The sequence below is a fragment of the Tyto alba genome, unplaced genomic scaffold, assembly GCF_018691265.1.
Source record: "Tyto alba isolate M040663 unplaced genomic scaffold, T.alba_DEE_v4.0 Super-Scaffold_26, whole genome shotgun sequence".
NCBI classification, from domain to species: domain Eukaryota; kingdom Metazoa; phylum Chordata; class Aves; order Strigiformes; family Tytonidae; genus Tyto; species Tyto alba.
Window position 1 is genome coordinate 9,227,039 of NW_024881300.1, and position 142,978 is coordinate 9,370,016.

General features: G+C 39.6%; 6 protein-coding genes across 12 annotated transcripts in view; 4 read left to right on the forward strand and 2 right to left on the reverse strand.

Annotated features, from left to right (window-relative positions):
- The first annotated feature begins 9,025 nt into the window (after positions 1–9,025).
- Positions 9,026–22,823, forward strand: CUNH16orf87 (chromosome unknown C16orf87 homolog). Of its 2 annotated transcripts, XM_032998141.2 has the most exons (4): positions 9,034–9,286; positions 13,540–13,636; positions 16,196–16,378; positions 22,355–22,823. In XM_032998141.2, the coding sequence occupies exons 1-4, from the start codon at positions 9,221–9,223 to the stop codon at positions 22,471–22,473; spliced, it is 465 nt and encodes a 154-aa protein (XP_032854032.2). In that variant the 5' UTR covers positions 9,034–9,220; the 3' UTR covers positions 22,474–22,823. The 2 variants fall into 2 exon arrangements, with proteins under 2 accessions (XP_042653429.1, XP_032854032.2); XM_042797495.1 differs by lacking the exon at positions 16,196–16,378 and having other exon boundaries at positions 9,026–9,286.
- Positions 22,824–22,868: 45 nt separating this feature from the next.
- MYLK3 (myosin light chain kinase 3) lies at positions 22,869–69,872 on the forward strand. Of its 5 annotated transcripts, XM_032998070.2 has the most exons (16): positions 22,869–22,944; positions 24,110–24,245; positions 32,930–33,064; positions 34,998–35,121; positions 51,866–51,956; positions 53,252–53,690; positions 56,489–57,054; positions 57,929–58,034; positions 59,165–59,258; positions 59,580–59,689; positions 60,942–61,083; positions 62,164–62,234; positions 63,793–63,921; positions 64,897–65,049; positions 66,922–67,054; positions 68,068–69,872. In XM_032998070.2, the coding sequence occupies exons 4-16, from the start codon at positions 35,113–35,115 to the stop codon at positions 68,137–68,139; spliced, it is 2,115 nt and encodes a 704-aa protein (XP_032853961.2). In that variant the 5' UTR covers positions 22,869–22,944; positions 24,110–24,245; positions 32,930–33,064; positions 34,998–35,112; the 3' UTR covers positions 68,140–69,872. The 5 variants fall into 5 exon arrangements, with proteins under 5 accessions (XP_032853961.2, XP_042653427.1, XP_032853953.2 ...); XM_042797493.1 differs by having other exon boundaries at positions 22,912–24,245; XM_032998062.2 differs by lacking the exon at positions 32,930–33,064 and having other exon boundaries at positions 22,912–24,245.
- Positions 69,873–70,818: 946 nt separating this feature from the next.
- ORC6 (origin recognition complex subunit 6) lies at positions 70,819–77,978 on the reverse strand. 2 transcript variants are annotated; one of them, XM_032998051.2, is made up of 7 exons: positions 77,861–77,978; positions 77,396–77,426; positions 76,312–76,475; positions 75,108–75,197; positions 73,903–74,015; positions 72,540–72,614; positions 70,819–71,865 (listed from the first exon to the last, which is right to left on the reverse strand). In XM_032998051.2, exons 1-7 carry the CDS (start codon positions 77,923–77,925, stop codon positions 71,696–71,698), a joined length of 708 nt encoding a protein of 235 aa, XP_032853942.2. In that variant the 5' UTR covers positions 77,926–77,978; the 3' UTR covers positions 70,819–71,695. The 2 variants fall into 2 exon arrangements, with proteins under 2 accessions (XP_032853942.2, XP_032853937.2); XM_032998046.2 differs by having other exon boundaries at positions 77,297–77,426; positions 77,861–77,977.
- A 133-nt stretch (positions 77,979–78,111) lies between these two features.
- Positions 78,112–105,316, forward strand: VPS35 (VPS35 retromer complex component). The gene is made up of 17 exons (XM_032998036.2): positions 78,112–78,179; positions 84,905–85,003; positions 86,493–86,589; positions 87,349–87,472; positions 88,942–89,124; positions 89,445–89,658; positions 90,431–90,514; positions 90,979–91,088; positions 93,976–94,072; positions 94,180–94,328; positions 94,844–95,051; positions 95,559–95,714; positions 98,525–98,647; positions 99,592–99,771; positions 100,569–100,808; positions 101,520–101,663; positions 104,423–105,316. The coding sequence occupies exons 1-17, from the start codon at positions 78,177–78,179 to the stop codon at positions 104,600–104,602; spliced, it is 2,391 nt and encodes a 796-aa protein (XP_032853927.2). The 5' UTR covers positions 78,112–78,176; the 3' UTR covers positions 104,603–105,316.
- LOC104355645 (histamine H3 receptor-like) lies at positions 104,978–111,508 on the reverse strand. The gene is made up of 3 exons (XM_032997973.2): positions 111,253–111,508; positions 111,007–111,173; positions 104,978–108,692 (listed from the first exon to the last, which is right to left on the reverse strand). Exons 1-3 carry the CDS (start codon positions 111,506–111,508, stop codon positions 107,808–107,810), a joined length of 1,308 nt encoding a protein of 435 aa, XP_032853864.2. The 3' UTR covers positions 104,978–107,807.
- A 29,436-nt stretch (positions 111,509–140,944) lies between these two features.
- SHCBP1 (SHC binding and spindle associated 1) overlaps positions 140,945–142,978 on the forward strand; it is a 24,405-nt gene continuing 22,371 nt past the window's right edge. The window contains exon 1 of the mRNA XM_032999018.2: positions 140,945–140,993. Within this exon, the coding sequence (XP_032854909.1) occupies positions 140,984–140,993 (10 nt within the window). The 5' untranslated portion in view covers positions 140,945–140,983. The remainder of the gene's footprint in view (positions 140,994–142,978) is intronic.

The window sequence follows — 142,978 nt, forward strand, 5'->3', positions numbered from 1 at the left end:
TTACAGTCATTGTACTGATTGTACTGTAAAGCTTTTTCCTGTTTACGGCTCAGCTTGTGAAGGCTGACTGGAGTGTGTCTGGCCCTGCTTATCCTCCCTCCAAAATTCTGCTCACAAAATGACCCAGCAAAGCACTGTATGTTACAAATTCAAGTTCCAAGAAGGACAGTTCTGTTTATTTGCAGCTTCAGTAACTGCTTCGGGACATTGCAGTCTGCATCGCCTTCAGACTGATTTTCTTTTCCCCATATTTTAAACCTTTTTAACTTTTGAAACATCAAGTTTTGGAGCCTGTATATTTCAACACTTTCCCTTTAAGGTTGTCATCAGAAATATATCTGCAACCCTGAGTGTTACCTGAATCTGGCTTTTTGACTGATAGTTAACAAGCAGTGCCATGGTGCTTTTTTTTCAGGTTTGATACAATGTAGTTCAGAAGATTTCAAGCTGTGGTAAAACTTGTCAAGGTCAAATTTACTACAAAAAAAAACCCAAACCAGAACTGATTTTGCAGTAAGCTTTAATCAGATCACCTGAAATGTTTAACTTATTTTAAATTCTAGTATTTGCATTCAGTGTATACAGGTAGATTTCCCTGACATTTGATCTGAGTGTGAGTGTTTCAGAGTTCATTAGAAGTCAAGGTTGAAATGCTACCAAGGCTATTAAAAATTGAAGTTCAACAGATTTGGAACCACTAATTTCGCTAGGGGAAGAACACAAATTAACCTTTGTTCTTGGTCCACACATTACTGTCCCACCCCCTGTCCACCCCCAGAAACAGCTGGCGTAGCAGAAAGTTTCCAGCCTGCACTGCCACGGTATCTCTGATTGATCCCCTGGAAGGAAAGGTACAGGCTGCCTGACATCTCCATTTCTGCTTCTAGCTGACGATCCAAGCGAGACATCGGACCTTGTTTGGAAATCCTGTAATGCTGCTTCTTAGCATGTAACATAGCACGGCAGCATTGGAATAAGGCTAACAATCTCTAAAACGTATGTTGCACAAGCCAAAGCATATGTTTTTAGTAAAACATTTAAATGCATAAATGCACACTTGAAATTCAGTAGTCTGATTTATTTCCTAAGTTTAGAAATGTACACAGGAAATAAATAGGATGAAAAAAAAGCCTCTCCATGTTCAATGTATTACGAGGTGGTGTTTGTGTTATAAGAAAAGTGTCTGTTGCTTTAATTATGACAAATGTATCTCCAAACGTTATTTTAATACAGATACTTTCAGGAAAGCAAATAGTGTATGATGAATTTGCAGTGTTGAGGCAAAGTTGTGCCTATCTTCTTGCTTTCTGAAGTTAGCAGCAAAGCTCCTGATGACTTCAGGAGTGTCAGTGTTCCACTCCAATGTCAGCGTGATTGGGCATGCCACTTTGGCTTATCGTGGCTTGGCATATCTACGTATCATATGAGGAGAATAAAACTTACCTCATGAGCTATGAAATTGGTTAATGCATGTTTGTTAAAATCCTGTGCAATGACCTATTATGGATGAAGTATCTTTTTGTATTTATTTATGGAAATCTTCCTGTCTCTCCGCCCTGCCCCAGGTTGAAATGCAGATAACACACATTATTACAGGATCATGCTATACCCTTCAGAAAAGTCTTTAGCTTTTGCAAGTTGGCCTGTGGTGATCAATGGGCCTGATAACAGACAGTTTATATATCCTCCACAAATCATATGAACGCAAGTTGCAGACAAGCCAGACAAAGAAGGTGGCAAGTACTGCTTACCTAGCGCAGTTCACAGGCTTCTTTGTCATGAATAGTTGCATGGTTTAAACCCCATGATTACAATAATGGCGTGTGGTAACTAAGCATTCATTTTTCTTCTGTTTCATTTAAATAAAGACACTGTGTAGAAAACTACTCTTAATAGCTTAAAATGGCAAAGTGTTGTTAATGATATTTAGGAATCTTTGAGGACACTAAGTAAGTGGAAACAAAAAAAAAGTGTGGTTTTAGGCAAAAAGAGCAAACGTTCCATAGTCTGTGTTGTACAAGTATGGAGGATGGTTATTTCCTGTGAAATACTACTGATGGTATCAGTTCAGAATGTAAGGAGCATCTTCAGAGAAATTACTGTTCCTACTGTTCTTCAAACTGGACTTAAACCTTTAAGATCTGGTCCAAAGCTCAATGCAGTCAGTGGAAAAAGTGTCAGTTCAGTGACTTCATATCTTAATGTTTACCAGCTCTCATTCTCTCATGATAAGCAAAAAAAAAAAAAAATCCAAGCCCAACCCCCCTACCCAAAAAACAACCCCCCCCAAAAATGTGTAAAATAGTCTACTGAATTCTCTTCATAAGAATTAATTGAAGAGGTGCTTTATGAAAATAATGTAATTTTATTTTGAAAAGCATTCATTATACACATTCCATTTAAAATAAAACTGCTCAGAAGGTTTTTAGTGAAAAATGATGATTTTGTTGGAACTAAACTGTTCTGAACAACATGTGGATTTTAATAAAGTTTTCCATGAAAAAGGCCTGATACATGGGAATAAAATGTTGGAAGCCTTTTTTAATGGAATGGTAGTTGCTACTAGCATTAAATAATTTAAATTATTAATATTTTAATAAAATATTCTTTTAAAAATCTCATGTGAAGCTGACTTGCTTCACAAAGTAAATGAATCTTTTTTAAAAACCACTGTTGACCTGGGCCATAAGACTCATTTTGTAGGTTATGCTTCAGCTTGATTAGAGAGGGATCTCCCCTCCATGTTTTTATCCCTAGAGGGTTTCAGTGACATATAACTCATTGTTATATAATATATGGGCAAGGTCACTGTATTGGACACTTTTGCTTTAAGAATCAAGTAGAATCGAGCAGTTGAATGGAAAAGTGCAAGGATTTCTTTTTGTTGTTTTTTGCATTATTAATATAGCAACTTATTAAAATATAGGAGCTAGAAATTAAAATGTTTCTGATTACAGAAAGAAGCACAGCAAAGGTATAGAAAAGATATAACTTTTAAAAATATATATAAAATGATGTTTACTGAAGTGGGCTTCACTTTGATTGGACTCTGTTGCCAGGGATTGTGGTGGAGAAGTGATGCTGATGCTCAGGTGCAGAGGTGGGCAAGTGCTGCAGTGACTGGAAAGCAAGAGTGGCCCTTGGTTACCTGGGAAGCTTGGTGATGCAGTAACACTTTGAAGCTGGCTCATAACTATGTCATGGTTGTCTGAAATAGCTAGCAGTTACACTGTGCTGATAGAAGCTGGCGTACTTACTTATGCTGGTGGCGTGGTCTTTTTTTTCAGGCAAGCTCTAATGTGCGAAAGCTAAACTGGAGACAGGAAGGCAACCTGAATGTGGGCTTCCTGAAACCAAAAGACATCAATGCCTAACATTTTGAAAAACAAACTGCTTTGTAATTGGGAAACGCTCAATACTTATCTGTACTTGAGGAACAAAGCCAACATTTGTACCACTTAAATGTTGTTCTTGCCTAAGTTTAGAGTAGTGGGATCTCAAAGGACTTGTTAGGCACAACTTTGATTTCTTATGAAAGGACTCAGAGGGTACTCACATTACAGCTACCCTGAAATCTATTGATGAGATGCACAGTAGCAGTATTAAGTGTTGCAAACTGTTGTGATTACTGAAATTACCAAAGCTGGAATCATAGAGGGTAGGATTAAATCTTGTCTGTACAATTAACTGATTTTATGTAGTACTTTCCTCTTACTAGTTGCACACTGTAACATTACAACTTCAATTAATTCATTATAATATTGCAAATATTAACATCTAGCTGTTCCTATCATTTGGAATTTTCCTCTGACACATTCTGTTCTTGGTATGAATACCCATGTATTTTAGATATAATTTAGTACTTCTCTAGATAGTACTTTATCTGTGGAAAGAATAAACCCCCACTAAATATAGCTGACTAATTAGGAAGTCGTTTCTTAATCAGGACGTATTTTATAAACTTTCTGACACAAGGTTGCACAGCATTTTAGGAATTTAATTTTTCAATTTGTTGCACATTGTCACTTGCTCTTTGGCAAGTCTAAGGCTGTCAGCCTTGCAGAAGAGCTCACAGGGAACTCTACTGCAGGAGAGCAGAATGCTTCCAATTTTCTGTAGTGGTGAGCAGAAATGTAATTTATGAAGTGCCTCACTCTTGAACTATAACGTGGATTAGATATGTGAATTGTACCTACTTTGGGATTTTTTTCCTTGTGAAATTATAGTTGCATGCCAGAATATTGTAGTGTGGAAGAAGTTGGGGTGGCAGGTGTATATACTGTATTCCAGTGCAGAGGGGAAAGAACCCTAAGATCTCAGACCATTCAGGTCAGCTGGACTCTCTTGTGTCAACAGCAGAGAAAAGAAGCCATCAGGAATAGACACCTATGAAGTCATGTGTAGCTTTTCATAAAATAGAGAAATGACATCACTTTCTTATTTTATATTTTAAATCAGTGTAAAACCCATGTTAAACGAGGCTTGGTCTTGCAAAGTGCCACACAGTATTGACTCTCTTAAGAGAGGAGGTACCTATACCCTTAAAAAAGTATTTGTTGTTTTTTTTTTTTTTTTTTTTCTCAGTGCTAGATAAAAACTCTAAAATGATGCAAAAGAAATAGTCTTGGACTTTCAGATCTCAAAACTAACGTGTTAATAAAGTAGTGTAACAAGAAAAATATGTCTGGTAAATCTTAATAATCAGTTGTCTAGCTACCAATACTATCTTGTTTGCATTCAATAAGGAAAATATTTTTGTTTGTATTGGAATAGTCGAACAGCTGTCACTGCCTTGTTTATTTGCTCTACAAAGAAAAGATACTGTAATAGATCTCCCTTAGTTCTCTTGGATATTCATTAACTTCTTTACTAGATACTGTTACTACACACATCAGAGCCCTCTGCTGTTATAAAGACCCTCTGAAATATCAAAAGAGTCTGCCTATGGTTTGCTATGCCTGGCCCTTCTAGGTTAAGATGAAAAAAATGAATCCAAAAGTAGTCTCAAGGTCCTGGTTGCATGGATTTGGTCTTGATTCAGGAATGATGTCTGGATGTCCTGCCTACATAGAACACATTTGTGCTTTTGGCAACAGTCACAGTTTATATAAAAAAGAAACCTGTCTTGTTGTTGTGTATCTCTGGAGAAAGACCTCTGCTGGTAATGGATTGGTATAGGCTGAAAACAATATGCAGAGAGAAAAGGGAAACAAACTCCACCCTCTGAGACATAACTTAAATACTAAGAACTAAACCAAAACTGGCAAATCAGCCAGTTCAGTAACTCTGTACTTGCGCAGAAACCACAACACACGCGTGGGGGAGCCCAAGATGCTCACAAGTACAGAAGAGTATGTTCTTGTGGCCTGCGTGGGAACTGGGCTCGAGACTGAGACTCATGTGGAGGAAGGATGGAAAAAAAAAAACAATAGGTTGTACTGTCACAGGAGAGAATATTGCAAATGATGCTCTATTCTTTATTCATCATACAGTATTGGTAGTAAGGATGGAGAGGGCTGACATGACAAACTGGGGATGAGAAGGATACTTTCTAGGGCATAAATGTAATTTACCTCTCGGAAATTCAAGCACTGCTGAGACAGCAGAGGTCTAGTGCTTCTCCTGTTGCTTTGGTCCTGGCAGTGGTCATGGAACGGTCGTAGCACACTGCTGTCTGAGAACATAGGCTGCGGTCTTCAGGAAGAGAAATTTGTGTATGAGAATGCAGTAAGGATGGTTTTATAGTTGAAGCATTGGGCATAGAATCAGGAAAACTAGATCAAAGAAAGCTGTATATGTTCATATCTTACATTTATGTGTAAGAGGCAAAGTTAATACTTACATATATATGCTCATTGTAACTTACAGCATCTAGATACCCACAGCACCTAGAAAATCACTCAGAGTATATTTGTGTGGAGGGATGATAATCAGAATTCTGTGATGTTTCCCCACTATCAGTATTCAGGATTTTAACCACTTCTAGTTATATTTTGACTGTATGTACTTTATATTGTGAGTTTATTTTTATTTGCCTATAATTCATATATCCATTTCAGCATTGCTTTCATTTTGTGACAGTGCGCATGAAGCAAGCATTGCACTTAAAGTCTAACTACTGTGTGTTCCAGTGGTGGAAACCTTAGTTGTAAAATAATTTAATAAGCATCCATCCTCTTCTGCTTTATGTGAGTAATTTAGAATCAAAATTTTGAGGATATTTTATTGTCTTTACTTCTTACCCTGGCAAAAATATAAAGCTATCTGGAGCAATTATCTCTATCAGCATTTATTCCATCACCTGAAATCAAAATCCTTTGTGTTGCAATAATGCAAAAGCTTCCACTGCAGCCAGCTGTGATGTAGGGCTTTCGGGGGAAAACAGGTAGAAAACCCATTTATCACACAGATCCTTCTGGTCATTTAGATCTCACAACAGTTTTACATTGAAACAATCCGCTTAAGAAGAGTGCAAAACAACAACAAAGAAACAGTACAGCTGGTCTACTACTGGAATAGGTTTTTCAGTGTCTGTAATTAACTTGTGTACACTAGTGAATACACAAAGTTATAAATATTTATATGAAAGACTTGTGAAATCAAGTACAGTGAGGAATACAACAAGAAGTATAGTGTTTTGTACAAATGTAGATCATAATCTTCCTCATTTAGGGGCTGTCTTCATGGCATCTCTGTCCATTACAAGGTATGCCCCTCTCTGCTAGGATGCTTTGAGATGGCTTCTCCCTCTTCAGGGTGACTGCTAAAGGAAGGGTGGGAAGATGTTCTCTTGGGCCAGGTGGGAAAGGTGGAGCCTAAATGGATTAGAAGTGATCAAAACCCTTGCATTTCCTCAGTTTGCATGTGAAAAATCACATGGTTCAGCGTTCTGTTACTCTGTTTTATTGAGGAGCTCTAATTTGAGATCTGCCCCTGATAATCAGAGAGATAGGTTGTCAACAAGAGAAGATAGTAAATGACTGGGAGTGATTGTACTTGGAGCCAGAGCTGCAACCTCCTACTTCAAATGGTAAATGTGAGAGATCTGCTCTGAGGACATCATGGTTAGTACGAAGTGAAAGAGATTTATTTTTAAAATTTAGAAAAGGAAAATTTTATCCTAAGTTTGTCACCTGTGGACTTTGTCATATAAGATTAACTGTCAAGATTAGTAAGAAGAACCACATTTCTAAAGATTAAGGTGAGGATGTACCTCTTTATTGTTGTTAAGTTTATTATATCACATGACTTCCCTGTGTCATCTCCCAAATGTTCAGATTTTCCTCAGAACAGATACATGTATTTGTCATTCTATGGGATCTTTCAGAAGATGTTTCAGTTTTTACAGTCTACTTTTAAGGTATGTGCAGCAATCATGCCACTTAGAAATCTGTAATAAAAATATTGCTTATCTAGAGCATGTGTGGCTTTTATGAATCTGGAAGTCCATTTTCAGGTTTCACAGAACCTGTAATAAATTAGCCTCAACAGTTAAGCTGAATAAATCAAGCACTAGTAAGACTCTAGACAAGCTTACCTGGCAACTAGGATACCATGAGCTATCTGATCCGTAGGGAAGCTCAACAAGCCACAGGAAGATAAGACCACCACACTGGGCCTTCAGCTGCAGGGAGAATTTTACTCTGTGAGAAACTCTGACAAGTGCTAGTCTTTTTCTGCCTGAAGGAAGAAGTGTCTTTTTTAATTTGCCTGCTAGGGAAAAATTATTTGGGCTGTCTTAGCAGATCAATAAATTCTCTGTAGTCCTGTCCACCAAGAACTGACCCAATGCATCAAAGTAACTTAGTAATGAGCTAGTAGACAGTATTAACATTTAAATAGCTGTAAAGGTCACTATAAAAAAAGTTTCCCCCAAACTGCTTCTAGGTTAGTTTCCCTGAAAGATAAGTATAGACAAAAGTCATACTAAAACTGCCTTTCCTCCAATGTTTTTTCTCAATACGTAGGTGCAGCAAATGGAGTTGAAGACTGAACTGCAAACATAAAATAAAAATTCTGTTATACTGGGCCCAGAGCCAGCCTCACAGATGTACTCATTGCTACCCATGTGAAAGCATTACAGTTCTGGTACAGTTCTTTAATATTTGTTGGCAGCTGTACTTGAGGCTATTTTAAACAGTAATCTTCAAAAATAATTTTCTGTTAAGGCTTTGCTGTAGACCTTTTGTAGTAACAAATTAAAAATCATCCAAACTCCTGTTAATTGCAATACTGTCATTATCACTTTCCTCTTTGTTTAACTCCTCAGGTAGATGATTCAGATATAAACATTTTGTAGGAATACAAAGCTTTTGCATGTTGATGTGGAGTTTCCATCTAGGAGCTATATCCCGAAGGAATTTTGGAGTTGAAATGAGTATTTCTAGCTGCTATATGTCTTTAAAAATTTATTTTACGAGAAACATTAAAGTGCAGTTAGCTTTTGTGACACTATTAATATTTTTAGATGGGAGTGACAGGAAAATTAACATACCAATGTTAAAAACATCAGATTTACAAGCATAACAACTTCCAGAGGCATGACTGAATACCCTGACTGTTGAACCATCAGGCTCCCAAAGATAAAGGAGGAGCAGGTGATAACTCTCCCCCTCAACTTCAGTCTTTTCTTTTTCTGAGCTGCGCTGAGAACCAGAAAAACGGTATTTGAAACTTCCTGACTGCTTGTGCGTTTCGGGGTAACCTCACCCCGCTGGCGCTGCTGATGGGGCACAGGTAGCGGGAAGGCAACAAAGGAGCTGCCCCGTCGCTTACAGCCTGGGGTGCAGCGGAGGCCGGGCAGACGTGCAGAGCGGCACGCGGCTGGCGTCTGGGGGACGCTGCCCGAGGGGCGATCGGGGCCGACACGGAGCAGCCGTGCCCGGGACGGGCGGCCGCGGGGACCCCCCGGCTCCGGCCGCCGTTACCGCCCCGCGCCCGCCCGGCCGTGACGCGGCCCCGGCGGTGCGCGGCGCTCAGCCAATCCGGCGGCGGAGCCGGCCCCGCCCCGGCTGCGCCGTCGCCGGGGCGGGCAGAGCCGCTCCGGGGGCGGCAGCGGGGAGCGGAGCGGGCTCCTTTGTCGGAGCGCCGCGCCGGGGGCGGGCGGGGCCCGCGGAGGCTGTGCAGCTCCCCCCGGCTGGCGCCGCGCCCCTGCCCTCCCCGGCCGCCGCGGGGCGGGGCCGCCGGCGCTCCGGCAGCGGCAGCGGCAGCAGCAGCGAGCATGTCCTCGAGCAGGGCCAAGAAAGTGAAGATGGCCACCAAGTCCTGCCCTGAGTGTGACCAGCAGGTGAGGCGTGTGCCGGGCCCGCTCCCCTCGAGGGCCGGCCCCGCCGGGGAAGGGCGATTGGCGGTCGCGGGACGCAAACGGCGGCCCCGCTGCCTCTGCCCGCGCAGGCCGGCGGGGCGCGCTGGGGCGGGCGGGCTCGGCGCCCACCTCCTCGGGGACAGGTGCTCCCGCTGCCGGCGCTCAGGCCGCGGCGGGGGCGCTGGGCTGAAGCCCCCGGTGGCGGCTCTTGGCTCCGCCCGCCTCGGCGACAGCTCAGCGCGGGGCAGCGCGCACCTACCGCGCACCTTCCGCGCCTGCGGGGGGGGCGCGGCAGCGCAGGACGGGGGGCTCCGGGCGGGGCAGGCCAGCGCTGCGCTGAGGGAGCGGGTCGCGCCGCGCAGGGCCCCGGGCCGCGGGCAGCCCCCCGCGCCGCGCCGCCCAGCTCGGCCCCGCGTGGGCACCGGCAGCCCCGCTTCCTCTTTTCTCCCCGCCGGGTGCCGGTGGGGCTGCAGCTCGGTGCCCGCCGCCGCGCATCGCGCCTTTGCAGCAGCGGTGCGAGGGGCTGCAGGCTGAGCTGTTTGCTTCTGAGGGAGGAGGGGGAAATGCAGCTGTCTCCGTGCCGCCGTGAAGCAATGTTTATACGATGTAAATAATGGTTGCTTTTGCAGCCTCTGCTTGGAATGTGGATTAAATACCGTGTTCCTCTTGCTGAGTAGTGTGATAGTTGTGTTGAAAGATTTCTGTGCGACGTACAGAATTGTATATGTGCTGGTATTGTTTAGTAACTAAGTAACTCATTAAAAATACTATTGATTTAGTAATTTTTACAACACAGGTTGCCCTTTGGATGACTGATGTGCCTAAAGCTAGTCGGAAGAGTGTTCGGTTGTGTTGTTTTCTCGTGAAGTAGTTTAGAAACAGCACAATTGAAACCGTTGCTGCAATTTCGACCATGTAGTCCAAATGTATACATGAACTGTTTATGTCTCACTGCAGTTTTGTCATGTGTGCAAAATGGAGTTACTTGAACATTAACAATGGCAGACTTTCACCGTTACTGTATCATGAGCTTGTCTTCATTTACCCTCTTTCCTGGTAATGATGTTACTGTTAAAAATAGGCCAGTTTGTTACAGCAGTGCTCCTCTGCTGGAACAATAGCACAGCACTGCAGAAAGCTGCTGTGGGGCTCAGGGTAGGGGGGGAGGCTTTTACATGTAATCATGGGAAACACATTTCTGTTATTTGATCCTGAAACTTGACTGGTGTACACTATTTTAGCTACACTTAAAAAAAAAATCTCATGACGTTTTTCTTGTAAGATTACCTTTTTTTTAAAAAAAAAAATCTTTATTTGTTCTGACTTGCCTTGTTTCTATAGTGTTTCTACTTGTCCTGGAATGTTAAGCTGCGTGGGGGCATCTTTTCATGTTTTAAGCAATAGATGGAAGCACTGCAAATGCTCACATGTTAAGCACATCATTAAAGTACTATTTCTGAGAATAAATTGTGTGACAAGTTCTAGTTATTCAGTTGGTGAAAGAAGAAATTAAAATGAGTGAGAAGTTGAGTATGAGAGTGGTGGAGGGGCTTTTTTGGGTTTTGGCTGCTTTTTTTTTTTCTTTTTAAATGAGTGTAGGGAATGTCACACCACCAACAATAGGAAGAGCAAGTAAGCAAACACTATTTTTAAGCTGATGCTGAAACTTTCACTTTGTTCTGTGCTTTAAAACTAAAGCACATGATATGCATATGTCAATGTATATTTTCTTTTAGCAACTCTTCTGTGGCTCACATGGAATTAATGTGCATATGTATCCTGCCCCAGTGCAGCCATTGTTCATAAGACCTTTTTTTCCAGTGCCAAATGTTTGAGACAGGACAAGGAACTAAAGCCTACAGTACAAGTTAGCCCTTTGCAGAGTGTGGGGAAGCTCTTGTGTGACTCTTAAGTGGCTGTGTCCTGTATTAGCGTCTCTTAAATTTTTCCATAAACAAGAGCTCTGCATTTGTTTCTGATTTCTTCGCTAGAAGTGGCATGCATGGAAATATTTAGCCACATATACTTGAGCGTAATATGGAGTAACACTTCTTAGGCTTTTAAACTTTTTTTGTTGTAATTTAGATGATATGTAGTTGCCATTAGACTTTTTAAAAAGAAAAACGGTTTTTTGATGATATTGTTACAGTTAAAGCATGGCCCCATTAAACCAGAGAGCCTGAAGTACTTGCAGTCACTCAGAAGAAATAATTATTGCTTCTTAATTTAGCTTCAGGTAAATTTTCTTTTTTGAGAAACTCAATTTCTTTTTGGTTAGGAAAATGTTAAACAGAGTAAAATAGTGTTTGTAGAACTATGTTGCCTTAATTATATTACAGGATATTATCAGTATAGGCCTTCAAAGGATAACTGATATGTTTCTGTGAATAAGCCCCTTCCCACCTAATCTTACTTCTTTCCACCCCCCACCTCCCAGACACCCCACACCCCCCCCAGCCCCTTGCTGTGGCACTCACGCCTACATGCCAAACCTGTAACGTGAGAACAATATAATTCTGTTACACACAGTTAAGTTCACTGAAAAATACTGGGTCTGTTCCAATCCCCTTGGGTGGTTTTTACCATTTTTTTTTAGGCTGAGCCTGGAGACGTAATTCTTGGAAAGACCCAGGTGTTCAAAAATGGGTTTAAATGGAACTCTCATATCACCTTAACAGTAAAAACTATCTGCTAGATAGTGATTTTTAGTACTCTTATACTGACATATGAACAAGGAGCTAAGCATGTACACAAGTCTGCTAAATTCTGAGCTTTAAGGTTCAGTAAACCTTGATTAGAATTGGTTTTATTATGTCAGTGTCTCCATAAAGGGAATTAAAAAGTCTCTAGTTACATAAAACCTGTATCAAAAGGCTATTTGTAAGCTGTTCATAGGGTGAAGTACAGGAGTTAAGATGTGCTACAGAAAGCAAAATAATTTGTTTACTCTGAGTAGCAGTTAAGTTCCCCTTTACAAATTCATGTACTAATTTGGCAGGTTTTTTCCCTGGCCAGTAGAATATTAGAACTTAGTTCTTCTGCACGTCCAGTAAAATTGAGCAGGCAGTCGTGGTTCTGTACTCCTGTTTGTTTCAGCAGACATTGGCAAACTTGTAGCGACCTGTCTTAAAGAATTACATTTGAAAAATTACCTCTTGCTTTTTTTCCCCACTGTTGTGCTTCAACATGACTTGACTCTAATGTGTGTAATGTTAATCTCTTCCAGATCTCTGTTTAAACTTGCTTTGATTTGTGTTTTCAGTCTTAAACCTAATCAAAGCAATATGGTGCATTCCTTACTACTTTAAAAGATCTCGAAATATCTTGGCTTTAAGTGAAGGTAATGAGGTTTGTAATTTATCAGCATCACTTCTTTTAATTGTTCAGAGTAAGAATTTTCTTTCTTTTGTAATTTTTTGTGTAAGTGTGGCATTTCCAGATTTTCTGTTCTTGTTTTAAATTGACTTGTGCTGGGGGAATGTACTGCTTCTGACTCCTTAGCTGATCAGAAAAAACACTCCAGTCTCTCAAACTCCTTCAGCCTGCAGTCAGCTTTTGACTAGCCGTGGTAGGTTATTTGCATTTTGAATTAACTAGGTCCTTCTGTAACCACCCAGCCTTGTCTACGATGCTGTTGTAGAGTGTGGTACAAATACATCTGTTTTGCTTCGGGCTCTATTGTGCCTCCTGTTTAAAGCTGCTCCTGCTCTCTAAAGGAGTTGCTTTCAAATGCTTCTGAAAGTGAATGTATTCAGAATGTACTGACAGTTTTAACTCATACTTTTTCTTTAAATTTTTTTTTTAGAAGTAAACAAAGGAGGCAAAACTGGGAATGGCAGACTGATTTGACTGGGGGTACTTGAGAGCACTGAAGAGAAATTGTATTTCTATTCTAATTCACCCTTGTTTTAGTGCACTCCACCTTCCCCCACCCCCTTCCTGACAGTCCAGGGGAAAGGGTTTGTGGTACAAAGCGGTCACAACAGCTGTACATCTCAAGCTTGATTTCTAACAACTGCATAAAGAAAAAGCTTGGGTGGGTGATTCGAAGCAGAGCCTGTTTTTACTACATTTAAATACAGTTGTAGAATACCACAGGGCATAGTTGCAGTACAGGCTGAGTTTGAAGTGGTATCTCTGAGGACAAAATGCAAGATACTAGGTTTTTCCTTCATAGGACAGGAATTTTGTCATAATTTGAAATGATCTGAAATATTTGTCTCTTGTTTTCACAGGTTCCTGTTGCATGTAAATCATGTCCCTGTGGCTACATATTTATTAGTCGAAAACTCTTGCATGCTAAACGTGCTGAGAGATCACCACCCATCACAGGTAATACTTTGAGACCAGAAGAAAGGGACAACAGTTCTTCCCCCTTATTTCTTCATGGCAAAGGGTAGAGTGTTTCTCTGTGTAAATTGACTATTGTCAGTGCACTTTCCCTTGAATTTGTGCATGGTAGACTTGAAACGTTAATTTCTCTTGAATTTTAAGGGGTGGAAAAAGCTGGTGTTTTCAGTCTTACTTCCTTTGCACTTGTGACGTTGGCATTTATTCTGTGTGTATTTTAGCTGTGCTCAGTGGTCACTGTGCAAAACAGCTCCTTACAGGAAGCTTTCTCTTAAACCTATGCCTAGAGGTGCCAAAGGGATTAGATTTCCCAGTGCATGCTGACTGAAGCTGGGTTTTTGGAAAGTAAAAATTGGTAGATGTTGAATCTAAAACCATGTGGGTCTTGCTTCTCTCTTCGTGGGCTAAAATAAAAAATAGTGTATTTTTTGCGTCTAACTTGTATGTCTTTTGTTGTTGATGGGCACAGTAAGAAGTCAGTTGAATGCACATTTTGGCGTGATTAACATTCTCCTTGTGTTCATTTTTATCACTTCCTTCAGTCCTAATAGGAATTAGTCAGAACAAGCATCTGTCATGGAAGATGCTAAAAAACAAAAAAAAAGTGTCTGATCTATAGTGTCTACTCTTCAAAATTACCTACTAGGCCTACAAAATGTAGTAAGTATTTGATATTTTGAAGGATACTTATAGTTTATCAGTTTGTAGGAGTTACATGATATTGTGCTAGATAAGTGAATTTTCAAGGTGGAGGAGGTTAAGCAATGCCTGTGAGATCTGGGAAGTATTGCTCAATTTTCTTTCCCTCTCCCTGACTGTTGATAAAGTAGTTATTAAATGAAGCTGAAGGCCATAATCTGGTAGAGCAGAGCTCTTGTTTAATTTGGCTTTGTATGTAGGCAGTGCACCAGGGGTGGAAGAACCCCCATGTAGGAGTATGTGCTGGGGGTCACCCTGTGGGAAGGTGGCTTTGCAAGAAAGGACCTGGGGTCCTGGTGAACAGCAGGTTGAGCGTGAGCCAGCAGTGTGCTCTTGCAGCAAAGGCAGCTAACAGTGTTCTGGGCTGTGTTAGCGAAAGTGTTGCCAGCAGGTCGAGGGAGGGGATCCTTTTCCCTCTATTTGGTGAGGCCACATCTGGAGTAGTGTCCAGTTCTGGGCTCCCCAGTACAAGAGAGAGATGGTCTTACTGGAGAGAGTCCAATGAAGGGCCATGAAGGTGATGAAGGGACTGGAGCATCTTTCCTCTGATGAAAGTCTGACAGAGCTGGGACTGTTCAGCCTGAAGAAGAGAAGGCTTGGGTGAATCTTATAAATGTATATAAATACCTGAACAAAGTGTGTAAAGGTGGAGTCTGGCTCTTTTCAGTGGTGCCTTGTGACACGAGAAGAGGCAACGGGCACAAACTGAAGCACAGGGTGTTCCCTCTGAACATCAGGAAACACTTTTTCCCTTTGATGGTGACCAATCACTGGCATAGGTTGCCCAGAGAGGTTGTGGAGTCTCAGTCCTTGAAGATACTCCAAAGCCCCCTGGATGTGGTCCTGGGCAACTGGCTCTTGGCGGCCCTGCTTGAGCCAGGGGGGTTGGACAGATTGGTCACAGGGGTCCTTTGCTACCTCAGCCTTTTTGTGATACTGTGAAATATATTTTGTAATAAAATTAGTGATAAGTTATCCTGCTGTCCAGTTTGAACCCTGTGCCTATACAAGATTAATGGAACAAATGCAGCAAAAGAAAACCGGTTCCTGGGGAAAATATAGTGGGAGACTATGTATGTCTATATTGTGCTTATAAGGTAACTGCAACTTTTTTTAGAAAATGTTGTTCCAGTATTTTCAACAATATAGCTACTACAGAACAGTGCTGCAAATGTGCAACTAGCCTATTTGCAGTACCCGAGCTCATTAAGCCATACTTTTAGGCAAAACTTATGTAAATACTCTTTTTTTTTTTTTTTAACTGTGGTGTGTAGGAAAACAATACACCTGTTCAGCATTATGTGGCCTTGTCATAGACTAGATTTGGTGGGACACATGCTGTGTAATGTGGCATTTACTGACAGCATCGTTGGCTCGTCATTTTGATTTGTGAGAGCAGTGGGAGTGATTTCATTGTTAGTGTCAAAAGAAGATGAAGTGCTTTGCTGTTTGCCTATATGATAAACTACTTTCTTTTGGCTAGTGGAAACAAATGCAGTGGGCTGTCTTGATAGCTGTAATCTGTACAGTTTTTCCCCATCTTAGCATGGGAAACTGAACTTCCTGTATAATAGTAAATGTCTCTTCTTGCAAAATGCATTTGAAGGAACCAAAAGCTTGATCCTTGTAATCAAAAAGTGAAGTGTCATTCTGGACCTGACACCTTAATTTCTGCGTGGATATCATGCAGATGTCTATGCCTTTACAGAACAATTACATCTAACCACTTTTGCTAAGAGATTTAAAGGAAAAAAGGTGATTGGGTAGGTTAAGCACTAAGAGTAAATTAAGAACAAAGATGAAAACAACCCTAGATCATACCATCTTTATTCATTTGCACAGAAAACAAGAGTGAGGCCAAAAGGAGACGGACAGAGAGAGTTAAGCGAGAGAAGATAAATTCTGCAGTAAATAAAGACTTAGAAAACCGAAAAAGATCCAGGTCTAACAGCCATTCAGATCATAGCAGACGAGGAAGAGGAAGACCTAAGAGTGCCTCAGCCAAAAAGCACGAAGAAGAAAGAGGTATGAGAACTGGAGAAATATGTTAATTGGGTTTTCTTTTTGTGCGAAGACTTTTTTTATCAGTAAACCGCTATACCATTCAAATCATTTAAGCAACTAGACTAGCTCAGCCAATACCTGATATTTTAATATGGGGAAGGGACTGTTTCATGTCTGTAGAGACCTCTGATTTTATGTTTCAATGTCTGATTGGAACTAACTACAAAGATCTAAATCTGTATTTTTGGCCGCCATATGAACTTTCAACATGTAGTTTGAAAACAATTGGACTGTCATGCTTAGTAGGTTTTTTGGTTTTGTTTGGGGCTTTTTGGGGTACTGCTGCTCTATATCATAAGGACAAACAATATAACGTTGTCTGTCAGAGTGATTAGAATGATTGGATCACGTAAGTTCCTTGAAACCTTTTGGAGGGTGGAAGTAAAACGAGCATCTTGAGTCACTACTGTGACCTGAATTTTTGTCCCACACTTCTACAGAATAATACTCAAGAGGAAAGAATGCCTCCTTGTTTATTAAGGTTCCTTGGTGCCCTGCTGTTTCTAATCCTTATACTCTATTGCATATAACAATCTTTTTATTGTAATTTTGAAGCTCTTCAAGTATGTGACTGTCACTTAAGATTCCTATTTTTTTCAGAGACTACTGACAGTGCATTTGCTATCTATGATTTTGGAGAGACTAGTTTTAGGCCAGAATTATGAATTCAATACTTAGCATGGACTTAAAAAACGCCGGAGGGGCAGATAGGAGGGGAAGAACAAGTCTTCATATGAATGTCTAGATCTTTTTCTTAAAGCTACTGAAACCTTCAAGTACCTTGTGGGATAACTCAGAAATGCAATTGTGTTTTTCTCAGCCACTTTATTTGTTAACAAAAAACGGGTCGTAATCCGTGTTGCAAAGTGAGTTCCTTTAATGTCTAAATTTTCAAAACCAGTTTTGTTGTCTCTGATGTTTAATGTAAATCTGTTCTTTTTTAAAGTTTCTTTCCTATAAAAATAAAGCATAAATTTGGGTTTGTTGTTTTAGTGTTTTGGCTGTGGAAAGAGGAGATGGAATTTGATTTCTGTATGTTTTCTGGATAGCAGTTGCTTTACTGTAATAAGGATACACTTGCAATCTAATCACTGTTGAATATGACTTACTGAAGTTGTAGCTTCACAGAATACACAGCTTCCTGGTTTGTCACCAATACAAGCTAGACTTTGTCTAGCACCTATAGGATCATTTCTAGGCATTTTATTGCCAGTCTAGTTCACATACAGCTTTGGTTTGAAAATTCCTGCTAGCTAGTTGGGTTGCCCTATAAAAGTAAATCTTCTTTCCTGTACCCTGAAAAAGAAGTAAGCAATCAAAAGAAAAGATCACATTAATCTAATACATGTTTTATCATATCCAAAAAGCAAGAATTTGAAAGCATGAGGAATATTTAGATACCATTTTCCTATCCAAAACTACACTGAATGTATTTAAGCTCTTGCTGCATATACTAAAGTGTGACAATATGCCAGTGCTCTGAGGCAGAAAACTAGGAGTACGGATGCAGTGAGATTTTGAGTAACAGTGTGTGTGTGGTGTGTTGTTTTCTTGGTGTTTGGTGTTGTGTGTTTTTTAAAGTTGAATTTCACTTGGGAAGATTGTATTCAGATTCTTGTTCTGTCCTACCATCTCTTTTATTTGGTATTGTGACTACTGCTGATATTTCTTCCCTAATCTCTTCTGCAGAGCTGGTACACCTTGGGTTCACGCCCATTTGTAATTACCTTTGCTCCCTCACTAGTAGAGCACACTTTATTGTTTAGGAATAAGTGGACTGAGGATATTTTATTCTTATTTCTGTTTATGTGAGACTGTAATGTGCGTAGACCACTGTGGTGATTATTGTTGAGATATATGGCTGTCACAGCCATAAAAACAAATTCAGCAGAGAACCCATCATTTTGTAAGTAATTACTATAAAACAAGTTAACATGGACTTCTCCCTTTTCAAGTGGCTTATAAAATTGGCCTAACTACTATGTGTGGAGTAATTAGTGGTATTTCTAGTAATATTATGCCTTTACCAAACCTGTGGCTTGATAGTATTGTTTGCATAGAAGCATATTAAGCAACTTGAATTCTTCTACTACAATTAAGGTGATTTTTGTGTGACACATTGCTTGTGTGGTAGGTCTTGTATCAGTCTTCATAGTATTGAAAGTCAGCTCTGGAACGCAAGACATTAGTGTAGTGTTAGACTTGAAGTATTCTATTTCCTTGCCTATTATGTATTTCTAGGATATTTTGGATACACATTACTTGCCATTGGAGACCGTGCTATTCTTCTTTCCCCCAAAAGACTTGAAAAGAGGCCACTGCTTGCAAAGCTGTTAAATACTTGGTGCCTTTGCAATGCCTAATGCATTTGCTGATGGAAAAACAGGAGGATAGAGAGCATGCAAGAGCAGATAACCTGTCTATTTGAAGACCACCCAGATGTGAAAATTTTATTCTCAAGGACTACCCATGACATCTGTAATTCTGCTTCCTTGCTTGTCATGTTCTTTTCATACATAGCGTGCTTATTCCCAGTTATGTCTGTGCCTTTGACTAGTTCTTTTGTATCCTTCATGACTGCTCACATTAGAGCAAAGAGCAGCAGGACTGAACAGCAATTAAGAAGGCTAGGAGAAGCAAAAGGGCTTTTTAAAATAAGCTATTTTTTCCTGCAGATTTAGTAAGAAGGAATGGAGGGGTAGGAAAAGGGAAGTTGATGTAGATTGAGGGGATATGGCAGAGTGCTGGGACCCAGAGTATACTCCTATTGCATGTTTCAGAACCATGTGAAGACTCTGGAAAACAGGAACTTCTCCCTGTAGGCTTGGCTTGTCAAAATTGTCACTTAGTTTCTGTGTTAGAAAAGCTGTAATCTATTTTGAAAATAAAACCACTTCATAATAATTTGATTCTGATTTTGTTATGGTGGTGGTATGTTTTCTGTTTTACTGTGTGGGACTGTGATACACAGCTAGACCGGTTCCCAGGCTGCCTTGTTATCTAGGTAACAACTTTGATTATATTAAACAAAAAAACCCCTTGCATGCTGGAGGAAGTGGTATTGGTTGTTCTGAAAGAGCTTACCATCAAGTGAGACTCAGTAAGAGTGGCTTGGAGTCTTACTAAAGCATACTTGATACTTAACAAGGGATGAATCTTTATAAAGATACATACATCTTAGTATCCTGATAAAACTTAAATTTCTTGACCCAAGTTTTCTTTCTATAGTAATTTTCAACTGTATTACTCATACATTTGCTTGTCCAAAGTGCAGATTGGAAGTAACTTACTATCTTGGATAGTGAATCTCAGAACTTTTTGAATTCATACAAAATCTGTGAGGGTTCATGTTTGATGTATACATAATCACAATTTTAAGGGCTCTGTGACTAGTGCATTGCAGGAGATCTGGGGATTAGAGACATGCTTCAGAAACACTGAATATTTTCATCTGAATAGTCTTTTAGTGGTATAGCAAAAGACAGTATTTTTAACATCTTACAAATATGGTATTGTGATTCTGTAAGACAGTCTTTTGCTAATAATAGAGCAATGAGTCAAAACTACTTGCAGATATGACCGAAGCGGAAAGTTTTAGTAGTGTCTGTAGAAACCATGCTATCCTGTGAGTAGCACAGCATAAAACGTCATGCAGGTGCAAGCTCTTCACTAGTTACTGAAGAGAACTGGAATCGTCTTAAAAATGCATAAAGCTTGCAAACCTGTGTTAATACCTGATATTGTTTGATATCTAGATGTCAATTCTTTAAGGCTGAAGTCTCTCAGAACAAGCCAGTACTTTAGGAGGACAGGTGGGAAGGGAAACTTGAGAATTTTTTTTTCTTTTGCTAAGAAGTCTACAATCTGTTAGCAGCAATCAGCGGGGGGGTGGTGGTGGTGGGGAAAAAAGGTATTTTTTGCTGGGTGCTGACATATTCAGGTGGTGGCTGGATTTGTTTGGATAGCGAAGTATGAAAAAAGGGGAGGGGCTTAGGTATGAAAATAGAAAAAGTTAATGTGGAATAACCGGTGTGTGTAGTGTCTGTGCTCAGAACAACTCTCAGCATTGTTAATTTGTAAGTGGTGGAAGGGAGGAAGTGGAGCAACCCAGACGGAGTGTACATAGAGAAACTGATTTGTCTTGAACTACAGTGTAGGACTAAAAGTGAAACTCAGTTTCTTAGCTTTCACTTCAAACTCAGTACACTAGAGAATATTATCTTGCATAGCCAGGGAGCCAGCAGAAATCCCCTACACTCCAAATATCAAACATGCTTTGATTATCTGAATTTGCTAAGCAAGTTTCTGTTTTCATATTAAAAACTGATGCATCTTTGTGTGTCTGGGCCCCTCACTACTCAATTGTACTTGCAGAGAAGGGTGTGCTTGTGTGTGATTTCAGTTGTCTAGGAATCTTTAAGGAGAGGGTTTTGTTACTGTGTGTGTCTCTATATCAGTATTGAATCAGAACACAGTGGTAAAGGTTTTTTTTTAGTTTCTCCCACGTAGTTAATGCAAGCACTTGACTTCACAGAGGAGGCTGTTTGTTGGAATGGTGTCCATAGGTGTAACACACGTGAAGCCAAATCTAAAAATGTTGTGAATGTGGACCCATTGAAGGAATAACTCTGTGAGTAGGTGGAGATATGAGATACTGGGATCTTTTTTCCACGTGGTGCTCTCCATTATTTTGCAATGCTGCTTTGTCTTTCACTTACTCATTGCTGAATTAGGCGTCTCAGAGCATGCTGTGGGCAAAAAGAGCATGTGCTGTGTGTCTGTGTGTTAATGGGACAGGGGTCTGTCAGGTGAGCATAGTGTTGTGATTGTAAATTAGTCCAGGACACCATGGAACTTGGGTTAGACATGGAGTTCCACAGCTAGACACCAACCTTAAAGCTCAATAAGTATTCCTATCTTCTTTGTGTCTACAAGAATGGTCTTCTACTGACAAAGCTGGGTTGTTTTGTTTGGTTGGCTTTTTTTTGTTAGGCTGTTTTTTGTTTCACTTTGTTTTTTAATGAGTTGTGTCAGTTACCTGTGGCTAGCTAAACTGGAATATAAATAATCATGATCTGGCATAAGTTATATTTATGAAATCATACTATTCTATGAGTTTTGTCATATGCTATTATGTTAGCTGGTGTTCTTGAGCCCTACAGTATGGAAACTTCTTGACGTCTTTCTGCTGTGTGTCTGTAGCATTGAAACAAGCCAACATCATCAGAGGGAACTTAGAGGCTTTTACCTGCTCACTGAGGTGTTACCATTGTTCATTATCTGGGATGAGACTGAAAGTCTGCTGTATAGAAGGTCCAGAAATGTTCATGGTGACAAATTTGGAACCTGACTTTTGCCATATATCTGCTCTTTGGTCTTGAACATTGTAATTAAAATTTTGGGTTTGTTATTTAGATGTAAAATAGGGGGAGAAATGTAATATTTAATGAGGATATTGTAAGATAACTTTGTTTTCTAGGATGGGAGGTATTTATGTAAAAGTAAAAAAAACAAAAACAAAAACAAACCAAACCAACAAACAAAAACAAACAAACAAACAACCCAAAAAACAAATAAACAAAAACCCCCACCAAACAAAAAACCCAAAACAAGACAAAACCCCCAAAATGGAGAAACACTTGAATACTCGTTTGTGTCAGGAAACAATGTAATGTTAATGACACATTCTTTCTTCATCATCAAAGAACAGAAACTCAGTCATGCTTTTAGATGACTCATTCTGTGACTCTTCTAACACCTTCGTGTGCCTCCATTTCTTCTTCCTCTCTCTCAATCCCTCTCTGAATAGGAGTTCATTGTCTAACTTCTTTTCAATTCCAGTACTCCATTCCACGTAATTTATTAACTACTATGTAACTTGCATTAACTTTGGATAATGGAAAAAGCTTCTAATAGTGACTTTTTTTTCTTCTACAGAGAAACAAGAAAAGGAAGTTGACATGTATGCTAACCTTTCAGATGAAAAGGCCTTCGTATTTTCAGTGGCCTTGGCGGAAATAAACAGAAAAATTATCAATCAAAGACTTATTCTATAGCTCGTAAGCACAATCTGATGCATTTATATGCAGAATGGCTAGCATATTTCCAAGGTGTCATGGACTCTCGGAAAGTGTGTTGTCTGCACCGGCAAGGACCATAGTATTTCCTGTTAAAATTCTGCTGCTGTTCTTGGAAATCGAATTTTGTCTCTACAAGTCAGAAAGAAAGTGTTCACAAGATTGTGCTGTGAAAAATCAGAAAGCAGATATGTTTTACGCCTTGAAGACAAATGCTAGACAAATGCACAGAGAGACTGCACCCATTCCAGAGCACTTCTTTTAAATTTGCTGCCAGAAATGCAATATTTTAAATATTTTCAGAAATAAACAATTTTCCTTTAAAATTATATATTTCAGATTTTTCAGCTATATTGCAGTTTACTTATGTACAGTTCACATAACTTTTTAATAAATTGATATTCCAATATTTTATTGAACTGGGAATGAAGTACATTTGTGATACTTAAGGTGTGTTGGTTTTAATCCTCTTAGAAATATGATATTCATCCTAAGGATGACTTTAGATTTGCATTTTTTTAAAAGGTGTGATATAATTCTGATAGGAAGAAAATTAAAGAGGTTTCTTCTTAGGGGATTATTCTGCTTTATAACTTTGTATTGTTTAAGAATTATCTCTAGAAAATTATTCCGTTACATGGAGGTGTTTTCTGAAAATCACATATACTTTTTGGGGTCAGACTGCTGAGGTTTGAGAGCTAAGTACTTGTTTTGTTACAGCTATTTGTTGGGTGTCTGCCTTGTCCAGCTGGTAAGTACTTCTCCCATACTCTTTCCTGGCCCATCATTTACTGGAGAGGGAGAGAAGCAGGAATCAGAGATGTAGATCGGCAGCCAGCATCTTCTTACTGATATTTCCAAAAGATGAGGATATGCTAGTTCCTTTTACTTTGAGTAGGTTTTTTTTGTCTGTCTTCTAAAAGTGTAATTCTTAGCAGTATTGTCTTTGGAGTGTTGACCGTAAATGCGAAAGCAAAAGTCTACCTGAGTATGCAAAAATGAGCTGTTAAGGAAGAAATAGGTTTTGGGAAGACATTCAACATTGATAGTCTTTATTAAAGACTACTAAGCCAAAACTCTTACTTTAGTAAATAAATGGAGGTTTTGTCTTACCAAGATAAAAAAAAGCTCAAGCCCTGTAAAATCCTGAAGGAGGAGGTGTAGGAGGTAGTTCATAAAATCTGACGTAACAGCTTTTTTGTCACCTTTCATTCACTCTTTCTGAAGAAGGGGTATGCAACTGAATGTCTTAGTTTTTCTTCGGTATTACTCATGCTTTTCAGCATCATGTTACTTTAATAGTGAGAATTACATAATGAAGTTCTGCTATAGAACTGATCTCTGCAGGGAAGCAGAGATTTTTATTAATAAAGCTAGACTAACAAATACTGACTGTTTATTAGTTGTTGGTTAAAGGAAGAAGCTATGACAGTTTTGAGTTAAGCCATAACGGTCTGATCAGATGCAGACTTTGTAAGCAGAAGCAGGAAATGTGGAAAGTGATTTTTTAATTCTTAACTGATAAGGAGTAATTGGGGTCCTTTTTAACACTGGATGAGGGGGATGGGTTTGGAAATGCACTTGAACCACTAATATACATTTGTCTTTATTCCAGTAAATGAGGAATTGTGAACACAAGACCTACTTCCCTACATCATGTAAACTTCTGCTTTCCAGAACTGTAGCCTGTGACAGATACCGGTAGTAAGGACAGATGAGTATCTCTTAAGGATAGAGGATATGTTTGCATGGTAAGTTATTAAAGTCAGAATGAAAAAAGGGAAGTTCTAATTTTAAAACCAAGGATATGATCCAGCTTGTGTTGCTTCTATTGCTAGAATGAGATCTACTGTGTTAAGAAGGGACAAATGGAACTGTTCATGCAGTCTGTTTGGTGCTCTAACCTGCATTCCTACAGGTATCTATTTCTTTCTGCTTCTGCACATGGAATTAAAATTATCATCAGAGGACTGAAGTTGATGTTGTTAGATGTGACCCAATTTAACCTATTATTTTTACATATAGATTGATGCTTTTTCTGATAAGTACCGAAAAAATATGTTTGTAACTCTCAAAAGCACGAGGCTGTTTTTTCTTTCACTGGTGGATACTCTCAAAACAGTGGTTATTGAATTCTATTTATGTACTTCTTCCCTTTGTCTTCCCCAGCTCTCAGCTGTCAGCTCTTTCCCACTTGTCGTCATGCTGTTTTTCTTCCCCTGCTGGTTTCCAGTTTCTTTGAGAAAGCTGTGATGGAAGCAGGTGGCCTTGAAAATGTCCTAGGGAGAGAGTGGTTTCTTTGGCAGTGGATCTTGCAAAGCAAGAGTCCTGGCTTTCTTTTCCCACAAACGAGAAAAAAACCATTCTTTCCTATATAGACAGGACACTTGAGCATCTTCCAAAAATCCCGGTAACTCTGGCAGTGGTATGCCCAGACAGATTTCTTGGAACATACTCAGTGACCAAACTGGAAAGCATCTTCATTGTGTGAAATAGGCATCAACATGACGGCCTCTCAAGAGCGCCTTCTTTGTGTTGTTAGATATGATCAATGGATGAAATGCTGTGGCAAATCACTGTGGAGTATAGTTGTGAAATGTATTGGCTCTCAGTCTATGAAATTAAAATAAAGTCAGTGACAGCTAAATGATGAGAGAGTAAATTTCTGTGTACTGCAGCTCTGACTTTCTTGGGAACTGCATAGTTTCAAAGAAGCAAGAATAAATATGGTAACACTTCAGGAAGTTGCTTATGCAAAATTTTTTTTGTGTGACTAGTTCCGGTATAAGATTTTAGGCCCTGCCTTTGAATGTCTTTGTGGTTCAGTCTAACTTAATTTGTTTCACTGCATTTTGTAGCATAAGACCTTGTACAGAAAAATAGTCGTCTTTCAGAAAAAGTGAATTAGACTGCAGTTTTTTAAATTAACTTTAAAGAAGATCAATTATATCACCACCACAAAAATACCATTCTGCCTCTATACTGCCTCTACATGTTGACTTACTAGGCTAGGTAAACTGTATGTTGTGAACTGAATAGGTTAGGACTGTGCTGGAGAACTGTCTGTTTATAAACCACCATATAGCAAGTTCTGCTTTTTGCCACTACTTTCCCCCTTTTTTTTTCTGAAGAACTGCTTCCAGTGTTTATAGGTCTGTGTAATAGTGTGTCAGACCATCATGCAGGTTCACAGTTCAAATTCCGGATTGAGATTTCTCTGCGTTTACTGTAGTCTGCTGCTAGATGGCAGCCTTATTCTAAAGACAGTTACTGTCTACGCACGCATTCTTACTATTAGTACTAGGAAGAGCATAGTATTCGGTTTTCAGTGAAAGTACACTGAAGGATTATTTTTCTTTAGAACATCACTCATTCATATCTAGCAGGGGAGCTTAAAATGCTGGTAATAGGTGTTATTGGCTATCTGCACTGAAAGTAGATGGCTTCATCAGTTGTGTGGGATGTTAGCCTTTGAGCTGTGAAAATTAGTAAAGGTGAGTAATTTGTCAAGACCAAAGAACTCTGAACATCCAATTGGTAATTGAATAAAAAATGTTTTAAGAAAGCTCTTCTTCACTTCCCCTGGAAGTCCTATATGAGTAAGCTTTTTCTTTGGTCAAATTTTACAAACATCTCTGGTTTTCCTATTATTTTCACTCTAATACCGTTATGGTTGAAGATGAAGAAAAGTGTTGGGGAATACTTCACAGATTATCATCACCCTGTGGTTAGGCAGCAGGATTTACAGAGAGGGAAACTAGAATTGGGGGACTTGCTTCAAGTATCAGGTCCCAGACAAGGTCTTTGGGTTTGTTTTACATAGTGGTTTTAATTTTTTTTGAGTTTTTCTGGGTTGTTTTTTTAAGAGTGAAACAGTGATTGATGTAGGCTACTGGCAGCACTGTGTCTGTTCCTTGTATCTTGGACTATACTAATAAGGATGCTTAGTATCTTATTGCCTAACTGGACATGGTGCTTGACTTTTGTTCTTTAAGATACTGATAACCTTTAAGGCATTGATAATCTGTGATTGATCAGTGTAACCAGAAAGATGCCTTAAAGTCTTTCCGAGTTGCTGTTCTCCGGAATACGATTCCTCTGCATTCATGAACATCTGCAGTTATTACTGGTGTAATTTGTATCTCTGGGTGCATCTATGCAAGTGTTTTTGTTTGGATTAGGAGTGTGTATTTCAAACAAATCTCATGATAGGATCTACTTCCAGTGCCTTTGTTTGTACCATGGAATGGTCTTGGGGAGCAGGAAGTAGCTTCCTTTTGCAAAAAATTGACCTTGAAGACATTCTTCAACTGTTAGTGGGTGCTTGGTCTGCAGGACCACCAGTACCTATAGCAGGTGTTGGGCTTTCAGTAGCAACTGTTTCACTCTATAGATTTCCAGCTGTGCCTTGTTTCTTGTTTATTATGAAGATACAGCAGAGCAAATGTTAACAAGTTTAGCCAATGCTTTCAGGTGAGTCTAAAAACAATTTGTCCTTCGAAGTATTAACAATGTCATCAGTGTTTTGTAGTAGGTTTCCTACTTTTTTATCGCACTGTGGATTCTGGCAAATAACCTCTAGTGAATCTAACCATAACATTTCAAGATGTTGCCTTCCACAGTTATTTGTCTATCGTTTTTGGAGGTTGCCATTTAGGCAGCAGTGGTGGTAAGACAGCTCTAATAAGTAGTAGAATAATACTTTTTGTTTCTTCTTTTTTAGGCTGTCATTTTCAAAACTCAGTAGTAGTTACAGAATTCTAACAGTCTGGCTGCACTAAAATTGCATCTGATTAAGCAGTTTTGAGATGGTGCTCAATTTTGCTGCCTTTTGTTGATCAGACACTGCAGAAATACACTGCAAGATTTCAGTAGATATTGGGAATTCATAATGAACTGAAAGTATCTGTACATCTATGTAGTGGAGTGGTTTTTTTATTTATTTTTTTTATTCTGATCTTACTTTAAAAGGGATTGCTCATAGCTGCTAACTGTTGATTGGGATGTGCAATCTAAGGAAAAAGCAAGAAGTTGATTAGGCAGAAGGCACTGGAAAACCATAAAAATGTGTATTTTTTTTCCCCCAGAAGAAAACCTCATCCTGCTTTCACCAAAGTTGTTTAATTTCAAGGTCAAAACATGGTTCTTATGAATCATTTGGTGTCATCATGCAGCATATCCCCCAGGAAAATGTCAGTTACCCATCCCTCATCTTCCCCTCACCCCGCACAAACTGCTTTTCTTGGTGCTTCTTAGCTTTGTACGTGGAACCTGAACTCCATCTTAAAAATGTAAGTTTACTGCCTTTGGTCAACTACTATGCATTATTTCTCTTAATCATAACTTGGTCTTTATTTTTGCCATAAGGGTTAAGAAATAAATTCTATTTTTAATCCTGGACAGCGTTGAAGACCATAAAATGCTGTTAAGAACAGTGAATGTTCCAGATACCAGGAGTACAAACATTAATAGTCTGGCAATTTTCCAAGTCTCAGTTGTTTTTGTTTTGTCTTGGAATAAACAGCTATTGAATATTTTTATTGGAAATATCTTGCTAATAAAGAAAAACCTTCAGACTGAGATCAGAGTTGCGTTATTTGGGGGAGTTGTGGAGCAGATTGTGTGTGTGTGTGCGTGTGCATGTGCGAGCATGTGTAATGATGAGGTCCATGGTTGGAGCCGGCTGTGTAGGTGGTCTGGGCCCCAGGTCCTGATCCTCAACAATGGCAAAGAAGTGTTTCATTGAAGGTTGCTGAACTAGCTGGAGCAAGAGGTGAACCAGAAGTTCTAGTTTTCAGTAAAATGAATAAATGATACTGAGCCCGAACACTGATTTTGTTGGCACTGCACAGTAGTCTAATGTATTTGAAAGTAATGTTTATTGATGGAGTTTACCTCTTTGGTAAATAAATTAAAATAATTCTGATGTATTAAAGGGTGATTTTCTTAAAGGTATACCATTTATTAACAGCATGAATCTCTAGATCTAGTGTTTAGATTTACTTCATGAATCTTTGGATCTAGTGTTGTCATAACATGCACGAGAGGTGCACTGGGTATTAAATCTATCTTGTGAAACCACACAGAGTGTCCTGAAGGTAGTACAGGTTGTCTTGAACATGAGGCAGAAGTTACAGAAAAAGCATGAGTGTAAGAAACTCTTGAAAATAGTATCTGTTTATTTTGCATGAAACAGGCAGCTGGAGGACTGCATTGAAACTATGAAAAGTTGATGTGTAACCTTGAATGAATGAAGCTAGAAATGCAAGGCTCTATTTCTTAAAATTCATGCAGGAACTTATGTTACTGTAGAATGAGGGTTAAGGTATAATTGTTTTTTTTACTTCAGCTTTCTGAAACAGTGGCGGACAATGATTACTTCCTGTTCTCTTGAAAAAGTAACAAATCTCTCTGTTCTTTAAGACAGAGCAATTCGAAAGAATGAAAAATGCTACAATAAGTTATGAAATGCTTAAGACATTAAGATATATCGAGTCTTGGCCAAGTACTGATGCAGAGCCTGATCCTGTAGTTTTACCTCTTAATTCTGTTGAAAAAGAAGAAACAAAATAAATTAAGAAAATGTATAAATAAAAATTGTACAGGTAGAATTCTCTACCTAACTGAATGGACAAATCCATCCTGAGATTTGAAGGTGAGCGTTAGAGTTTAGTTTTAGGTTTGTGGATTTTTGTGTGTTTTTTTTTTTTTTGGAGAGGGGGGTGGGTTGTTTGTTTTTTTGTTTTGTTTCATTTTTTTTTACTATGACAAGTCTTGACATCCAATGAAAGGTTTCCAAGAAGGTACTTTTAAAACAAGTTATTTATTTAACTGAATAATTAAAATGGTCATGTCTTTCTAACACTGATATAGACAAATGTTTTGAAAGTAGTGCTTCAGAGCAGTGAATAATGGGCTGAATGGAAATTGAGGAAGAAACCTAATCTATATAAATATGAATAGCTGTGTTCTGAAGAAATACCAAACTCCCCTGATGGGGAAGGAGCAGTGTGTAGGATTACATATGAGTCTAGTAATTTCTCAGTGTATTTTTTTTTTTCATGGTTGTTCATGCCTGTTTTTCAAAAGATTGAGAATCTCATACAAAATATTTAGCTTACAATTCTTGGCACTGACCAAATTATGAACCTGGCAACTTGTATGATGTTGCTTACAACATTCACAGTGCTATCTGCTGGCACACAGTTACTTAGCAACAGCGAAGTTCACGTTTATGTACAGCTCATGCGTATGCATCTAAATGTAGTTCTGGGAAAAAAAAAGGTTAAAGGAGTACGAAGTTTGGAAGAGGAAACAGATACTGTTCAGCAATTCTAATTTTGAGACTGATGGCAATGGTACATAGGAAAATATGTCTCATGTTTTCTCTTTTAAAATCTTTATTAGATTGTTCATGTATTACTAAAACTTGAAAACAAAATTACCAGAATCCTACTGCTACCAACTGTAAAAAGATCAAGAATAAATACAGCAAATGGAAAAGAGCAGGGGATTCATTCTATATTGAATGTCTATGTTACAAATGCATTCATGGGAAAACAAGAAGATTGATTACTTAAACATGGTGAATCTGAGAAAGTCACAAAAATTACATATAGATATTTTGTGAGACTAAGAGGTGGGTTGGGATTATATTAGATTAATTATTTCTGGGTTTGTTGTTTGCTGTTTGTCAATTTATTGCTGCTTCTTTGCTGATCAAGCTGTGATATTTTAAGGGATTTTTGACAGCCTGCACTCTTTATGACTGCAGTAATACTCAAAAGCACAATGACTTAAAAGGCCACTGGGAGACTGTTATTGCATGATGATTACATTAATCTCAATTTCTGGGATTTCAGGCATGCAGTTCTCATTATTAGCCAGTGTTATAGCTGCAGTGGAGTTTCCTTATATAGCAAAGGGAGGAAGGTAATTGCAGCTCACTCCAGATATGAGGAGGCGGCAGGGACCAGAGTGATCAGGCTAGGAATGGTGAAGGTAGAAGAAAGGAAAACTAGATTTAGCTAGACAACGGAGAAGGGTATAATGATGAGAATTAAAGATGAGTGTGTAAAGGCAGTTGGGAGAGACAAATGGAGGCCTGTAGGATATCATGGTGGAGAAAACAATGCGCGTGTCTCAGATTTCTGGAGATGTGAGGAGGAGCAAGGCAATTTGGAGAACAAGGGAGAAGTGACTAGGTAGGTGCTGCATTTGTAGGAGAAGTAAGGATAATACAGATCAAGCTGCTCTCACACTTGAGCAGTTCCTTTTTACTTTTTACAGTGGTTTGAGAAATTATTTCTTCAGAGGCTATATTGTTGGGTTTGTTTTTTTTTGTTTGTTTGTTTGTGTTTTTTTTTTTTTTTCCCCACTGTGTTCTTTGGCCTTCCTTATCTGTATTCTTGCTTGTGAGTATACTGGGCTTTTCTCATGGGCAACAGATTCAAACATAATGTGGAAGATGAACAAGATCCCCTGCCATCACTGGGAATGGGATCAAGAGGGTTAAGCCTTGTTTTTCAGGGCCAATTCGAAATGAGGAAACATCTTTTAAAAAAGGTTTTTGAAGACTAGAATGAACCTAGTTAGTGGACACTGATTTAGAGAGGAAAAAAAAAAAAAAGTCAGCAATCCAGACTGCTAAAGTTAAAATGCATCTAAAATACTTACCTCTGAATTTCAAACCCAAATGTAAAGGATCCTGTAAATCTGGTTTCCACATGTATATTCAATGGATGTATAATTTTGGTGCTGCATGTGTGCTTTATGAGGTTTACCGAAATGATGTCTTTTCTAGTTAATGAACCATTGAAATGAGAGGTTGTAATTACCAACTGTGCTTGTGGCATCCTCAGAGTAGGCAAGAAAGTATGAGTTAATTCTTTTATAAAAAGTACAAAATAGTGCATGTGCAAAGTAGGAGCTTGATAAAAATCTGTCATCCAGTACAAGTGACAGCCTACTCATCCCATCTTCTGGGAAACATGACTGATCCACTCTTCTTATTACTGTGGGCTTTTCTGAGGGCAAGTGGAGGAATGAAGTAAAATTGTTTTGGTTTCAGGTTTTTGCAAAAGGTTACCTCTCTGTTAAAAACTAAGAGGCTGTTGAACAGTAAATCTGTGTTACAACAAATGTTTTGCAAAGGAGAATAAGGTAAAACTAGAAAAATTCCTCTTTCTTTTTCCTTCTGCTGTTTATTCCTTCACTAGTGGAGTCTAGAGGGGTGCAGATGCTGTCTGCTTCAGCATCCCAGATTTGTTTGTTGGTGTCTGTAGGGCTGACCTGCGTAACAAAGTTCTGTGCTACACAGATGTAAAAGGCTACTACCTGAAAATTTGCCCTCATCCTTACAGAGAAGGCTTGAATCTGTTATCCTTTGGACTTTTTTAATGACCATCAAAGCCAGGTTTGCTATGTAATGTGATATGCTTTGAATGCAAAATCATCTACTCATGCTTGCCAGGAGACAAAGTAAATGCTGAGTCACTTTGTCTCTCTGTTTTCATGGTGATTGTAGCTATTTTTGAAGTGTTCACTAGGTAGGTTGGCTTTAGTGAGTTTATTCAGCTGCAGACATTATAACCACCCGCTTTGGCAGATGGAACAAAAGCAGAATAATGAAAGAATGAAAATCTGCTGACAGTTGTGTTTGTGCTTTGCAGGCATGACTTGTTGTAGTGCAAATCTTTGTGGGCTAATGAAGTTAAAGCAAGGCTTTAGGTACTATTCTTTTAAACAGAATTAACCTGCCTACAGCTGTTTCTGCCAGTGTTTTCCTTCTGAAACAATAGGAGTGAATATTTCAGGTTGAAAAATAGAATATAATTTATGAGGCTTCTAGCCTTGGGGGTGAGTCCTTATGTAAATGAGTTTTAAAATATAAAATAAATATTAATGAGGTGGGGAGGCTTTCAGACCTGGCCTTTCATACTAATCCATTGTGAGTGGAGCAGCTCTAGAAATGTGCTGATACTGGCACAGAGACAACCAGGAATTGACTGCTTTTAGAAAACACCTCATCAGTCAAAGTCTTCACAGACTCCTGAGTACTTGTCCTGATCAGATACAGAAGGGGACTTGAACATTTCTGGTATCAATACTCTGCCTGCTGATTCTGTGTGAGTTTCCCTGGGAACACCCCTGTATGCTGGCATTCAGTTCTAGGTTGTTGCATGGATGGAAGCGTAATGAAAGGGTAAGTTGTTGGTAGGGCATGGAAATCCCTTTTGGAAGAGAGCTGCGAACCTTCAATTATATGTTTTGGGCATAGTCATGAGTTAAACTGGCTGACAACAGTGTTAGTAGCTCCCTGTCCCTGAATATTCATGACAAAAAGGCTCTGAGATACTTAAGTAATTTAATAACTCTGAAGTGTGTGTGAAAGAAATGTGCCAAGGGACTAAAGCTTCTCCTTATTTATTTTCAGGAAGGAAGATACTCTGTATTAACTGCCATGTTAACAGTTTCAGCCAAGGATGTTTAGATTATCCATTCCTTCAAAATAGAATGTGTTTATGGATCAATGCACCTCCTCCTAATTCATGGAAACTGATGCTGGGAGGTGAGAAGTCACCTGAAAAATGCTTGAGCCCCCTCATTTTACTCAGCAGTTAGTGCAGGAGTTGTCATATCTGTCATTAGCTGGCTGGGGAAGCTAGTCATAATTAATAGCCTCTTGATATTATCTTACTCCTTTTCTTGGTCTTCACTCCAAATGCACTGATTTAGTTGTCAAACACCTCTCTTGGTTTGGAAGAGGAGTTTCGGAGTCTAAGTATAGCAGATTTGAAGAGCTGTTCTAAAAGCTAAAATACTACTAACATTGATCTTGATTTCATTTGTTGGATGTTACATGCATGATTTCTGGAAAAGCTTTGCATTTGTTCTCTAAGTAAATGATGTCTTGTGACATCTACAAAGCCTATACTGGAATACCAATACTCAAAGCGAGCACTTGCCTTGTCTTTTGCGCTTAGTATTTCAGCGCAAGGCACCAAACTCTTTTTCCTATGTGTAAAATCCACAAGACTTTTCCCTAGTACTGAAGAAAATGTAGTCCTGTGTCCATTGCCTGTTTTCTTTCCACAGCAATACATTTAACTTTGTGAAAAATGGACTATTTCCTTGTTGTGTATTTAATGCTATATAGGTGCTACTGATTTGTTGCTTTTAATACTTCTCTGAAAACACAGTCCAGAATCACTATTGTAAGATCTGAAATGAAAATGGGGAGGAGAAAAGCTCAATTTTTTTTTTTTTCAGAAGCTAAAATGCAGAAAAGGTGAAGTTGGTGAAGCTCATCAGCATAATAATTATATTCTTAGTATTAATTAATGAAAATACTGCAGGAACGTGTTGGTTTGTACTACAGTTCTGTATTTAGATCTGCCAATGGAAGGTTGCAGGCTGAGCATTGCTTGTTCCGGAGTGCTTGCCAAATTTCCTAAAGGATTCTCTTTGTCATGCAAGCTTTTCCCCATGGCATGGTGCTTACATGCTGTATGTGCCTCTGCTGCCACATTAAGTAATAGAGTCTCTTTATTAAATCTGGAGTAGCAACATGATTATTTGTGCTATTGGAATAAGTCAAAAATGTATTAAAAATTTTTTTCCCCTCCCCTGGGTCTAGGGGTCTCCTGACTCATCTATTAAGAACTGCACTTTTTGAATAGCTGTAGTATTTGTTTTCTTAGAGTCTAGAATAGAGGTCTTTAATTCATATGATCAGTTACATGTTAAGAAAAAAGCTTAAGGCCCTGTTCAAGAGCTCAGTGCCCATGTGGACAGTCTCCTCTCCCTTTGAGGGTGGCTAGATAATGTTCCCTGTGCAAATGCAAGGAATATTGCTCAAGGTGCTGCCAAAAAACCTGCAACAGTCTCACCCTGTCCAGGCAAAATGGCTCAGCAGCAGTCTCACTGCTTACTGCTCCGAAGACATCACTTTTTCTATACCACTATAGGGAGTTAGCTGATGAGTCTTAAAATTTTGAGGGCAGTTTTGACCTAGGATTTATGGGTTGGTTTTGCCTTTTAAAAGGGAAAATAGTAGTAAGAGATTGTAAAGCTCTGCAAATATTCTGTGAGCTAGAAAGAGTTTAACACAGTTTTACAGGTGGAAAAGTCAGGGCACAGAGATCAAGTTTACACAGGAGTCTGGCAGTTGAGACTGGCTTCACATTTCTGGAGGCCTAAGTCCAGCATCTTGGTCAGCCTATGTCCCTTTACCAGGGTGTTAGACTACTAACCTCTTGGTAGAACTATCTCATCTCTGTGAGCTGCAGTAAAATCATCCTGAACCCTAGGCAACGCCTGGCCTTTTCACTTGTTTGTTAAATGGCCTGAAAAATATTCTCGGCCAGGGAGTAAAAAATACTTGCAGCACAGCAAGTATGGCCATCTCTGGCTTGGCTTTTGCCCTGCAGGAGTTCCTCATTCACCTTAATTCAATGGTTTTGTCTGTACTCACATTGGTTTTATTTTGTTTTTTTTAACAGCATATTGGTTATCTTGCTGTACAAACACAAGTGGAATCAAAGCACTCATTTTTGCTGTGAGAGGGGTAGCCAGATCTATACCCACACTTCTGGACCTGACATCTCTTAGATCGTAATGATAAAGGTACAGTATCTTATCTTCATTGCTTGCTGTAGAATGCGTATGCACTCATCCTGTGGTAAAACACGCATCTGTGTTGATTTAACCAGTGAGGACATGGTCCATGCTAAGCCCAGATACTGCTCTCTGAGATGCTTGTCCATCTGCTCCAAGGTCCATAGTGAGTGGCTGTCATTTTGTATACCGATGCCCGATGTGAGTCAGGTTAATGTTAGATCACTTGTAGGTAGTAAACAAACAGAGCTAATTCTACTGCTGCTTGTTGGCAGAGTGGAAAGGGAAGGCACAGCACAGATGAAAATTGAAAGTAGGTTTGCTTCTACTTCTCCAGAACTTCGTTTCCTTCTTAGGGCATCCAGCAACTTGCTGTTTGTTCTCTTTTTATATTTGTACTCCACTGACATAATCTTATAGGTAAGAACTCAATTTTAGAAATGTGTATTTTACACAGGGCAAAATAAAAAGGAATTAATTAGTTGAGGGCCAAATGTTTGAGCAAGAACATAATTTTGGTGCATTATGTCTGCTTATTAATTTAACTGTGTAGGTAGAAAAAAAAATGTAACCCATTCTAAATCTAGGGGTTCACAAATACGTCTACATGGACTTCCTGCCAACATACACTTGTGTGAGTACTTTTGTTTGACTGTAAGGTGTTATACAGACTGAAGTGAATGACTTTGTGCATAGCATCAGACTGTAGAAACAGCGCCTGAAGACATAGATAGATATGTGAATTCTGATGGAGGACGAATATTTTTTGTCCATTCTTTTGTTCTCTTTGTTCCTATGCTTAAGAAATTGGAAGTAAAAGAGATGTCCACATGTATAATAATCATGTTACGTTAAAGCAAGTGTCCTGCAGCAGTAATCAGTGTCACTGGAAAAAAAAAAAAAACCAAAACAGCAGCTAAATGACAGTCTTGCCACTGCTTGGCTGAAGCAAACATACTGTCCTTAAATTACAACTAAAGCAAAGTTAAATTGGACAAAAATAAGTTAAAGAACAGAGAAATGCAAAGGGACTCTTTAGTGACTCAAGAGATTTGGCTGTCATCTTCTGTTGTTTCTGTGCCTTACAGTAGCTGTTATCAGTAATTCAGGAAGTGAGCTGCTGGGATACGGATAGAACTTAGTACTGCTGATAAGGGAGTGAAATGATTGAAATGCCTGGTGCAGTGTTAGATAAGATGAAATGCCTAGTTTATCACACAAGCAGAATTCTAGCAAGATCCAGGGAGACTGTGCAGCTTTATTCAGTAAAAGGCTGCAGGCTACCTGGGTGACCGCCGTACAAGTCAACCAGGATGGGAACTTTATATCAAGAATCTTCCCTGCACAGATCCCTTCGTTTGAGCATGGGAGGATTTTGTGTTTCAGATTACGTAGAGAGATTTACGGTAAGGAACTCCTTAGTGTTTTATTGTGAGCCTAGTTTGAAAGTAAAAACTTTCTAGAAGGCGCAGCAACCAATGTGGAGTGCTAGGTGTGTTTCACATTCTCGGCCAGGTTGTGCAGTCTGTTGGCTTGCAAAACACCTGCTGATGTCAAGGAGGTGTTTCTGAAATGATGATTGAAGTCTTTGCCTTTGAATACATTTATTTTTTTTTGTGAGAGCCTTAGCATATTAAAACTTACTTTCGGTGGCATATTTGCAGTGTAGGATGCCAGACCACCATTCAAATTAGGTAGAGGTTGGTTGTTACAGTTTTTTGCCTTAGTTGTCATGTGTCTGAGAGTTTTAAGACAATGAATCTGTTGGGCAGGCTCACACTGAGGCAATCTAATGAGGAGCCAAATTCTGCGTGAGCCCATTCAACCTGTGGTAAAAACAGTGCAATCAACTTGAGCAGTGGGCCCTCTGCCTCAAACGTGTGCTCTGTGGTAGCACTTAAAAGTTGTGAGATCAGAACCCCATTGTGCAAGGGTCTGAGGAAACAAAGTGAAAGAGTCTGTCTCTGAAAGCTTAACAACTGATCCACAGACCACAGACCCTGCAAGAGGAGAGAGACATAGAGATGGCACTGGTGGAAAAAAGAACAGGAATCTGCTTTTCTACAGTTGTGAGCTATTCATCAAACCACACTATGTTTTAAAGCTACCTGTGCAGTTAAGTTTCAGTTACTACAATGGTAGGAAGTCTAGGGAAACACTGTTTCTGTTTGCTTTGTTTGCATTTGCCTACTTTGAGTTGCTGAAAAAACCTTTACCATCCAGACAGAAGCAGAAAAGCAACCTTAAAAAGAATGCCATGTACGTATAATAATGTTCAAGTAAATAACAAAAATACAATTGCAGGACTTGTGTTTTAAATAAGAATGGATCAGATTATTGTGGTCTTTAAGAGCATTCTGTTTCAAAATTTTGAAGAAAGGATTTCTTCATGTATTCTGTTCAACAATAGCTCTAAGGGGCTTTCCTAAAGAATTTATATTTGTAATCATCTTTGTTCTTTAAAGACGCACTGGAGTAGATGAACTAAATCAACAGTAATAAACCAGGATCTGGCCCAGTTGAAGAAAAGGACAAAATTTCTACTAATTTCAACAAGTACGATATTATTCCAAAGCCTTAAATTCATCTAATATAATGTAATGCAGTGGATTTAATATAGCTAAGAGTGCAATATTTTTTTTTTTTTTGTTATCACTTCTTACATAAGAAACAATGTCTCAGAACACTCGATATGTTTCATACCCCTGTGGCCACATGATTTACTGTCCATTAATGGCAACATAGCAGGAAAAGATTTTGACCTATTAATTTGAATATACTACTCAACTGTTCTTTATGCTGAACAAATAGTGATGTGTTTAAATTGTTGATATTCAGTTTTTTGTTAAAGAAAGATATTGAACAACCTGAAAATAGATGTAATTTTCTTTTGCCTGTTGCTGGAGGAGTACAAATGAAAGATATTTCAGGAAGGACTACAGAAGGTGGCTTTAGAACCATCGAGGCAAATGATCCAGGATTTTTTGGACTTGTGTTTTATGGGGGGAAAAATGTCAGTACTGCAGTTATCTGTCTACATGGCATTCTGTGGCTTGGCTCTGTGCAAATCAGTATTTTGCAATAGTATGAAGGCTGTAGAAATCCAGAATATCTTGTTTCTTTGTAATTAATCTGCTGGGTGACTGAGTAATTCTTTCATATTCATTGCTTTAATTTCCCTTTCTATAAAACTAGTGATAACGGTACTTCTCTTCTGAAAACACTTTAAGGTCCACAGGTAAAAACTATTTTAGATTTAGTTTGATTTATTGGTTTTCCTAGTCCTCAGTGAGCCAAGAATCAACAGTAACTTTGTTTTGGATGTCTTGCACAGGATTCCATCACTCCAGCCAGTTTATCAAACTCATTAAGTTTATCTCTTGGAAAATAATTATTTGTTTTGTTCACAAAGCTAGCACTCAAATTCATGGAACATGATAAAGGGAAGGATGCTTTTGGAGGATACAACCATCAGAGAAGCATATAAGTATAAATAGTATTTTGGACTATGCATGCAGATCTTACTAAAATTGGTGAGAACTGCTCTAATCTGTAAATGTAATATCAACCCTAGTAAGAGCCTTTGTCTCCCATGTAGAATGGCAGCCTGTAAATTGGGTTTGAGCCTGTTCCAGCAAGATCTGATGTATGTACACTTCTGATTTCAGTGGTTGTGGTATGGAACCTGTTTTCATGTTTGACTGCAGTCTCTGGCATAGTACTTGGTGATCTGCCTGCTTGTACTCAAGTAAGTGTCTGGCTCAGCTGATCCTGGTGTTATAAAAGGACTCATAACAGTAGCAGCTCTGTAAACAGTGGCCTGAGTATGTTTACAGATTGCTTGGAAATTTGTGTTACTGCTCAGATGTATAGTGGAGGGTGTAGTTCATGCTCAAGCAGTAAGATGAGGCATTTTGTGTTTCTGAAATTAATTGGACTCTTTGCTAGGAGAGGCAGTGTCAGGAGTGCTTTAACATATTCCTGAAGCTCGAGTTGCCTACACTTCTTCCTTCAGGCTTTTCCTTTCCATAAGCTGAACAGTTTTGATGTTCAGCTCCATCAATCCTTTTAACCCTGGTGGTGATACTCTCTTTCTCCTGCTGGCTTGCTGGAGCTGACTCTTATTTTAGGACATGGCCACTTAATGAGATACCTGAAGTCACGTAGTCAGTCCTTCACATAAGCTAATCTTGGTGTTCCTCTCCTACTTCTTGTTTGTGGTAGGGGGTGTACATTCCACTCTTATTTTTCGGGGCAACATCTTGCTGATTTTGCTACTCAGACTTATTGCTTCTGGGAGTCCTGAGTAGGGTTATTTGGAATTCCTCAGGTACTCTTAGTTCACATCTTGACCTTTGTATATTATTTTTTTTAATGTCTTGTACTGCATGACAATTACCTATATTTTAATCTCTCTTTGAACAGTTGTCTTCTGTTTTGTGTGCTTGATATTTTTTTTTTAATTGTTTTTTGATGCTTGGATTATAGGGCAGCTGGGATAGGCCTGATGGAGACCAGGCCTTGACACTTGCAGTTCAGGGTCCTGTTTACTTTGGAAGTCACTCCTCTATTCAGCAGACCAGATCTGGGATCCCAGGCTCTGGGGCAGTCTGTGTACTGCGGAGGCCTAAACTACTATCCTTGGGTCCAGATTCTTGGCAGGCTCTGTGCAGACTGCTATGGAGTACTAGCAGAAAGGTGGACAGACGGGAAAAATAAAAAAAATAATCACTGAAAGTAGTAAACCATTATGAAGGATTGGGAATTTTAGAAAAATAGATGATTGGAAAATTTCTGAGCATCTCACTGTCTTTCCAGGCTTTGTGGGAACTCAACAGAAGGATGTCATATGCTCCAATTTAAATTTTGCACCAGTGCATAGTGGTTCGCAGTCTAAATATATTCTGTTGAGTATCCTTTCAGACAGTTCATATCCCAGAAACTAGAGTAGTAAACTATATATAGTCTCTGACATTACAAAACAGGTTTGATTTTACCTTCTCCTATGGCTGAATTGAGATAGCAGGAGCTAGCAGGTTGTCCTACTGTTGTCTTCTATATCTGTGGCTCATCTTTCACTCTCGCATTTGTGCCCTCGCTTTGGTGTTCAGGCTTGAGCAGTACATGTGCTTTCTGGCTCATCCAACTTATTTATGCATGCCTCCAACTTCAGGTATGTACTGTCCTGAATGCTGCTTTTCAGAGACCTGATTCCTTCCAGCACTGTCATTTCATGATCACTGGTATTGTATGGGGCTGGGTAGAAATAAAAAGAAACGCTATTCTTCAAGAAACGGTTCTGTTATGGATATTTTCTTGGTGGGTTCCTGTTCCCAATTTCAGCTGAAGTCCCCCTGAAGCTCACTGTGGGGACCTTCAGCTTCAGGGTCCTGGTTAATTGTCAGCACCTCTTTAGGAATTGGCACAGCTTGAATTGCATCTTTCTTGATCTCTCTTGCTGTAAAAAGAAAACAGTTTGCTACAAATTTGATTGACTGACCTTCTTGTTTCTGAGTTTGCTTTATACAGATTTATCAATCTTAGGGCCAGAAAACATTGGCACAAGTTATCAAATTAGTGACTGGGTCATCTCACTCTGTGAGGCAGTTCTTACTGTGGCTGTTGGTGATCGTTTGTCTTGGTAAGCCAGGTAGAAAGCTGCCTGTCTTTGCTGTGGGGCACTGAACTTGATTCAGTGCACTTTTCAGTGGATTATGGTCAATGTAGAATTTCATAAGATCGACTCTTCACTAGATTCAGTTTCTCTAAACTTTTGCAAAATTTTCCTGTTCCTCTTGTGGCTGAAAAAGAGCCATGGAGCTCTGTATTTCACCGCTTTCATGGACTGTATGTAGAGATTCTTTCTTGTGAGCAACTTGTTCGACTCTGTAGAATATTACTGCGGTTTCTTCCAGCATCCAGCCCAGCATTTTAGCTACTCTCCTAATTTCTCATGCTGAGAAAATCTTCATGAACTGTTCCTAGATGTATGGGTGGAGCTGCCCTACTACCCTTTAGTGACAAATACTCCTGATAACTAATATGAAATCCAAACCATTTATATCCTGGATCGTTTATCAACCATGTTATTTGCTTCTTTTTCTCTGAGAGATTTTTGACTCATGATGCCAGGACTTGGAGCTGTTTTTCAGTTTAGCACTGATAGTTGGTCTATCTGGGTTTACACTACAGCTGTCTCTGCAATGTGTCTGGAGATTAATTTGTCACTGACATAATATCAGAATTGCAAAATCGATACTTTAGTAATTTTAATTCAGGAGCTTCTTGTGAATGCAGAGAATTTTCTACGTGTTTGCTTAAAATTAATACTCTGGAGTCTGTTGGCAGTTGATTTAAGGTAGCACTGTGGTTCAGAAGCAAAACTTCCTGAGTTCTGATAGAAGCCCTGCAGAGAAGCACTAGGGGGTACTTACTGTTCTGGGAGTGGAAATGGCTGCACCAAATGTGCTCTGGATTTCTGTTTTTACTAGATATTTGTACTGAGATACCAACTTCAGATGGAAAAATGGATAACTGTGCTTAGTCATACCACTAGGGTCCTAACTCAAGGTTTCTAATTCACACCTAACTGTTCTTAAACTATCTGCTTTAGAGAGAATAACTTTAAAAATTGCTTTCTCATTCATTACTCTGTAAAGCTTGACACGTGTTATTAGCTGCTTTCTGCAATTCCACTGGCATGTGGTATAATTTTCTTGTAGACAAGCTTTTCTGTAGATGACGTTCTTTTGTTTGTTTCCTGTATCTTACTTCCAACTTGATGAAAATCATTATAAATTTAGCTGGACATCTTTTGCACATTTGAAATGGATGCAGCATTTTCTGTAGGTTTTTCCAGGTGTTTAAACATTCACCTAAGGGAGTGCACGTGGCTTCTCTGTAAGTATTTTGATTACTGAGAAGAGTTTGCAAAACCACTAACTTTTGTACACAAACTCTTTTATTCTGAATCCTTTTCAAAGCAGAGCTTGTGTTGAGACTAACCCTGAACTGATGAAGTTATTCCTGTGTTTGTGAATGACGTCAAAGCAAAATGTCAGATTTACATCAGCAGGTGAATATAGCACATAACAGACTTCATTGTAGGACAGATGACTATTTACTTGATCTAGAATTTCCTTAACATGGTGTTCTGGTTGTTAGTGAAGAATAGCAATGTTATGGAGTATTCTTGCTTAAAAAAAAAAATTCCCACCATTGTTAGGTTCCTGTAAAGCCTATCACTAGCAAAGAACACTGAACACAATACTACTTGTACTACAGTGGCAATTGTCAGATGGAAATGTGAGGGAGAAAAAAAGAAAACTACCGAGGCTCCAGCTTGCACAAGGCCCAAAATGAAGGCACTAACTGCCTTTGCATATACTTGGGAGAAGTTTCCAAGAGCATGTGTCAGTAGCCAAGGCACGCTCATGTCCAGTCAAATAGTTTGTTAGCAGCTGGAGGCAGTTCCTCGTGTGGCTGTCCATGAACACTTTGGTCACTTAATTCCAGTGCAATCTGACATGATTTAAGGTACTTGCAGGTTTTACCTTTCAAAAACTTAAAGCAATGCCATGTAAAATTGTGCTCAAGGTGATCATGCTTCAGTCAGTAACTGCAAAAGGCAGAAGGGTAGCTGGGTGGAACAGTATTATTGCCTTTTAACTTTGGAAATACGAGTGGAGGAGCAAAGGAAAGAGTTGACTATATTCTCACAGCAGTTGTTGATCATGGTATTGAGAAAGGTGAAGTTGGAAGCAATGGTTACAAATTAGCAAGTTAGTACAGCTCTGTGTGTTTTTGTGGTAATTTTTCAAACTTGAAGCTGAAAAGAACTTCTGAAGTAGAAAGGGAACAGAAGGCAACCCAAAGCACAGTACAATTTAGTGGTTTTCATCTTCTCAAACAAAAGTATGCTGCTGGCAACGCAGATACTTTTCTGAGGGGTTTGATTTGAAGCCAGTCAAATTTCAAGTCAGCAAGAACAATTATGCTGGTTTCAGTGTGTTTTGGAGTGAATTTGGGATTATGTAAGGTCTTTTCTGACAAGTTGACTGCCTAGAAATAAGTCTCTTATTCAACAGATCTGCTCCCTACATATTTATACCGAGAGGCTTATCGCATCACTTCAGTGACAAGAATTTGCTTTTACTTATTCCTATTGGCATTATTGCAGAGCCAAGGCTACCCTTCTACATCATGGCGGATCCCTACTGACTTAGTTACTTGTACCTGAGCAAACTGCCATAGTAGACACAAGAGCTTTTGGCAGATGTAAAAGGTGCCCTAGGGTTCTCTGCTGAGCTGCTAATAGTAGCAGTAAAGTGTCTTGTAATTGAGAGGCTTCTTGAATCCAAGAGTATCTTTTGTGGCTGACCATTAAAATCAGCAGGCTTTGAGGAACTGACTGCATTAGATATAAAACGGTCAGCGTTTATATCTAAAGCAAAATGAAATTCAGGGAAAGCAGAACAAACAACATGACTTTTCTGTTCAGTTTCCGGAGGAGAGCTCTTTGTTGGAGGGTGTGGAGGAGTGGGCGGGTGAATCCTTGCCACCACACCAGGGAAACATTACTGGTTACCACTCTCCTGGTCCAAAATAGTTAAATAGTTTAGTAGCAGCTTGAGTTTAAAAAAAAAAAAAAAAGCTTGAAAATGAAAATTAAAAGTAATGGACAGCTGCTTAATGTAGTTTCTGTGGGTAACAGAGCTTGGTGGTGAGGATAAGCTCTGGGGTCAAGTGAGTGAATGTGGATGGGCAACAGGTGCCCTTTTGGCCTCCTGAGAGGCAAAGTAACCTGGAGGAAGGACTTAATGGTTCTTGTTAAGCCATGTGGGCAAATGGTAAACAGTGTTATCTAGAAATCTCATCACTTTGATGTAAATGAAATGTTATAATTGATCTATTCAGCTATCTGCTGTCAGCTGCCTGATGGAGATGCATTACAATTACACATGAACTCAGATTTATTAACCTGTTCTTAGCTGTGCCACTGCCTGGGAGCTTTATCCTTAGTTTCAATTGTTTCAAAAAGAATAAAATAGAAGAGGGCAAAGAAGTCAGGGCTTTCAAGAGAGTGTTTCATAACCTCCTGTGTTAACAGTTTTCTGTCATTAAATATTTAGAAAAAGAAAAAAGAAAATTTATATAGTGATTGTTAAGCTTTAGTTGATCTGGTACTACGGTAATGTTGTACTGTTGTGAGCTAGGCAATATTGAAATGTATCATGCCAGGGTCACTTGGTGAGAATGACAGTGCTTTATAGACCCTTCTATTGTGCAGGTGGATTTCAGGCAACAGCCAACGTGAGTGTGTTAAGTGTTGGATTCTTGGCCTTCTAAAGCAGATGTGGGCCAATATCTGGTGTGATCCATTCTCAGCAGGAAACCCAACTATTGGACCAGGTAGACTTATCTAGACTGTATGGGATATCTTGCCCTTGTAAGTTTTTCCTCTAAATTAGAGCCAATACCCATCTCGGTACTTGCCATTAGAATTGTTCTGTTGCTGCACCATTACTCTGTGGACATGATTTATTACCTTTCATGTGTTTAGGAAACATGCTGGTCATAAGAAATTACTCACTGATATAGGGCCTAATTTTTCAAAAGTTTAGGTACCATAAAGTTTAGTTACCCTTTCATTTGCTGGGGGAAAAACTTAAGAAATGTATGTTAATGAGCTGGAGCAACTAGATGTAGATGAAGTAGACTGTCAATGTAACTGGAAAAAGTCGACAACTGGTTTCTAAATATGTAGAAGATGTGTATTAGTGTTTTTTGCCTGAGTAGTGCTTAGCAGATGTAATGAGGTTGTTTTAAACTTACCTGCTGTATGTTTTCTTTCTTTTTGTAAGCTTCCGTTGTTTTACTACATTGAATTCTCCTTAGAACTCTGCACTGCATCCACTGCAAACTTCTTCCAAAACCCACAAGTTGTCTATTAAGCTTTGGTTTTGTTTAGGCCATATAAAATGTTATTTCTTCATTTACATATTTTCAGCCATCTCCAATTTTACTGTGTTGTTGGAAGCAATGCAATAATCTAATGAGATGATCTGTTTGAGCAGCTGGTTTTAACCTCTGTGACATTTGTTGTTTGGTATATAAGCCTCTGCTGTCACTTTAGTATTTGCTGTAGATTTTTTAAGTTGGGGTTTGGTTTTGCTTTGTGGTGTTGTTTTTTTTTTTTGTTTGTTTGTTTTTAAACTTCTCTATTCACTCCTTTGTGTTTTTTCCTTCCTTTGGGTCAGAGCTAACAAGGAGGGATCATAACTGAACAGCTATATCGTAGATTCTTTGTGTTGAATGTGAATTTTTCTCTTGTTTTCTGACATCTGTCTTTCACAACTGGAAGAGTATGCGTGGGGTTGAAGCCAAAGAGGAATAAACTCTCATTTTCCTCTTGAGAATACAAGTGTCTCTGGCATCATTGGTTCAAGGTCACTTGTAGTTCTGGTTCTTCAACATTTGTGTTCCTTTTCTCTGACATTCCTGAGATACTTGATACCTTGGAGGTATTTTAAAGGTATCCAAGAAGTTAATTTCAGTTCAGCTCGTAAGGAAATGGAGATGGTTGCCTACATGCTCCAGATCACAGTGCTATTTTTTGTTACCTGGAAGAAACAAGCAGAAATCCCGAGGAGACCAAGTATCAGAAATTTTATTCAAGTGATGGAGTCTTGTGGATCACCAGTTTGTTTTGTCAATGACAACACAGGGTGACTGATCATAGCTCTGCAATTTACAGGGGCCCTGCAAGATTCACTGGTATTCATTGCTCATACAACAGCTTAAGTTCTTCAGATGTGGTTTGCAGAGTATTGAAGATGAAGCAGCATGTATTGCAGTATATAAATGCGAAATGTCATTATAAGCAATAGCTTCTCACAAAGAAAAAATAAGTTTAATAGGCTATTGCTTTTGTTACAATAACTGTACTTTTTGTGATGTCTAAGGATTGGTATACTATGGTCTGTAATATGGAGTCAGGCAATTTAGGATTTTTCTCTTATTTTTTTGATAAGTATTGACAGGCTTGAGACTGTCAATGGAACTGAATGCTCTCTTCAGTCTGCTCAAGTCAGATGCGAACACTGGGCTCTAAATCAATGTTCTGAACAAAAATTGCCTGCTAGTGTAATACAGAATACACAGTGTGTGTGGCTGAATACAGAGGAAGAAGAGATGATTTGTACCCCTTGAGTTGCAGTCAGTTGAGTCTGCTTGTGTAAACTAATATAAATTCAGAGATTTAATTTTTTTTAAGTCCCCTTTTTTTTGTTTTACACAACATTTACCGTTGGAGTTCATAATGTGTGAGGAGGATTAAATAATCGTAGTTATAGGAATACTAACAGTGAGGCATCATTAATACTTTTTGCTCTCAATTGTTAAGTAAGTAAGAAGGTGGTTCGAGATTTTGAAAGACTCTTGTTTGTCCACAAACACACAGAGAGGCCAGCTGTGCACTTTTGTACTTGCATTGTTTCACGACCGTGCATGCTGTGCCTGTAATAGCACACTGGTGGTGGCGACTTAAGTTCTAAGTATGCAACGGTGGATGACTTTCTGTGGCTAGGTTTCCTTATTGAAATATTTGCTGCAAGTTGTCTGACTTTAAATATAACAATCTAATGACTCTACCTATTTCTTTATGTCCCTAGTAGGAAAACTTTCAGCTGGTAATCTTGATTTGGTAAAAATGTTGGCTGTTTGATTGTCACCAGCCATGTTTATAGGCTTGAAAGAATTAATTACTTAAAGGCATTTGGCTGAAAACTCTGGTTCTTTAAATGCAGTAGTAGAGTTGCAAAGCTTTTATTGCCAGTGTCCTATATTTTCAAGATAGAGATGTATATTTTACTGCATTGTATGCTTGATTATAGAAATAAGATTATATGGGATTTCATAAAACTTATGACATAATATCCCAGACCATTGTGAAAATACTAGTGACTATAAAATACTTTTTGATCAGGAGTAGTGACATGGCATAAAATGCCAACTCTCATCAGCTTTCACAAGTCAAGTTTTCTTCTGAAGTCATTCTTGGTATTTAAATTCTTCCTTGAAGATGATGAACATTCCAAGTCTTACAGCTTTTAGTATCTTTTGTAAAGCCAGTTATTGGCCTCTAAATGTCACAGAATCACCAGGTTGGCTATAATTATTTGGTAGCCTTGGTAGATGTAACTTTTTTTTTTTTAATTATATAGGTGAAAAACCTTGTCTTACAAAAATGATAAGTAATTTTAATGCAGCTGCTACTCTGTGGTGTGTCGAGGAGGGATATTAATTTCTAGACTGTCCTATCTCATACAGCAAATTCACTTTCAGAATTATACTTTCTTCCTATGTGCCCCTTCCAAAAAAAGAAGAAGGGATTGGAGACAAAGGGATGTTCAGTATCCCAAAGCCCATGGCTTTGTGGTTCCATTGTTCTTTCGCACCAAGACTCCTGTGACAGTAGGATTTCCCTACTGCTTTCACCCCTGCTCTACATACATACAGCAGTGAAAAGGAACCTGGGAGAACTAGACACAGTCATTGGGCACAATGTCATGTATGGCCTGGGACAAGCTGCTTCATCTCTTGATACCACAGTTCCTTCTCTGTGGAAGAGGACTGACTTTCACTCTGTGTTGTATTGTAAGGATCCATTCATTAAGGTTTCTAAAGTGTTCAGAACTGTGGCAGTAGGGGCTGTGCAAGTATAAAGTGACTACCTTTCTGTTCTCTAGTGACTGTAATTTTTGCAGTAGACACACTGTGGTTCAGAAGTGAAACCAAGTCAGTAACAAATCCTTTAAATAAAGTTTATGATTTATTAATTTTGTTGCTAATAGTTGGACTAATTCTGCTGTACCTTCACAAAGATTTTTTTTTTTTTTTACTCCGTTCACATTCATAGCCTGGGAGAAAGATTTAATTTTAGAAGTTTCAGTTGACAAAGACATGCTGGTGCTAGATACGTATTTCAGATCCTTGTCATTGTACTCTATTTTTGAATTCAAGTGCCAGCCAACCTAGAGAGCATGTCCTGTGTCTGTGTTGGGTGTTCTGCATCTGTGTTAAAGCTGAATTCTTCCAAGCCTTAGCACAAGACCATCAAATTTACTTTTATATTATTCCTATTTAATGAAGAGAAATGCTCTAGCAAGTTCTTTTCATTATCACAGAACTAAAACTGGTCATAAAAACAATCCTCTTCACTCCAGAGGTTTGCTCAGGCATTGGCAATTTTTGAGATGCTTGACTATCAACAGCCACTCAAGAAAGAATTTTAAATGGTTTTGTGACGTCAAGGAGGCCCAAGAAAATATAGTCTGGTGCCAAGCTACCTCCATCATTGAAAGCACACAGTAAGAAATAGATAACACAGAAATAAATCTTTTGTTCAGTAGCTATCTCATGATATGCTCTAGCGACTCCAATAAGTGAGGTTGTCTAGTATAGGAATAGCTGAAGAAGATGAACTTTCAGACCCTCATTTACTAATTTATGATTAATGAAAAGCCAACCTAATCTATTTGACATCTTGCTGTCTGGACAGAATGTCTGCGGGTAGCTTGGACCTTGCAGAGGGAAATGCCCTGACTAAGTTACAGCCTACAAAAGCGAACAATTTAAGTATGATGGACAAAAAGCTGAATCTCTTGAATGAAAAGATGGACAAACTGTTGCATTTCCAAGAAGATCTGACAGGCAAACTGCAGAGAATTAACAAAGGCATTGATGATGTAGAAAAAGACATTAACAAGCTAACAGTATCCCGAGCAGCTCCTGATGAGACAGATGCAATGAAAAAAGGCCTGAAGGTATTGGACAATACCCACCAGGCTGATATCCAGAGCATATGCTCAGAAGTGTTGAAATTGGTGAAGGCTGCCCAGCTAGATGCCTTGAAGAATAAGGAGAGGCTGGCAAAGATAGAGAAAAGGGTTGATACACTGGATAAAGTTATTACATTTGTGGGAGAAATATTAAAAAATTCTAAAGTAGTGGATTTTATTCTCAAAGGCATTGTGCCCTGGAAGAAGGGGAGTCTGCTGGAAATCCTTGTTGAGGTTGGTTTTGTTTTACTATTCTTTGTATTTTTCTTTATGACGTAGCAGGGCTTTAGGCTCTCCTGCCCATTTCCTGCATAATGCATAATTCAGGTTTTCCTTTCAGTTTAGCTGTTACAGGTTATTGCCGTGACCTTTGAATTGCAAGGCTCTTGAGAGAGACCAAGGCTCAAAACATGCCTTGATGGCAGTCTTATCTCTGAGGTTCCCAGAGTGTGCCAGGCAATTCTGTAACAAATATGAGGAATAGATTGGTACTGTAAAGGAAAATTCAGCTTCTACCAGTGCTTTTGAGGATCAGCAATGTCATTCAAATTAGTGACTGAATTGAGGTCCCAGTGAAAAGTATGAGTAACATGCTAAAAGCATTTTTTTTGTTGGAAGAAGCGTCTATTTTCTTGACTGGTCATGAAATCTGAACACAATGCCAGTTACTGAAACCTGTGCTGACTCATGGTCATGTTACTGAGCAGATGTATGTGTTCTTAGATATCTAAGTTGTCTTTAGCTACATCTTTGTGCTGAAACTGTGACTTTATCAACTCCAGCGACATTGTTCACTCATTGTGCACAGTATGTCAGTGGCCAGGTGAAGATGAGTATAAAGATGATAAAATAGTTTTGTTTCCAGATTGTCAGTGTTTAAGTGAAAAGAGCAGTAAGGGAGGTGGTAAATAAAGGGAGGTGTTGTGAGGGATGCTGGAGGAATGTTTCACATGGAATTCTAGCGTACTGTTGGAATTAGTTGTCAAGTAGCTACTATGCACTGCCTCCTCATCAGGGTTTGCAAAAGAGGAGATTGAAGGAGGTCAGAACTTCAGGTTCTATGGATAGGGAGATAGAAACTGAGAGGTGAAATGATTTGCTGTTGGTGACCTGATGGGCTAGGATGGGGTGGAGGTCTGCACCCCAGGCTCTAACCACTGCCTGTGTTGTGGAGCAGGCAGTGTGTATTGGGCAAGTGGAGGGTTTTATGGCTAACTCCCCTATTGCAATATGACCATCATTGTTCTCCTTTGATTCTGGTCATGAACAGTTTTTGAAATTGGAGCATAAGGTCAGTTGTAAGACCTTAGGATATGTCTGTACTTTGATCACAGGCTGCTGAGTGATATTTGAACTAGGTTTGAATTAGCAAGGTAGTGTATATATGTGACCTAGCTGGGGTAACGTGGAGCAAAGCACAGGTGAATTTAAAAACAAATTGGCTTGCGCTGAGCCATGTGCTAACTTTGATCTAGATTTTGCAGCCTGTTTTGTGATAGCAGTATAGACATGTCCAAATTGCTCCACAATTGCACGGGGGTTGCACGCAAAAAGAATTTTCTACCTGCTTGTTTTCAACCTTTGCTGTTTTGTAACAGTGTGCTGCTTATCGCGGGGCTGGCTTAGTGCAAGGTTACTCGGTATGGTGAAAGGAGTGGGGAGGTCATGTTTTCATTTCTGGGTGAAGCTGTTTGTTGATGGTATGACAGCATTCCAGGGATGCCACGGAAATGCTTATGGAAGTTTTGCGAGGTCGGAGTCAAATTGATAAAAGATGAGAAATTGAGCTTCATAGAAGCCAAACCTCTAACTTCTTACTTAAAAACCAGACAGACGGGAAAACTCATCGGCTTATCCAAGGCTTTCCTTGCAGTAGGATTTTGCAAGAATAATGTTCCCCCTGGTCATTGTTGCTGGTTTGCTTAGAGCTGTAATTAAAATGGTAATGATTTTTTACTACTTTTACTTTTTGAGTGTTTTGGTTTTTGGGGAGGGGGAGGTGAGAGGGTACTGCTGTGGAATCTATATGGTTGGAGCATTAAATCCTTAACTACTTTTCTAACAGATGAAGAGGCTGATTTGCAGCAATCTTGTTATCTGCAGAAATATTTTAAAGGTTGCTTATTTGCTTGTACAAATAAGGATAGGAGACTGCTCATCACTAGGTTTTAACTATATGCCAACAAAGAAATATGTTATGCCTTTTCCTACTTTTGTGTAATGCTTTTTGCTAAATACTAGTTACTTAGTTTTAATTTGATTTTAATATATTTGTGTGAAGGAGTTAGTGGTGCTATTACAAAATATCCCGCCTCTGTGCTTTCTTAATTGGAGGAAGAAATTTGCTTAAAAATCTGCTTCTAAAAGACTGTAAGTCTGTGTTTAACCATGCCAAAGGTGACGTGTATTGTCAAGTACGTACACAAGAGTTACCATAAAGCTGGAGGCTCTTGTTTGGTATCACCTCTATCATAGCTCAGATCATGAATCTTTAAATGCCTTGAGACAAATATATTAACAATATCTTCAGAGACATTGCTAATCTTTCAGTCATCAACAAAACAGCAACAGAAATCCAGTATAATCTGTTTAAAATTTCTTATGTTTCACATGTCATTGTTTTTAATCAATATGAGTAAAGAAGACAGGAGGCAAAATATCTGACAGTCAAAATTTTGGAAAGCAGTGAACTAATGTTACTCGGTGCCATCTTGTTTTAGAAGTATGCCTGTCTGCAAAAGCAGGGAGAGATTAGAGGAAGGGAGTGAACAGAACAGTAACTAAAATTTCTGAACAACAGACGTGTTAGTGTCCATTTTACAGAATCTGAATACCTACATAGTCAGAGGGACCTAGTGGGAAATAAAAACTCTTGGCCATAACTTATTTTTGTGTTCCCCTGTCATCTATAGGCCAAAGATAAGCCAGAGGAGAGTGGTGCAAAACCTAAGCATGTGCTTAGTAACAGAGGAACCCAAACTGAAAGCAAGAAGCCTCTGGAAGGTATGTATCACTCTAGGCATGCTACAGGCTTTGACTCTAGAATGTGCAGCAGACAAACTGGAAATTTATAGCCTGCTATTTCCCACTACCTGAATTACTCAAATATAACTGAGTAACTTTGTCCACCAATACTGGGAAAATAGAGTTGTTCTCACCTCCTCTGCAATATGATCTGTTCCCCAGCTCAAACCCCACAAAATGCTAGAAGATCAAGAAGCTCAAAGCAACACCTTTGTTTGGCTGCACAGTTTTTTTGCTTTGGAATTACAGTGAGCTGAATTAAGAAAGCAATACTAGTTCAGAGATACCACGAAGGTAGTGACAGTGTCACATAGCAAATGTAATAACTTATTTTCCCTTAACACATCTGAACCAGCCCTCCCCCCTTCCACTCTCTGAAAAAGGGATGTGTTGAAATAGAGAATATCTTTTTTTGATCAACAAGTTTCATTGCCATGTCAGGGCTAGATTCCTATTTAGGATGCATCTGTCAGGGCATTGCCCTGTTGCATCCATTATTAATGCCTGTGGAGTTGCAATAGGGATAAATGTGATGTTGAACAGGCCCTGTCATGCTGTTGTCTTCACAAATGGTCAGATTATGGGCAATCCCCCTTTTAGCTTCATCATTTAGGAAGTGACAAAAATAAAGCAGACGGTCACGAATCTGACTCCAAAGCTACACAGGGTTGTGGACTAACCTTGATTGCCAGCAACCTGTGCATGATGAATCCTGAAAGAAGTTACCCTAGAAATTTCTACTGTTAATATTCAGAACCATTGTCATGAGAAGGTGCTGAAGAACCTTCTTGTCCTTTTGTGGAAAAAAACAAGAGGCACTGTCTCATGCCCCAGCATCCCTCAGAGTCCTGCTCAGCACGTCTCTGCCCCTCTGATCAGATAGAGGGTATATTGTGTTCAGGAGGCTCCTGAATGGATCTGCAGTGCCTGAATGACTGGTTATATTTCCCTGCAAAGTAATTTCAGATTTTAGATGCAGTGATCTTGAGCCTTGCAGGGTTTTTTTGTTTCCTTTATGTAAATCCAAGTTCAATACTGTAACACTGCTGGAAAGCCAGCAGAGCAGTTAAACCTCTGATTAAGTCATGAGCATTAATAATGGTGATCTCAAGCCTTCTGGTGTAAGGATTTTAAACCTTTGGGGGGTCTCTTGCTACCTTTTCAGATGTACATAACTGCATAGGTTATTTTGAATGGTGGGTTGCTTTATTCCCTCTCTGTTTTGCTGTCACTTCTGTCAAGGATAGTTTGTTAATGGCTTTTTTTTTATTCAGAGACAAAAAGTGGGAAAAAGTTGGATGAAAACAAGGGAGCATGTGAGAAAGTGAATGCTTCTAGTGCTGTAGCCCACAAAGCTGATGCCAAACCCAAAGTTAAAGAGAGAACAGCGCAGCAGCAAGTAGTAGAAGGTGCTGGTAAAACACAGAGCTCTAAGAGCTGTCAACAGCAAAAGGACGTTGGTGTCAAAGCTTTGAATCAACACAATGGTCTTCCCTTCGTAAATCAAGATCATGCGGGCAACCGAAATGTTCCTGCTAAAGCACACGATATGGACAGAACTCCACGCCTAGATGAGTGCCACAGGCAGCTTGTTCATCAGAAACTCAGAAAGAATGAAAACAAACCTCCATTGTTGAGTGAGGCATCTCGGGAAGCTGTGCCCTCCGCAACCCGAGCTGTATCTGACTCAGGGTGTGAGGTGACACATACCAGGTAATGGCTTTGTTGGTAGCTTTCTGTGTGATCTGAAACAGTTTCATGTGTTAGCAGGAAAAAAAGAAAAGCCAGAAAAGCCAGGTCATTAAAGGAGGCAGCTCCTGCTGAGACATGATCCAAGGGAAAACCAGCCATGCTAGGATAGGAGTGGTGAGACCTTACCAATGGTTAAGGCAAAAAACTCAATACATCAGGTGCCCTGTGAATTTCTGTGAAGCCAAGGAGGCAGAGGGCTAGATGTATGGGAGAGTTTTTATATGTCGGGGATTCTCTGTATTAGAGATAGAAAGGTGACCGCCCTAGTATAGCTCAAGTAGTTGGACATTTATAAACCACTCCTTTCCAACTCTGTTTCTGTAACTGGGGGGTGGGGGGGAAGAGGAATTTGAGTTGTTTACTAGTATATGACCAAACCAAACAGCTTGTTTTGATTGCTGTCCTCAGTGGTTTTGTGAGTTTTTTTAATGCCTCAGTCACCTAAAGATATGACCAGATTGTTCATTTATTAATCTCTATTAGCCTAATACTTTCCTCATATAGGTGTTTTGTAATATGCCTTTAATAATCCATTTCCTTTTGAATTATGATTTTATTTTAATTCCATTTACTTAAATTAAAAAAAAAATTCCACACAACCAAAAACAGCCTACCAACCAAACCCCACCAAATTGAAATTCTGTGGCAGTTTTTAACTGCCATGTCTTCTCTGTCTGGGCTGGTGGATATGAAGTTGTTCGTATATGTGTATGAGTGTATCTATGCATGATAGACACACTCACACATACATACACACACACACAGAGGTATAGATACGTATGTTACTTTGTGTGTGGAATTTCTCCATTTTTCATGTGTACAAATCAGTGTCTGAAGCCCAAACAAGAACATGACATTACTCTTCTGTATATGTACTTTAACTTGAAAATTTTTCATTTGTAGCTGTATTTGTATATATAGAGTGGACCCTTAAATCTTCCTGTGCAATGGTTAAGTGTCTACTGGGATTAATGAAAGTTGTCCTTATGTTCGCACATAGCCTTCATGAGGGAAAGGGGTCATTGTAAAGACTAGCACATGGGGAGATTTTTCTCCTAGGAGGCTGAGCGTAAGGATGTGGCAGGAGAAAGCAGAAGCTTTCACTACTGTGGCCTCTTTTCAAACATTCAAGAACAACTCTGTGTACAGTTTATAGTCATTGTTACCTCCAAACGGGTGGCTGTAATAACACTAAAACCCAAGGGACACCCTGTGGGTGTTAGGCTCAGGCTGGTGGGCCGTAGGCACAGCTTCAGCAGCTGGAGCACTGCCTTGGCGGCTCTGCCCGTGCCCTGCTCTGAGGATGGCTCAAGGTGTTTGTGAAGCAGTGGAGGAACAATTGCTGTTGCCCATGGGAAGTTGGTGCTGGTTGACCATGATGTGCCAGGCGGTGAACTTGGGGAAGGGCAACAGCTTCTGAAGCAGCTGGTTGGTTTGGGCAGGGCCCTGAAGGCTTTGGTTTTGGGGATGAGGGAGGTGGACAGATAACTGGAAGGCAGAACCTAGAGTAAACCCCAGGGGAAGCTGCAGCCTTCCTGCAAAGGGTACCGGATTATGCTTTTGTGTGTAAAGTCACATGAGGGTGGTTAATGTCTCTCTAAAATTAATGCAACTTTTAATGAAGTCTGTAAGCCCACGCAGAAGCGTCAAAAGAACATAGTGTTCCCTTGCTTGGAGAAATGCCCAAGAGTCCTGCTGAGTTCAGGCTTGTCTAGATAGCAGTGGAAGTGTTTGCTCAGAGCTTGTGTTCATCTGCTCTGATAGCTCACTCCAGTCCAGTTTAGATTCACAGCACAATGCAAAGGTGTTAAAGGTGCTGAAAAAGATAAACTTTTGTTATGCAAAAGCAGAAACATTTTATTTTATAACATCTTTCATAATAAGGTTGCTCCACCAAAAGAGACAATAACTTTTCCAAAAATGAGATACATTCTCACCTAGACATCAGAAATTTTCTTTACTTGCTGTTGTATAAAATCTACTTTACAGTTTCACAAGTTTCAGTTCAGCCTCGCTAAAATCAGACTGTGTGCTCATGACACTTGGAGCAGTACAGTTGACTCAAATTATCACACAAATGTCTTTGGTGGATTTTAGGAGCATAGAGAATTGGGTTTAACCCATATTCTTTTCAGGCAACACAAGAGGAAAAAAAAAAATTATGAAACTTTTCTAGTAGCTGGAATGCCAAGGAAAATAGTATTGATGGAGTGGGAGAGGGAGAGTTTATGAAAGTTACATTTTTAACAGAAACCTGTGGAAAGAATGCTGTCCCATCAGAAGACACACACAGATGTTTGAGTGTGCAAGTCAGCCAGCTGGAAGAGGACTGGAATGGATGCAAACCTCTGGATCTGTAGAGCCGTATGGGCAATCAGCCATTTAGATAATTGGCCTCTAATTTGTGAAGGCAATCACTACCCCATCTCTGCTCAGATGAGTGGTATTTTGTTACATCAACTGTAATAGTTGCAAAAAGTGGGTAAGCTTTCAAATGTGGGATTAAGATTTTTCAGTGTGAGACATTTTGTGTTCAGCAGAAGGCAGACATATACACAGGTGAGGACACAGAAAAATTATCAGCATGCTTTTTGGTGCTTTCCTTAGTGTTGTGAGTATTTTCTAAGAGCATTGGTACAGTTAGATTTCTTGAATACTGTAGAAATCTCTGGTTTTGGAAGCTTATACATTTTTCTTCCCACACAAAATTATAAAAGCAAGGCTAGTCATCTGCATAAAATGTCAACTCTGTTCTGCAGGATATCTGTCAATGTACATATGACTGAAATGAAAGAAAAGATTGAGATGATGAAGGAAGAAAACTTAAATGATCACAGAGGTAAAAGTCCCAAAGTAAAATCCCCATCCTCCACACCAACAGAAGTAGGAGTCAAACAGCTGCCTGACAAATTAAAACTTCATCAGAGTGCTAAAGCCATCAGCACTGAGCCAAATCAAGAAGTGAAAGGGGACAATAAGCAGAATGAACTTGCACCTCAAACAGAGAAGCAACAGCCATTACTGAGCAAGCCCAAACTGGGTGAAAAGGCTGATGAGAAATCAGAATTAAAATGCAAGCCCATAACCTCACAGAATACCTGTGCAAAGGAGCGTACGAAAGGTGTGGGGCTAGAAGTAAAAATCCATCAAGAAACAGCAAAAGCAGGAGAATCCCTGACATATACCAACTCTGAGAGGAAATCTGAATCTGCATCTTCAGGGGGAAGTGAAAATGTTGCTCGTCAGTGTACAGGAATGGCATCAGAGAAGACTAAGTCCTTGGAAGCTTGCAAAGAGCTTCCCACACAGGATGAAATGATCATTGGTAAGTTGCTTACAGTTACTCTTGGAAACTTTTACATTGAGGATTTTGTGCTACTTGTGTGTTGTGTATACAATAATAGTTGGAGCAGTGCTTAGTAGACTACCAGTGTCTTAGAGTTAAAGAGCATTTTGCCATCGATATCTGTGACTATGTAAATAACATGTGAATTGACATTTGTACAAATTCTTTCAGTAGTAATTTTCCTTTTAAAGTGTGTTTTGAGGAAAAAAAAAAAAAGAGGTTCCTTTAAAATTGAATAAAGTATATGTGTGATGAGAAATATGCGTAATTTTGAAAAAAAATCCTTTGTCTTTAGATTAAGCATTTATTCCATAAGATAGAATAAGCAAACCAGGTATGCTTTAGCCAGCTATGGGCTAGAGATCCAGATAGCAGCAAAACATTGCAGGAAGAGTATCTTGCTGTGGTCTTTGCTGTGTTACTGGCTATAGATCTCTTCTCGGTTACTGTGTGAACACTTGATGGCATTGTTTCAGGAGTACTCTCTCCTAGCAGCATAAATATGTGTATGTCCCAGAACGCACATACAGGGGTAGGTGTCCTGACCTGGCTCTGGCTTTCCCAGCCGTGGCTGAGTGGCACCGAGGGGTGCGGCAGCAGCGCCTGTCTGAGGAACGGGGTTCATCTCTTCAGCAGCAGTGATGCTGGAGGTGGGGGGAGCACAAGAGTATGGTTTTGTGGAGCTGTGGATACCAGGGGCACAGAAGGCAGTCGAGACCTCCCATTACACTTAGCAAACACAACAAGGTGACGCGCGTGTCCTGCGGATTGGCATCGCTGGCGTGAGGGAGGTGAAACGGAGTGCGGTGGTGTGTGCGGAAACATCCCAGTGACCAGCTTGTGTCCTCTTTAGATGACAGCCCTTCTCCTCCAGCTCCTTTTGAACACCGCATAGTGAGTGTCAAGCAAACAGAGGTGACAACGTGCTACTCAGTGTGCCATCACGAAGTACTGGGGGGGTAAGTATCCCTGTCCCTAGTGCCGTTCTGCTGTTGGTAGCTAAGGCCTGGAGAAAGGCGGTCAGTTGACGAGCTGGAGTGATCTCTCAGACAGCCCCAGGGTGTGTGGGGAGGCATGTACAAGTTCCCTGCAGCCAGAATGAGCAGATTCATCCTCGGGACCTTTCGGGCTCTCACAGTTGCTGGGTTGCTTGTATCAACCTTCTGTTGGTTTGGGTGTGGGTGTGTATGGGGGGGATGTCTCTTCGATGACAGGTTTCTGCCCCAGTTCCATTTTCAGACACGTGACTGTGATCTTGGATGACTTTTCTGCATTTGTTATAATAATCCTGGCCACAGCTGGTGTCGCAAGAAAAACCTGTACCCTTCAGGCAGACATATTCAGAGCATTTGAAGTCAGCAAAGCCCATTAGGTCGGGCAGCCTTCAGAATCTTTTTTCCATGCTGAACTGCACATTAAAGAAAATGAAGGGAGAAGTTATAATTATTTTGACCTTATGTTTAGTTTACACTCATAGGAAGTCTGCAGCTGCTTTAGCCTTTGTATTCTTGTATCCTTACTTATCTGACAAGAAGGTTTGATTTGCACATTGATCCAAGTACAAATATGGCTTAATAAGTATAAGTGATATGATGCAATAGTAGAGAAGATGGTGTTCAGGAATCATCCCAAGGGGCATTAACGTATCTGGGTGACATGGGGGAGAATTTACAACACGCAAGAAATGCAGTCTGTGGAGTGGCTACAGTTACTGATCTTACAGACATTTATAAAGTTATGAGATCAGGACAGAAATATCCTTGTTAATATACCCACTAACACATCACTGAAGGACAGCAAGTGGGTACAGTTACAGAACTGAAAAAGAATATCGTCAGGTCATCATACTGCAGTGAAATGTAGTAATATGAAGGGGGCATAATATTTTAACGTAAGCATTGAACAGCTGGCTGGAAAGATAAAACTAATCCTTCATAAGCTGAGAGAAAGAGGAGATTCATGCTGCTGGCCACCTGATTCTGTTCACTTTGTACTGTTCTATTTTTAATCAAGGATAAGAATAGTTGTATGAAGTTTTTGCAGTGAGCTGCGTTGAGCCAGTTTCCCATCTTTTCCTTGGTATCAACAGGGGACGTTTTGGGCAAGTTCACAAGTGCACGGAAATATCGACTGGTCTCAACCTGGCAGCCAAAATCATAAAAGTGAAAGGACCAAGAGAGAGGGTAACTATGTTGCTGTGAAGCCCATGGAGCACACTCCCAACCTGGCCCTGTTGCAGGCACCTTAATGCCACTTCCCCGAATTGGCCCGTAAGAGGCGACTTGTCGTTGGGTAGTATCAAATACTGTAAAATCTGTCTTAGTAAGTAATGGCTTGGATTTTATATGACCATTTGTCATACCCCGTGTTTGTGATTGAACCTTCTGTCCACGTGACACCTGTGGTATAGCTGTTGGTGGGTTTTACAAATAATTGTATTTGAATATATTGGAATTTAAAGGACATATTTTGCTCATATTTTAGTAATTTGTTATTTTTTTCAGGAGGAAGTAAAAAACGAAATTAATGTCATGAACCAATTAAATCATGTGAATCTCATCCAGCTTTATGATGCTTTTGAAGCCAAAAATAATATCACTTTGATCATGGAATAGTAAGTTTAAATAATCTCAGGAATTGTTGGATGTTTGGAAAATGGAAGATGATAATTCTGAGGTGTGAAGAAGAGTTGAGTGATTTTCCCAGCTTGAGAGAGAGTTGATTTCACTTTCAGTAGGAAAAAAAATATGTTGTAAAGATAGTCTCTTCCGGTTAAAAATTATGTATTTGGCAAGATTACAGTTTAAGCAAATAATAAAGGAAGCTGCCTTCAAGAGTATGAACCTAATTACAAGATAGTTAATGAACAGAAATTCACTATGGTTCATTTTTCATTTAAGTTTATCTGACAGGCCCCAACATTGGCCCTAGCTACCAAATTCCATAAAAGTCTTGTAGGTAAATAAAATCTCATATTAAGGAGAGAGTGAAGGTGAGAGACCCAGACAAGAGAAGGAGTGAAGTGTTTTAAGTAGAATTAGAAAAGACATGGACAAGGTAGGAAGGTGATTATTTATAAGCATGGTCTACCACCTTTGAATAATTTTAGGATTAATAAAAATGCCTCCCTATTTGAAGCTAAATAAGAATTTTGATCTATATCAAATATGAAAATCACAAAAGGGAGATTTCATGATGTATACCTGCTGTCTTTTCTGTGTAGTGGTATATGGCTTTACATAAACCAGAAGTTTTACAACCTAAAAACCACATTTCTGCTACAGAACTAATTGTGAATGACATGAAGGAAAAAATACAATGTGAAATAGCAAATACAAATATAAGGCATTTAAAATGAGTATATTGAAAGTAATACCTGAAGTTTGCACCTTGCAGAACCTTGTCAGAGCTATGTCTGATGTAATTTTTTCTTATTTTTGTGCAGAATTAAGTTCAGTTGTCAGCTCATATAAAATAGCTTTCAGTCTGAGGTTTCATTGAGTAAATTTTATAGATTGAAGACTTATTTTATATAGACTAATAAGATGAGCAAATAATAGATACTTTATTTCCTGTAGGTTCTCCACGTCCCCATCAGATCACCAGATTGTGTGGGTTTGGGTTTGACATATATCCCTTCCCAAATGTTAGTGACAACTTTTCAAATTTTTAAATTTAGATTGCTATTTCATTTCACACTTGGAAATAAGCCTCTTGAAGTTATTGAGAATTACTGATATACCTTGTATTGGATGTGTTTATTAGGACCCTTGCTAAATTAGAGAGCCCAAGTTCCCAACTTGGAAATAAATTGAGCAAATGGGGAATTCTAGGGTTTTTAACACTTTTCTATGTCAAAATTTTAGCCTTGATGGTGGTGAATTATTTGACCGGATCACAGATGAAAGCTACAATCTAACTGAGTTGGATGCAATCCTATTTACCAAACAGATTTGTGAAGGAGTCCGCTACTTACACCAGCATTATATTCTCCATCTAGATCTGAAGGTCAGTATTTCATGCTCTCCGCCCTTTAGTGATGCTATGGTTTGGACCACCACAGAGCCTCTAATTACAAGAATCGTTTCTTATTTCATGGACTTATGTCATAAAGGAATAGACTTACTTAGTTCAATAACCACAATGAATGGAGCTCTAGAGATGCATTATTTTTTTTTTTTTCAATATCTATTTAGTAGCTTGCTTAGAATAGTGAAATGAACAGAACTCTGCTTTTGCCTCTCTTAAATCAGAAGCTTTTCATTCTGTGTGGAATTAAACAATGCCCTTTTGTCACCAATGAAAAAAACACACCCTAAATGCTCTTTGACTAGAAATGCCTGCACTCTTCCTTCCACATCCCCTTACCCCCTTGTAACTGTGTTCAAATACCCATTCAGTCATCATCTTATTGTTTGTACTTTTTACTACCTGGAACTGAACTACAGTAAAATGACAGTGTTTTTCTAGTGGCCCTAACATCTTTTAAACACAAATACCAACTGTTTTGGTTTGGTTTTTTTTTTTTGTTTGTTTTTTGTTTTTTTTGCTTGTTTATGCAGTGCCTTACACAAATGATATTAGACCTGGTTGTCCTGTCAGTTCTAATAAGTTTGGACACCCTTATCTACCCCATCCCCACCTTGAAAAATGTTCTCATTGGAAAAACAAATTTTTGCCTTTGTGGGCAAACCAGAGGTTGCATTTGACATGCTTCTTGTGGCTTTTTGTGGAGTTACTTTTATACTTAAGGAGTAAATCCAGTGGATAAGCCTCAACCATCAGACTGACTCTACCATTTTACACAGGGGAACTTTCCATTACAAAATCTATTTGTCACCTATGGTGAAATATAGGAATTTTGTTACACAGGAACAGAAATTAAACTTCTTTATGGGAGATCCAAAACAAAACCTTTCACTAACTCAGTATGCCAGTCAAATCCTTCTCTCCCATAATGGAAATAGAAGGCAAAGTATTATACTAAAAAACACCATTAAAATCTCTGAGATTTTTATACTCTTTTGCTAGATCACTCTCTCAAACAGTCCTACATTTAACTCAAAATACCTTCTTCTCTTTTTGTAGCCTGAAAACATATTATGTGTAAATCACACAGGAAACCAGATTAAAATTATTGATTTTGGATTAGCAAGGAGGTAAGAGAGTTCATTTATGAATTTATCTTAAAAAACAAAATCCACAAACCTCAGACATGTTTTTTGTAGTTCTTGGGGGTGTGGGGGAGGGGCAGCGCCTGTGGTTTGCATTTTGGTGGCTATAAAGTAATTCGCTATGTGAATGAGCTAAGCAGTGTGCTGCTGCAGGCATGAGTTTTCTGCTGTTTATGTTAATTATCTTATTACTTTTTCAAATAACATTTATGTTGGATAAAGCTATACTGCTGTTCTAATTATCTCAGAATGATTCCCCATGTAGAGCTGTTACTCTAGGGACTTCTTGAAGGCTCGCAGAGACTTCTTGACTGCTGAGTTTTATTGTGCAGGTTCTAGTTGTGGAAATTATCTGCCAAACTCTTTATGCAGATAAGTTGGTTGAAGGAAAAATAAATAAATAAATAAAAGGCATGTTTGAGCCATCCCTTGTGAAACAGGCAACCCTCAGAGAAATAGGGACTTTTTTCCATTCTTTTACTTTGCTTGCAGGAGTTTGTTTAAAGGAAAGCTGTGAGAGTATGAGTCAATTCCCTTAGAATATAAAAGGAATGACTCCTGGTAGTATAATAGTAAGAACAAAGTTTTTCTATTCCTTTTCTACACCCACCCTTTGGAGCTTTTCTGAAATCAAAACCTGTTACATTCATGCATGTATGTACTTATGTGTGTGCATCTATGTACCCAAGGACTTTTTTCTTTCAGAGGTATTTAAGGAAAACAGAAATGGGTGCTTTGAGGGTGGTTTGGTTTAGCATTTTGGGTTGTTGTTTTTTGTTTGCTTGTTTGTTTCTTATGTCTTGGTTTGGTTTGGTTTTCTTTTTTTTTTTTTTTTTTTTAATTGGGAGGGTAAAGATGCAAACGTCTACTAAGCAGTTTTGAAAACAAGATCTTCCAGGAAATAAAGATGTAAAAGCAGTGGTTCTGACTGTATACAGGTGTAACTCCAGCTGCCATCAGTGACCATTATTACTGGTTCTGTTTTGTAACCTTTCCCTTTTAAGCAACAGAACAGAATAATTTTCTCCCCATATGGTATCACTTGCTACTAAGCCCAAATAATCTTCAGCCCCACCTTAGCAGTTAAATTGTGCTCATATCTGTTACACAGAACTTTACCCTGAGCTGTAGCTGGGTACATCCCACTAAGCAAATGCTCTCCAAACCTGTTTTAATGGAAGCTTCTTCATTTGGTTTATGTTGGACAACATCTGCTGCAAACTATCCTGCAGAGCCTGTCAGAGTAAAGCTGCTATCACTCTGCGGGGGAGGCCTTTGCAGGTCTTTTTGGTTTTATTGCCCTTGGTCTTCCCTCTGCTTTTGCTCTGGTGAAGGAATAGATGACGGTATAGTCACCTGCAGTCACAGCAAAATTCACGAATTTATTATTTAAAGACCTTGATGCTGTCCTGATTGTCTGGGGAGTCTGCTGTGCTCACTCTGCCACGCTTGCATGGCAGAAGGCCAGGCCTTGATTTTTACAAATGTGAGCTGTGTTCCCCAGCCTGCTCTCAGCACTGATGCGTCTCTCTCTCTGGTGAAGGTACAAACCTCGTGAGAAACTGAAGGTTAATTTTGGAACTCCGGAGTTCTTGGCTCCTGAAGTGGTGAACTATGACTTTGTTTCCTTCCCAACGGACATGTGGAGTGTAGGCGTCATCACGTATATGTTGTGAGTAGCACTGTGAGCAAGAGCACGCCAGTGGAGGGCACCTGCAGAGCAGGAATGCAGCAACCACTGAGCCCATCTGGCTGTGACTCCTCCTCACTCATTCTGTTAAAAACCCCAGCCTTTAACGCAAAGGCACCTCACTGTGCACGCAAAGTCTCTAAACCAAGGTAAAATAAGTCAGGTCTTCTTTCACTCAGAAGAGTTGCCCAAAGAATGTCAGAAGTTCAATTCTGATTTGCGTTTCTGAGGACTTGAATTAACTGTCAAATTTTTAATCTGATCATTTCAGTAGCTTCAATTTGGTGTGCTTCTGCACAGAGGAATTAATGTTGGTGTTAGGCCATGGTCTAAAAAAAATTGCATGTCACAACTAGGGCTAAAACTTTTCTCTCATATCTGGATGGCACCATGGACAGCTTTTCTGTCCAGTCTTTGCCTTCTGATGAGCTGACTTTGCATCCTTAAATCTTTCACAGATGCTTTCTGTGAACTGGATACATTTCTGATTTAAATTTGTATGTTAGCCAAAACTCAACTGAATGAAGTAATAAACGACTGAAAGCAATAAATCTGGGCTTAGACACTAATTGAAAAAAGTATGCTATTGTTCAGAATTCTGTTTAATTCAAGCCAAATATGGAGATGGGCCTTGGTTTAGGAAAGGTCTTGAGTCCCCCTAGCTTTCCTAGCTGGGAAAGCACTGAAGTATGTACCTAGATCCCCACTGAAAATTTCCTTGGGGATCTATTAACAGTGCTCCCTGATGTAGCTGAGAGAACTGCTAGAGAATAACACTAACATCACAACACTTTATTGCTCCAAACTGTTGGCTTATCTTGGCAGGGACTGAGAAGTGAAACCCTCCCATAGCTGAGAGTCTTTCTTCTCCATAAGCTAACAACAATTATGAAGCAGAGGATTCATAGAAGGAAAAACACATCTTGCATATAATCTCTCATTCTCTTTTTTTTTAAGGCTTAGTGGCCTGTCCCCATTCCTGGGAGAAACTGATGCAGAAACAATGAATTATGTAGTCAACTGCAGCTGGGATTTTGACGCAGAAGCATTTGAACAGCTATCGGATGAAGCTAAAGACTTCATTTCCAAGCTGCTCATGAAGGAGAAAAGGTACCTCTTTGTCTGATCGTGAGGACAGTAGCACCTAATGACATTAAGCTCCTCCTAGCCAACTGTTTGGGTTGCAGCCAACAATGAGAATTAACTACATGACATTTTTGTATGCTGTATCAGTGCTTGCTGGGCAGTTCCTCAGTGATTCAAAAACCCCTATTGAAAAAGAAAATGTCTGTGTACCTTGGCTGAAGAAAGTTGCTTTTTGCAATAGCATCAGTACATGCAGAACAGAGGTAATCTGAAAGGATTTGCTGCATAGGAATCTCTTTAGTATTCCTTCTCTGAGCAAAAGCTATTTCTATTGTTAATTTGGATTCTCACAAGCCCTGACACAAATTGCAAAAATGTCTCTTGAATGCTGTGGAGGATAAATGAAAGCTGCAGCTGTGAAAATGTGCATTGTTCTCTTCTAAAGCAGTCTACATGCATTTGGTAGATATTAAGGAGCATTTGGGACTTAACTCTGCATGTGGCTTTTCAGTCTTGGCTCCACTGTAATAAAAAGTGCACATAGGAAACAGCAGGAGAGAATGAGGGTGATACTGATGTCACACCATGGCTATGGGGCTGGAGAAGTGAGTAGAGAAATTTTTGTCTTGCTGTGAGTAGTGATACAAAACTAATCAAACCAGGAAGTGATGCATACAGTAAAACAGATTGTGTGTTTGAGGGGAATTCAAATGAGTGCTTAGAATGTTAATGACTTCCAGATCATTACCTCAATCAGATAGATCTATTCTAGTATTAATTAAATTTTGAAAAGTAAAGTAATATAAAAAGATAAGAATAAACTGAACTTTAGCATATTGCCAGCAGGAGACAACAAAGAGTTTTTTCTCAGACTGTCATGATGATTTGCTGTAAGACTGTAAACTTTGGAGTCTTGCATTCTTCTGTGCAATGGGAATAAGGGCTCCAGAGGGACACTGTGCAAAGTCTGGTTAGAAGCTGTGAATGAAGTGACTGCAAGAAAAGAGTGCTGTCAGAGAGATGCAAAGAGGGACAATTAGTTTGCCGCATTGTTCACAAGGTATATGGATGCCTCTGCTCTCCTACAGACTTGGCACCTTTGCCGTGCTTGGACTGTAGGTCTGGTCTTGTGCAAGATCTGTACCTACCTCCCCCAACTACTGAAATCAGGTGTGAGCAGGCAGGAGTCACCTTTTCATCATCTCAGTGACAGTTCAGACAAAGCTCAGGAGTTAGTCATAGGCTTTTGTATTGAAAAAAGGCAAATTAAGCTTTTTTTTTTTTTTTTCTAAACATATTTCCCCCGAGACTTCCTCTATCATATATTTCTCAAATCTTTTTTGATAGTCCTTCACATTTGGGCCCATTGTTGAATGTCAGGATATAATGTATGTTTACCTTGATTCAAGTTTAGGGTGAATAGACAAATTGTGCTTTTTAAATATGAGGCATGGAATAAGCCTGCACTATTAGGACAGACAGATAACACTACAAATATTTTCTGTATGCACTGGTTCCCTTAGCGGAGTGCTGCATTCACATAACAAAATGATACATAAACTCATGAAACTGTACAGCTGCTGCTTCAAAGAGAAAAAATGACACCCAAATCCAAACCCTAAACAGGCAAAATACAGTATTTAACGCCAGCTCAATCAACCCACTGCAGACCCACCTTTTCACACACTCACCGCTTACACTGGAGAGTGCAGGATGTCATTAGGATGCTGTGCACTGGGATGAACAGCACCTCAGGAGGCATCTCCACTCATCTCCATCCACTGTGTTGGTTCATTTAAGGCAGTTTCATTAGCAATAATATTGAGGAACATTAGGGCACTGAGAAAATGGCAACGAGGGTAGCTGGATTTACATGGCAGATTCCCTCTCCCGCAGCTGCCGGATGAGTGCAACGCAGTGTCTGGAGCACGAGTGGTTAAACAATCTACCTGCCAAAGCCAAGAAGTCCAAGCTTCGCCTAAAGTCCCAGTTGTTGCTGCAGAGTTACATGGCTCACAGAAAATGGAAGGTAAGTAAACAGTCTGGCAAATCAACTTCCAGAGGGAAAATCAGCTCCACACAGGCAGAGCCATCCCCTCCTTTTTTGTATGTTGGCTAACTTTTGTCCACAGTCTTCTTTCGTGTAAACATGAGTTTAGGAAGTCTTTTTTCTGTTGTAAATAAGTTTTTACTTCTGCAGAATGGTATTACTTCTATTTTTAGCAAGTTTGATTTCAATTTGTACTCCTCCTGATTGGTGTTTAGATGTTTCATGGTTTTTTCTTTACAAGTTCAAAGACTTCAGACGCAGCTTAGCTTGTGTTAAATCTTCTTTCTCTTCATATTGGAGAGATTTTTTTCCATCAACAACAGTTGCATGGTTCTGTTGTAACTATGGAGTAGGAATATAATGTAAAGCAGTTTTGTGCCTCCCAGTGCAGAGCAGAAGTGTGGGAGAGAAAAAACTAGGCTTAAACCCTTCCAGAGAACTCTTCACGACCTTTCTAATAACCCCATGCTCCTTCAGAACTGAATTTTATATGAAGTGAGACAGAAGAATTTTTATTGGAATCTCTATTGGATTATAGATAATTGATCTTGAAAGTTCAACACAGTGATCTTGTAACAAAGAAGCCTGTGGAATTGTGAGGAAAACTCAGTGAGGACCATTTCCTTTTCTTTTGTCACTAGAGAGTTTTAATTCCTTGCCAACGAGTTAAACCAGAGGCTTACGCTTTTTCCATTCATGCACTCCAGCTGTTTGGTCACAGGCCTCTGCACTTGCATTTTAAAAAATACATAATCTAAAGATGTATCGCTATACAATTTACAATAACGCTGCAGAAGTTCCTAGTACCAGCAGTCTGTTCTGCAGTAATCAGTGGTTCCCCAGTACAAAGCTGTTCTGCACTGCAATCCACGCAAGGTGTGGGTCACTAGAGGTAAATGGATTTACCAAGAAGAAAAATCCGTATCAGCCACAGAAAAAAAGTCCTTTATCTCAGTTGCACTCATGCTTGGACTGTTCTGTTTTGTTCATAGAAACACTTTTATGTGGTGGCTGCTGCTAACAGGCTGAAGAGATTTCAGAGTATGTCTGTCAAGCTTGCATAAGCTTGTATGAAGCATCTGCAACTCTTGGAGATGGACATTGAAGCCATGGAAGGACCCAGTATCTTCAATAATTTCTACCCCTTTTTTTTAGAACAGAAGGTTTGTGGTCTGTCCTCCTCAAATATTATGTATGTTAGTGCTAAGGTTTCAGAAGGGCCTCGAGGAAGAGGCACTGAAATAATTTCTAAAAGCAGAAGCTCCCCTGTTTGTTTTTACAAGTTTTTAGTTGTTGTACATAGTGATAGAAGAACATGGCTGTTATTGGGGCTGACTTCTTGCTGAAGGCTTTGATTCTGCAGCATTTTGTTGGTGTGTTTAAACCAGAAAACACCTTGTCAGTTTTCTGGTTTCTCACACCAAGCATGGGATCTAAAGACAATTCCTTCATAACTGATGTATGTCATTAGTTTTAGAGCACTGCCACAACAGTGGCACAATTTGTCTCTTGGCTGTTTGTTACTTAGAACAAAAGATAATTGGATATCCTTTTCTTCTGTAATTTTTTCAGAACGATTTTTTTTCCCCTCAAATGAGATGATGATTCAGTGCAACTACTCAGAGTTGAATGGTTTTGATTTATTGGTTTGTTGTTGTTTTGTTTTTTGTTTATTTTTTTTTTTAATTATACTCTTTCCTTTAAGAAATAGTTGCTGCATAGTTAGGAAATATGAGGAATCCTGGTTTGAAGCAACTTAAGTCAGTCAGTCCATTGCTGCTTTTCCTTATGGTGAGTTGAATTGAGCTGAATTGATTGAACGTTTGGAAGCAGATAGGTGAAACTGCCACAAATAAAAATCGCCCAATGACCATTTGGTCTATGCAAAAAAAACTCATGTTATCCAGAAAAGAAGAGATTTCCAGTCACTGTTTTATATGTATTTAAAATGAGTAAATGCTTCTCATTGGCTGTGACCGCAGCCCGTAATTTTGTAAGTTTTAGTTTGAGGATTCTTTTCTCCTCTCTAACAATATTAATGAAGTCTGAGAAGTTGATATGGTGTGATATACAAAATAGGTTTTGTTGCTGTTCAGTGGTGGGGAAACAGTGTGCTGCCAGACTCTGCCCTTAGCCCAGTTAGGAGGTTGAAGCCCTTTTTTTCCCCCACTTTGCTCTTGAACATCGAAGGTTTTCTTCACAATACTAACTTTGGGATTTTAATAATAATTTGGATTTAATAAAAATTTGAGATTTTAAACTTTTTGCTGATGTTGGAGCCACTTACAGTCTCTCAGCTAGAAGTATAACATTATTTATTAAACCTGTGGTTTCCTTCTTTCCTGTTTTAGATTCTGCATAACTCAGTGTGAGCTGGATGGGCTTTTAGGGAAAACAAAAGCTAGTACTACTAAAACTAGCTTTCCAGCAAAGGCATCAAACCACTGTAAAACTCCCTTTAACTTTATGGACTTTCATGTCCCTTGAATTAGTAAAAGTGTTGGTTGCTAATAAAGAGGTTTGTAAGACTGTCTTACTCTAGTCTAGTTATCTTTTCCACTGTAGGGCTTCTCACTTTGCATAGTCCTGTGTTCTGGACTTCTGCAGCATTTCCAGAACTGAGACAGAGAAGAATTATTAAAATCAAGTGAAATAATCTTGACGTTATCACCTTCTGTGAAGGCCCACTTTTGTTCATGTTTTTCTTCCACAGTGGTTCTGCATGCTAAAAGTGATTATATTAACTGGTCTGTATATTTATGAATTAATACTAATAAATTTCATGCAAGTGGAACAAGCCTATTCCTCAATTTTTTGGTTTAAAACACCCTTCCCCACCCCCCAAACAAACCTGAAAGCATCTGTGAGTAGGCCGTAACAACAGAATGCTAATATACAAGGTTGGATTCTCTTCCATCCGAAGGATTCTCTGCTACATATTAGATCAGACTTTAAACGGCAGATGTTTTGTTACAGCTCTTACTCAATGTGGGTTAATTATCCAATACTTTCTCTGCACATCAGGCATTTGTTTGGAGTCAATTCCCTAACAGTTACTATTACATTTCAGATCTCTCCTCTGGAATGAAATTAGCTCTTGCTAATTAAAGTAAAGTTGGCTTCAAGTGATTTCCTTTTTTATGCTTTGGGAGTAGTAAAAGGGAAATAGCCAGTGGGTTTCAGTTTTCCAATTACTCTTGTGCTGCTTACTCTTTTTTTGTTAAGAGTGTAACAGATAGATGCTCTCTGCTGTCTTGTATGTATTTCTTCTCCATTTCCTGCAAAAAGAAGGTGTCTCTTGCCAGCAGGATTACTGTTTCATTCCTAATAGAAAGAAACTCCTTTAAATTTGGCAGCCATTACATGGTTCTGCAGTACAGTGAAACCCACATCTGCAGCCTTCCAGGATATTTCCCCATATCCTGTGCATTTTGCTTTGGGGTCTACAAAAAAGCTGAAAGGATAAACTACACATGACCTGTGAGTCACTAGAACAGTAAGTATGACAAACTGACACTTAAAGCTAAATGATACCAACTATTGCACAGCAGCGAGGCGTTTGATGAGCCATTAAAATACTGTTGAGAAGACGCTTAGATGGGATCAGTGTTTCAAATTTAAATGCTCAGATGTCAGATATCATGCTTCATATGAACACGGGGTTTTCTGAGATGTTTTGAAATGAGGATTTATGAACATTAACTTCTCTTTACACACCCCAGACAGAAAACATGCAAGAGAAATGGGCAGAAGATTTGGATTGGCTTTATTATAGTTACACCAGCCTTGTACAACTAGAAGTTGTGATCTTCCTTCAAAATGTAGTTAACACAAATTGTAGTTTGAGTAGCTGGGACAGAAGTGTAGGACAGCAGAAGTTGCTTCTAAGAACTACAGGACAGGACACTCTCGCCTCTTTGCTGTTTATGACTCGGAGATGCAAAAAATTTGTGTTACCCAGGTAAGATCCTTGTCCCCTGCATATCTTCCTCCTTAAAGAACAGACATCTCCTGTATGGCTTTTATTTTGCACTCTAAGGATTTCATATATGACAAGTGCCAAGAACCTCATGTCATAATACAAAGCTTTTCCTTCCACTGTCTTTATTGTTTGTTGGAATATTTGGGACCCCTTACAAGCACAAGAGATTTCAGTCCCATACAGGTTATAAAAATAAGTCAAACTCAGTGACTAAACATTTCTTCAACAGTAAAAAAAAATATTAAAAATGATCAGTCTTAATTCTGCTGCTGGTTTTGCAGTTTAACAAGGCACTGGTAGTCCCCTCCCTCTTTTTTTTCCACTGACTACTTCCAGCCAGAGGCACATGGGCATGTAATCCATAAGTTATTTACACTTAACACAGCATTAGAATGTTACCTGCTTCTTGCATCAAGAGAAATTAAGCTATTCTACCACCTAATGCCATAGCTGCTCAGGTACCAGCTGGGCAAGTAGTCAGACAGGCTTCTTGTGAAATCACCTCAATTCTGGTGTCATTTACTAAAAATAACCTTCTTAAATACTTAAGAACCAGCTCACAAATAAAACTAGCTGGCTATCAGGCAGCCATCACTCATATGCTACTGGAACTTGTGGGGGCAGAGGGAAAGTTAAAATTATGAGCAAGTAGCAGTGATATTACTAGACGGCACTACAGAGGCAGTACTCCTACTTGTCTCTTGTGCCTTAGCAGCATTTTCCAGGATTTTCTTTTTCCATTCTTCATAGTCTTGCTTTGTTTCAGTCTTTGGCCGTTTACATGGCCTCTCCTCATCATCTTCTGATCCTATGAGAGAAGGAGAAAATCTATGACAGCCCATCATGGGCAGTATGTTGCTGGCAATAGCCATGGCAGTGAGCAAAAGTACAGACACAAGCCCAGGGTCTGTCATTGTATTGGCTAATCCTGGGGTCTGCTGCTCCCCTCACCTGCAGGAACAGTCACCTCTTCACATTTGTGTCAGAACGGAAGAGTTGGCCGTAATTCCACCAGAACAACTCCGTATAAACACCACTGTCCTTCTGATAGGTTCTCTTTGTATTTTCATTAGCCAGTGGTTTGCAGAATGGAGTAAGCTGCTGTGTGAGCTGAATATTATGGCATTTTACACAATTAAAATACAGTACATGAGGAAATGGAATGAAGCTGTGTCAGGGGAAGTTCAGATTGGACATTAGGGAAAAGTTCTTCACTGAGAGGGTGATTGGTCACTGGAACAGGATCCCCAGGGAAGTAGTCACAGTGCCAAGCCTGAGTTCAAGAAGTGTCTGGATGATGCTCTTAGTCATATGGTTTAGTTTTAGGTAGTCCTACAAGAAGCAGGGAATTGGACTTGATTCGTATGGGTCCCTTCCAACTTGAGATATTCAATGATTCTATGATAAAATATCATTAAGCAGCAATAAAGCTGAGGACTGCTCTGGTGAGCTGATTTTAGTTCATAGCTAAACACAACTTACCATCTGCCTTCTCACAGTGTTCTGCAGTGATGTTCAAGCTTTCAGGTGTCTTTGCAGCCAGTGGAACATCATCATCTAAAATAAGTAAGTTGTTTTACTTCTGAGCAGTGTTTGGGGCCCCAAGGGTGTTGTTCTACATGCAATCCTTTGGTAGCAGTGCCACCTTCCAAAAGTATTGTCTCCCACTCAGAGCTGTCCCCTGGTCCAGACTGATGCCCAAGCTGTGTGTGCAGAGGTGCCATCGCACCCCAAGGGTTGCATGGACTGGTTGGCTACTTTAACTAGCACTGCTGCTGCATTTGTAACCACAATGATTCACCATGTCCATAACCCAAAAACACACTGCTACCCTCCTTGATTACTCAGGCAGGATTATCAGTTATTTCTTCCCTTTCTACCCCATTTCCACACTTTGTATTATAGGTGCCCACAACATGCAGGGGCCTATCCATGTATACAGATGCACACACTTCCCTGAACCGATACAGAAACTCCCAGCTGCCTTTAGCTGCTTTAGTGGTGGGGTAAGGTTTTGGGTTTTTTAGAGGGCACTGCACTATGGGAAGATCCATGCCGAGGGCATAGTACAGCAGCTTTTTGTTAGGACTGAGGCAGCACATTCCAGAAAACTTCATGATATGAAGTGTGACGACAGGGTGAAGCAAGATTACTGTCAGTGGGAGAGTAAGAATGAAAGCCTGGAAAAGGAAAAACGAGGTAAGTAGGAAGGAGCAGGGACATAAGAACAGGATGTGTTGTATTTCAATCTTTGTCCTCCATGAAAAGGAGTGCAGAGTGCTGCAGGTCCAACAATGGGTGAGAAAGATTCCTCATGTCTGCCCACTGTATATGGAGGGGGATATGTCAGGTAATGGCTGACTTGCTACCAGAAGAGCTTAGGCTTGTTAATCCTGCAGCGGGGGAAAGGAAAACACGGAAGTGAGTCAGTCAAAGCAACAGAGGTAGCAAAATGTTTATGTTAATTTGTGTATCATGTTGCCATGATAACAGGATGCAGAAAGCAAGCAAGCAGGGGGAATCCAAGACCGGTCAAGTAGTATGGGAGAAGCAGGGAATAAATTGAAGCAGTGGTAGATGGATGGAGCAGTGAGCATTTGAGAAGAACAGAAAATATTTGGTTTTGGTCTTGTCACATGCTAAGCTGTTGTGACTTCCCCAGAAGTAGTTCCTGCGACTGGGAACTAGGCTGCAGGAAACATGTTGGAATAGGTGGGCAGGTTTGGCTGAAAGGGAACAGCTCAAAGTGATCAGAATGAAATCACTTGTTAGTGGAAAAGGACAGGGCACTGTGAGGTCAGGCGATGGGTATGCTGTCTTACAGGATCAAAGCCAAACAACTTACTGCTGACTTGCTGGCTCATCTTCTCCAGCTGATTGCACAGCCGGTCAAATATTGCTTTTTTCACCCCAGATGTAGCCAACATTTTAGTTTTGTCCACTTTTAGCTTCAAACACCTACAAAAGAAAGTGAAGTTACCTTTGTACAAAGCAACATTCCAGCAGCTATCACTCAGGTGAGGTAACATTTACTATACCAACACTGCTGTGAGAATGAGGAAGGTAGGCTTGAGGTTTTTGTCCTATTTAATCCTTGTCTCAATCAGAAACAAACTTGCTTAAAAAACAGACCAGTACACTACTCAGTCAATACAGCTCAGAAATTAATCCAGTGTTAGTTTAAGTTACATGAGGAAATTGTATTAGGTACTTTTCAGATTTTGAGGGAACCAGGACAAAATCCTGCTACTGCAAAAAGCTGAATGAGACCCCTGTGTCAAGAGAACATTTGTCAGGAGCTGTGCAACTACACAGCACCTGAATTGCTTCATAAGATTGTTTCAGAGCATAATACTGAGAAGGAAAATATTTGTATGCAAGCAAATTCTTACAGAGGGTTGGCTGAGCCAGGTGCTCCTGACACCTACCTTCCAAGCTGATGCAGGCCTAGAGCTACTGTACTCATCTCCCAAGGGTTTTTCCTTCAGAATGGCTGCTTCTTGGTGCTCAGAAGTAAGCTAGCAGCCATTCTTGCACCTTGAGCAGTATCTCAGCAAAAGCCACTTTTTGCTTTGTGTTCAGCTCAAATCTATCCTGACAAGGGAAGAAAAATTCCCACTAAATCTGAAAATGTTACTAAGGAATTCTGGTGTTCTGGTTAGGCTGAGAGGAAGGAGAGTGAAAAGCAAAACACTAACACAAGCTCTTCAGCCACTACCATGGACATGTCCTAATGGAGTTACCCACAGCATCCCCTTACACACCAGGGAAGACAGATTTAATTTATTTTAGGATAAGTAACTCAAGATCCTTTTCTGTATACTTGATACAATACTTCTGCTTTCTCCTGAAGGCAAATGCGGTACAGGTTGGAGACCACACTGTAAGAAAAGGCCTAGTTTGCCACAGCTGTCTCCATTTCCAGGAGTAGGGCAGCAGGATGCGCTAAGCAAGGCCCTTCAGACATGCTGGATGAGTCAGGTGCACTGTGTCTGTCTGGTGTCTCACTTGGCATTTAAGCCCATAAAAGATCCCTCACGCTGTACTCACTTGCATGCAGTGAATAGTGCAGCTGTTATAAAAAGTGGTTTTGAGAAATCAAGGTCCATTTGCTGTGCTTCAGAGAGGCTGGATTCATACCTAAAGAACAATACAGAAATAATTGCATAGTGCATTTGCCTCAAAATAAGTTATTGAAATGAATTTGTCACATGGCACTTGGCGGTTGAACAGGTCTCCTGTTGGAGTACTTGCTCCTTTGCAACCCAGTCAAGCAGAAACAGCTGCTACTGGTTGAGAAGAGCAAAAGACTAGGAAAAAAGGGAATTAGGATCACCTCCTCTTTTCGAATTAAAGGTATTTTAAATCAGGGATCAGGATCAAGGCATGTCAGTAAAATCTATTTCTTGTGCTCCCTATCCACGCAGAAATTTTATCTCTACCTTACATCTAAAAGTTACAATGAGATGCTTTGTATAAATCCATTTTATAATAGAGGGTAGAACTATAGTTTCTTTGATTCCTCTAATATGTCTATTACACAGATGAAGACTTAAATATAGAAAGTGACATGATGGATGTGCAGCACTAAAAAATTTATTTTTTTATTGTCTACCTGTCCCCAAGCCATTTTTTTGTATTAAGCATCAACAAGCATACACAGCCTTTGTTCACTGACATGCAACTCAGAATATTCTAAATCCCTAACAGCATTTAAACGTGTGCTATGAGGGTGACAGCGCTCCAGAACAGAACTCTTCAGTGATTGCTCTTGTTAAAGTAGATGTTACAGAGTGCAAAATTTTAGTTAAATCCACTGAATCTCCATTAAAGTGTTCTACCTATTGCTTTTACAGATAGAATACTGAGTGTTGTAAGAGATCTGCTTCTCCAGAAGGAAGGATTTGTTTCTACTGAGTATTACATCTGAACTGTGACATGATCAGCAGTTAAACGGAAGACAGTGTGATGCTATGGGTAAATACAGGGACTAAGAGACCTATATTTTTTATACTAATCCCAGTTGAAGAACTGGGACTCAGACAATGACTTACAGAGAGTCATAGATTAAGTCTTTCTAACATGTATTCTAAAAAGTGGCCTAGATAAACGGCTACTGTCAGTGCTAAGAACTCACCTCACCACTCTAGTCAGTGGGAGATACATGGCCCTTCAAACCATCAAGCTCTTTACACATCTAATGAACATAGATTCGTACTGGTGGTTACCAGTGTGCTCACAAAAGCTTCCTCACCTCTGTAATATTTTTGAAGCGGTGCTCACTGCCTCTGTGCAGCAGAATTGCACAGCCAAGTCTCGCATTCCCAGTCTGGGGTTCACCTCTAGCAAACATTCCAAAGACTTCATGGAGCTCTGGTAGGTCGTTTTGTTCAAACCAGAGAGTTTAACAAAATAGCTCTTTCAAGAAGACAAAGACAAACCCCAAGAATTAGCAAGATACCTTCTTGACATCTTATTCGGGCAATGAAAATAGATTAGAAAGAAACTACACAACACCACAAAATAAAGTTCAATTGCTATATTAAACAAATTCGTATAATGCATGATGTAAGTTTTGGGTGCACACAGAAAGTTTAACCATCTAGGAATGCCACAGCTTTTAATGCAGTGTTATTTTTAGACCATTTCTCTGGAAGTGAGGTTTGTCTCTTCCATATAATATGACATTGCCTTGTCACCACAAGGTGGTTAAAAACAAAGGTAACCAACATCTGGGCAACTGGAAGAGCTGAGCAATACTTTCATGCTACTCATCAGGACAGGTCCAATTAAATTATCCTCTTTCTGTGAATGGACAATCATGCACATGTTGTACCAGACATTATTTTGGCAGCTCAGTGCTATTTACCCAGCAGGTCTGCAGATGGAGCTTTACAGGTACCACTATGGAGGATTCCTTGGAGCCACTGCTTCCCTCCCACACTAAAAGGGACACACATTTAACATCCTTGGTGGTAGTTCATTTGTTACTAGAGGAGCTGAAACTATAACAAAACAAGCTCAACTTGTGAAGTGACTATGACACTGATCTCAATTTGCTCTGTTTCAGACCCCTGAGTACTGAAAGCTCTAATTCTGTGTTTAGCAGCACACTGGGTCTGGGATGAAGTCAGTTATGGCTATCCCCTTCCTCCTCCCAACATATGCTATACAGAACAATGACTTTAGTGGACTTATGGAGAATGCACCAGCCAGCCATGTCATATAATGCATCTTACTCTGTCAACTGGTTGTTTCAGGAAACTAGCTGCTAGGTCCAGGCACATCACAGCACTACTTGTTGCTGTCATTTGAGCCATTAATCCCGTGCATTTCACCTGGGCCAGCCGCAGAAACTCTTCGGCTTTTCTGTAAAACACCCAGCACAAAAAGCCCTCGTTAACAAAACCACCGTTACAAGACAGTAAGAACAGCAGGACAGGGACCGATCTAGCCCAACACCCCGGCTGCAGCACAGGCTTTGGCAAAGGAGTGCCGAACAGGACGGCAAACACAGTATAATACTGCCCTTTCTCTAATAATAACATGTAATACTGATAATAAGCCCGCGCGTTCCGCGGGCTCCCCTGCAGCGCCAGGGGAGGGCAGCGACTCCCGGCAGCTACACCGCCCGCCCACGCTGACGGCCGCCCGGGGGGCCCTTCCCCTTCCCCTTCCCCTTCCCCTTCCCCTTCCCCTTCCCCTTCCCCTTCCCCTTCCCCTTCCCCTTCCCCTTCCCCTTCCCCTTCCCCTTCCCCTTGCCCTTGCCCTTCCCCTTCCCCGGGAAGCTGCCCCGGCGGTACCTGACGGCGCAGGGGTGGCTGATGCCCAGCCGGGCGGCCAGGCCGCGCACCGCGCCGCGCTCCATCCCGCCCAACCTGCCCGCGGCGCGCGGCCTCCCGACGCGCACCCGGATTCGGCAGCGGATTGGCCGGCTCCTCCGCCTCTCACAGTCCTCTACGCCAATCGGCCGGGAGAGGGCCCCTTCCTCGCAGCGGGCCAATGGGGAGGCCGCGGCGCGCCGGCGGGGGCGGGGCGGCGCGGGCGGCGCAGTCACATGACGGCGCGCGGCGCTGCGGGGCGTTGCTGGCGGGGGCGGCTTGTGGCGGCGACGCGACCATGGTGAGGGTCCGCGGGCGGTGGGGCCGGGCCGGGCTGCGGCGGGCGGGGCCCTGAGGGTCGGTGCCGGTCCCGGTCCCAGTCCCAGTCCCGTCGCTACCGGGTGGGTGGGAATGGCTGGGAGGGGTCCGGCCCGCGCCCGCTGGTGGCCGAGGGGCAGGCCCTGCCACCCGGGGCCGGCCCGGCCCGGAGACTCCTGCTCGCCGCCCCCGGGAGCGCCTTCAGCGGCTCCGCTCCGCCGGGCGGGCCAGGCCGGGTGGCGGGGCCGGCGGGAGCCGAGTCCGGAGGCCGCCGCCCGGCCCGGGCGGGTGTGAGATGAGGGCTGGGCCCGCTGTGGTCGCGGTAACGGTCCGCGCTGTGGCGAACGCTGCCCGCCGTCAGCCGCTGCGGAGGGTCGGTGCGAGGGCTTTACTGCTTTCCCCCTGGTTTGCTTGGAGGGGCGCGGGGGAAATAGGTGTTTTGATGAGGGAACCACTGCTGCACTTGCAGCCGGAGTTTAAGTGTGTTGTAGTGTGCCGCTCCTGGCACAGACCCGAGGCTGTGCCTTTTCTAGCGCTGGGCATCTATGCTCTTGTTGCCCACAGTGCAGTCTGCTCGTCTGTTCCCCACCTTCCAGAGCTGCTGTTTCAGACTTCCGTAGTGAACCTCCTTCCTCTGCCTGCAGAAAAGGTGTTTTTTTCCCTGGTGGACCCGGCTCGATAGAGCTGTTCTGGAACAAATCTTGGTGTTTATTAGGGAAGCAAACCTGAAGTGTCAGCATGGAAACAGCACTTATTGAGAAATGCTTTCTACTTTTCAATAAAGATAAGGGACAAATTGAGTCATGGTAAAACTGAAAAGTCTACCTATTTAGAGTGTTCTCTGTGGTATTTAATATTTGATAAAATTTAAAGTAGCACTTACTATATCACAGTATATTAATTAGTCTAAATGTGGAGTTTAAAGAGTACTAACAGTATATAGACAGTGAGGCAAAAACTAAATGGATGCTTTATAAAGCACAGATTGCACAGTTCTTAGGCTTTTGTCACCGATTACCTTTTTAAAGTTATGTGTAGGTATGAGTTTAATAAAATATCCTCTAGAGGTGTGGGGGTGGGGAAAACCTGTAATGTTACTTGAATGATTAATGGAAAAATACTTAATTGGGTGATGAGAAATGCTAAATCTTTATAGGTAGAAGTCTCTGTCCCCTACATAAATACTTTGTGGTAGTCAGAAATGATGCAACTTTGCCTGCCACTTCCATGGGAGCTGACCTGAGACTTGTCTGGTCTCATGTCCTCTTTCTAAGAATAGCTGATATCAGGTGATTCAGGAAAAAATGAATTTATAGATGTTAAACATGGGATAATCCCCTCTACCAAATTAGGCTATACTGCCATTTCCTATGGCTGAGCTTTGTTTAAATCTTGAAGCTGAATGTTTAAGTACTTTTAACAAGACTGATTGTAAGAGGGCTCTGGCTGTTCCTGATGATCCCCTGCATGAAAAGTCCAGCCTGTTGATTCTTGTTAATGTCCTGTGGCTTCTTGTGGCAGTAAGTACCAGTTTAAACATGTGAAAAATGTTTTCTTGTCTCTGGTTCATCTTTGAGCTCCTATACTGTGAGGTATAATAGAAGTTCTGGAGTTGCCTTCAGTATTGCAGAATAATACTTGCTATATGGTATAAAATGTTTATGCATTTTTTTGTTTATTCCAAGCAGCTCAATGACTTTTGCAGCAATGCATTGTGTGCACCCAGGCTTCAGCTGTAGTCTGGCAGTAGTCCTGATCTGTTTCTGTAGCTAATCCATCTCCTGTCTTGGGTAGTATTCCTTTCAAATGTCTCAGTGATGACTGGCTGGTAGGTAGTCCTAATAAAATCCAACTAGGAGGAGGCAGAAGAACCTTCTTGGGTAAATCTCATTCACTGTGGTGCTAAATACAAGCACATGAACAAGCAGAAGGAAAAGTCATTTGTGGAATAGGCTGTAAGCGCATCAGTTATCTAAAGAAAAGTACTTAATCATTTGGAGCTTAAATGAAAATGCACTTCAGAATGGAACAGAAGCAAAACCTTCTACTTTGTATTATTTATACTCTGCATCCAGCTTAAGATACCCATATTGCCAGAATACAAGCTATTTGGTAGGCTACTCAATTTTGCCTTGAGTTCTGCTGTATTTCAATACTGTTTAATTGTTTCTCATGATACTGCAAGTTACCAGATTAAATGGAATGAGCATTTTAACTAGTCAACACATTGACCCAAAATAATAACCATCTCCAGAGTGCAGCTAAGTGTCAAGTATGAAACTAAGTATGAATCTTATGAAGTCTTCCCACGGAGCTGAGTGTTAGAAAATAAGTAAATTGTATATGATAGGCGTAATGTTCAGTTTGTATGTTCAAGAATAGTTGCTGTTAGGAGGATTGGCATGGTCCAGAATAATGTTTGTTGCTTTGATAATACACTTTTCTAACTGTTATCTGCAGGAGAACTTGTATTATGCACTCTTATCAGCCAGGCAGTAGACTTCTTCCAAGTTAGTTTAAAAAAATTACTGTTTTCCAAGGCAATTTACGGTTCACTAGCCTTTAGTTAAAAAAACAAAGAAACAAAAAAACCCACACCAAAAGCCAGCTCACCTCACCCCCCTGCCAAATTCAGTTGCTATGTATTGTGACTTCCATAACTTGCATGTGGAAACTTATGACAGGCCTTTCTTCAAAGCTAGAAAAAGGCTATGGTCTCTTGTACAGAAGCTGATAGCACAGCTGAAGGAGGCAGTTCTCTGTCCCCTCTCCACTGCTGACTTGCTTCTTTGTGGCTTCAGAGGATGAAAGGGTAGGGAACAGTAAAGCAGAAAACTGTTCACATCAACTCTTCTTTTTTCTTCAACATTTGCAGCATATCTAATGGGGGTAAGGCTTAGGCATTTTAAAAATATAAATGGCTGCATAATTTCTATAAATTACTTATCTTGTGTTCATGCAGGAGTTTACACCTTATTGCACATGTTGAAGGCAGGACATTCTGTGCCTTGATTACAGAGTACTGCTGCTTTTCTCCAGTGTTGAAGTACCTTCCTCTTCTAAAGCTTATTTTCAAGGTTCTTGTCTGTAGATTGGCATAGAACTCCACAGCACGCTTGCATTTTGTTGGTAACACTTGAAAATACCAGCTTGTGTTATTAGGTTCTTAATCTGAAGTGAAAGATACAGGGCATAAACAGCTTTATTCAACATGGTATCTGACAGAAGAACTGGTTCTCCTAGTTTGGTGTATGCCCTTCTAATTGTTTCTGGGAAGCTTTTGCTGTATGTTCTCTTTACTTCAATTGCTTTTTGCTACAACTTCTTTAAACTTCAGATGTGTGTATCTTGACATGATCTTGTGTATCACTTGATAATAACCATGTTATGCGTGGAAACCTCTTTAGTTCTGAAGCTGAAAGTGGCTTGCTTTATGAAATAGAAAGAAAAGGGTAAGCTGATAAATATTCAGCCTTCAAAAACTGAAAAGTAAGGAAGAGTTGGAATTTGTTCAGTGGTGCTGCTTTTAAGATGTTTTCTCTTCGTGTGGAAGTTAGGTTGCTACCAACACCTTGGGCGGCTTCTGTTGTATGCTGTGACAGTGCTAGGTTATCTCACTACCTGTGCGACTGTAAAATGCTGAGATTGTCTTTGCTTTAAACATGAAGTGCAGTACCCTTGTAGCAAAGACATCTTTGTTTAGACCAATCACCTTCTCAGGCTTCAAATCAGAACAGATATGGATGTAATTTTACTCTTAATCTTGAAGAAGTACAGAAGAAAAAAAGTTCATCTCGTAGTAACATAGAAATGCTTCTGATGATGAATTTAGTCATTCATTTAGCCCAGTCCCAGTTTTTAATACGGTGTGGGACCTTGATGCTCAAATTTAGAGCAGAAATAGAAATACTGTCAATGTGTCTGATGCAGACAGAATTTAATGTGAAGCTGACTCTGGTTCATTATAAATAGGCAATCTAGATCCGACAGAGCAAGGCTCCAAAACTCTGTTACTTCCCTGTTTGTAAACGGCAGTGATTAAAGTCACATAAAAATGTGTATACTTTCAATTAGATATTTCTGAGATAATTGTTGGTATTGTGTAAAACAGTCTCAAACTCGTAGTGGCCATTATGCTTTAACCACTGGTTTTCACACCAAAAGTAAGGAAACTGATACACATGCACTTTGCCAACCACTTCTTGGGACTGTGGCAAATATGTATTTCAGTAAATGCTTTAACTTGGTGCTGATGTCAAAAGACCTTCTTTTCACAGCCCCACTTGCAGCGTTTTATGTGGTTGTAGGGTGAACTAGGTGAATGATAAACTGTTTATCAGCAGGGCTAGTCTGGTTTATTTGATGCTTTACAGCCTAAATAGCTCTCCCAGCACTACATGGCCCTGTGAACAATTAGGGGTGGAAGAGCAGGCCTGGTAGCTGTGTAAGCTTAATGCTCTTTAGGAGAAGGGGCACAAAGAAGTTATGGTTAGTGTTAACACTACTGCACTGTGCCTATCTGTGCTTTAATATAGAGATTTGATGTGGTTAGTGCATATGGCATTCAGCTCAGTAGTGATGTAGCTTCTCTAAAGCACCAGTATGTGTTCAGGGGACTGTAGAGTGACAAATGCTCTGGCATAGATGTAATTCAGCAAGTCTGTTAGATGATGTTTTGGTATTGGTTGTTGGACACTAGTCCCAGCACTGTCACTTTCTGTTCCTTGAAAGTCTGATCTGTCATGGAATAAATACAATTTAGCAATTAGAGCAAAGTTCTGCTGGCAGAACATACTTGCTTCACAGTTGGAGGTTTTCTGAGAGTTTGTAGGTATTGAATTGCCTGGGAAATAGGGTCATTTAACCATGGATACCACTTTTGCCTTATGCTTAAATAGTTTTTTTTTTTTTGAAGACCTGCACTTCATGTGATTAATTAGAGTGCTTTGTAAGAGGTGCAATCATTCTAATTAGCATAGGCATTTTTTCTGTTGAATAAATAGACTAGTTAATTAGTTATTGTGCATGGTTTGAATATTACTGACACATTGAGTCATAGAAGTGTTGGTTAGAAGGAACTTGTATCTCGTATAACCTTCTGCTTGAAGTGGGATTATCACCAATGTTAGATTAGATCAGCCTTGGTTTTGTCTAGTTGCAGGATTGAAAACCTTCCAGGGCAGAGTTTCACCACCTATTTGTGCATGATCAAGGCAAAACCAGTATGGCATGGCAGTGTCTGTTTTCTGTATGTGGAAAAGGATAGTGAGGAGAACAAGGGAGAGATACTGTCTGTGCCTCATATTAGGGAGATTGCAGAACAAGAACCCAATTAAATATGGCAGAAAACAGGGGTGTGCCAAAGCTGCAGTGATCTAAAACCATTAAATTGATGTTAAGCTAAAATGTCACTATTTTAATTGACCTCAATTTTAGCCTGAGTCCTCAAAACATACTTGTGGGGACTCCAAGCATGAGGTGCATGGGAGGAGTTGGTACGGAAGATACTCTTTTTTAAGAATGTTAAGATGATGTAAATCATGGCTTGCTAGCTTGTTACTAAGACTTAGTTAAAAAGAGACCAGGAACCTTCTGAACACAGTGGATGAGGCGAACAAGTATAAATAGTTGAGAATTTACTGAAGCTGCGGGCTCACGGAACTTGCTGTACAATTCACTGTATGTAGTATTTGTCAAAACTAGAGAAGATGTAATTGAGATACTACATCAATGCTTTTATCTCAGTCAATATTTCAGAGAGGCCATGTGAAAAAAAAATGCTAGGCTGGGAGGCTCTAATGAGATATTGAAGACTGGACCTAAACAATAGGTGTAGGTGTTAGGAGGAAGGCTGGCCGCAGGTGTGGAGAGCATTAGGGGTTCTGATCTAAGTAAATTTGGACACCTTAGAGGATAATTTAAAGATGCTCATAGAAACTGATGTCATCCATCTGGTAGAGAGCAGGGAGCAGCTGCAGTAGGAAAAGGCCTACTACAGCTGGTTGTGGTGGGAATCTAAGGCTGTAAGCAATGGATTTAATATTATAAGAAAATGCACTATGATTGTTAGAAAGGCAAAAGATGTTGAAAGCCTGGAATGTGCCTCTTTGAGGAGAAGGGTCACTGGGACAAGTAGGGGACATAGGAAGATTTATCACTTCTCTTCAGTTTTCTATTGCTGTTCGCAAGTTGCTTCTACCTTTCAGAAAGCACTGACTGTACTTTATCCTTTGCTTATCTGAAACTTGTCCTTAATAGAGTTGTGTGGCTCAGATAGCAGTTTACTGAGAATTTGTGAGTGTGCAGTCAGGTCATTGCTTTGAAGCTCTGTGAAAAGAACAAACAATGCTTCCTCTCAGCATAGTGATGTCTTTGAATTCCCTTGAAGCTTTTTCTTGCCAGATACTTGCACTGGGTTCTTGACCTCTAAATGTTATAAGGGACCAGCTGATGCTGTTCTGTCCCCATGGCTTTGCACTCCAAGAAGCATTGGTGTTCACAGGCTGCCCATAACCTGTCTCCTCCCTGCCCTCAGGTTTTTGCAGAGTATTGGGATCTTTGTCCCTTACATGTCATGCAGTAGTCTCTGACAGCTCGAGTGGTTACACTGCAATGTCACCTGCACTGTGTTCTAAACTATGGGAACTCAGTTTGAATGAAGTCATAAACAGCTTCATAAAAATAGAGTTCTGTTTTTTTTCCTTCCAGCCAACAACACAGCAATCTCCTCAGGATGAACAGGAAAAACTCCTGGATGAAGCCATTCAGGCTGTGAAGGTGCAGTCTTTTCAGATGAAGAGATGCTTGGTAAGAATGTGGCTTTAAAATGCAATGAAGCTTCTTGTCTGCTAGGAGTAAACCAGTAAATCAATACTAATCCCTAGTGCTGTGAGGAAAATTAACCCTTTGTGCATCTTTCTGGCACAGGCTTTGCAAATAAATGAGACAGCTACTCAATGAGAGTGAGCCTTGAGTATTCTTTGAATGTGTCTTCCTGATTTTGCTCCAGTATTTGACAAGATAAATTATAAAGATGCGCCTTTAATTTATGTGCTTGCATTTAAGTAAACCTAAACAAAACTGAGAATAAACCTGCCATTTAACATCAGAAGGTTATTGCTCAAATTAATTTTATATGGAACTGTGTGATGAGAAACTATTCTTGTTTATGTTCAACATACTGTTGTTTTTTCCATGTAGTTTCTTCTTGGCAGCGACCACAGATCGTGAGGCTAGTATTTAATTACCTGTTGCATAGGATAAATTTTGTAGTGATTAATTGTAGCTAGATGCGTGAATTCTTTTGTGACTGGAAAACACCATTGGCTAGGTTTGTGCTGAGACCTTTATCTTCAAACTGTAGCCAATGCAGGCAGATGATGCCATCACGCATAGCTTTCTTGGGTTTGAGAAGCCTATTTTCATTTGGAGCAACTGCTTAAAGTTGCAATGAAAACTTAAGTATTGCCATATGTTTTCACGTGGTTAGCCAGGCTAACTTTGCAGCCAAATGACAGTAAGAAGAAAGGTAATGCCTCTTCCAGTTTTGTAGTCTGTGGAATGCTTTTGGAATCTTTGAAGTAGCTGCAGCTGAGCTTTTCACTGCTATCTTGTGACTGAGTGACAATATACTAAGTGGATCACACTATCAGTTCCTTCTGTTCTCCCCCAAAACTTAATGCTGCTGCGTATGATGGGTTGAACAAGTATGTATATGTGGTAGTTTAGAAGCTTCTCTTGTATCCTGTGATGCCAAGTGGTTATATGTATCATAAGTGTAAGTTATGCAGCCTAATCATCTGTGACTTTCAGTTAAGGTGTTGTTCCTGGGTGAGAAGTAGTGGAAGAGGAATCTAATTCTAAGAGTGGTCTGCTGGCAGTGCCTGTCCTCTGTCTGCTAGAGGTTTCTTCATGAGATCTGATCAAAACAGAATAGATTGGGAGGGGGAACGTCTGTTCTGTTTTGCTTGCTGGATAGAATGTGAGTGGTGGGTGATGATTTATGTATAAGCAAAATTTTATTGTAGTTCTTTGTACCATTAGTATTACACTTTATCACTGTAGCTCTGTCTTCAGATAAGTCTTCTTACCACCTTCAGGTATAATGTTTCACTTAAGATGGGCAATGTAGTACAAGATAGATATTAAATCACTTAATTTAATTAGCATTATCACTCTCCTGATGTTTACTTAGTCTCTGCATGCTTTTTAAAAAATCTAAAAGTGTAGCTTTCTAAAAGACTGCAATTGCCTAGCATTATTTCTTACAGACCATTCTCTATTTCTGCCCCTAAAGGACAAAAACAAGCTTATGGATGCTCTGAAACATGCTTCCAACATGCTTGGTGAGCTGCGGACTTCAATGTTATCTCCAAAGAGCTATTATGAGCTCTGTATCCTTTGAAGAGAAAATGAATAATTGAAATGCTGAACTTGGAATTAAATGTTCATCTGCTTTTTTTGGTACAATGTCATCTTGTCGGTGTCAGATATTTACTGGCACTGTTCTCAGTATTTAGTTATCTGGGTATATTGCAGGAGAATATACGCTTATTTGCTCACTGTGTAAGTTCATCTTTTACCCTTGGTATAAAGCAGGTCTTTAATGTCTTTAATATCTTCCTTTCGGTGGTTTCAGGAGTCTACTTCTATAAAATTATCGGCTCTGAAACAACTCTGCTTGCAGTATGCTACCCCAAAATCTGTAAATCCAACATACTTTTTACCCTTTGTTATTATCTTAGCTGCTAACCATAAGGCAGGGCCTATTGTGCATACTGTGGTATCTGAAGAAGGGGAACCTTTTCATGAGACTTTGGAATAGAATGTGAATATATTCAAATACTACTTTCTTCACGCATGGATGATATTCTTCTGTGACATAGTATGCCTTTACTCTGTTCAATCGCATTCATTTGCTCACTGTTTTTACTTTTTTCACCTTTTCTAATATGCTAAAATTGACAAAGGCTTGAAGTTAATTTTGCACATTTATCTCAATGATTATCATTTCAGAAGTGCTACCTCCTTGGGCATGATTGTATTTCTTTTCTCCTTGGTATGAATGACCTTTTACTATGATATGAATGAGATTTTACTATGTAAATCTGCTGTAGACATTCTGTCTTAAAATCCTTAACTATGAGAAAAAGACATGGCAATTTCTGATGAGCTACACTACTTGGAAGTCTACCTGACAGATGAGTTTGCCAAAGGAAGGAAAGTGGCAGACCTTTATGAGCTAGTACAGTATGCTGGGAATATTATTCCAAGACTGTAAGTTTGTGTATGTTAGTGTTTGGGTTTTTTTTTAAAACTGGTCAATAGTGGTCAGACTGTACATTCAGATAATGATTGACCCTGCATTCTTGCTTGACAGCAAGAATTTAGTTTGCAATGGTGAATAGTATTTCTGCATATCTTAAGAGTGTATTGCTATGAGACTTGAGATTTAAGCCAAGAATGCAGCTGCAGATAAGTTCCTCCTGCCAGTGTGTTGGTTTTGTACGTGACCAAGATGGGAGCACTTTGATTTTGGAATAAAGTTGTCTTTTAGCTAAAGAGATGGTCAGTGGAAGATTAACCAAGTACCATGTTCTGATCAGTGAGATTGGCTACACATTTATTAACTTTTTTCCATTATCTATTAATGAACTTGCACCTGAGCATCTAGGTATTAGATCCTCACACACAGTACATGCTTCATAACCATCTGTTTCTTTGGAGAGTAAGAAGTGTGAGGAGGAAGCTGAAAATTTCTGTAATTGAATTCTTAAAATATTTGTGTGTCTGAATATATCTTTTGGGCTATGTGCTAGCATAGATGGTACTGGAAGGCTTGTCATTAAATATATGACCATTGGGGTAGAGTAGGTCTCCCAGATATTCAGATTTAGGACTCAGATTTTTGCTTGGTACAGGAGTTTTTAATTCCTGACCTTATGTTCGTGCCAAGAAGAAGCTTTGAAGATACCAGGATGTATCCTTATGGTATTTCTGGAGTTTGGCTAATGATTACCACAATGCCTTTATCCATCTGCATAATGATTTGAGCTGTCTTTCTGCCTGTTTGATGTAGACTCTAGTTCTCCCTGACAAACACCTCTGGTGTTTTCATGGAGGTTCTGTTCACATCCATGCATGAGGCAGAGAAGTGTGCAGAGCGAGTTGAGGCCTCTAAACCGAATATGTGAAGATTCTGAGCATTGTATGCTTTTTCCCTTAAGCTGAAGGGGAGTCCAAGTATACTGGAGCACCAGTCCTTTGCACCTTGTATGTTCCTTCTACCAGTTGCTTAATATAGAGGTGCTGAAGGAATGAGTACAGGCCTGGGGATTTCCAAAGAGTTTAACTCCTATCCTGCTAGACTACAGTATGAAAGAGACTTAACTGTTTCACCATGATGGAATACTTATCTATATGTGCCAGGGCTGTTTTCCATCTTAGTGGTGTGCTGGAAGTATAGACAAACTAGTCTGAGAGCATTCAGAACTTCATGCATGCAAAGCATTTGGCCATTCAATGTATAAAACACTGGTATGAGATGAAGTGGATGTTCTGACTTACTGTGCTCTGTAGCAGAGAATAGGAGTTCAAAGCTGACCATCCAAAATTATGGGACCTAGATGATATTTTGTTGCTCTCTGTGCTTTGGTAATACTGTCAGGGTGAAGGAAAGAAACTGTTGCCTTGAAGTGTGATATTGTTACCTTACGATTTATTGTTTGATTCTGTGCCTTTTGCAGGTATCTCCTGATAACAGTAGGTGTTGTCTATGTCAAGTCATTTCCACAGTCCAGGAAAGATATTTTGAAAGACCTGGTGGAGATGTGCCGTGGAGTACAGCATCCTCTTAGAGGTCTCTTTCTTAGAAACTATCTCCTGCAGTGTACCAGGAATATCTTACCAGATGAAGGCGAGCAAGCAGAGTAAGAAAGATGGGCTGTAACTTGTAAAACTATTGGTTTTAACAGACCATATTTAAATTTTTTGTATGACTTTCTTCATGTTTGAGAGAAGTAGATATGTTAGAACTCTATAGATTTGTCAGTTGTTTTGTTGTTAAGAATTCCCTTCGAGAACTAAGATTTCTCACGAGTGAGGATATGGACCTCTCTTACGAACTCAGATACCCCACTACATACATCCCCACCTTCCTACCTTCATAAAAATTAAATGTTCTTCAATGGATGGAAGGTTGAATACCTCTGACAAGCTTTTCCTGTTCCTAACCTTTTCTCAATTGCAGTGAAGAAACCACTGGAGACATCAGTGATTCGATGGATTTTGTGCTGCTGAACTTTGCCGAGATGAACAAACTTTGGGTGCGAATGCAACACCAGGGCCATAGTCGGGACAGAGAGAAAAGGGAACGAGAAAGGCAGGAACTGAGAATCCTAGTAGGAACAAACCTGGTTCGCCTCAGTCAGTTGGAAGGTGTTAATGTGGAACGATATAAGCAGGTGGGATGTTCATCCATCCTTTCTGACTTCTGTTATTTTTTCCAAATGAAACCATTTTGGACTTTCAGATGAGCAGTTAGGAGTGTTACAGCTACGCTAGAAGTTCAGTAATCCTGGTGCTTCTGGAACTATTCACATGAGGAAAAGTTCTGAATGCTAATGAAGTTGTATAATGTGTTATGAGGCTAAGGATGTGACTCCTGCATTTTTCCTATAAGCTTGTCCGTGATGTTGACAAGAAATTTTGAAACTTTCCTTCCAGATACTCATTGTACTTAAACCAACTCTTTAGTCTATAAAGGATGTGTGCATATACAGCATTCTGTGATAGACTTTACAAGTTAAATGAATCTGTGCTTCCTAAAGCATTCAAGAGAACTGTTATTGCATAAAATGATAGTCAAGCAAATATATTATTTAGAACTCTTTCCCTTGTAAGTTCTACCATGTAGCTGCTGAAAATGATTGAGCTGTACTGCTGAGACCCTGTGTAGTGGTATATGCCAGCAAAGCTGGTAGCACTCATTAAATCATAGCGTTTAGATTGTATGATATACAAAAGAGACAGATGTCCAAGACCAGTAGATTTTATTTTTTTATCTCTGAAGGATGGAACTGCTGAAAACTGGGACTTTTTATCAGAAAGTCTTTACATAAGGAATAAGCCAAGGAATGTTAGAAATACTGTTCTGCTTTAATTAAATGCATATGTGTGAGTATAAAATTGGAAAGTAATTGTAAAATCACTGTAAGACTTTTTTTCCTATTCCAGATTGTTCTGCCTGGAATATTGGAGCAAGTTGTAAACTGTAGAGATGCTTTAGCTCAGGAGTACCTCATGGAGTGCATCATACAGGTGAGCTGCTTAAATTCAATTGCAGTGATGGGATACAGGGACACTTACCCCTATCCTTTTAGACAGGTTCAGGCTACTTTTGCCTCTTCCTCATGAACTGGAGAACTTCATCACTGGGACTCTTACATAGTGGCTTGTCCCATATTTTTTACCGGATGGGCAGAGTGGAGATGAACCTGTTTTGTGCTCCTTCTGTTGCAGAAGCTTTTAAGCATCTGAGCAGCAGTGCCTGCAGTATGAATTGTAATAGATAGCTGGGCCCTCATCTTACTCATTTGTCTTGCATTTCTTGCTTCACACATTTACCCAGTCAAGGTCAGCTTGGGGAACCCTAAAGCATTTGTGGGCTAGGCCCTATTTACTATGTGGCTGTCTGCTTTGGAATTACTTTGTTGCATTTTACTGCTGTGTAACAATGGGCAAATTCAGTTTATAACTTGATGACTATTGATCTAAAACTTCAGGTTTTCCCAGATGAATTTCACCTCCAAACCCTGAACCCATTTCTCAGAGCCTGTGCTGAGCTACACCAAAATGTGAATGTGAAAAATATAATTATTGCTTTAATTGACAGGTGAGTGACCAAGGGGGTGGAAATTGGCTCAAAGTTAAGTTTGTGTTGGGCACAAGCAGATGATAGTTCTTCGAGTATTTGAAAGCTTTCAATTTTTGATAGCACTTAACTTCACTGTTTCCATGTGTTTCTATCAGCTGTAATTAAGTCTGTGAAGACTATTATTTCTATTGTTTCTGCTCTCTGGGCTCTGCTTTTACAACTTCCAATGAAACCTGCTTTAAGGACTGAATAAAGCTTGTACACAGATTAAGTCAGGAGATAACCTGTTTAGTATCCACCAATTTCATGTTTCTAAACTGAAGGGGCAGCAGTTTTCTGCTTTGTCAGCCATATTGGTCATAGGTACCTCTTGAAAGCTTAAAGATCCTAATGGCTAAATCATATATCAAGGGTACTTGATCTTGCATTTTTGATCAGAGAATGTAATATATGCCTCTTCAGAAAAGAGCTAATAGGAAATGGAACTAACTTTTTAATTCGTAGTTTACCACTAGCTTCCTGCTTCTCCCAAAAGTGTGTTTTTCCTGTGGACGTAGTGCTAAAACCTGCTTGCACTGAATTCAAATATGGGGGAGGAGTCAGATCTGAAGTTTGGATGTGTATCTGGAAAGGAAACAAAACAGGTTATCAGTGAGTACCTGTACTTTCTTACTGCAGAAAGGAATTGCACTTACATGGCTCTTTGAAGCATCAGAAGAGCCTTGTCCTTGCATTTGCACACAAACATATGTACCAATATATGGACTTCAGTTACTGTAGGGATCTTGAGTCCCAATGGCATCCAGCAATGAGTAACACCGTTGTGGCTTTCTTTATCTTCTCTAATGTCTGAAGATGGAGCATGTATATTAAGCATAACTGGTATAACTTAGGACCTTGAATTTTTTACTGAACAAATCTGTAGTTTGTTTTCTCCAGGTTATATCATATCTACTTGTTCAGGACTTCAGTATGACTAGAGTATCTTTCAGTATTTGTTCATTTTGCAGAGAGGCATTTCTGCTTTCATCCAGAGATGTTCATAAAGTTTCCTACACTTTTCTGCCATGGGTGAGATTTTTCATAATTTTGTTAACCTTCAAAACAAAAACCCACAAAATCCCAAGAAGCATTGACTGTAACTTATGAGACTGTCTTGAGACTACTTTAAGCAGAGGTTGCAGGATCTTTTGCTAGGTTCTTACATTAGTGTGTAGCAATGTAATTCTTGCAAGAAGGCTTTCCTTACGTAGCTTTTGCTGTTATGTCTACTTAGAGGACTTAAACAGCTTTGGTTTCACCTCCACAGTAAGTTTTCTATTCTTACTGTTACAAACAACAGTAAGCAACTGACTAGCAGTGAACCTGCTGTCCTCCTAGATTTGCTACTGTGTTTTTTTTGGCCACTAATAGTGTCTTCCAGAGCTTTCTCATTTGGCTGTAGGACAAGGGTAGAAAGGTGGTAGTGTGAAGATTATAGTCTTTGTACTATGACAACTGTAACGTTACTACAAGTTTTGGAGGATGTGAGTGGATCTGGAATCTATGCCTGTCGGGAAGTTGTTGCTCTTGTGTTTGGATTGGAGTTGTTAGGAGCAATTGTTATGTGTTTCAGTACTGTGTAGTTAAGATGTGAATCTGCCCCATACAGATCGTGTCTGTTGGCATAGGGTAATTGAAACTGAACATCAGTGAATATTGAGAAAGCTTGTGAAGCTTTAGTCCCTAATCCCATGGGGCTTTCCTGTTAAAGGAATCTTTCTGTAAATAGTCTTGCTGCTTTGGGGTCCTTCCTGATTTACTAAATCATTCATAACTTTTAATTATGCTGCCATCTGCCTGCAACTTCATCATACTTTGTAGCATTCTGGCCTTTATCCTCTCAGCTGTTGCCAAGAAAAGCTGCTTGTCTCTGAGAAAAGGCAGTGATTGTTCCTGGCTTTAGAAAGTCTGCTTGTTACCATCTAATGAAATATAAGAGTAATTCAATGTGTCTTTTTCATGGCAGCATTTTGATATCTCAACCTTTTCTTACCTGCCTGTTTCAGACCTGAAGTTCATTCAGAATCAAAGTTTAGAGACCCTGTAAGAAATAACTTCAAAAATTTTAATTGTGTGCTTTTTCCTAAATATTATTGTGGGTCTTTCTGTAATTTAGAATAGAATAATCTCTTAGCGATTAGAAAGCAAAAATAGCAATGCTGAGCTTTTTAAGCTTCAGCTTTGGTAAGGTATTAGCCTTACTCCAGTGATTCTTGGTATCTTGTATCTTATTTCTGCAGAAATGGTAGTTGGCAGGACTTTCTCCTGTAACAGATAGAGATGGCTCTACAATATCTTTGGATGCTTGCTGGATAATAGTGTCTTGCTTTGTTCCCCCCCCCCCCCCCAAAGTATTCTTCTCCACTTTAAATTTACTTTATATTTTGCTCTTTACAAACAGTGGAAGTCCCAAACACATTGGTCTGCCTTTATAGACAAAGCACAGTTAAGTCAACATATTTCTTGTGTTTTACCGTGGGAGACTGTGGTGAATGCTACTAAATGTCTAACCAGTCATGTCACTGAATGGGCGCAGGATATTTTCTCTTCCACCAGCCTACTCTATACCTTTTTCTCTGCTGGAAAGAACAGAACACTTGCTGAAAAACATGGATTATGAAACGTCCTTCTTGCTCTTTCTTCATCTTGCCATCTCTGTCAGCACTCTTGTCCAGGACTGATATTTACCAGGCTCGGTTACTCTTAAAGATTCTGACTTCTGTGTATTAACTTCTTGCTTGTAATAGAGCTTATAAATATATCCAAAGGACTTGATTTTTTTCTGCCAGTATCTCTTTCTGGCCTGTATCTGAAGCGTGGAAGAATTATGCTGACCAAGCTGCTTTCGTTTGTCTGTTACTAGGTTAGCTTTATTTGCACATCGTGAAGATGGACCTGGTATCCCAGCAGATATCAAACTGTTTGACATCTTCTCACAGCAGGTTGCTACTGTTATACAGGTATGCTGGGTATTCTTGCATGCAGTTTGTTTTTTTTTTTTTTTTTTTTTTTTTTTTTTGCAAAGTTATGTGCTTTTGTATCAACTAAGTGCTGTTTTAAATTTTAGTCTCGCCAGGACATGCCCTCAGAAGATGTGGTATCTTTGCAAGTTTCTCTCATTAACTTGGCTATGAAATGCTACCCGGACCGTGTTGACTATGTTGATAAGGTGTTGGAGACAACCGTGGAAATATTCAATAAACTTAATCTGGAACAGTAAGTAAATGTCTCTTCTATTCTTTCTTGAGTGGCAATTAATATTCTAAAATCTCGACTTCACCACATTTGGTGAGATAGCAGAGACATGCTTTGGGTGTGTAAGATTACTGCTTTTGGGCCAAGGTAGAGGGTCATGATAAACTATTGACTAACCAGGACTTGCTCACCTGTGCGTAAATCCTACTGCACAGCTGTACAGCTACACAATGTGTATCCCAAGTTGGGTGTAGTCACTATCTATTCATCCCTTACAACACATGTGTTTTCTCCTCTTGTGGAATTCGCAGCCACAGTCTCTGCTTCTGCTAATAGCAACTTAAAATGTGCAGTTTCCCCTGTATATCTTAAAGAGCAAGATATGACTTGTTTTGATATTTTATTTCCTTTCTCCCTAGCAGCAAGTTGCTTAGATGTTGTGGTATACATCAGAATTGGTATTGAGGCAGACTTTAAATCTGTCTACATGTGTGAACTATTGATTAATTGTGTTTTTTGCATATATTTTCTTTTAGTATTGCAACAAGCAGTGCTGTTTCAAAGGAGCTGACTAGACTTTTGAAAATCCCCGTTGATACTTACAACAATATCCTGACAGTTCTGAAACTAAAACATTTTCACCCACTCTTTGAGTATTTTGATTACGAGTCCAGGAAGAGCATGAGTTGTTACGTGCTTAGCAATGTATTGGATTATAACACAGAAATTGTGTCCCAAGAACAGGTATGACATAAGTTAACTTGAGTTTCTAGGTATTTAAACCAGTGTTCAAAGACTTGAAAACACATATGAAGTGACTTCATGCAGGGCATACTTTATTTCCTGCCTTTATGTTCCTGCATGGCCCTGCCTCCAATCTCAGTAGCACAGGCTTTATCCCAGTTAATAATTCTTCCACCCATATTCATAAGTATCTTGTCTTTGCACATCTTACCTAACCTCATCCTAGAGACAACTTCTGTTATGTTTGAACAAAGACCCTGAATCCCCTATAAACTAGGCCTGTTGCCTAAAGAAGGCTGGATAGTACTTTTGGAATCTGAATTTCTTCCATACTGCTCTGCTGTCCCACTTGTGCTAGGAGGGAGCCTTCTTCAGGGAGTAAGGCAAATATGTCCTAAAGTGTCATCAACTAACAGACTTTCCTAGTGTGTTGTCAGCACTATGGATGGCTGTAAGAATGCTTATAGACTACTCTGGTTTAAACAGGGCTTACGTTGCCTTTAACAGGTTGATGCTATCATGAATTTGGTGTCGACGCTGATCCAGGATCAGCCAGATCAGCCTGCTGAAGATCCTGACCCTGAGGACTTTGCTGATGAGCAGAGTCTTGTGGGAAGATTTATTCATCTTTTGCGTTCAGATGACCCTGACCAACAGTATCTGGTATGGCAACCACTGCTTCTGAATGCTTGTGCTCTCTGAACTGTCAGTTCTTGCATTATTTACTGTACAAGAATTTAGTGTGGCTGGGAGCTGGGCTACTGCTGTTCTGGCAGTACAAACTCAGTAGAAAACATTATGTATGACACCTTTAGTGGTACTATGAAATGTTTTTTATTTGGAAAAAGCAGGAGAGGACTTAAAAGCATTTGTGGATTTAAACTTTTCATCCCATGAGGTATCAGTTTGAATGCAACTGTATTAGTTTGTGGTAACTCAGCAAGTGAAATTTTGGAGCACTGTGCCATTTATGTTTTCTTGATATCAAAATACACAAAAAAGCTCAGAAAATACAGCTAATATGTTTGGCCTCAGGGATTTTAATTAGTGTAAGTATATGGTCATCTTATAGCATGTAGTATACTGCTGCTTAGTTGTTACAAATGTTTTTCCTCTCTGCTTGGTCCATCCTTGATAGAAAATTTGACAGGGCCTTGAAACGTAGCATTATGTTAACCTGTGACAGTTTGAGTTGATCTATTAAAAGTTTGTATCACTGATGTTAACTTGCTATTTCTGGATTTAGTTTATTTGAAGTTTAAATATTCCTATATTGAGAAGTATGTGGGGTGGAGGGATGGGGATATTCTGTGCAAAATCCATTGGAGAAGTTGGCAGAAGGTGTGCTGGTTGGATGCTGTTACAGATTGCAGCAGCTACGGTCAGCTCAAGTCACAGCTCAGGCCTGGGTAGGGACTGCTGTGAAGTTACAGTTAGTGTGTCTGAAAGACAATTGGCTGACTATGTTTCAAAGTTGCAGCAATATCATACTGTATAAACAGTGAGAATAGAACAGAGTAATCCAGTAGAAGTTATGCATAACTTCACTGGCATTCGTTTAGCTTGGGTTTAAAATATTGCTATAAAAATTCCTTGCTTGAAATTGAGATCTTTGCTGCAACTTCTGTAATGTGGAGAAGCATAGCTTTAAGGCCTATATGAGGATTGGAGACAGTTGTGTTTCAGGACCTGTTCTTCACTGACTGCATTAATTCTGAATATGGCTGGAGCAAAGCAGGAAGGTCAACCAGGTCCTCATTCATCTCAAGAACTGTATGGGTTGATTTCAGCTAGAAAGTACCATATTCACATAGGAAAAGCCAAGATAACTACTTTTTTTTTTTCCCAAATAGAGAACAAAGCTTTCCTCAAAGGGATGCTGGTACTAAGGGTTGATGTATTTTTATCCCAAAAGACTTTGCATAGCTAGAGATGTTGAAGCTGTTTTTTCAAAGCTTCTGAACATTAGGCTGTCATTTTTCTCATCTAGCAATGCTTAGCTTTAATCAGATTGACCACCTTTAAATGCCATCTTGGAGCTTGTCACATTATCTTTTGGATAGAATTCTGTAAGCTGCTTTACACCTTTTGGTAAAAATGGTTAATAGCTTCTTGATGAGCATTATAACTGCTTGTATCCAATTTTCCTACATTACAGGAACAGTGGGAAAAAATTCGAGACACTGGGATTTTCACAGCTCTTTCACAGTATCTCACTTGAAATTATGCATTCTGTATGGAAGAGATCTGAAATGCCAATTCAAGCACTTTAGTACATTACAAGCCACAATGGCTAATACAGTATATAATGGGTGATAACAGAATTCTACTCATGTTATTTATGTGAATTCTAGATGTAATCTAAAAATGTATGTAGAGTTGGACACTGAGCTTCATTTCTAGTGCTTTTTTCAAAGTGATAATGGGGCTGCTATGACCAGAAAGCAAGGTAATACTTGTCTGTAGTAACTAGATGTCTTTGTTCTGACACTTAAATTGGCCTTTTTTTTTTTTATTTAACTCTAATTTATAGTAGAAATTTTCTGAAACTTGGTTTCAGAAGCTTGAGTGTAAAAGATGGCATGTCTGAGTTCTGTCCCCCTTGAAATTGAGTCAGGTAACCTGTTGCAAACAGCTAATGTGATGTTTAGCTTGCTTGGAACAGATTGATTAGTTTTTCTTTTGATACCTGGAGTTGGTGTGATTCCTGAGAATTCTGGTTGTGAGAATACATGACTAACTATATCAATAGATAGAAATAATCCCAAAATAAGGGGAAGGGGAGAAGCTAACAGTACAAACAAGTAGAGCACCTTAGTCCCTTTCCACAGGTTTAGAACAAGGGTGATAGAAAAGTGTTACATTCATGCTGTGTGTGCAGCTTGTGCTCAAAACAGAGGGACAATAAAAGAAGCTGTCATTAATGAGTATAACAAAAAACTAAAACCAGGGGGAAAATGGCAAAAGTTGCAGGTGTGGCTACCAGAATGTGGCACTATAGTCTTTCTCTTGGAGTTTGAGAAGGCTTATTGATTTGCGTGTTTACGTTCATGAAACTTAGTTTCTTTCTTTCTAACAGGCTACTGTAAGAAAGAACAGTCATTTTTGTAGCTTCCATTGAGTTGAGGACAAAATGTATCAGATGCCATTATTAAATGCAAGCTCAGGCAACTTCCATCTCGCTGCACAATCCAAAATGTATCTGCAGTTAATACAGTACAACAAGTGTTGCCTAACACTTATTAAGCAGCTGCAGGAAATGTCTGGGCAGATACCACATAAGCTACAAAGACTGCACAAATTTAATTCAAGTAAAGCAATTTGTATGTAGTCCCCCCAAAATACTGTAACTTACCTGATGCTAACACCATGTCTTTCTGATATTCTTGTTCTATAGAGTGCAGATTAAGTTACATATGCAAATAACACACCTCTTTCAAGAATTCTCTAAGTTTACAGTGTTTCTGTTTTAGATCCTAAACACTGCCCGAAAACACTTTGGTGCAGGTGGGAACCAACGTATTCGTTTTACACTGCCACCATTGGTTTTTGCTGCATACCAGCTTGCTTTTCGCTACAAAGAGAACTCCAAAGTGGTAAGCTGACCTCTAGGTCACTTGTGTATTACTTGCATCTTTTTGATTTGCTTAAAAATGCATTTTGTCTGGCTACAGTATGCTAAGGCTTGATACAGAATGCTAGAGTTTTTTTCTTAAGGTAGATTTTTACTCAAGCTGTGAATACTTTCTAATTTAAGGAGGTTTTTTTATCAATTTATATTAAATTACCTCAGCACTTGAGGAATGGTGAAGCAGAAATTAGCTAGTGTTTATTCATTAAGGTGACGGATTATGTGTTTTTACATGGAGACCAGAGAACTAGGACACTGCAAATGATGACATGAAACTGATTTAAATCTGGATACTGAAATTCATCAACTTTTACATTTGTAATTACACTGTTTTAATATTTCTAAAAGCAAGTGCTACTTTGTAGGTTGACTTAGACAGTAGTGGCAAAAGTGCACACTAAAATAATCACTGATCTATTTTGGCCCTTTAATGCTTTCTGACTGAGATAGCTAGCTTAAATATGTATTTTTCCTTATTGTGGAGAAATAATTAAAATACTGTTTGTTAAAATACTCCTCAAAACGAATATTTTAAAATTTCCCTTCACTTCTGATTGATGCTCCAGACTGAACAGAATTTTTCTCCACTTTACTGAGTAAAAGCCTAACCAGCTATGTTCTAAGCGTAGTTGTGGTAACTGCAATTGTGTAGACTTCTGAGGAAGGCTTTTATGAGCTGATAGAAAAAATGGGTGTGAATTTTTGTAAATGGAAAAAATAATTTCTGAAGACCCACTGAGGTCAACACAGTACTGCTAGGGCACTCACTACTACTTCAGTAAATAAGTGGCTGGAGAGGCATGCAGAAGACAACAGGCTGGAGCACTTAACAGATCTTAGTACAATTTAGATTCTCTTTTCCTTATAACAACAGTCTTGTTCAAGTTTCGACTTGTTTCACTTCTCTAGGATGACAAATGGGAAAAGAAGTGCCAGAAGATCTTCTCATTTGCTCATCAAACCATTAGTGCTCTGATCAAAGCAGAACTGGCAGAGCTGCCCCTCCGTCTCTTCCTACAAGGAGCGCTGGCTGCAGGAGAGATTGGCTTTGAGAATCATGAAACTGTGGCCTATGAGTTCATGTCCCAGGTGAGTGTCTGACTACAGTCACTGTCCTATGCTGCCTTGAATTTGGCTGAACCATCCAATGTGATTAAAACATCTGAAACGATTGACAGCTAATGTTACTAGATAGAAACTCCTCATCTTCATTCTTGCTTCCCAGGCTCCTGTGGAATTCAGCTCCATTGATACTGATTTAAATACTCAGTCTGACATGTTTTATGTTGCAATACTGCCTCCTACTCATAGTTGATTCACTGGAGGAGTGTAGCTTCTCAACATAAAATGCTGCTGCACTGCTTCTAAGACTGTCTCATTATCTAGCTGGTATTGCTCTGACCACAAGCGCTCTTTGGAAGTTCTCTAGAATTTTCAGTGTTTACAACTGCTATGCCAGGCTTTGCTAATTAAAATCCTTGTGTTGAAACTGATTATAAACAACTCTGTTGTAAAAACACTGTATACAAGTATAAAAAAATGTAAACAAGTATAAAACCAGTTTTGTGTGTTTCAAAGAACCAAAGCTGCTTCAGGGACTATTTCTGCTACTGAAGTTCTGTAGCTGAACAGATGCTTGAAATGAGGAAAAACTCAATCTTTAGATTATATGTAGGATCACATTTGTTTACTATGACTGCTTAAGTAAGAAGAATTTCTTGCAAGACTTATTTCCAGTCTGTGGATTTAACTTGATTTTGACACTTTCAGTGAAAGATCTTTTTTCCTGCCTGAAACTTTTAAATGTGGAACTGGACACTTCCCTGCCATGTCACTAGCGGGTGTGAATTTTTGTGATCAAATGTTTTGCTTTCTCCCCTGACTAGGCCTTCTCTCTGTATGAAGATGAAATCAGTGATTCAAAAGCACAGTTGGCTGCAATCACCTTGATAATTGGGACATTTGAGAGGATGAAGTGCTTCAGTGAGGAGAACCATGAGCCTTTGAGGACTCAGTGTGCACTGGCAGCCTCTAAGCTCCTTAAGAAGCCAGACCAATGCCGGGCTGTGAGCACTTGTGCCCATTTGTTTTGGTCTGGCCGAAATACTGACAGGAATGGAGAGGAGGTAAGAATAAAGCGACAGCAGCATTACACATTCTACCTCGGTAACATAGTTCTGCCTTTCTTCTGAAGGCACTTCTGAAGTAGGTATATCACTTAATGATGTAGATGTAGTTGAAGTGTATTCTAATATAGAAAACTTCTGTATCTCACTGCAGTGTAAGCTGCAGAAATATAGAAGTGGAGAAAACTCAAATTTAAGGGTTCAAGTACCATGCAAGGTTTTGAGTGTCAACTAGTTTAAGATTGGCTGTCAAACTACAGTCTACATTTTGCATGTGTTTATTATGGTAACTGTGTTTGAACATGAACTACTGAACTTCCAAATGAAAGAAACAAGTTGTTGAAGTTAAAGGTAAAAAAAAATTAAGTTGTATGTTCACTGGTTGCCACATAAGCTGTTGTAATTATAAAGAGCAGTGTTTGAAATCTGTTTGTCAACATATGTATTAGTGTACATATTAAGGTTGAGTTAACTGATCTCATAATTGAAGGCTTTCAACAACCACTCGTTATTGCCTGATCTAACAAAACTTAAAATTGGTGGCAGTCAAGCAATGCAAGCTTTCAATGACAGCTCATTCTGCACAGTTTGTGTAGTTTTGTGTTTCTGTAGTAGACCACCAGGAAATGCTATCTGTGCACCAAGAGAAGAGATAAGGGAGCTCCCTAAGGTTCTTCTATTTCTTGCAACTTTTTGGGTTTTGCCTTCTAGCTTCATGGAGGAAAGAGAGTGATGGAATGCCTAAAGAAGGCTCTGAAGATAGCAAATCAGTGCATGGACCCTTCTCTGCAAGTCCAACTTTTCATAGAAATTCTGAATAGATATATCTATTTTTATGAGAAGGAAAATGAGGCGGTGAGTGGAAGTGCATTCTCTCTATTGCATCTTTTTTAAAGAACGTTTCTGTAAGCTCTTCAGTTAGACTTGAACCCCAAATCATGTCTTGTCAGCTTGTTCTGTAGCCTCTCACAAGAGGCACAAGTTCCAGTAATAACCACAGAGTAGTTAATTCTTGATATGCTAGTAAAATTGTGGATAAAACTTCATTCTTACATGGGGGAAAATGACAAACGTTTACAGTTTAGCTATCAACTTAAATACTGAGAGACTTGGATACCTGAAATATTTATTAGATCAAAACTTACTATAACTTAGGTGAGAAAGCAGTAAGATTCTAATGTTAGAGGTACCTAACAATATAATCAGAATGGTTTGGGTTGGAAGGGACCTTAAAGATCACCTAGTCCCAATCCCCCTGCCATGGGCAGGGATGTCTTCTACCAGACCAGGTTGCTCAAAGTCCGGTCCAACCTGGCCTTGAACCCTTCCAGGGAGGGGTGTTGTGGTTTGAGCCTGGTCAGCAGCTAAATGCCATGCAGCTGCTCACCAACCCTCTGCCCACTTGGGAATAGGGAGGGAATTGGAGGGGGCAAAGGGAGACTTTCGGGTTGAGATAAAAACAGTTTAATAAGAGTAATAGAATAATACAATGACAGTATAAATGGGTAATGTACAATACAGTTGCTCATCACCTGCTGATCGACACCCACCTGTTCCCGGCTGGCGATCCCAAACACAAAGATGCAGCAGCAACACTCCCGGAAGTGAGAGAGCACCTTCCCACCCACTCCTTCCTTTATATAGTGAGCATATGGTCACATGACATGGAATATTGGCCAATCCGGGCCCAGCACTCGAGCTGTGCTCCACCTGCCCCCCAAGCGCCCGCACACAGGCAGGGCAGGTGGAGCTGGAGAGGCTCTGGGAATCTCAGTGTGCATCAGCACTCCTCCAGCTACCAAACGAACATGAACTCTGTTCCAGCCTGAACCAGGACAGTGGGCAGCCACAGCTCCTCTGGGCAGCACGTTCCAGTGCCTCACCGCCCTCACAGGAAAGAGTTTATTCCTTATATATAATCTAAATCTACCCACTTTCAGTTTAAAGCCATTACCCCTCGTCCTATCCCTACACTCCCTGATAAAGAGTCCATCCCCATCTTTCATGTAGCCCCCTTTAAGCACTGCAAGGCTGCTATCAGGTCTTCCCAGAGCCTTCTCTTCTCCAGGCTGAACACCCCTAACTCTCAGCCTGGCCTCACAGGGGAGGTGCTCCAGCCCCTGACATCTTTGTGTCCCTCCTCTGGACCCGCTTAAACAGGTTCGTGTCCTTCTGATGTTGGGGGCCCCAGAGCTGGACACAGTACTGCAGGGGGGTCTCACGAGAGCAGAGTAGAGGGGGAGAATCCCCTCCCTCGACCTGCTGCCCACACTGCGCTTAATGCAGCCCAGGACACAGTTGGATTTCTAGGCTGTGAGTGCACATTGCTGGGTCATATTGAGCTTTTCAACAACCAACACTCCCAAGTCCTTCTCTTCAGGGCTGATCTCAATCCGCTCTTTGTTCGGCCTGTATTTGTGCCTGGGATTGCCCTGACCCATGGGCAGGACCTTGCACTTGGCCTTGTTGAACTTCATGAGGTTTGCATGGGCCCACCTCTCTAGCTTGTCCAGGTCCCTCGGGATGGCATCCTTTCCCTCCAGAGTGTCAGTGCATGCCACAGATTGGTGTCATAGGTGAACTTGCTGAGGGTGTGCTCAATGCCACAGTCCATGTCTCCGACAAAGATGTTAAACAGGGCCAGTCCCAACACCAACCCCTGAGGAACACCACTCATCACTGCTCTCCACTTAGTATGTACATAAGGGAAAGAAAATTCTTAGAGGTGTTTGACATCACTGCTGAGCGTGCCACAAATGGTTGGTGTAAACTTTAATTTCAAGAAATGAATGTGACCTCTCATGTACCAGTTTAAATTCTACATCTGAAATCTGAGATGGTTATCTCATACTAGTTATCTGCTAACAGAAAATGTAAACTTACCCTGTTCGAAAAAGCTGCTTGATCAAGTAGAGATCAACATTCTATCTGATGTTATCAGTTGATCAAGAGCACACATTAATGAATACTATGTAGTTCTGAGAGAATGTCTAAAGAGATTTTAGGATTTGCTGACTTGACTGTACAACTGAACTGGCTTCCCACTATAGTAGTACTTTAGTATGGGAGATGCTGTATCTGATGGAGATGAAAATAGAACTTCGAATTTCAAAGCACTTGACAGATCAGAAAACAATCTGAGATACAGTGGTGGTCTGTGTAGTGCTGGACAACACCATAGGCAGCTGTACTTTCCTAGGTAATGACTTGGTCATTAAGAATATCTTTAAATCTGATATTACCATCCTGACTGACTTCTACAGGAAAGATTATGTAGACAGTCTGATTATGTGCTTTACTTGTTTAAAGTTTTTTATAAATTTATATTGAATAGACCAGAGAGAAATTATGTGGTTGAAGTTAAAGCAATCAGGTTAATGATTTCAGTTCTTCACGTTTGCTAGGATGGGGGGAATTCCCATAGAACTCTGAAATCTGAATGGTCCTATGAGGAACAAGAAGAGGCAGCCTCCAACACTTTGCATGCAGTCTTATCAATATTTCTAAGAACTGTCCAAATACCAACAGTTTAGAGACAAGTCCGCTGAAACTAATGTCTGTACACTTATACAGGTCTTGTTGATGACTTCTCTTCTGTTTACATTCTCCTGTAGGTGACAATTCAGGTTTTGAATCAGCTTATACAGAAGATAAGAGAGGATCTCCCAAACCTTGAATCTACTGAAGAAACAGAACAAATTAACAAACATTTTCACAACACACTGGAGCACTTGCGTCTGAGGAGGGAATCACCAGAATCTGAGGGGCCAATTTATGAAGGTCTTGTTCTTTAGGAAGATACACACTGTACTTATTTCTTTTCATTTACATACCATGTTTTTTTAAGATAGATTCATAGGTTGTGCCTTTCAGAAATGTCAAGTTAGCATTCATGTGTTCAGTCTAGCACTTCAAACACTTGTGTTGAGTACTCTAACAAATTTGAAAGGTTGGACCAGCAACTACAGGTTTTGTCAGTTAGCATGGCTGAAATTTTCTTTGAAATCCATGTGACATGGTAGGGCTCTTCCAGTTCTTATTTCTCTTCTGTCTGTTCACTGTTGCTTCTGTAGCACTAGAGTTCTAAACTGGCAGTGACTGTCATCAGAAACTGTATCTGATCCTTACAGAGCATCAGATTTTTGGGATTATTGTATGTCAGATTCTGCTTGTGCTTTTCTTTTAATGCAAGTTAAGACTAAGTGTAATATTTTTCCCTAAAAACTAGAATATATTAATGCATGTTTGGAGAGTTTTAAAGTACCATGTTCAAAAACAGAAGTTATATTTTGCATATTAAGGCTCTGTGACATTCAGTGAGGGCCAGTACTGTGCACAGGGCATATTTATCAAGATAATTTTGTTCCAAATAGTATAAAAATAGAGAAATTGCAATCTATATAGATATGTATAACCTTCATTACTGTAAATTTAGGGGAAAATGCATTACACAAGTTTACTCAGTATCATGATTTTGCACCAGTGAAACAATAAAGTTGCTATTAACACCTGTTGTTTCATGTCTTTTCAGAGCCCACTTTTGAACCCAATGCTAATGTTGAACCTTCTGATAAACGCAAAAGAACTTCTGTTTTGTAGGGTCAGGAGAATCAAGGCATAGTTAAACTGGACAAGCTGAGAGGCTGATAGCATTTCTAATGTAGAAGTTTATAATTCAAAACCAGTATTTTTCCAAATGATGCTGAGGTGATGTGTGTTCACGTTTCAGAAAGATTTTATTAAATATCTTAAGAGTGGTGGAGAATCCTACTGGATTGTAGGTTTGTGCTAGAGTGAATTAAATGACAAAGCTGTAGGAAAATGAGCAGTAGAGCAATTGCCAGTGGCAACTCCTGTGAAGACTGATCTAGTCTGTAGGTTAATGCCAGTTGCTGAAAGCTTTGAAATGTCTGTTTTACCTTAACTGAATGTAATGTTCTAAAGCTAACTGGTTGAACTTCCTTACTCCTTGAGTTGACCACTGTTGTGAAAATTGTCCTGGCTTGATTGGATGGTAAATGAGACCTTGGTGGGAGTGTCCAATAATTTAGTGCTACCTGTTTTCTTAAAAAGGCAAATATGATCCTAGGAAACAAGAATTATGGAGTAGACAACAATTAGGTCATTGATCTACAGATGCGTAAGTCTGGCTTGGAAGGGAGGAGAAATGGGGAAAAAATCTAATGGTTTTACTTGCCCGGTGGTATAATTAATGCTGTTTAAAAAAATCTTAATGTTGTTCTGTATCTGTTGATGCTGTTCCTCTTAGGAGAACTGTTAAGCTGATTTTGTTACAAAACATCTGGAGCAGAGCATGATGATCGTGTTCATGTACATACATTCATATAGTAGGGATGTGCCCTCCTAGTTTACTATATTTGCTAACCATGTTTGTTTTTAATCTTCAAGGTCAGTCCTTGTAACTTAAGAATTGTCTTTGAATAGTGGTTTTGAAGTTTCAACTGCAGTTACCCAAATGTTATAGGCTAGTGCTTTTTCCCATGTACCACTTGTTAAGGTTAGAAAAATGAGTCTTCCACAATTCTTAATTACTTTTATTGAAATTTTACAAAGTAAATGTTTTCAAAATACTGTCTGTAAACATTGAGATAACTGTACTAACATTCATTTTGGCTGTGGCAATGGACAACTACAGCTGTTCAATAGCTATCACTCTTGTCAGCAAAGTGTCTGTTAAGCTATGTAAAAAAATATTTGTGATGGTGGGATTCAACTTGTATTACTAGTGATATTCAAATCAATACCTCGTGAGACAAATGTAGTCAAAACTTAGGATCTAGCTGTGTGAGCTCCTTGTGGCAGAGGCAGAATGGCAGAAAGAGTATGTAGTTGTTTACGTTCTTGTTTTTCACTCATGGTCAGTAGCAAGGCTGTACATTTTAAGACTTTCTTGAGTCATGCTATCCATGGTGCATGACTTTGAAAATGTCTAAACATTTCAAGTAATACTTTTTTTGACCACTGATGACTGGATGTATAGATTCAATCATTGTGGTAGGGGAAAACATTTTTTTTTTTTTTTCCTTTCAGAACTAGCCAGAACGTTAGAAACCTTTTAAAAATTACTCCAAGGGAAGTTTACATAAAGCTCTGTCTATAGCAAGATCTGTCTGTCATAGATCTCATAGACTAATTATGCTTATTTATGCTTATATTCTGTACTTAGAGCAACAGATAGAGACAGGACCTGTCAGTCCTGTAAGGAGTAGAGGTTTGACTTGAGTCATAGCTGAGGGAAGAAACTCATGGTGAAACTCTTCCAGTGTATAAACTCTCAGTTCTTTTATCTCCTATCACAAAGCTCAAAACCCTTTTATATTCCTGTCCCTGAACTTGATTCTACTAAAAGTTCTCTCATTTCTCAGTCACCTTTTCCAGTCAAATCAGTGCTACCTTCTCAGCTTCTCTGGTAACCTGACTGTTCTGGTGCCTGTTGTCCCATGCTTTTCCTGGACACCAGTAGTTAGTTTTTTGCGTTGGTCACAATCTTGTCAGGCTTACCTCTTCAGTGTGTGTGGGGAAGCATGCTATGCTTAAAAGCAGGGACCCTTGGTGTCTTAGAGTGGGTTTGGGGGTAAAATAGTAACAGGTCCAAGGGTAACACTTGATGAAATTCCTTACCAGTGATATTTACAGTTATTAAAAGTGAGTGAGCCTGAACCCTTAATTATTGGCTGTGAATATTGTATTCTCTTTTCAGCACTTTACACTAGTGCACTATTACCAGAAAATACCTGTTGGCATAATTTTCCAAAGAACTTCGAGAAATTTTCTTTCTTTTCATTGCTGTGATTTCTCTAGCTGCATGGATTACTGTATTTATACATTCATAAATATCTACACTTGTATCTACTTACCAGTATTCCATAAACTACCCAGTGCACATTGCACTTAATACTTGCAGGTGAATACTAGCCAGTTCACTGCTCCCACTGAAAGCAAGATGTACTAATTGTCAGCCTTCATACTTCCTTTTTTTCACATAAAAACATGAGGATGAATTTTGGCTTTTCCTGGACACAGGAGTTTTATAAAGGCTTTCCTAAAGCTTATGTGACACAGTGGGTATAGAACAGGGTTAATGGCTGAATTCGCCCACAGAAGCCAAAATGAAGTCTCATAGAGGGAATGCTGCACACAGTGCCCATGGCAAGCTGCTCTGATGATCATCAAAAGCGTATATGGAGCCCAACACAAACCAAACACACATACAATAATTGCTAAAGACTTTGCTACTCTTTTGTCCCGGGAAAGTCTAAATCTATTTGACATAGTGTTAGCAATGTCCACTCTGCTGGTGGCATTGCATATGCTTTCTGTAGTTTTGTAGAAACCATTCCTAAGAGGCTTGGTCTCAACTTCTACCTGAAGTGGTGGAAGGTCTTGACCGACATTCAGATTTAATGACCGATGGTTAAGCTTATGTAGGCTGAACCTTGAAGCCCTTTTTGGGGGAGAAAGCCTGCTTGCACTCTTCTCATGTTTGTGTCTTTTAGCAGGTTTTACAAAAAATACAGTGTGTTCCCTTTTTGTCCCCTGGAAATGCATTTCACAGTCCTCTTGACCAGGTGGTAGGTTTTCATTTCTGAGGGATGTGCGTTTCCTGATGTTGAGGTAAATACTTAAGTTAAAGTATGTAACAGTGATGAAAGGTGTAAAGAATTCAATAGTAGAGGCAATCATCAGGAAATACCAGTTGTAAAAGAACTCTGCATGACATTCTCCTTCAGGGAGAATGCTCTTTTGGGCAATGTGCTCCCAACTAAGAATGGCTGGACCATAGAGAAGAAAAGCAGCAATCCATACAGTGATCATCTTCAGTATTGCATTTCTGGTCATCCCTTTCTGAGCCCTGTAACTGACCTGAGAGAGAGAAAAGTTAGGTCATATACATTACTAGTGTCTGAAACAGCTACATGGGTACCTTGGAATATGGCCCCCTCTGTCACTTGTAAGGACTGATAATATACTAGGGATGAGGGTTATATCAAACTTATTGGTACCACAGAAAGGCTATTTCTGAAATATCCGTTCCAACAGACATTATCAAGGTGACTGCATATGTTCTGAGAACTTGCATTGGATCTTAAAAGCTAGAAAACGAAGGCTTTTCCAAAGCAAATAACCACTGTTATTAACTTGAATTGGTTATTACCAGTTGCTTACATAGTTAATTGCATTAGCTGTTTTGCCAGTCTGCAGAATGTCTAAATCCATGGGCCATCAAAATTCACTGATGTATAATTTTTAAATAATTTAATGTAAAATACATAAAAGGATCTGAATTCATAGAACACCCATGCAAGTTCTTTCTGCTCTGTAGAGAGAGCGCCTTTTTCTTCTTAATGTGAAAATCACACACACACAAAAATTAATGCATAACAGCTTTTATTTCTGTTTGATATCCTTAATTTCATTATTTTATTAACTATTTGCAGAACTCTGATCTGCAGTTGAGATGTATAGATGGAGTCTTGTGGTCTGCTAAGTGCTTTACATGAAAAGTAACTAACTTCCCTTATTTAGAAAGTAGAGAAGTTAAGGTGCCAAAAAAAAAAAAAGTGCTAAGTATGTCAATAATACTGAGTCTGTAAATTGTGTCAGGAGTAGAATTCAGTAGAATCTTAAGATCACCTGCTTCTCAGTATTCTAATTCCTTGGTGTACTGAACAATATTCATATAGTGAATTGGAATTCAGTATACATGTCTACAGTGGTTATAAACTCGTTTGGAATATGAATTCCTCAAGCTTGAATTCTGTATAGGATTCATGTTTATTGCCCCGGTCTGTGGATTTTGATCTCCCAAGCCAACGCTGTTCGGGTAGAATACCCACACACCTGAGGAGTCCTGAGTTTGTCTGAATTGGGTTTGATTTTGCAGTCCTTGACAAAGCTACTGATGATTTCAGGAGCAGTCTTGTAGGATGATTACCATTTTCATTGAGATAGAGAATAATTTAGAACTTTATATATTTCCTGTTCATATGTTCTTATACTGCCCTAACCCAACAGGCAGCTTCTGTACTCTTGCCTGGGGAGGGATTTTTATATGGAGGATTAATTTGAAGTACTTTCAAGTGGCCAATTTTTTTCACTTACTATGACCAGTTTCCATTTCTGTTTCTGAAACCATCCAGTCTATATATTTATACTATGTGTGTAGTCACAAGAGTTTGATTATGAAAGCAAAATTCATGGCTAATTGAGAACCTAGAAAATAAAGGAATTGTAAGTGTTGACTAAGAATTAATCTGTTCATTTCTCCCTCTTCACAAGAAGCTGGTAAAACCCTAAGTTGCATGCCAACTGTTCAAGTGATCATGTAGTCTCTTTTTACTGTTTCTCAAAAAAAAAAGTACCATTGTCTCTAAGTGTGATTTAGAATGAACAATTAAGCTAAATTAATGTTTTAAGTAAATGTAGCTGGAACAGAGGGCTGAAGAATAACCAAAAAGTGTGTGTAGAATATTGAAACCTATTAGCAGGTGTAAAATGTGTTATTTTGGCACCCTCCAAAATGCTTCAAGGCAGTATGGTCTATCTAGGTGAAAATTAAGTTAGCTTTTGATTTCACAGTGTAGTTACTCCTTTTTTGATAACCAACATGCATGACTGAGACAAAGCTCTAGCTATTTCTGTGGCTGTTAAATGGAAATAGCATTTGCATCCTTTGAAATATGTTAATTTGTACTCTGCCACTTTTGAACCATACAGAGCTGTATACACCTACCTAATTCTCCCTGAGTTTGGTAGCCACTGCAAGGACATCTCTCTCTGCCTTGTGCTGCAGGTGGGATGTAGCTGGCCAGGTGTGGGTGATCAGTTGTGTTCTGAGGGAGATGCTCTGTTTCAGCTGGGTAATACTTTTTAAGCTTATCCAAGGTGGGGCAGGGGAGGACATAAGTACACCTTGTTCCCTCTACCCCTCTAGCTGGAACAGCAGCATATACATTGTGCCTGTTTCTGAAACAGTACCTCTTGTGAGAAGCAAATGTTTTTTCTGCCGTAGCTGATCACTCCCAGAACTATTTCCAGGACTGAGGGGAACTGGCTCACTTTCCCCTGTCTCCTGTGGTGTTTGAGTGAGCTGCAAGGTGGTGGGGAGTCGGGTGACCTAAGCAAGCCCTCCTGGAGCCCCTATGCCCACCCTCAGGACCACTTGCCCAGCCCTTACCGCTTTGGTGTCAGAGGTGAACCTGTCGAAGCTGATAAGGACGATGTTAAAGACAGAGGCGGTGCACACCAGGTAGTCTACCACCAGCCACAGCTTACACCAGCCCCTGCCGAGTCTCCACTCGCCCGTCAGCACGTAGGGGATGTAGAGGGGGATGCAGAAGCCGCCTGCGGACAGAGCTCGGCGGTGACACCCGCAGCGCCGCGGACCTCAACGCGCCGCCCCTCCCGCCGCCCCGCAACTCACCCACCAGCAGGTCGGCGACGGCCAGGTTGAGGAAGAAGAAGTTGCCCTGCGTGCGGAGGCTCCGGTCCACCGCGAACGCCAGAATGACCAGGACATTGCCCAACACCGTGGCCAGCACCAGCAGCCCCATCAGCGCCGCCAGCAGCGCGGCGGGGCCGGCGGCGAAGGGCCCCCCGCGCTGCCCGTCCGCCGCGCAGGCGTTGCCCGCCGCCCGCGGACTGCCGGAGTGGTTGAGCCAGGGCACGTCCTGGCCCATGGCTCCCGCCGGAGAGCCCGCAGCGCTGCCCGGCCCCGCGCCGCCGCTGGCGCCGCCCCTGCCCCGCCGCAGCCCCCGCCGGGCGGAGGGCGGGGCCGGGCGCGGCACGGCGGAGCGGCTCGGCACAGCCCGCCCGGTGCTGGGACGGCGCCGGAATGGCAAAAGTTTCCGGAGTTCTGGCTCGGGTGGGAGAGCGCCGTTCCCGCTGCCCGCAGGCTGGCTCCCTCGTCAGCCCGTTCTGTGAAGCGCCGCGAAGTAATTCCAGCGGCCGCCGCCGGCTCTGAACGGCTCTCCCCCTTTTCTCCTCACAGGCTGTCGCTGGCGAGGTAGTCGCAGCTGCCTGCCTTGTCTCCACGGCTCATGCCTTGTATCATATCTGCAGGTCTGTGCTATGGCCCGTGGGACCCTCAAGTGCTCTTTGCTTTCTGCCATGTCTGCTGCCCTTTCTGCCCCCTTTCGCCCGGGCGTTTGGCCGCGCGGCACCCAGTGGTGTGGCGATGGGCTGGGCAGCCATCTTGTGCCTCTGGGGGAGGCCGCGGCCTGCAGCTTCGTGGGGTGGATGAGGCTGCGGCTGCCTCAGCCATCCCATCTGTGGGAGCACTGATGGGCCTGACTACACGTTTTCACAAAACTTGCAGGAACGCAGTTTTTCTGAGATCTCTCGTTCTAAAACTGGCAGTGGACTTTGACAGTATTTTGAAGTGCCTTGTGACGATGTCGGAGAGCCAGTTTTGTCACAGAGAAGGCACATCTATTCCAGAAATCAAACACGTGAACAGCCAGAGAGGGCTAAGACTTCTTTCAGCTTCTGGCAAAACAGCTGATGCAGTGCTGGGGACGAGTGGGACACAGTGACCCCCTGAATGAGCTGCAAAGGCTGCTGAAGTCTGTCAAAAATGGAGAGTAATTTAAGAGAGGAAATGTGGTCTACTCTCATGGTTTGGCTCCCTGCATTCACCATCTGCATTAAAATATGAGGCCCACTGATGGTCTTTGCCTTCCTTTCTGTGAGAGTTTCTTCGAGACTGTAAGCAGTTTGGGACCTGCTGCCTTCAAAAAGAATGCAGAACTTGCTCATATTCTCTTAATTCAGCCAATGTTTCGCATGCAGTAAACTTTTATAAAAGATTTGTATAAATCTGCAGTTTGAAATAAATTTAGAAGCAGCTACAGCAACTTTCTAGAGGGAGCTATTCAAAGGAACATCAGGTAAGACAAAAACAGCTTAACTTGTCTATTATTTGTCTGTGGTTGAGCATGTTTTCTTAGGGTAACAGTGGACTGGACTTTTCCCCCAGTGGGAAGCATCAATCCTTTGTCTTTGTTGAAAGTACAAATTCCAGGCCAGGTAATCCCTTTAAATCAGTAGCTCCCCAGAGGAGATTTTGCAGTTTACACTGCTAATGATACGGCCTCTCTATTTATGGCAGTCCAAAGATAGAAATGGCAGCTGCATGTCTAATGTGTATGAGCAATATATTCTTTTTACATGGTCCCGTATAATTATCTTCCTAAAGCAAATAAGTAAAGCACACAAAGAAAAAGTGATAGGAACACTGAAGCCTTAGCTTATTACCCCAGTGATTATTGTTATTCCCTAATTTGGGGTCTCATTTTCACTTCCCTTTGAGCCCAACTGACAGTTTTCCATTCACTTTAGTTTGGGCAGGATCAAGCTTGTTGATAATTACTGCTATCTGATTGTGCTGTGGAACATAAAAGATGAAAGAGGCAGCCAAGAGACACAAGAAAAAAATATCTCAATCACCAGGAAAACATGGGATAATTCATCTATTCTTTCACAAATAATTACTATATTCTTTACCTCCTCTAAGGTAATTTTACAGCAGCTCAGTGAGTTTGCAGCATGTATACTTGTATACTGTATTTGAAGCAGCTTTTGTAGTGTATTACCTCCTGGCAGATAGTGAGATTCTCAGTAAGTCCCATAATAACCACCTTTACTGTCTTCTGATGCTCCTTTATTCTGCTTTGTCAAGGCATGATGACAGCAACTCTGAACAAAAAGCATGAACCATCAGTCCGTGAGGCTGCACTCTGGGGACTTATTGTTGAATGCTGTACTAATGCTGTCTGGAGATGTTTGCAGACAGCAAATTCAAGTGTGCACTAGGTGGACAGCACTCTCAGAACAGCAGGTTTTACAAATCCAGACTTCAAGCATTTTCTTCTTCCCTGAAAAAATGATTTTTTTGACGTCCCCTGAGTCACTATGTGACTTGTGTTGATTTTGTTTTAAGAACATTAATTATTGGGGGAATAGCTTTTCTTCACTTCAAAATATATGTTGTAGTGGTATAGATATATGCACACACTGAGAAAAAAAACAGGAACAGGAAAGAGAAGAGAGCAATACCTCATCAGCCCCATTGTCTGAGCAGTCTGTCCTGGAGGGAGAACACTGACAAATGGATCCTTGCAGGATTAAGTAAAAGTAGATAAGAACTCAAAATAATATGTCTTTGTGTAAGACTGAATTGTAGACTTCTGAAAACATATTTTGTTCCTGATATTTATCTAATCATTGGAGCAAGAGACATAATTGATTAGAATTGGTAAAGAGTGACAACAGCCCAAGAAAATCATGAAAATTGCAACATTTTCCGAGGTATAGCAATACTGATGTGTTCTGAAATCTTAATTTTTGTTTCCTGTGATTTCTTTTGTGATAATTGTTTTCTTTTCTGTAAGACTTCCTTCAGTGATTTTTGAAATAGAGAACTGTCTGAATCATGCAGTTTTTCCATGACTAGCATATGTGGGTGTGTACATCTACAGAACTGATAGAAAAACAGAATGTTTTTCCCACACCACAGACAGATGACACTTTTCCCAGAACAGGCCAAATTCAGCTTACAAACAGACTTGGGCAACCACATAGAGAGGAGGTAGACTCCAGCTGGCTGTACAGCCTTTTGGTTCAGAAGATGCAGAATACCTTCTCAGCCAATACCTTCTAAGTACAATTAAGTAAGGTAGTAAACACACTTACAGTGGATCTTTGCCTGAATCTGAACTCAAAGCTAAATCGGTGTGTCTTTTACCAAATAACATACTGTACATCATGTTTCTTCCTCTGCTTGTACTTTTTAAAGACACTTTGTTGTAGTCCTAGGGTTTCACGTACAGGATAACTCTTACTTGGTATGACACAAGTTGTCTGGTACCAAAGCATTACTTAAGCTTTGCTCCCTTTTGAACTGAAAGGCACTTGTTGCATGTTTCAGTGAAGTGTATGAAAGCATACCATAGCTGGACCCTTCACTTACATAAAGAAAACTATTCACTAATAGTTTTTCAAATTTCCAACAGAATATTTACTTCCTAATAGCCCCGTTAAATATTTATAGGTTGTTGCTAACTGTTCTCTTGCTATGCGTGATTGGTATTTGAGAGAGAAAAGGCTTCCTTGGCCAGGGAAAGCGGAATGGGTTTTAGATGGTCTGAGAGAATGTATACACAGCTTTATCAACTGGTAAAGCAAAATCCACTGTCAGACAGAGCTGATGCTAGTTAAATGAATGGGGAGAACTGAATTCTGTTATGATTGTTTCCTATTAACCTTATACCCTTTACCAGTCAGGGTTTTGCTTGCACACTGATTCCCGTCATTTTGTTTAATGTTATGTAGATGTATTCATTAATATGATGCAATTCATATTTTGAAAGAATACTTCTTGTTCCTGCACATATAGAAAAAAAACACCTATTTGATCTGTGCCAGTGGAAAGGCATCTACTTCAGAGTACACAGTGTTACATATCATTTAGTGATGACACATATTCTTTTCTTCACTAAAGAAACATTCAGTAGAATTCAGTCCTGTGCATAGTGGGGCTTGTGGGATAACAAGTTTTGGTGTAGGTATCACTACCACCAGCCAGCTACAGTTATCCTAGCCTGGTTTTAAGGCACTTGTAAAGGCACGGCCAGAGCTTAAAGGTGGTGTACAAAGTAAGCAGGCTGGTATCCCCTCAGTTCTTGATGAGCTGCATTGTCACCTCTTCAGCCATCAATGAACTGGTTTCCAGCCACTTCAAGTTTGATTTGCTGCTTAACAGAGTCCTGTTGTCTTAAATGTAAACAAGAATGCAGTATCAGGGGGGTAACAGGGGCCAGGCCAGGATGCTTTGGTTCTGCGCTGTGTTCTGCACTTCAGGTGCTGTCATGATTGCTTTGTCTATATGAACTCATCCAAGTACCATGGGCCTGAAATCCCCTCTACATCTGTCTTTATTGTTTTAATAACCATTTGTTAAGAAGTAAGACTTGTGATTTTGATTAATATAGATGAGAGATTTGAAATATGATTTAACTAATGGACTTGGATAATTAAACTGCAATAAGGTACCAGAAATAGTTATCCCATAGGCAATTGCCTTAAAGTTACACCAAAATTATATTAGCATGGAGAAGCATCATACAAAAATACATTATAGGCACTACAAATAGTTTTATTTTCTCTTGCTCATTCTGAATACATTCAGCAGTTTCACCTATTATTACAAATACCTTGTATTACCAGTTCAGCGATGCAACATATTTGTATCCTTCCCATTCTGTCTACTTGATACATCACTTAGGCAGTTTCACTTATGTTGCCAGCATCAAAGGATGTCATCATAATTTGGTGTCTTGGCTGCAAATGAAGTACAGAGGACTGAATGTTATTTTTGGTGCACTCAGTGAGAGCTGGACAGACTTCCAAAAAATATCTCTTAAAAATGTATTGGTGACAAGAGTGTTGCAAACATCAGAGGTGCCCAGACTGTGGCTGATTTCTCATTCTTAGTTACTTCTTCCTTAATCCTTGGAAAAATTAATTTTCCCCATGCCCTGTCACCTCTTTTATTTGCACCAATAATGTCCAGATATATAATCTTGCTATCTGCAATAATAGCCAGGGTGATACTGAAGTCCCAGGAAACCAGTGTTTCTGGCATTTGGATGTATTTGCTCAATACCTTATTTTCCACCAGTAGAGGGCATTCCCCAGGAATAAGCTGAAGGCATATCTGCTTTCTGCATCTCCCTCTGACCCAAACCAGGAGGGTATTTCTATGGCAAGCTGACAATAAATACAGGTCTGGAATGCTCTCCCCAGCATCTCTAAACTTGCATCATGTCTCTATCAGTAGTAGTTGAAGCTGTATCAGCATCTGTTGTAGAATTTACAGCTTTGAGAATGAGTTAGAGTTATTTTTTTCCCCAAGGATGTACCATTTTTCACTTTTAGCTGGAGTAGCAGTCCCTACCTCTGTGACCTGAATGCCCATGCCTCTTTGGGAAGTTAATGCCTCTTTGCTTCAGTGGCAGGATATGACATTTCAAGCAAATATGAATGTGTTGCCAGCAGAAGATTAATTTAGTGATGTTAGGGTGCATGGCTTATCATTGCTACTAATAAGTCACCCAGTTGCTGTCACGTAGGCTTCGTAATAAGGCATATTCAGATCATTCTGATACTAGCAGATATCTTTTGTTTCCTGATGTTATTGGTGGGGTATGAATTCTTACAGAGGAAAAAGGGAGGAACTCAAATTTTCTTTATTTCAAACTTCACTATTATGCATTCTCTATATATCTGTGCTTCATGCAGAAACTCAACAGATGTCTGCTGTACCAAATTTAGGCTTGTCTTCTGCCTACAATTTAATATTACAGCATTTCTTTATCAGGATATATCTGGTAGGCTTTTACTGTAGTTGCGTCATGGTTAGCTTTATATTGGAATATACAGTACAACAGAGTTGACATGCATGCAAATTATAGCGTGTCACTCTTATGCATTAGATGGTGAAGGGAATAGTTATGCATCATTTTTGGATGTGTATGGGGATTTTATTATTTAGGATTGTGTTTTTGTTACACAGTGCTTAATAGGGGTAGGCAGGAACCTGAATGCCCATTTGGAATGAAATTTTGTGTTTTCAATATTTATTTTCATTTTGGTTTGGAGAAAAGTTGGAAAACTGCAGAATTTTGTCAGAGCCTTCCTCAGTTTAGTAAAGTATACAAGTCTGTATGACTTGTTTTGTATTTTCACATCTCCAACTTTATTGGTCAAAGACATACTTAGTAGTCTTTAAATAAAAAGTGATTTCTGGGAAGTAGAAGAGATGACTGTTCTTGAAGTCCATTGTTTACAGGACAGAAATAGTGGTCTTAAATATCAGCAGAGGAAATTAAGGAAACAATAGTCTAATGGTAGTGAAACATTGAAATAGACTGCCTGGAACTACTGTGGAATCTCCATCATTAGAGATCCAAAAGAATAGTTTCAGCAGAAATCTATTAAGAATGATGCAGAAATGACTGAACGTGCCTTGGAGGGGAAATTGGGTCAAATAGTCTTCCGGATTCCCTTCCAGCCTAATTTTCTATAATTCTGCAGCTCTGCAGTGGTCCTGCATCTTGTCTGCTAGAGACACATAGAGGCATTCAGAGTCTGAATGATAAAAACCTAAGATCAAATTCTCCTATTGATATATCAGTGTCAGTTAGACTGTTGGTAGAGAATTTGGTTTGTAATACAGTTTTGCTGTCACTGGCTTTCTCAGTGTCACCTGTGATGCTGTAACATTTATGTACCTATATACAAAAGTAGCTGGTCACTAGATTTGTAAATGCAGTTTGATGTAAAGCGATATAGCAGCATGACAGTTCTAGTTAATTTAAAAAAAATTTTAGCTTGCAGACAGGAGGCAATCTGTTGGTTATTTGAGCTTCAGTTTTCACAAGTTTTAAAAGAAGATAGTGAAGGGATCCAGAACTTTTCCTGGGATTGGTAAAGTTTGTGTGCTTTACAGAACTGACAGTGATGTGGTTAGTCCATTGCTAAGGGAACCAAATGTTAAAGCACATTGAAAAAACTCAGTAAATTGAAGACAAACAATGTCATAGAATGATTTAGGTTGGAAGAGATGTCTGGGGGTCATCTGGTCTATGGACCACAAAACAGGGTTAATTTGGGGGTTAGGTCAAATTGCTATGGGTCCTGTCTAGCTGAGTTTTCAATGGCTCCAAGGATGAAGATTCTGTAGTCTCTCTGGGCTCATTCCAGTGCTTAACCACCTCTGCAGTAAAAAAATGTTCCTTATATCTAATGCAAATTTCCCTTGCTGCAGCTAGTGTGTATAAGTGGATTATAAAATAAACTTGCCTGTTTTTCTTTTGCAGTGCAGCCCTGAGAACAGTGTGACTCTGTAATTAGTCTTTAGGTAGCAGAAGAGTGTAATTATATAGCCATTAGCCTTTTTGTTTCCGTGTTATTGTGCTTTGGTGAACACTCACCAGGATTAGCTAGTTGGCATTTTGTCTTTGAAACAATGAGTCAGAATTTCAGAGGACCACAAAGGATGGATTTGGATAAGCAAATGAAAGGTGCTGCCTGCTATTGACTTCATGAGCTGCTAAGAGGAGGAAGCGCAGAATGGAACAGACTACTGAGAAGTTGACATCCAACAGCAGAAACAAGGTAACACAAATGAGAACAGCTTTCCAGTGCCCACTCTGACATCAGACCATCCCACCCTAATTTCTTGTTATGTTAGACATATCTCAAATATGTCTTGGTCAAACCCAAGAAAAAGCCAATTGGGGAAAAGGTAAAATAATTAAATGAAAATAACTAAAATTGGAAAAAAGGAACCAAGATCTTTAAAGAGTCAGAAGTTAGATGAACATGTGGAGAACAGGTCATTGTGAAAATGCTTGTGTTAGAGGTATGAATTGTGAATATTTTATCTGAGATACAGCATCTTTGTGATACTACCACTTTATACACCTATTCTACTGTGAATTGAGTTGGGACAGTCATTTATCCTCCATATTATGTTTGGCAGGAGATTATTGCTGGTCTGCATAACTTCATTTAAGAATTTAACTTTTGTGTTTAGTTTAAGATGCGGTCCTTATATACTTAGTTTTCAGTGAAAAAAAAAATTATTTAAGGCAGAAATAAAGCATATGCAATAGTTTGGCAACACAGTAAAAAATAGAAACCTGTGGCAGAGATTTCTAGGACTGCACAATCTGAGCAGATAATATCTCTACAATCAGTGGAAAACATTAAGCAGAAGTCATTGATGTGAAAGGGTGGTCAAAGTCTTTACAAGAAATGACACTGTAAATCAGGTTACTAGTTGTACAACTTGTACATCTGCAGGCAAATGAAGTAGGTTACTGGTCCAAATTATTGATACCAAACCCTAAGATTTCCTCCTGTTAGCTTTTGAGAGGTGAGAAAGAGAGAAACAGAGAAATAGATGTTTTAATAAGAAAGAATAAAAAGAGGGATATAGATAAAAAATCTTAGGAGATGCTGGAAACTCCATGTTTGTATAGCATCGAACAGACCCTGGATGGATTTTCCCACGGCACGCTGTGGAGACCCTTTCCGTGAAGAGAAGCTCCTGTGTTTGGGTCATCCAAGTTATTATATGATTTTCTTACCAGAAAAGAATTCTGCTCATCATTTCTACTGTCAGACAAAAAGGAAGTTCACACAAGAACTTATTTCTGCACTTTTAGATAGAGTCCCACAGGCTCATACCAGGTGGGATCTGCCTGCAGGCTCCTGCAGGCTCCGCTGTTACACTGAGCCAGTTGAGATTGTCCTGGGACTAAGGCAATTGTGTGGCCTGACACAGGCCCGAAGGCGAAGCTGTTCCCACAGCACGGCACTGGTTTGGGCTGCTCAGGTTAGCTGTACTATGGATCACTAACTGCTCAATATACAATGGTCTCCTGGTTAAGTTCCCTACAAAGAGACAAAAAACCTCAGCAGTATGCATGCACACAGTTGTATCTCCCCCAATGGCGTGTATGTAGGCAGTCTTTTAGCTGTAAATCAACAATTTATGAAAGAGATGTAGCTATATGAAATACATATGAAGTGGTCCAAAAGCCACTGAACTAAACAGGATTCCATTGACTTCATTGTACTTGAGTCAGATCCTAACTGTGCATTTTGCTGGAAAGCACAGTAGGATCAGTTGTAACTAATTGCAGAGGGAACACTGCAGCACAGAAGCAGGAGGCAGAAACCTGTGTCCTGTTCTTGATTCTGCCATAAACTTGTAAACTTGGGGTCACAGAAAATCACTCAGATTTTGTGTGTCTCGACATTTTTGCATGGGACAGGGTACTTAGAAGTCTTCTTTTGAAAATACATTCTAGAAGCAAGAGCTTTAGAAATTCACATTGTTAGATTTGTAAAACAATGTCAGCAGAACAATAGATTTCATATCCTTTTTCTGTTTATAGTTAAACTCAATAGGCAAGGCAGCTTCCACCCACCACATGTTCAAATACATTCATCTTTGTATGCAGTGATTAAGCAGGCTGTTCCCATTAGTGTCAGTGGGAGTTAAATAACCAATTATAGAACATTAAGAGGAAATGATAGCCTTTAATTATTCTGTAAAAAAAAAGCAGCCAAAACCACAATAAACATTTATTTCTTTTTAAATAAGTCATTGACACTTCTCATATGCTTGAAGTTTTGTGCTCATTTATGTGCTAGCAAAATACCACATTCCTATCTAAAGCTCAACCTAGCAGACGCTAAAATGATTGGTTCTGTGTATTATCGTCAAAAAGATGAGCAAATATGTTTTTTTTTAATTATTCCCTGTACCAGGAAATTGTTGGGTACAACTGGCTGAATTTATTTTGGTAAATACGAATTTCCTTAAAAGTCAGTTGAGATAAGGGCAGAATTTACTTGTTCAGGACACAATCTGTCAATATTTGACATACAGTTATGACCAAGAAAATAGGGAATTGTTTTCTACGTTGGAATGTTAAGTTTAGAGAGCATTATTGTTTAATGAAAAGTTTAAGCTTTTTAATTTGAAAGGGAGTTTTTATTTCAAAATTGTTATAAGTACTTTAAAGAAAGAACCAGGATAAAATTGTTAATTAAGTCTCAAACATGAGACTAAGAAAGAAAAGAAAGAAGAGTTTTCTGTAAAAAATTCTTGCATCTGAATGCCATCTCTGATCCAAATGTCATCTTTGGAAATTCTCTTCAGATAGGGAAGAGAATGGAAGGAGGGATTAATTTTTAAAAGCTACTGTCTGGTGGATGTTGTTCCTGTAAGTCTCCAAAATTCTGCTTTCCTCAGCAAATAGCCTGAAGGGCCATTCAACTCTGGAGTCTCCAATTAGATGACTCCTGTCTTGTATAGACACAGGATTGTCACCTGTGCATCTCATATGCTGACAAAAAACATACAGAAAGCAGAGGAACACAGGAAAGTGCAGTAAATGTACAAATATTCTCACAGTCCCCACACTCAAATGGGGAACCAGTTCTTACATCTGAGTGTGATTCTTAATAAGAACAGAGGGGAAGCTACAAGCTAGGCTTCAGATGCCTGGTCTGGTGCTTACAAAACAGTACATTGATTGCTGTTAATATCTAAGGAGCTGGTTGTTCAGGGTCTGCATCTTGCAAGGAATTGATTTGTAGGTACTAATGCACTTCCTTTCAGAAAAATAAATGTCATTTTACCAGTGTGAACTCATTCAATCTTTTACTTATTAGAGAAGATAATCTAGTATTGCTTTGAGATGAAATTTCTAGGGAATTAATCTGTCCGATAAAAAATACAGCACAGATCCAGACTGTTTTTCTGCTTTTGTTATAGGAGCTATTTATATTCTTCCCATTATTAAATCAAAGTGGTTTGCTGCAAAAAGAGCAGCAGTTACTTGACACTGTAGCACCCTATTGCTCCCTGTGCACATTCAAAGGGGAGAAGCAGTATGGGGCATTGAGCTGTCAAAGTCCATCCACGCTAGCTGCATGGAAGTATTAATGAAATCAGACATTCAGATCATACGTTCAGCTTTGGAAGATAATGTCATTCTTAACCACTAAAAATAGAAGCAGTTTTGCTTATCAGATTAGCTAATAGCTCTGTAGAAGAGAGCAGTGAGCAGATACTCTGTAACTGTCCAAAGCTTGCTGTCAGCAGCACACTGCAGAACGTGTCATTTTACCCCTGTAAAAGGTAACATGGGCACATAGAGATACAGCCTTTAGGTACTGTCTGCTAACATGCAGCACAGGCAAGTCACGAAAACAAACCTGCCACCAGATTCGGATAGATAGCAGCCTTTCCTCCGTGGAGGCTTTAGCCTCTCCTGAGTCAGCAGCAGACTGAAGAGGCTGATGCTAACACAGCTGATTTGTATTGCGGCCCAAGGAGGATCTCTCGGAGATGCTTTCAACTCCATGAAACAGCTGAGCCTAGCAAGCCAACACCTCTGCAGCACGAGCCTCTTTTGAGGGGTATGGTGTGTGCTGAGGTGAGATTTTTGGTAGCATGAGCCCTGGGAAAAAGCAGATTAGTATAACTGGTTCTAAGCAAATGGCTAAAGCCTTCCCTTACTGAGGCTTGTGTCAAAGTCTGCTGTGACTTCTTATCTTCCATTTTGACTTTTTCTCCTGAATTTAGTTCCTACTGCAGGAGTTGACTTTTGATCCCTGTCTCTTGATACTTCTTCCCTGTCTGCCTCTAACAGACTCTTAAATTTTAGTGTGTAAGGAACAAAGAATAAAATGGAATGGTAAGTGACCTTTCTATTCTAGTAAACTTAGGTTTTCAAAAAGCAAAACCAAACTTCAGCCCTGGGCACCTGCTTGCTGATACCTGCACACCTTTTTCTAGGCTTGTGAAACATGCAGAATACAGACCTGCATGGAGTGTCTTAGGCCTCCTTCTTCCTGATCTTAAATGCAGGCAAGATGGCTAATACATTTTTACAAAGTCCAAGTCTTTGATCCTTGCCAAGCATCTGGCTCAACCTTGAACTGGAGTCCAAGAAGAGTCAGTAATTGACTGATCTTAGAGCTCTTATTTTCCTGAACTTTTAGCTTTTACCTTTGCTGTAATCATAGAAAGTGGGCCACTGTTTTTATCAAAGCCAAACATGAACCACTGGTTCATACTGACAGAAGCCCACAGCTTAACCCTTTGAGCCATACTTAGTGCAGAAATTAATGAACCCTTCAGTTTGTGGTAAATCCTGTGATGTTCAGGTTGTGTTCAGCGGCATGAAGTAAAAAGGTGAAAAGTATGATGAAGTTTACCAATGTATTAATTGTATATATATCAGTACATTGGTATATCCTCACACACAATTTGGCATTTACTCACACAACATATAGATTATGGAGTTTCATGTCACTGGGCGTAAAGTTTATGCAATGAAGGTTTACATAAATTCAAAAAGCATTTGGATTTTCTGTCTATGAGTTAATCCATTGAGGGTAATTAAACACAAAGATGCAACTTCATTCTCAAGGATTCCTTGTGCTGCAAATCCTTGGGGACTGGGAGTGTTCTGGGGAAGTGTCATTATATGATTGCTTTGTTTTCATGCTCTTTTCCCAGCAAAGCTTTCTATGGGAGACAGGATTTAAGTCCTTGGGCCTGATCTGGTTTGGGTGTTCTCACATTAGCCCTTGTTTTTCAAAATCTCAGTCTTGATCTGAACCAGAGCCAGATGATGAATACTTGCATGAAAAAGAAACATAATTAGGAGCTCACTGTTGATAGCAGCCTGCATCTAGGAGGATGATGCAAGATTAAATAATAAATCAATTTCTTCAATTCTGAAAACGCACATACATAATGTCGTAAACTGAGATACCTGGGATGTCGGAGGAAGGGATATCAGAAGCATTTTGTAAAATTCAAAAGGGAATATCAGAATTAGCCATTTGTGTTGAAAGGCAGTGTACAGGTCTGGACTGGTGTCGGACATTAGCTAAAATGATCGTTCAAAGTTGAAAAGGGCATGTTTGAGGAATATTCTTAGTAGCATGCTAGGCCTGTGAGAGTTCGACCTCAGACAACAGTCGTGCATATTCAACAACACTCCTGTACTCTTTTGTCACTTCGGACTGTATCTATATCTTAACTTCTGGGGGTTCTTTATTTATGTTGCTGTACTAAGTTCTTTACATAGGTGAAACCTGATTATATCACAGAGGGTTTTAGTCTAGTGTTTCTTACATTTTACTTGTCTGTGATGTGACAGAGATAGAACCATTTAGCCATCTCTTCATGCATATGTGTTTGAGGATAGAAGATAAAAGATTGAGGAGAAAACTGAACTTGAGGTCCCCACATCACTGGAGAAGTGCTCTAATGACAGCTTTTGCAGGAAGAGTGGGGAGGAGCGGAATGTTCATGACAAACTGCTTATTTGGACATGTGCTTTGTTTTTTGAAGTATAACCCCTGTCCATTTCTTTTTCCCAAGAGAATACTGTAGTTGTAGAATTCTAGGATATATGTGACTCCTTGTGAACAAGAATTTGCCATCTAAAACTGAGAAAAGAAGTAATTACAATATGTTTCTTTCAGTGTTTCCTTTTGTCTAGCTTTTGTGACTTACCTCTTAGAGTGTTGAATGTTTGCAAGTCTTTTCTTAAAATGCCACACACAGCATAGAACAACCGAAGCACCTAACTTAAGTGGCATGAATAACACACAAGGGAGCCTAGCATCTAAAAGGCATTACAGTGCATAAGAGGCATTACAACATATAAATGTACTTATACAGGTTTCTAGGTATAAGCAGTCTCTTCTTGAGGAAATAAATATATAATTTTCTGAAGGCAAAAAAATAAACAAAACTACAGAGCTGGATGGAATCTTAAAGACTACTCTTGAGAGAGAGTTGATGAATGGCAGAATAATTACCATTGAAGACCTCTTAATGCCAAAAGTTAGAGTTGACATGTCTCTCACAGGAGACTTGCAAAATTCTGGATTATATATCAAATAAATGTTTGATTATAAGGATACTTTTCCAATGCTAAAAGGACACAGAGTGTGATTTATCACTCCACAAAATATTCTCTGAAGCCATGGGCTGGCTGTCGTTTAGAGAGATAAAGATCATATCAAAAGTGAAAGCTTGGAAAAGTCAGTACATAATACATGTAATATATGAAAACTCAGCTCACAATATGGCTGTGAACAAGAGGCTAGCATGGGGTGACAATTAAAGAACAAGTTGTCAAATGATGAAGACTTAATTAACAGAGGGTAACTAACAACAGAATAATAGGAGACTTCAATGGGTAATTATATTTCTGCTACACGCATCTGTAATAATAAAAATACCCTCTTCTTGCTAATACCAGGACCTGGTAATTATTGTTAGGAAGGATTATCTTGTTCTTAGTTTTGCACTGAATTTTATAATCTTTGAAGCAGTCTCCAGTGCCAGTTCACAAATGTGAAGAACAGTTCCATCACCTTTTATCTTTCTTCATCTGTTAATATTAACACTTTGTTTTAACTCTTGATTTCATTTATGCTTTCTTCCATGTGCCAAGTGACCTCATACTGTTTATAAAAAAATTTTTTTTTTTCCTAAGCCCTGCACAAAAGTTTTGACCTTTCAACCAAGAAATTCAAGGATTGACCTTACAATACCTATGAATTTATTATGTCTGACTCATAAAAAACACCTTGTAACATTGTTCTGCATATTTAGAGCCTTCAAGTCATCATCACAACAACCTGTGTATGCAACCTCTGAGAATCAAAATCCAGATTTGAATGGAATATTTATCTTGTGCTGATCATTAAATATTTAAAAGATGGTCAGAAGAAGAAAGTGATCTAGGGTTTATAGAAATCAATGAGAATTTTCTGTTTTCTTCACACAGCTTCACATCGCAGTCTAAATTGTAAGTGAATTATGTATGTCTCTTCATTTGTTGCTCTGTAGTAAATTGCTGTAAACTACCAAAATCTGCCAACTGAGTTTACAAATTAGATGCCTCTCAAGGTTAATCAAGACACCAGCATTGAGGGTCTGTGCTTCCCAAAGGCCTGTACAGAGACCTAGGCTTTGAACACTGGAACTTCAATTAGATCCTGAAAGTTACTGTAAATACTCACTCATCCAGGTCTATCTGATGGGACTATTGACATGATGTATGTTCATATAGTTTAATTTCTAATCTTGTTTGTAAGAATGATGATGAGAAATTTGTTGTACTAAATTTGGAGCTTAACTCCTCTACAACAGGATACAAATAATCCTTTATAACTCTTAGTGTAAGAAGCAGCTCCCTGACAACGCAGTAAAATTTTTACCTACTAGATTACTGTAGATTAATAACATAATTCCAGTGTAATAAAATGAAAACGAATGCTCATGGGAAACAGAGTTAATTCTCAGGAATGAACATGCATATTATTTACCTGCTCATATGCTTAGTAAGTTTTTATCTTTTAAAAATAAGATGATTTTCTATTTATGTACTGTGTGCACTTAAGCAATCTCTGCAGAATTAGGTCTTGAGGGTTAATAGAATTAATGGAAATTTAATGTATTTCTGTCTCCTTGGCAATGTAGTCCTATATTTCCTGTTTCCTGGACAATTTACATAATTATGCCAACTTAGTGGACATCTGATTTAATATCCTCAGACAAAATTACATGGTTGAAAGAGCACTGCTTCCCTTTTGCCTGTTGAGATAAGCTTTTGAAGTTGAAAGGACAAGTTTAAAGTTGAGCACATTTTCTTGGGAAAATAAAAGTCATAACGCTAAGATACAAACATATGCTTTGGGTTTTTATGTCCTTAAACTCCATCCTATTCATTGCATCTGAGCCAAAGAAAGTTGAAATGCTGACTTGCTAATTAGGCATAGTGTGGGTGCAGCATTTCTTCAGGCTGCCCCTTGGTGATGTACAATCCAGGCAACACAAATTACTTCACAATAAAAATTCAAAACTGGGAATTTAGCAACCAGAATTTGAAAGTGTTGCTTCCTTTCCTGCCAGCTTGTGTGTAGCTAAAAGGGTGAACTACATAGAGTATTATGCACAATTGTGGCTGGGACATACACATTATGTTTACCTATGAAATCTGGAGGGACTATTCCATGATCTGAGCCGTTTTCAGTACTGTGTTCCTAGGCCAACCCCTGGAGCATGCTTTTCTGTTGATGGTTCTTCCAAGATTCTGGGGAGTGCAGTTAGGCAATGGCACTTAGAGTGTTCAGGTAATATCCCACATGGGTCAGGATATGGCATACCAGAGTGGAGAAGAGAAGGAATATAATTTAGAAGTGGATACATCTAACTGGAGGAAAAAAATGCTTGGATTTTAAGTCTTCTCTCTGGTTCTGTGTTCAAGTCTTTAGAAAACCACTGTCTGACTTTCAGATGGACCAAGATGCCTGATGATCAGAGATTTACATTGTGTTTTTTGTTTTGTGTTGTCATTTGCTGTAATTTGTTAGGAACTTTAAGTGCATGGCCATGGTGGTAATGGTAGCCTAAGGGCCTCCTGTAATACCGGACAACGAATTAATCTGTGGTTTGCAGCAGTCATCTCTGAGTTTCATATCTCACTGCAGTGCAGATTTGTGGTCTTTAAACTTGATAGGCATCTTCTCAGCTATTTGTAGTGTGAGTCTATTTTTCTGGGAGATTATATGGTCTTCGGTCACAGCAGGATAGGCCCTGACTGTTGCAATCACTACCAAGAAGAGGGGCACTGCCAGTCTCTCTGGTTGCTGGAAGGAATCCGAAGAGAAGAGGAGAAGGTGAAAACACACTAGGCCTAAGTATAACTGGGGGAATGAGGAAATGCCTTTTAGGAGACTTGGGGAATAATGTTCCACGGATTTTGAGCTATTATGTTGGACAGGAACTCCCACTATTGTAGCAGGCCCTGAGCAGAAATTGGAGCCCGTCTGTGCATATCCAAATGTAGGCTTGAAGTCCTAGTCTGCAAATATGGAGTAGGGATTTTGGTTTGCCTGAGTATATAACCTCAGGGTCCTGGTTGTTGCAAGACTGGTTTTCTTTTGTCTGTTGTTGTATCCAGAGTCATATAAAAGTAAAATTTATATTGATTTTTCTTCTCAAAATGTGACCTTTCTTGGTAATGTTCCTGATGACTAGGAACAAGAAGTGCAATAGCCCACTCTTACTACTAGGTGTGTTAAATAATGGGAAATACATTTGCACCTAGTTGAGTTACAGATCAAATTCCTGCACCTAGCTTTCTCTGCCTTGTGTTACAAGGTCTCTTAAGATAATATTCACACTTATTCCAGTAATCAAACTCATTTTAAGATAAGGGCAAAATAAATAGAAATCAAGCAGGCAAGGTATTTTACTGTTCTGTTTACATTTATGTAGCTATATGAATATTTCCTAGACAAAATAAACCACCAGATAAATGATGGGACACTTGAAATGTGCAATTTATAGTAGCAGAGAAATGGAGACATATCTGCCTCATAGTTTTTCCAAATTACCCTACCACAGTTAAACCATTGTTTAAAATTGCATAGAAAAAACTTACCAAACAAATCTTACCAGTTCAGTACGATTAGAAACTACTGAATTCTTCATTATGAAAAGGGTTAAAATCCACAATTGTTCACATTAGATGGCCAGTGCACTGATATGACAAATTCCGGAGCTTGCTGTGACACAGATAATGGGCACATAATATATATATATGCATATATATATATGCATAATATTTATATGCATAAATGCATATATATGCATAAATGCAGCGTCTGGTACACAAGCATAAAATATGAAGTGTCAGCCGCATACAGGGACAGCACAATAGTACACTCTGCAGAAGAGTGCATTTTGCTGGTGAAGATGTGAATGTTGCTCATGATACTAATACAGACTTAGCAAGTAATTTTTCCTCTTGCTCTCCATTCTTAAGTTTTTCTCCAGTTTCTTAATTTTTCTCCCTGTATTCCACATTCAGGATGACCTTTCTTGCACTTCTGTTCAAAAAAACCTGAATTAATTCCTGACATTATACACTTCTTTTTATTTGCAGAGACATCCCATCAGTAATAGGATGACCTTTTCTATACTTTGTTTCTCTGCAAAATCTAGGTGATCTCATATAGAAATATTTAGGGTGGAAGCCTATCTGGACTTCCTGTAGTCATACTCAGATCCCAGTTCAAGAAAGTGTTTAGCCCCTCTTTGACAAAATACTGTAGGTATACATTGATTAACATGGTGATAATGAAGTTAAATAACAATCAGAAATGCACCCCTGCTGAGCTGAATACAGTCTAGGTCTGGAGGGATAGTTTAACACTGAAGATAATATGTCCTGATGTTTTTCAGGCATCTGCCTTATTTTCTCTGCTTCTATAACCTTTTTCTTACAGCAATGTAAGAAAACTAGCTTTTAAGCTAGATTGAAGAAAGTATGATTACTCTCCTTTGATGATGAGTTCAGCTTTTATTATTTGTCCAAAGAATAACATTGAAGTGGAGTGGAATTACAGGTGCTGCCCTTCAAGCTATGTGATGAACTTGTCATCTCATCATAGAGTTTAATGGTTTTTTTTCCATCAGATATCCCTCCAGAGGCATTTGTTTGACACAGCAATAGCCTTATTTTTTCCATAGACAAGGTGAGCAATTTTTTGAAATTTTCAAGGTGAAAAGGGTATAACAATTCTCAGTTTACTTAAAATGTTCTCCTTTTCTCTCCCCAGTTGCCTCTTACAATATGCTATATTTAAGTATTCCACCACCAATTTCCAATTGCCCTTGTCTGCTGGATCTTACTAGTGTACTTTTCACCAGTGAATTCAGCAAGGACCTAACCTAAAAAAAAATACACAAAGATTTTTGCCCCTACACTGATCATGATAAAGACCATGCCGGGCTATTTTGAGAGGTGACACTACGGTAGATGACAAATGGTATTAAAATTGTTAATAATAGTTATTGTTGGCAAATTTTCCTGTGTTAGATTCTCTTCCTCATCTGGGTGGGTTTGCAATGGCTCCTTACAATTAGAATCAAGCTGTGATGCATTGGTTCATGCTGTGGACCACCTTTTTGAGTTCAGCCTTAACAGGAGTGCTTAAACAGTAAGAGGTTGTAAGATGAGCAGAATCTGCTCCATAAGAAAAATCTCTCATTGCCTTCCTATAAAATACGTGAACATCTGTGGAAGGTGCCTTGTGTGGCTCTTCAGCACGTTTTTTTTTTTCTTTGCTATCAGGAGGTCAGTGGTAATAAAACCAACCAGAGGGTGTCATCTTAAAATATTTTTCCACTTAGTCATCTGTGACATGAAACTAAGAAAGATATGGGTTGTTTTGTTCCTTGTGGCCATAGGCTTTGCTTTTAATTTGCTCTCATCATTTGATATGTTGATGGCAGCTTCATTTTCTTATTCAAAATCTTGCACAAACTTTGCTCTTAAGCTAGTGTCAGGAGAGATGCTCCCTGAACAGCCTGTGCTCTTCTCAGCTGCAGAGGCAGCAGAATAGCACATTCATCACCAAATCCTGAGCAGCCTCCATTCCAGCTACAGTTTGCTAACAAGACTCCCTAAAAACACACAGAGCTGCTGCCTGCTTTAAATGAACCAGCTGCCTTTTCCAGCTGCTACTTCAGCAGTCTGTGTGCCTCCCATCTGCTTTGATTCCAACAAAACATTCATGTTTTGAAGGATCTATTTCTATCCCCAGATAAGCCAATGAGATCAGGATCCCACTTAAAAAACAAGTTTTGCTTCTGGTGCTGTTTGTTTCTAACATACATGGAACACTCAATAATAAAAGATTTGATCTGGGAAAAAGAAGAGGAGGAAAAAGAAAGGTGACTATGTGCATGTCTGTACTGCAAGCACATTAGGTGAGGAGCAGTCTAGGTATGGTGATGGACTTCTTTAGCTATAGAGCTCCATCCTTTCATTTCTGCACGGCTTCCAGTAGGCAGCTACCAACCTGCATTGGGTGCCTCAGCAATGCAGTTTCTCAGCAATGCAGTGTCATCTGCAGTGCAGACACACCCTCCATCTCATATCTGAAGAAACTGTGTATGACGTGGTGTATGACTTACTAGAGAATTTCTGTCCTGGCTACTCCTTTTCCTCATGTTGAATGACTTTGAGGACAGAGCCTGTTAGTATTTATTTATATGTGGCCACAATTTCTTTAGTATTTTAAGTATAAATTTTAAAAACATGTCTCATTTCTCAGTAAATGGTTGTTTCCTGCAGAGGTTACCTCTTCCAGGCTGGCTTTTTAATCTACTTCAGGAATAGTCATGCTGCTGGACACAGTTGGATTCATTGCACAATATATTTTGCACCATTACCCAGGAATATCTTGTACAAAGGAAACTGCAGGCCAGAAACACCAGCCTGAAGTTGCATTGCCAACATCAGAAAGATTAAGACATCTGCCAGCTAGATGGTGCCAAGATCTCCAGGGCCAGTCACTGAAAACCCAATCATAGTAATTTCCAAAAAAGCTAGACCACAATTTGCAAACAAATAAACAAGAAATCATACAGTGGTTTTTTTCAGGACTTTATGTATCAAGTGGACTAGTCAAGGAACTGAATAGAAGAAGGCCAGGCAAGTGTAAAATGCAGTGTTAAATGCAGAGTTCAGGCATGCTGTTTTCTGCACAGGCCACGAGCAAATGTACAGTACCATCTGGCATTTTATATATTTATATATATATATATATAAAAGAATATTTAAACATCATAGGCAAGAAGACATTCAGTTGTCACAAAAGTAAAAGACAAGGTTTAGGTATTAACTGAAACTTTGTCCTGCTGTGACTAATAATACAAGTAATGAGGTTTGGGATAAAAAAACTTCGGTTGCATTAGAAGCATAACCTCTCTGTGTTCTGTAATACAGTGCATTCATTGTGTCTTTCATTAAATTCTGTTTCTTAGTATTTTTGTGATTAATTATGTATCATCACAAATTAGTGATGAAGAACTTGTGGCATGTTCTAACAGTTGTTGAATTGTTTACTGTCTGATCTGTGGAGCTGTTGGCTACTTTAGCTCATTGGATAGAATTTGGTTAAGGTATGCAGTTATACAGGCAACATGAAGTCAGTTTTAGTTAGTAATAACATCTCAGCAACAATTTGGGCATGGTTTCCTGTTTCTGAGCAGGTATTTGTACTTTTAAGTTCTCAGTTATATGCAAAGTTCGTGGCTCTGAAATAACTATTAAGCTTGTTGTTATGCTTGCATAACAAGCTATGATAACTAGCTATTTTGAAGTGAGAAACTTCAGAAGAGAAAAGTGGTGCCAGACTGAGCCTTCTTACTTTGTAAGTTATTTGTGGAGCAGTCCAGGACCTCAGAAAGTTTAGATGAATAACATCATGAGTAGAGTATAAGAAAATATGTATCTACAGTATTTAGGCTAATCTGACTTCCCCAGAAGGCTCTTCTTCTATTCACAGGTATAACATTTGCTATACTTTCCTTTCTGGTACCTAAGAAAGAAGTGGATTTGTATCACTCGTGCTTTTTTGGGTGCAGCTATAGTCTGTCCTATTACCAATTTCATGTTGTATTTTCCTAGATTAAGATCTCTTCATGTGTATTTATATGCATATATACACATACCCACCCACCACCAAAATACTTTTTCTGTCCTCCCTTAAAACTCACTGCTTGTGCTTGGATTTGTGCTACTGTTTTGGTTGTTCAGCTCCTACTTGTACACTTTATCTTTGAGTTGTTTGTCCTGGCTGTGCAGGTTTCAGCAGGAGTTTTTGGTTCCCATGCAGTAAACCAGCTCAAAATAAGTGGCATTGCAGCATGGTTAACATTGAAAATAACCAGATTCAGTCCAGGCCTTTTATTAAGAGCTACTGTTTATTAAGAGTTACTGTTATCATTCTCAAGTATGTATCAATTCTGGCAACAGGTTGTGACAAGTTGTTTTTACCAGGCTAATTGGCAAGTGATGAGTACACTATTTTATTTCAATCTTACCAGTGGAACATATGGGACATTGCATTTTGTCCTATTATATGTTTTGAAAAGCCTGGCTGTATGTTGGTACTTTGCAGAGTTCATACAGAATAATGTTTGATAGACTCAAGGAAATAGCTAAAGATCAGGATGGATGAGTCATAAAGAAAGCAAATGTATGCAAATACTGGATATTCCATTTTGGACCAGGTTGGTTTGATACAGTTAGAGAAAATCTCTTGTTCTCAGTAACAGAGCTCTGAACAAAAGCATTGTCTCTCCCTGCATCTCTTTCTGCCTCCCTCTGATTTATCTTATCAGAGGTGAAAGATCTGGCTAGGTACCAGTGATATTTTTATGAAGCCACATATAGGGAATGAGGACTGTGCCATTTCTTGGAAGTCTTTGAGAGGAGTCTGTCTGCAGTCTTGTCAAAAGTGTGATCTCTCACTGAGCACATGTATTAGAAGTATATTGATGATATACCTGCAAAGGCTTTTCAGGTCATCTGGTGTATTTCAGTGCCTGCTGGAAGAGGTTCACTCCTCTAGACTGCAGCAGGAAAACAGGAGACAGTGTGCCATGCAGGGCACCATGGTATTGGTGGCTAACATATTGTTACCTCTGACGGCATATGCACCTCCGTATTACTTTGAATGGAATTAGATAATAAGGGAATAAAAACTTCAGTGAAGCACATGCTAATGGTGAGGTTATGAGTGTTGCAGAATGCTTGATACCATTAGAGGGAAGTTAGTAAAAGATGCTTTTTATAGACAAGATTGGGAGTGCTTGAGTTTTATCTGTGTAGTGCAGGAAGCTGCATTATTTAGTATGTTAAAGATGTGATAGGAGTTGGGCATGCTGTTAGCCAGTCAGCCTTTATTCATCAGCACCATCATAAACACAAAGAAATTTTTTTCATCCACAGAATATCATGCTGCCAGCCACTTCCCACCCAGCCAAGCACATCCATGCCTCCTCGTGACACCAGCTCTTTGAACGTGTGCAGAGTATACCACAGCAGTACTGCCTGGAGCTGGGGGAATTAGGCCACCCTCTACTGCATGTGTTTTAATGCAGCTTTAATTGGATTTTTATTGTTTGCTTCCCCAAAGCTTTGTTCCAACAACAGATGGAACCACTGTCTTACCATGTGTAGGGCTGAGATTTTTATCTAAGGAAAATTTTTTACTTTTAAGTTGCCCTTTATTTCAAATATCATGACATCTATCCTAATCAGAGAACACTGATATCAGAGGAGGGGTGACTGAAAGGAGGTCAGCAGTCCTTTGACCCAGGCAGTTCAATCAGTTTTGATCCATAGTCCTCATATCTAGTTCATACTTCATCAGTTTGTCTGCAAGGATGTAATAAAAGACAGTGCTTGAAAGCCTTGCGAAAGTCAGGTTAAACAACACCTGGTGCTGTCCCCTCATCCACTGAGCTAGTCATTTCATTGTTGTTGTTTCAGGTTGCTCAAGCATGATTTCCTGCTTCTAATGCTTCTAATTCCCAATCTCTTTCTTTTCTTCTATATGCTTGAAAATGGCTTCCAGAATTATTTGCTCTACAGTCTTCCCAGGCATCAAGGGAAGCTGAGTGGCCTGCAGTTTCCTGCATCCTTCTTCTTGCTCTACTTAAAGACAGGAATAACATTTGCTTTCTTCCTTGAAACCCTCTCTGACCACTATGACCCTTCAGAGGTAATCAAGAGTGGCCTCACAGTGACATTGCCCAGCTCCCTCAGCACTTCTGGGTACATTCCAGTAGCTCCCATGGACATGCGTATGTCCACTGCATTTAAATGTTCCCTGATTTGTTCTTTTCCACTGATGGCATGTCTTCCTTACTCCAGGATTTCCCACTGGCCCCAGTGGCCTAGGATTCCCAAAGACAGAATCATAGGCTCTCACAATGCTGCTATGCTGTCTGGAAGTAAGTACACCCGTAAATCACTACAGCACCTAGCTGAGGTGCTTATGTTGAGGACTGAGTCTTTTCTTTCCACCTCCTTTAGTTCAGCACTAACAGAGAAACAGACAGCTGTGTGCATGGTAGCAGATGGGAAAAGAGGGGGAAAACTGGTCTTTGAAAATTAATAGTAATATCACAAGCTGGTTCAACAAAAAGCAAGCACAAGCAAATCTGGGATCTCTTACACTACACTTCAAGCAGCTATGATCTTTTTCTCCTTCTGGATGCCTACAGATCACAGCTGAAGTATACCTTCAGCTTTTGAGAGGATGAAAAAGCATTAGTATGTTGGAAGTATCTTTCGAAACTCAGTTTACAAAATAACACAGTGGATTGTGGGAAGTAGGGCCGTACCTCATCAGCTGTCTGCCCAAAGATGAGCTCATTAGAACAGCTTCATTAGTGACAGATGCTTGTCTTTTCTTAAAAACATCTACCACCAGAAACTTCTCACCCCCTCCCAGGCAATTTCCAAAAGGATGTCAGCAGCCTGTTTCCTAACGCCTAACATAAAAAGCTCAGTCTGTTCATTTCACATCTGGTTTAAACCATTATTTTGGTGCTCTGTATTATAACATGAGGGAAATACTTCAAAAGAAGCAATCATTCTATGGAAAATGTTGTTTGGGTGTCTCAAAGTACTATGCAAAACAGTGATAGCTTTTGCTGTTTACTCCGTGTCACTGCTGTGTGCTATTAACTGCTCTTTGCTGCTGACTTCTCTACATGCTACCAGGGCAAAGACACTTCCAGCTCTGTCCTGTCACTTGTTTCCTTTTTGGCAAACTTTGCCAAGAACTCAAAGGTCCAGCTGTAGTGTCAGGCCTCCTACAGCTTAGAGTGGTAGCAAGCAGGGATACTATCACTCGTGTTGGGGTTTTATTTTTCTGCCGTACTTCCAGAAGTGATAACTAAAAGGCCACAGCAGTGTCCCCATCAGCACTCAGCTTCTGAAAGTCGTGATACTGAATGGTGGTATGCAATTCTGATGTGTTCCCTGCACTTTTCAACTGTGTAGGTTGTATAAAGGCTCAGTACTTTTAGTACAGAGATAATAAAGACCATAAAATGTTTTTTTCTTACCTGGAAGGGAGGCCATATACTGACCTAGAAGGCTGGACAGATACAGAGGGTCTCAGCTTGTTTATGTCAGTATTGTCTCAGTAATGTCAGAAGGGATGCAGTAGCTTACAACAGCTGAATATTGGGTCCCTTATTCAGAGATGAGAATATTGATTTGGCTGCAAAAATGGGACTGAATGGGAGAAAACCCACTCACTCTTGCTTTACTTTTCACTTTCTGAAAGATTAGAAGACGTTGGGAGTGTCTTTTTCACCACTTATATTACAGGTATGAGCTGTAGAGCTCTGAGCATGGACTCTTGTGCTGATTCTGCTGCAGGCCCTGTCACTTCACAGAAATATTCAGGATGTACCTCCGTGAAAGCTCTAAGAATTAGTTAACTAGTGGGCCTGATTCACTGTATTAACAGCCTTCAGGCTGCAAGTTCCCATAGAGAAAAAGCTGTACAAACAGGTCTTCTGAGCTGTATACTCGATACAAAGCATGTGTCACATTGTCTGAGAGGGTATTGGTTTATGGCATAACAAGCATTTGAACCAAATTGACTGCTTTAATGCTGTCCTTCCATCAAATCTGCTGTGCTGCCATTATTTATTAATGTTCCTTTTATACTAGTAAACTGCTGTGACATGATGTGGGTGCTCCAGCACAGCTGGCATGTGCTATCTGGTACACTGAGGACACTGGTCAGCAGCTGGAGAATTAGATTGGTGTGACCCTCGGTGTCCTCTGTGTCTGTCTTCTCAGTGAAGAAACACCAAATGCAGCATATTCTTCAGGAATATGCAAAAGCAGCTGATGTTGAAGGCTAGCAATTATGGTTTGTGGTAGTGAAAAGAGGTGGGGGAACAAGTTTTTCTTAGTGATCAGTCTCTGTTTCTAAATGGAAGTGCAATAATAATAGAAAAAGAAATACAAAGCCAAACAACCTGAATGATAACTCTTCCTATTAGCATAGTAATGTGACATTCTGTAGCTCAGAGGCTGGCTGTAAGTTCTTCCACAATATATTTTTCATCAGTTATCTGTCTTCTCTCAGAAGAGAGCACTGGCTTCTCATAGAACAGTGCGCACAATTATGTGTGTGAAAAAACCTATTCATTTTAACATTAAAAACCAATTTAATGCTTGAATTAACAGGCTCCATTTCAGTCTCTTTTGGTACAAAGCCTTTCCAGACTTTAATTCACTTTGGTCACACACTGAAAGAATCTCTTCTATTTCCCCCTTCATTTTTTAAAAATGTGGTGAGGAAGCCACATATTTTTCAGTGTCTTCTCCTCTGTGTACGTAAGAATGTGCTAACTTGCCCATTGTCTTCTGTCCTGTTCCTTGTACACACATCATTTTGGGTGACATACTGTTTGGAGGCTGGTTTGCTGTGTGGCTACATTTCACTCAAAAGGCACTGATGCATCTGAGTGTCTTAGTTTTATTTCCATCAATATTACATTGTATTTGCCACTGGGGCATTTAATCTACCATTTTGGTGTCCATTTTCCTTGTGTATAATCCAAAGTACTCAATTTACATGTCCCCTCTGTTTTGAAGAATGCAGAAGCTTAGAAGCTGGCTGTCTTCTTTTTAGTTGAAAATGGTCACATAAAGTGCACAGAACAAAGTAAACTTTTAATGCTTTATTTTTAAATAATTGGTTTTCTTGTAATGCTGTTCAGAGGTTACCTAAGTATAGCCCCTACTAGTTGAGACATTGGAACATGACTGTTTGATAATCTGGGAAATCATGTCCTCTGCGCAAATAAGATTTTCTAGGCCCCAGAAATGTGTGGTAAGGATTGATCCACCATGGTTTTGAGTCACTTGTGCATTTCCCATGAACATTGTTGCGTAGTGATAGTGGCTGTACACAGTAGGTAAAGCTGTGACCTGGATTGAGCCTGGAGAGATCCTGCTATCCAGTACACTGTTACCTACAGAATGTTATGTTTGAGAGGAACTTGAAAAATTACTGGCTTTGCACACTTTTGAAATAGTTAAAACTATTTTTCACATTGGGGATTTTTACTTATACTTTACTTATGATGGATATTTTCTATGTGTTTTTCCTGTGTTGGAAAGCTCGGAGGAGTAATAGCAAGGGTGACAGTTTATTAGCAGTAGTCTTCTTTTAGGGACAATCTTTGGTTATTTTGTGAAGAAGCCTGACTGTACAGACATAGCAATGAATTTCCATCAGCACACAGAGTTCTGCTTTGCTCCAAACAGAAAAGATATATCTAAAAAAGGCTTATATCAAAAAAGAGCACACAAACAACATCAGGAACTTGGATTTTATTTTATTTTTTCTTTAGCTGAACAAGATATATTTTCCATTTCAGTAGAAATCTGTTTTATATCATAGACACTATTAGAAAGTGGTGATGTGTACAAAGGAAAGAAATACAGTGGCTTCAAATATTTTTAAATTTATAATTTTTATTTTTTAAACAAATAAGGCCATGTTTTTGAAGGGTAAGATTTGCAGCTAATTAAAGGATCACCAGAGGGGAAATTGGTTTGGATAAAATGAAAGAGTTAATTCAAAAGAAAAATAAGATTTTATTTTACACTACTTAATCATTATTTTATTTATTAATTTGAGTATAATTTAAATATAGTATATACAGGTTGAAATGCATCTTTTCATTGTCACATTTGAATTAAAACATTTCACTAAATAAACAAAATAAGTTTTCATACTTTGGAAAAAAAGCTCCTGTTTTGATACAAGCTGTTCTGTTAATTGAATTTGATCCAATTTATGAAAGGTTTTGGTCTCCCAGAATCTCCATATTATATTCCATTTACTTTAAAAAAAAAAACCCAAACACCCTATCTAGGTTAATAGATTGTGGTCATTAGGGATCACTGGGTCACAAAAACTATTATTTTATAAGCTACGGACCTTAGAAGGTACTCCAATATCTGCTGTACTGAGCAGAAAACCTGTATTTTGTCTGCAACAGTTTTTCCTGAAAGGCCTTCAACATATTTTTAAAATTCCAAAATATTTTAAGAATTCTATTAGAAGAAAAGTTGACTTTATTATTTGAGCGTGCATGTAGTTATGTGTTGCATCATGATTATATATACACATTTGCGTAGCATGTAGTAAAATTACTGTGATTATGCACAAATTGCTCGGCAGATTGCAAAGCAGAGAAAACCAAGTAAACAACAGAAAAGCAACTAGAAAAGTCCAGTGTGCCTATGCATACTTTATTCTGGCTTATAATGCCCAGAATGACTGGGCTGCCTATCACTGTTCTATCAGTCGAAGTAGCACACTTCAGATAGTTCCAACCTTTCAAACTACCATCTGCTACATAATCAGAAGCTCACTGACAAGTGTTTGTCAGAAATGACTTAATGCTAATTGATCTCTTTTCTGACACACTTTAGTAGCTAATTTTTAAGACCTAAGAGCCATCATTACTGTGTATTAGTTGTCAAGATAACGAGACAGCTGTCCTTTGGAAAAAAGGACCTAAAGTACTTGAACTATCACAAAATTATAGGAGAATTGCTTTTAAACAGCCATGTTCAAAATTTTAACTGAAACAAAAGGAAACATTGATCAAAACAACATATCCCATCATCAACAGCTGCATTCTTCTGCATCATTAGTAAATTTAATTTTGTTTTGTTTAAAGTGAATGAAGAGGTGCAACGATCATGCGAAATCACTAGTGCAAGCAATTTTCATTCTTTTCAAGCATGTCTTCTTCCCGACATAATTATGCCTAATGATTTGTTGCCTTCTGCATCTGCAGTAATCATGATTTCATCCTTATCTTTAATCACTGAATCTTTGCTGTTCTTTCAAAGATGTGGTCAGCAGCTTTAGAGGGTCAGAAAGTTAAGGGGCCAGTGATGGCAATGATGCCTATTCTTACTTATGCCAATGAAAAATTTGACAGTAATAGGGCAAAATACAGTATTCACTCTGCTATACAATGTTAAATGCCTGAGAAATATATCTCATAGTGTTAGACATAAAGCTGAAGCCTGTTTACAATTTCCGTCTTTGCCCAAAGTCTCTATTTATTCCCATCAACGCTCAATTTCAGTTTTAACATCTGTTGGAAAATCTGCCTGCCTATTGTTTGTCTCCAAATAAATAAAACATTTTGTTATGGGCTGTGTTCCTGTTGTATCTCCACAGTTAGTTGAGGAACACGTTGTGTAAGGCTCGGACTATTCTTCTGGGGCTCCTGGCAATTTTTAAACAAAGGACTGCTTCTTGGCTCTTTTCAGACCTTCCTCCAGAGAGCTGAGTATCTGGAGAAGGAACCTACCCAATACTAGGGGAGCATGATCAATAGCACCTCTGTTGTAGATGAGTCTTAGTCAAGTAATCTGCAGAGACTTGAATTTTCATTATTATGTAGATTCCTTCTGTAAGTCAATATCTAGATTGAATGTTCCCTGAGATGAAAACATGGCTGAGAGGCAGATACATCTCAATATATGTGAAATAATAAAAAGAAAAAGAAAAAAAAAAAAAGGGAGCCCCACCTAAATTATATCAGTCCTCACTTGGACCCAGTTCTACTCCTACTGAAGCACCTTGCCTGCTCTTCGGTGGAACTTGAAAACATGTGGAGGGGTGAGTGAAAACAGAATTGCAGTATCCTCTTCAATGAGCAAAAGGCTAAAATCTATTTTACCAATTGCTTGATAAGAGGAGCAAAGGTTTGGTTTGCAAGGTCAGTCAGCTGAAACTTGCATTTCTGAAAATTAAAGTTAGCAAAACCAGGCATGTTTGTAGTTAAGAAAAACTCAACGTTCATGAGGCAAAGCAGTAAGAATCTTGGAAGCTGTTAAGGTGAATTGCAAGAAAATAAAGGTCTATAAACAGGAAAATCCAAATAAGCAATGCCGTTATTGGGATTTTAAAATATAAGGTGGCTGTTAGACCAATTCTAAGGCCAGACAGTACCTTCCTGAAGAAGCGAGTATTGAGAAGATTCTGAAAACTACTCAAATCACACTAGAGAAAACACTTAAGAAAACATCCTCCATTAATAGAGAATCAGCGATGCAAGTGGGTGATTTCCAGCTCTCTTGAATCAGTGATATGTCTCCATCTTTGATAAATGCAGACATTTGGATGAGAACTCATATGGAAAGCTCCAAAATATTTAATAAAAAATAACTGGATTTGACTTTTTGAGGGAATGAAACTATACAGGTTTTCAAAAGTTTGATTGCTTTTCTGGTTAGATTAAATTTATTAAGGTTTACAATGGTTTAAGTTTATACAGCTATAAAAGGAAGTCTAAAGACTGATGAAATACCTGTCAAAGAATGTCGGTTATAGCTAATAACCCAACTAATTAACAGCAATCTACTGCTACGTGACACCATTCATCCCCAGACATAAAAGTGTTTTGCAAATGAATTAATGAAACATATGCAGTAAAAAATATTATCTGCATTTTATAGTGGGCCAGTGGAAGCCTAGAGAGACTGAAATGATTGCCATGGCAACAAAGAAAATTTGTGTCAAGATGAGGAAAAGTACACAGAATTTTTTTATTGTCTTATGTAGCAGTCTCTTTTTAGATTTTTTTTTTGTCCTTTGTGCATATTTTTTGTTTCTTTCCCATCACTGTCATATCTCTGCTGGCTTGTCTCAACTGCTTTTCCACACATCTGATAGACATTTTCTGAATTGCAAGCCTTATATTAACTATTTTTTTTCATTATATCTAATAAAATAATTTGATCTTTTGATTCTATTTGTATTTTAAGGTTGCCTTGTAATAAGATATTATTTTAAGACATATTAAAACAGAAGTAGCCTGTGCTCTCAAATGAGATAGATGTATGTCCACAAAAGAGAACTAATATCAAGGGGTTTATCTTCCAGCAGCAAATCAGAACCAAGATATTTTTCCTTTGGATAGGAACACTGGGTAAGACACTCTGGTATTTTACTTCAGGTTTTTAACTTCGGAATCAAATTTTCAGTTGGCACGAGCAGACACTGCTCCAGTGAAATCAGTGGCACATAATGAAGTTATGGTCCAGAGTAACCAAGTAAGTTTGTTATCCTACATCTATTTCTGCAGTTGGGTGTTTTTTCTTCAAAATTCCACATATAAAAGGAAGGGCTATCCTGACCCTGTGAACTGCATGCTTTTATCTTTAATAACTGGCAGCCATCATACTTGCACTGTGGAGAGCTGAAGCAACAGCTCAGCATAATTTCACACAGCAATAATTTTCCACTGCACATCAGCCCAGTCCCACAAGGGGCTGTAGGCTGACCTGCACATGTCAGCTTCAGCAGCCCTCCTGGCTTGCTGCTTCTCCCAGCCAGGGCTGTGGTTGCCACCAGGCTTTGAGCCAACACAGTCTTACTGATGCCTACACGCCACTTGCATGACATCTACTGTAATTCCTCTGCTTGTGGTCTGTGTGTTATCAGGACACCCAGACTGGCCAAATCCCACATATGTGATCTGTTTTATCATTGTGTTCCTTCAATTAAAACTAGTGAAATACCAAAAGAAAATTTATCTTTGAGTACTAAGACACTAGTTTTTCTCTGGGTTTCCTTAGATTTATGTAGCTACATTTACATTA

What these genes read in the sequence shown, in the direction of transcription:
- CUNH16orf87 (XM_032998141.2), top strand. Translation starts at nt 9,221, where the DNA reads ATGTCCTCGAGCAGGGCCAAGAAAGTGAAGATGGCCACCAAGTCCTGC. An exon ending in GCCCTGAGTGTGACCAGCAG is followed by an intron (nt 9,287 to 13,539) that starts GTGAGGCGTGTG and finishes TTGTTTTCACAG; the next exon opens with GTTCCTGTTGCATGTAAATC. An exon ending in AAAGCACGAAGAAGAAAGAG is followed by an intron (nt 16,379 to 22,354) that starts GTATGAGAACTG and finishes TTTCTTCTACAG; the next exon opens with AGAAACAAGAAAAGGAAGTT.
- VPS35 (XM_032998036.2), top strand. An exon ending in ATGTGGAACGATATAAGCAG is followed by an intron (nt 89,659 to 90,430) that starts GTGGGATGTTCA and finishes TTCCTATTCCAG; the next exon opens with ATTGTTCTGCCTGGAATATT. An exon ending in ACAAAGAGAACTCCAAAGTG is followed by an intron (nt 98,648 to 99,591) that starts GTAAGCTGACCT and finishes TCACTTCTCTAG; the next exon opens with GATGACAAATGGGAAAAGAA.
- MYLK3 (XM_032998070.2), top strand. An exon ending in ATCACTTTGATCATGGAATA is followed by an intron (nt 59,690 to 60,941) that starts GTAAGTTTAAAT and finishes TCAAAATTTTAG; the next exon opens with CCTTGATGGTGGTGAATTAT. An exon ending in CTGCTCATGAAGGAGAAAAG is followed by an intron (nt 65,050 to 66,921) that starts GTACCTCTTTGT and finishes CCTCTCCCGCAG; the next exon opens with CTGCCGGATGAGTGCAACGC.
- ORC6 (XM_032998046.2), bottom strand. Translation starts at nt 77,925, where the DNA reads ATGGAGCGCGGCGCGGTGCGCGGCCTGGCCGCCCGGCTGGGCATCAGC. An exon ending in AGCCACCCCTGCGCCGTCAG is followed by an intron (nt 77,427 to 77,860) that starts GTACCGCCGGGG and finishes GGTGTTTTACAG; the next exon opens with AAAAGCCGAAGAGTTTCTGC. An exon ending in GATGAGCCAGCAAGTCAGCA is followed by an intron (nt 72,615 to 73,902) that starts GTAAGTTGTTTG and finishes TACTTATTTTAG; the next exon opens with ATGATGATGTTCCACTGGCT.
- LOC104355645 (XM_032997973.2), bottom strand. Translation starts at nt 111,508, where the DNA reads ATGGGCCAGGACGTGCCCTGGCTCAACCACTCCGGCAGTCCGCGGGCG. An exon ending in CGTCGCCGACCTGCTGGTGG is followed by an intron (nt 111,174 to 111,252) that starts GTGAGTTGCGGG and finishes CTCTGTCCGCAG; the next exon opens with GCGGCTTCTGCATCCCCCTC. An exon ending in TCACCTCTGACACCAAAGCG is followed by an intron (nt 108,693 to 111,006) that starts GTAAGGGCTGGG and finishes TCTCTCTCTCAG; the next exon opens with GTCAGTTACAGGGCTCAGAA.